Here is a 138,871-nt window from a genome sequence, read left to right as displayed (position 1 = left end):
AAGAAAAGAAAAGAGAACGAGAGTAAGATGTGTGTATTTAAAATTGTTTAAAATGAATAAATAAATAATACTAGTTTATTATTTTAATGAAAAAAATGAAACAATGTCAATCAAAGGAAAATATGTAAAGCAGTAGACAGCAGTGTACAGTTGGTAGGTTTTTCGTAGCCAAAAAACCTACGATTTTTTTTCGTAGTTCTTTTGGCTCGTCAGCTGGAGTGTCAATTGGGAATTCCTATTAAACCAAAGGGCATCAATGATAAAAGGCTGTTGTGTGAATTCAGTGGGTATTGTGCAAACTATCAGGACCTGTCTGAAGCACCACTGTGAGTTTAGTTTATGTAGGCAGGGTAGCTTAAAACCACTAAGGTGCTGACCCATGCACACCAATCTTTTAACAGTCATACAGTCCTTTCTTGTGCAGTTTTCGCACCAGGTGGTAAAGCAACCTTTCGGAAGGCTCTCAGTGGAAAGGATGGCAGTCCTTTAGGCCATACAGGTACTGCTGGGTGTTTTTAACAACAGCAGGTGTTGTGATAAGCCTACATATCAGCTGTTTATCTATGTGGACTCCCAGGTAATAAAAGCCTTCTATTATGGAGCTGTATTGTGTCTGTGTTTCTCAATCTCTCTCTGTGTATATAGATCTGAGTATGTTTATTCAGTTCCTTCTGTAATCAGACTTGTAAATGTCTACGCAAATCTTTAAATACATGCAAGATGTTAGTGGCTACAAAGTCCTAACTCCCAGTTTAGGGGAAATCAGAGCCTGACATAAAAGTGACTCCCCTGTTTCCAACAGGATCAGCCTTAAGCACAGCTTTAGACCCTTTTCAGGTAGATAATGTCACGGTGTGCACAGCCAAAATAGCAAACAAAAGGTTCTCAGAAACAAACAAACAAGACTTTCATAACAACAACTGGGGACTTCAACCATGCAAATCTCAAGTCAGTGCTTCCTAGATTCCATCAGTATGTGGACTTTGCAACGAGGGGAGAAAACACGCTGGATCTTGTTTACACAAACATCCCCGGCGCATATCGGGCAGAGCCCCGCCCCCACCTCGGCTACTCAGACCACATCTCTGTTATGCTAATTCCAGCATACAGACCACTCGTCAGGCGATCAAAACCGGTTCTGAAGCAGGTGAAAACCTGGCCAGCAGGAGCCATCTCTGCTCTTCAGGACTGTTTTGAGAGCACTGACTGGAACATGTTTAGAGAGGCTGCAACTTACGGCGACTTCACTGACTTGGAGGAGTACACATCATCAGTGTCCAGCTATATCAACAAGTGCACCGATGACGTCACTGTCTCCAAGATCATCATCTCACGACCCAACCAGAAACCGTGGATTACTGCGGAAGTGCGTGCACTTCTAAGGACCCGAGACTCTGCCTTCAAAGAGGGAGATAAGGTGGCGCTTAGAAGAGCGAGGGCTGAACTTTCTCGGGCCATCAGAGAGGCGAAGCGCGCACACGCTGTCGAGAAGGGAAATTATTTTACTGCTATAGTTAAATAATTGTCATCATTACCATTGCATTAATAATATAATCTGGAGTTTATATTGCATTCAGGGGTTAAACAGTGTCTCTTTCAGAAGGACTGAGTTGCAGGCTGACAGGAAGTTGTATGCAGAAGTGAAAGCAGATAGTTATTTTGAGCCGCAGGCTAAGACGAGGCTTTAACAATGTAACAGATAGCTTTAAGAAGGCCTTAAGCAGCTATGACTATTTTATACACAATGCATATCTGTGCTTATTAAAGAGTTGGAGCTCGGTCAATTAATTGGGGGTCGGAAGCTTTGTTCGGCGCGATGTTCGGACAATCTATTGTGCAAGTGACTTGGAGCCATAGAAGGAATTGCAATACATGCTTACAAAACATTTATATATCAGATCATTTTATATTAAGGTTTTAGTAGAGGTTCTTGGTTAAAACATTTATTTAGTAAAAGACATACACATAGTCTCAGTGAGCTTCTGGTCTGGTAAAAGGTCAGAAGTGCAACAGGTGAATTGAGAAAGAGCATTTGAGGACGAGACACAGACAGTAGGTGAAGAGGTGACACAAAGAGCATGTGAGGTCGTGACACACACACATAGAGTTAAATTTATTCAGAGGAACCGTTTCTTGGTATCTCGGCAAGAAAGAGGAACAATTCATTTTAAGATAAGAACGGAAAGTACCAAGCCATGAAAATAGAAGATGGTTTTCTGGGTGAAAAGTCATGATGATGTTGATCTGATCCATGTATAAAATGTACCGGTGACGCATGAAGGGGCGTCAGTAAATAAACCCTGATGCTATAAAATATCTGTTCATGCTTTGATTAAGTCGAAGACTACTTCCTGTCTGCGTACAGAGTTGTCTTCCCACGCGTGTATTCATTAAAATCATCGTTTGACTTCACCCGGCCGGATCGGTGTGGTTATTCTTCGATCACCTCTTGTACCCTTCCTCAATATTGAATCTTAACAACGCCCAGAGAATCCACAACCACTTCAAGGACAGCGGCGACACACGACGCATGTGGCAGGGCTTACAAGCCATCGCTAACTACAGGACGACACCACCTGCCTGTGACAGTGACGGCTCCCTCCCAGATGTGCTTAACAACTTCTATGCTCGGTTCGACAGGCAGAACGACGTGGCGGCGAGGAAGACCACCCCTCCTCCGAACGACCAGGTCCTGTGTCTCACTACAGCTGAGGTGAGGAAAACTCTACGCAGAGTCAATCCACGTAAAGCTGCTGGACCAGACAACATCCCAGGCAGAGTGCTCAGAGAATGTGCTGATCAGCTGGCAAATGTTCTCACCGACATCTTCAACATCTCTCTGAGCAGTGCCGTTGTCCCCACGTGCCTCAAGGCCACCACCATCGTCCCCGTGCCCAAGAAGTCTTCTGTGTCCTGTCTCAATGACTACCGCCCTATCGCACTTACACCCACCATCATGAAGTGCTTCGAACGGCTCGTCATGAGACACATCAAGACCCTGCTGCCCCCCTCACTGGACCCAATGCAATTTGCATACCGCCATAACCGCTCAACGGACGACGCCATCTCCACTGCACTCCATCTTGCCCTGACACACTTGGACAAGAAGGACTCACACGTCCGATTGCTGTACATAGATTTCAGCTCAGCATTTAACACGATCATCCCCCAACAACTGATCGGAAAGCTGAGCCTGTTAGGCCTGAACACCTCCCTCTGCAACTGGATCCTGGACTTTCTGACCGGAAGGCCTCAGTCAGTACGGATCGGGAACTGCACCTCCAGCACCACCACACTGAGCACTGGGGCCCCACAAGGCTGTGTGCTCAGTCCTCTGCTGTTCACACTGCTGACTCATGACTGTGTAGCAACACACAGTTCAAATCACATCATTAAATTCGCTGATGACACGACCGTGGTGGGTCTCATTAGCAAGAACGACGAGTCAGCGTACAGAGAGGAAGTGCAGAGACTAACGGACTGGTGTAAGGACAACAACCTGTCTCTGAATGTTGACAAGACAAAAGAGATGGTTGTTGACTTTAGGAGGACACGAGGCGACCACTCACCGCTGAGCATCAACGGCTCCTCTGTGGAGATCGTTGACAGCACCAAATTCCTGGGCGTACACCTGGAGAAGGACCTCGGCTGGTCCCTCAACACCAGCTCCCTGCACAAGAAAGCCCAACAGCGTCTCTTCTTTCTGAGAAGACTGAGAAAGGCCCGGCTTCCACCACCGATCCTGACCACCTTCTATAGAGGAACTATTGAGAGCATCCTGAGCGGCTGAATCACTGTCTGGTTTGGGAGCTGTGCCATATCAGACCGCAAGACCCTACAGCGGATAGTGGGAACAGCAGAGAAGATCATCGGGGTCTCTCTACCCTCTATTGAGGACATCTACACCACACGCTGCATTCGCAAAGCCACCAGCATTGTGGCTGATCGGACACACCCCTCTCACACACTCTTTACACTCCTGCCATCTGGAAAAAGGTACCGAAGCATTCGGGCACGCACATCCAGACTGTGCAACAGCTTTTTTCCACAAGCCATCCGTCTCCTCAGCAAAAAGGGACTGACTGATAAACACGCACACACACACATACACTAACATTATCACTCAGCTTAACTCAAATACCTCAAAACATTGAGACTGGACTGACTAACCAACACAAGCGCAAACACACTGACCTACACCACCAAACCATCGCACACACCAACCTGTAAATGCTCTTTTGCACAATATTATTACTAGATATATTATATATTATTATTTTTTTTGCACTAACTTGTCTTGTAGCACCTTGGTTCCTGGAGGAACGTTGTTTCGCCTCACTGTGTATTTTTAAACTGTATATGGTTGAAGTGACAATAAAGTTGAACTTGAACTTGAACTTGAACAAAAAAAACTTTATTTATATAGCACATTTAAAAACCAGTGGTGTACCAAAGTGCTTAACATACAACAGAGTAAGATGAAGTAACAGGGCGGATGAAGTACCAACATGGTAGCATGTTAAATGGCATTAAAACACAGTAGCAAAAGAAATGCATATAAAAGCATAAAAGAAAAATACAGGATAAAACAGTGAAAATTTTTAAAAATGATTAAAAGTAGTTAAGAAAAGACCGAAGACAGAAATAAGCATTAAACTAAGTAATGCTTATTTCTTAATAGGACTTAATATGAGCCACAGGACGGTAGAGTTTTGCATTTGTTGTGTAGGGTTTAGGGTGAGGTTCAAAATCGTAGTATACATGCTTGTTGCAAGAATGGCACATCAGATCTCAATGGGAAAAATGTCTAAAATATATATCATTAATTTCACTGACTGGGTAATATGTTAGATACAAAAGGATGCCACATCGTTTGATGGAAATGAAAATGATCAACCTACAGAGGGCTGAATTAAGAGATGCGCTGAAAATTGTGTGAAAGTGAAAAAATGATGTGGAAGGCTATTTATTTTGGCCAAAATTTAACTGCAGCAACTCAAAATAGTACTCAGTAGTTTGTGCAGACCCCATGTGCTGGTATACATGCCTGCCAATGTCGGGGCATGCTCCTAATGTGGGCAGGGATAGCTCAGTAGGTAGAGTGGTGGCCCCATGATTGGAAGGTCGGGGGTTCGATTCCCCTGAACAGCTACCCTGAGGTACCCTGAGCAAGGTACCGTACTTGCACACTGCTCCCCGGGCGTCCAATGGCTGCCCACTGCTTCACTGAGTGATTGGGTTAAATGCAGAGAGGAATTTCTCCACGGGGATCAATAAAGTACACTCTCTTTCTTTCTAATGTGAGACAGCACATAGAGGATCTCCCCCAGACCTGAACCAGAGTATCGCTGAGCTCCTGGAAAATCTGAGGCGTGGCCTGGGTGCAGCAAATGGACCAAAACATAATGTCCCAGAGGTGTTCTACTGGATTTAGGTCAGGTAAGCATGAGGGTGACTCAATGAGTCACCCTCATCACTTCCTTAATACTCCAGGACCTGCCTGCATACTTTTGCCATGTGAAGACGGGCATTGTCATGCACCAGCAGGAACCAAGGACCCACTGCACCATGATAGGTTCTGACAATAAGTTGTGCCAGGCAGTGAACACAAAGCCCGGTGGAGGACATCGAGCCCTCAGGCAACCTTGATGAAGTCTGTTTCTGACTATTTGGTCAGAGACATTTACATCAATGGCCTGCTGAAGGTCATTTTGTAGGGCTCTGACACTGCTCATCCAAGTCAATTCAATTCAGCTTCAGTTGCAGTCTTACACGCCTCTCTGCAGCTTCTCTCCTCCTGTTACCCCCCCCCCCCCCTTACAGAAACCTGGTTGCAGCAGGATGATTATGTTAGTTTAAATGAATCAACACCCCTGAGTCATTCTAACTACCAGAAATCTCGAAGCACAGGCCGAGGGGGCGGTGTGGCAGCAATTTTTCACACCAGCCTATTAATTAATGAAAGACCAAGACAGACTTTTAATTCATTTGAAAGCCTGATGCTTAGCCTCGTCCACCCCAGCTGTGAAACTCAGAAACCAGTCTTACTTGTTATCATCTCTCGTCCACCTGGCCCTTACACAGTTTTTCTCTCTGATTTCTCAGACTTTTTATCTGATTTAGTTCTGAGCTCAGATAAAATAATTATTGTGGGTGATTTTAACATCCATGTAGATGCTAAAAATGACAGCCTCAACATGGCATTTAATCTGTTATTAGACTCAATTGGCTTCTCTCAAAATGTAAAAGAACCCACCCACCACTTTAATCACACTAGATCTTGTTTTAACATATGGCATAGAAACTGAACATTTAACAATGTTTCCTGAAAACCCTCTCCTGTCTGAACTGTTAGATTTTGTATTGTTGATTGTCATTTATGCTTAGAAATATCTACTTATATATGCTTAGAGTTTTATAATTAGTTGTAGATTGGTAGAGGTTTGATCCTTAATAGTCTGTAAAACTTTGTGTGCATTCCAGAGCACTCTGGGAACATGGGAGAGGTCGTACCTTCTCTTATTGTTTTATGGTAGGATAAACGTAGCTATATCTGTTTTAGTCTAAGTGCCTTTTGTTTAGATGAACTGCTGGACTTCCAGACCAGCAGGTTTAGGGAAGTCATTTATGGGGTCACACTCTGACCACACACACACACACACACAAGGTACTCTTTGTTTGTATGTAGACGTCATATGTTAATGAACCTATGCATATTCATGTAACCTCAATAAAAGAGCAGTGTTACGGGGGCGGGGACTAGAGCAACTGGGGTCAATGGCGTGTCACAAATTTAGAGGATCATCATTTAGCCTGGAGAAATAGTTTGTTGCTTTATAAGAAAGCAAAGCCAGAACATCTTACTATTCGTCACTGATTGAAGAGAGAGCATATTTCTCCTGTTTTGGCTTCCCTTCATTGGCTTCCTGTTAAATCCAGAATTGAATTCAAACTCCTGCTCCTCACATACAAGGTCTTAAATAATCAGGCCCCATCTTATCTTAATGACCTTGTAGTACCATATCACCCTATTAGAGCACTTCGCTCTCGCACTGCAGGCTTACTTGTTGTTCCTAGAGTATTTAAAAGTAGAATGGGAGGGAGAGCCTTCAGTTTTCAGGCCCCTCTTCTGTGGAACCAGCTTCCAGTTTGGATTCGGGAGACAGACACTATCTCTACTTTCAAGATTAGGCTTAAAACTTTCCTTTTTGCTAAAGCATATAGTTAGGGCTGGACCAGGTGATCCTGAATCCTCCCTTAGTTATGCTGCAATAGACGTAGGCTGCTGGGGGATTCCCATGATGCATTGAGTTTTTCCTTTCCAGTCACCTTTCTCACTCACTATGTATTAACAGACCTCTCTGCATTGAATCATATCTGTTATTAACCTCTGTCTCTCTTCCACAGCATGTCTTTATCCTGTCTTCCTTCTCTCACCCCAACCGGTCGCAGCAAATGGCTCCGCCCCTCCCTGAGCCTGGTTCTGCCGGAGGTTTCTTCCTGTTAAAAGGGAGTTTTTCCTTCCCACTGTCGCCAAAGTGCTTGCTCATAGGGGGTCATATGATTGTTGGGTTTTTCTCTGTATCTATGAAGCGCCTTGAGGCGACTTTTGTTGTGATTTGGCGCTATATAAATAAAATTGAATTGAATTCAGTTTTATTTACATTACCAGTCAAAAGTGTGGACACACCTCATTTAATATTTTTTCTTTATTTTCATGACTGTTTGTTTTGCAGATTGTTATTAAAGGCATCAAACTTATGAATAAACACATTAAATTATGTAGTAAATACAAAAGTGTGAAATAACTCAAAACATGTTTTATATTTTAGATTCTTAAAAACAGCCACCCTTTACTTTGATTACTGCTTTACACATTCTTGGCATTCTCTCCATGAGGTCGTCACCTGAAATGGTTTTCCAACAGTCTTGAAGGAGGTGCTGAGCCGCTTTCCCTTCACTCTGCGCTCCATCTCATCCCAAGCCATCTCCACTTGGTTTAGGTCAGGTGACTGTGGAGGCCAGACCATCTGGTCAGCACTCCATCACTCTCCTTCTTGGTCAAACAACCCTTCCACAGCCTGGAGGTGTGTTTGGGGTCATCGTCCTGTTGAAAAATAAATGATGGTCCAACTAAATGCAAACCAGATTGGATTGATTTTTGAAAATCCACAACAGTGTCACCAGCAAAGCCCCCCACACAATCACACCTCCTCCTCCATGCTTCACAGTGGGAACCATGCATGTAGAGACCATCCATTCATCTTTCTGGGTCACGGGTGGAACCAAACATCTCAGATTTGGACTAATCTGACCAAAGCACAGATTTCCACTGGTCTAATATCCATTCCTTGTGTTTCTTGGCCCAAACAAATCTCTTCTGCTTGTTGCTTTTCCTTAGTCGTGGTTTCTTAGCAGCTATTTGACCATAAAGGCCTGATTCACACAGTCTGCTCTGAACATGTAGAGCTGTGTCTGCTACTGGAGCTCTGTGTGGCATGTATCTGGGCTCTAATCTGAGCTGCTGTTAACTTGTGATTTCTGAGGCTGGTGACTTGGATGAATGTGTCCTCAGCAGCAGAGGTGACTCTGGGTCTTCCTTTCCTGGGGCGTCCTCATGTGAGACAGTTTCACATTCAAAGTTTTCTGGACTGACTGACTTTCCGTTCTTAAAGTAATGATGGACTGTTGTTTCTCTTTACTTAGTTGATTGGTTCTTGCCATAATATGAATTCTAACAGTTGTCAAATAGGGCTGTCAGCAGTGTACCAACCTGACTGCTACACAACACAACTGATGGTCCCAACCCCATTAAGAAGGCAACAAATGAACCCTGACAGACACACCTGTGAAGTGAAACCATTTCAGGTGACGACATCATGAAGCTAACTGTTATTTGACGGCTGTGTGCAGGCAGGAAAAGGACCCAAAGTGCAGACAACCGGAGACAAAAGATGAACTTAAATACAGCTTTAATGCTGAACTCCAAAAATGTAACAAAACTGAGACTCCAAGGTAAACCTACGCAAACAGAACACACAGCAAGATAAAGGTAGATCACGACACCAACAACCTGAAACACAGGGCTTAAATACATAGAGGGAGCAATCAGGGAATGAGTAACAGGAGGGAAACACAGCTGGGGCAAATCAGGCCTAACGAAACAGGGGAAGCAAAACCAGACACATTAACATAAGACATGCACCTCCAAAGTAAAACAGGAAACATAACACAGACTGAACTACAGACACAGGCTGTGTCCCAATTCAGGGTACACGCACTAAGCGTACTACGTACGGTGCGTACTATAAGTACGAGAAGGGTGGAAGTGAGAGGCTTGTGAAATGGGACGGTCTAGCCTTCGTCGCGCTGTTCAGGTTCCCTAGCAACCATGATACTAACCGCGAGAAACGTTACATACAGCATTGTTTGACAGAAATGAAGGAGAAACATGTTTTTTTGGTCATTAATTTTTGTCATGACATCCCTTTGATTAGTTGAGTATCTGAGGCTGAGACCACGGGACTGTAAAACATGATTGTTGGGCTTCATTTGTGTACTGAACAGTCATTTCAAGAGTAGTTAGTAAATAACAATTAGCTAATGTTGTTCATGAGACTAAAATTATCTCACTGTGGTAATGTAAATATGATATGGCCAATATTATAGTATTGTCAGATTATTCTGATATATATACAGTGGGGCAAAAAAGTATTTAGTCAGCCACCGATTGTGCAAGTTCCCCCACTTAAAATGATGACAGAGGTCAGTAATTTGCACCAGAGGTACACTTCAACTGTGAGAGACAGAATGTGAAAAAAAATCCATGAATTCACATGGTAGGATTTGTAAAGAATTTATTCGTAAATCAGGGTGGAAAATAAGTATTTAGTCACCTCAAACATGGAAAATCTCTGGCTCTCACAGACCTGTAACGTCTTCTGTAAGACGCTTTTCTGTCCCCCACTCGTTACCTGTATGAATGGCACCTGTTTGAACTCATCATCTGTATAAAAGACACCTGTCCACAGCCGCAAACAGTCAGACTCCAAGCGCTGCCATGGCCAAGACCAAAGAGCTTTCGAAGGACACCAGGAAAAGTATTGTAGACCTGCACCAGACTGGGAAGAGTGAATCTACAATAGGCAAGCAGCTTGGTGTGAAAAAATCAACTGTGGGAGCAATCATCAGAAAATGGAAGACATACAAGACCACTGATAATCTCCCTCGATCTGGGGCTCCACGCAAGATCTCATCCCGTGGGGTCAAAATGATCATGAGAACGGTGAGCAAAGATCCCAGAACCACACGGGGGGACCTGGTGAATGACCTGCAGAGAGCTGGGACCAAAGTAACAAAGGTCACCATCAGTAACACACTACAACGGCAGGGAATCAAATCCCGCAGTGCGACAGCCCCAAAACATCACTGCTCTCGAGAAGATCTGCATGGAGGAATGGGCCAAAATACCAGCTACTGTGTGTGCAAACCTGGTAAAGACCTATAGTAAACGTTTGACCTCTGTTATTGCCAACAAAGGTTATGTTACAAAGTACTGAGTTGTATTTTTGTTATTGACCAAATACTTATTTTCCACCCTGATTTACGAATAAATTCTTTACAAATCCTACCATGTGGATTCATGGATTTTTTTTCACATTCTGTCTCTCACAGATGAAGTGTACCTCTGGTGCAAATTACTGACCTCTGTCATCATTTTAAGTGGGGGAACTTGCACAATCGGTGGCTGACTAAATACTTTTTTGCCCCACTGTATATATATATTTTTTTGCCCCACTGTGTGTGTGTGTGTGTATATATATATATATATATATATATAGGCAGCTGGATAGCGTAGTGGTTAAACTACACGCCTTTGGAACAGAGGATCGCAAGTTCGATTCCTGCCTGGGGCGTCTGTATCCAGTAAGGCTAGACCCCCTATGCTAAGCAAGCCTACCGCAGACATGAGCGAGACAGATAAATATGAAGGCATGCCGGCTCGGACGTCGCCCGGATCAACAAGGTCCGCGTCAGGTGTTGAGGAACCAGGGCACCCTGACGAAAAGTGGGCTACTGGAACAAGAAGGCATCGGTGGGCAAGGGACGAAAACAGGGCGTTGTTGGAATGCTACTACGCAAGTAACCCTGGCGGAAGGGGCTACATGAATAGGATGAGGGACCTATGGATTCTTCAATACCCAACATCCACAATGACGGCGAAACAACTAGTAGCTCAGTGTTCCAACATTCGAAAGAAGGGACTACTCTCACAGCTAGAGATTGACGAGGTACAACACAAATGCTACGGCAAGGAGGAGTCAGGACGCCAGGTCAGGGGGGAGATATCATCACCCCCACCCGAGATTGGGTACATAGCCCCAAGTGCGATAGGAGAAGGATCGTTGAGTGCGAGAGGAACTGACCTGAAAAATAGGATCATGGCCAAGCTTGAAACCTGGATCCCCCGTAGCCGGTTACCAAGATTACGTGAAGTACCCTCAGAAGGTCTGCTAGATGATGTTAATGCAGCACTACGGGCAATACCTACAACCACGATTACCGACACTAACAAGCTGATCTACAATACGGCAGCAGTGATCAGTGAGATGCTTGGCTACAAGTTGAACAGCCACAAGGGGCAGTACCCTCCATGGAGAAGGAGGCTAGAGGGCAAGATCAAAGTAGCACGGAGGGAGGTTAGCCAACTAACGGAGTTGCAGAAAGGTGCGACAAATAAGGTGCCTAAGAAATACAGCAAGTTGTCCATACCTGAGGCCTTGGAAACTGCCAAGCAAAGACTCACAGCCTTGGCCAGCCGCTTGAGGAGGTACACCAGAGAGATAGAAGGCAGGAGAATAAACCAGCTGTTCTCCACAGAACCAGCAAAGGTGTACTCTCAGTGGCAAGGGAACAATAAGAGAACAGCACCACCAAGGCTGGAGACGGAGCAATACTGGAAGAGCATATGGGAGAAGGATGCAACCCATAACGGCAATGCTCAGTGGCTAGAGGATCTGAGGGCAGACCACAGCGACCTCCCTGAACAGGGTCCAGTAACCATCACAGTGGCAGATATCCAAGAAAGGGTCTCCAGTATGAAGAGTTGGACAGCACCAGGGCCCGACATGGTTCACGCCTACTGGCTGAAGAAGCTGACTGCACTCCACGAGCGTCTGGCAGCACAAATGAACCAGCTGCTAGTTAACGAAAGACACCCGGAATGGCTAACTGAAGGCCGGACGGTCCTGATCCCCAAGGACCCCAAGAAGGGACCGGTCCCCTCCAACTACCGACCAATAACCTGCCTCAGTACTACATGGAAGCTCCTGTCAGGCATCATATCGGCTAAGATGAACAGGCACATGGGTCAATACATGAGCGGGACACAGAAAGGAATTGGCAAGAATACCAGAGGTGCAAAACACCAGCTACTGGTAGACAGAACAATCAGCCGAGACTGCAAGACCAGACTGACCAACCTGTGCACTGCCTGGATTGATTACAAGAAGGCCTATGACTCAATGCCCCACAGCTGGATACTGGAATGCCTAGAATTGTACAAGATCAATGGGACCCTAAGAGCCTTCATCAGGAACTCAATGGGGATGTGGCGTACAACACTAGAGGCCAACTCCAAGCCCATAGCACAAGTTACCATCAAGTGCGGGATCTACCAAGGAGATGCTCTGTCCCCACTGCTGTTCTGCATAGGCCTGAACCCCCTCAGTGAGATCATTAACAAGACTGGCTACGGATACCGACTACGGAACGGAGCAGTTGTCAGCCACCTCCTGTACATGGATGACATCAAGCTGTATGCCAAGAGTGAACGAGACATCGATTCACTGATCCACACTACCAGGCTATACAGCAATGACATTGGAATGTCGTTCGGACTGGAGAAGTGTAGTCGGATGGTAACAAAGAGAGGGAAGGTAGTCAGAACTGAGGGGATTGAACTACCAGAAGGCAACATTGCAGACATAGAGGACAGTTACAAGTACTTGGGGATCCCACAGGCAAATGGGAACCATGAAGAGGCCGCTAGAAAGGCTGCAACCACCAAGTACCTGCAGAGGGTCAGGCAAGTCCTGAGGAGTCAGCTGAATGGTAAGAACAAGATCCGGGCCATCAACATGTACGCCCTGCCCGTGATCAGGTACCCTGCTGGGGTAATAAGCTGGCCAAAGGAGGAGATAGAAGCCACTGACATAAAGACAAGAAAGCTCCTGACCATGCATGGAGGGTTTCACCCCAAGTCCAGCACCCTGAGGCTGTACGCTAAGCGGAAGGAAGGGGGCCGGGGACTGGTGAGTGTCAGCACCACAGTCCAGGATGAGACAAGGAACATCCAAGAATACATTGGGAAGATGGCCCCAACTGACCGAGTGCTCAGTGAATACCTCAGGCAGCAGAAACCCAAGAAAGAGGAGGGAGACGAGGAACCATCATGGAAGGACAGGCCCCTGCACGGTATGTACCACCGGCAGATAGAGGAGGTGGCTGATATCCAGAAATCCTACCAGTGGCTGGACAAAGCTGGACTGAAAGACAGCACAGAGGCACTAATCATGGCAGCACAAGAACAAGCTCTGAGTACAAGATCCATAGAGGCTGGGGTCTATCACACCAGGCAAGACCCCAGGTGCAGGCTGTGTAAAGATGCCCCAGAGACTATCCAGCACATAACAGCAGGGTGCAAGATGCTAGCAGGCAAGGCATACATGGAACGCCATAACCAAGTGGCCGGCATAGTGTACAGGAACATCTGTGCCGAGTATAACCTAGAAGTCCCGAGGTCAAAATGGGAGATGCCCCCAAGGGTGGTGGAGAATGACCGAGCTAAGATCCTGTGGGACTTCCAGATACAGACGGACAAAATGGTGGTGGCTAACCAACCGGACATAGTGGTGGTAGACAAACAGAAGAAGACGGCCGTAGTGATCGATGTAGCGGTTCCCAATGACAGCAATATCAGGAAGAAGGAACACGAGAAGCTGGAGAAATACCAAGGGCTCAGAGAAGAGCTCGAGAGGATGTGGAGGGTGAAGGTAACGGTGGTCCCCGTGGTAATCGGAGCACTAGGTGCGGTGACTCCCAAGCTAGGCGAGTGGCTCCAGCAGATCCCGGGAAAAACATCGGAGATCTCTGTCCAGAAGAGCGCAGTCCTGGGAACAGCTAAGATACTGCGCAGGACCCTCAAGCTCCCAGGCCTCTGGTAGAGGACCCGAGCTTGAAGGATAAACCGCCCGCAGGGGCGTGCTGGGTGTTTTTTTATATATATATATATATATATATATATATATTTTTTTTTTTTTTTAGGGGTGCAACGATACACAAAATTCACGGTTCAGTTCGGTTCGATACTTTGGTGTCACGGTTCGATATTTTTTCGATACAAAAAAAATTTTCATGCATTTTTAATTTGTCATTTATTAAAATTATAAATATATATTTTAACTCAAAAGTACAGTTTTTAAATTTAACCCTAACCCTTGTGCGCGTTTTTTATTTTGACAGCGAATGCGCACCTGCGGACCACTTATGTGCAGCCCTGGTTATTTAGCTCGTCATATTGTAGCCACAGAAATTCTTTTGTCCATGAAACCATAAAGCTGCACTTTCTTTTTGCCTTCACCCTGACCTGTCTTATTTGGCTCAGCAGAACTAAAATATATATCAGAAATCAGAAAGGGTTTTATTGCCAAATGTTGAGCGGGTTTACAACATTAGGAAATTGCTGCGGTGCTTCAGTGCAAACATACTGTTATAAATACTGTTATAAATTAAGCTTAAATAGACATGAAAATAAAAATGAGAATAAGAATTAAAAGTGCTAAGTAGATAGATAGATATATACATGATATATACATGAGTGCAGGTGGTGATCAGTGCTAAACATCCTGCTGCTTTTACACACGCACTCACATAAGCTCAGCGATTCTCTGCGCGATCAACCTCTCACATGTTTAAGCTTGCTGCGGGAGATTTCACTTGTCATGTTTGCGTAGTAAGCTAACGATTAATAAGACGATGTCAGAGGAATTGGTGCACAAATTATCATCACTCACAGATCAGTGCTGTCGCTCTCTATACACAGTTCGCACGATTGCAAAATGAAAGCAAAAAAACAAGCGCAAATTCAAACGCGATTTCAATATGTCACATATTGACAGTGTCTCACCGATGCCAATGACATAATTACCCAGCTACATTTCTGAAAGAATGCAAAAGCATTGACATATATTTTTCCTTCCTACAATAGCCCGACGGGCAGGGTAGCCCGTCTGAAAAAAATCGCTAGCCCCAGGACGTCGGGCTAGCGATTTTGCGAGCCCTGTATCTGATTGAGGAATCACTCATCTTTGGAAAAGAGAGTTTATTACAGAGAAATGTCTCTTTCCAAAATAAAAGCTATACTATCCGCTTCTTCTGGGCTATATTCTCAGCAGCATAAGTAGAATCATGTGCTAACAGCTGTCTAAATGACTCGGCTAAAGTTAGTAGCATGCTTGTTGTTTTTGTCTTTGCACTAGGATGATGTAAATGTGCAGTCATATTCGTTGTGTTCCCACTAGTGCTTTCAGGTTAATCTCGTTGAAATGACCTTAACGCCACAACACGGCAAATCTCCGTTAACGAGCTACCGCCGATCGCCCCGTGCATGGGGCTAGACGGCCAACACGTTAACGAGCTAACTGCGCTAACACACTAGTTCCCACCCATGTAATTGAGCATTGCATGGCACATCCAACATACTGTTTTACTTTAGTCTAGGGCTGCCACGATTTGTCGACTAGTCACGATTACGTCGACTATCAAAATCGTCGACGACTGATTTAATAGTCGACGCGTCGTTTGAAGCTTTGTAAGATCACAAAAGACGCAGGAATAAGTGGCAGGATTTAAGAGTGTAATAACGGACTGAAACAGAAGATGGCAGCATTGCATGTACAAGGATGCCAGCTACCGTTAAACCCCGAAGAAGAAGAAGAAGCAGCTGTGTCCCAGAATTCATAGCGTGGCCCAGCGCAGTTTCCAACAATGGCGGCAGCTAGTTAGTTTTAATGTTACTCTTATTGTTCTTTCTGGGTCACAAAATAAACGTTTAACATATTTTCAGGCGAGAATGTAGCTGTGTAAACCTCAAATATCTGCTCAGTTTATCAGGACACCACATATTTTCAAAAGCGCTCAGACGTTTTCGGAGACATCTGTTACCCACTAGCTCGTTAGCGAGCCGGGGGCTAGGCTCACTAGCGCCGTGAGAACACCGGACTCCCCGCAAATCGTTTTCAAACCCACCGCCGTCTTTCGCTACTCAGGTTAAATATATATGAGTCACTTAGATAACTTAAAATGTTATTGTTTGGCTTTTTTTTTAAATATTTTATTTGTTCCTGAGTAAATCAGTTTGTCTGAGATTAAAGTTATAGTTTTTACACAGCTGAATAAACGTCAAGCAGACAACTGATTATCAGAAGTGTGAGATACTCGAGAATATACTCCAGTGTCCTGTTATATTCTAGATAGCAAGGAGTTTATTAAACTTCACCGAAACAATCTGCAAATTTCATTAAAATTTAATAAACTATCATCTTGTCTTTATTTTTAGTTAGCACAGACCTTAAACACTTAAAGCTGTAAGCTAATGATAGTTATATAAGAGCAGATGCTGCTGGTGCAATAAGCTGTAGTTTTACGTCCAATGGATGATGATCTGATTAGTCGACTAATCGCAAAAATAATCAGTGACTAGTCGACTATCAAAATAATCGTTTGTGGCAGCCCTACTTTAGTCCATGACTCGCTTACCTTCAGGGTCATACGTCACATGAAAACCAAAATAATTCCAAACGCCAGATCTGAATGAGAGTGGGGGAGGTCCATGTTGCAAGGAGAGCTTAACTTCTGTCTTGCTAGCTTGCCCTGCGCTCTTCCTTCTGACTATGCTGTCTGTGTTGAGCGCTCAGTGGATCTGCGCTCGACAGTGCAGCCTAGGCGGAGTAGTCGAACGCAGATTCACTGAGCGCTCAACACAGACAGCATCGTCAGAAGGAAAGTTGATAAAATAAATTACAAATGTTGTATTGTTCGATACATATGCGTACCGAACCGAAAGCACTGTATCGAACGGTTCAATATCGATACGAATATCGTTGCACCCCTAATATATATATATATATATATATATATATATATATATATATATATATATATATATATATTACAGCAGTGAGCTTGAACTCTGCGTCAAAGATTCAAGTTGCAGTTATTTATATTTCCTATCACCTTAAATCTTCACTCAAAGACAAGTATCTGTGACAGTGTATATACAGATGTATTATACATAAGAGACAAATATTGTTCGTTTAATATGTTGGAATTATTACATTTGGCTCAATGCTTACATATATGTGTAAAAAGGAAAATGTACGAGCTGTGAAAACTGTTTCTGATAGAATGAAGAGTAAACTGATATATGAAATATTCCTTTATTGGGTGAGAAAATCATACCATGTCATAACTGCTTTAAGTCATACAGAATAGATATTAGAGCCTTAAACAGGCTGACTTCTGCTAAATGGGTCAAACTGGGCAGAAAGTATACAAACACATAACATCCTTATAGAATATGATGTAACACTATAGATCAACTTACCTCAGGATATATAAAGCATATAAACAATTACAGCAATATGATGCAGCAAACACAGGAGTGCTACTAATCCCAAATACTCAAAGCTTCATAGAACTGAAACAAACATTTATTTTTAGGTCCATTCTGCTGCTGATACATACTTTAGGTTTCTGAATATTAAACTTGTTTCTGCCTTTCATAGTGTTTAACTTGAAGGCCCTGAGTATTTTCTCCCACACTGAAAACACTGGAATGATAAAATTATTTGAACATTACCTAATACGACTGATTCAGGACAGACAATTAGTTATTTTAAACTTTTCTAGCAGTCCTTCACAAACAGGGAACAGTTGTCACACATGGAAATCAAATGTGTGATAAACTGCAAGATTCAAACACAAGTGTAACTTATAAATACATGTTCATACTTTTATTCCACAATCAGAGAGAAAGAAACAGAGAGAGTGCAGGACAGACAGACAGGTGACAGTCTCAGATGTATACACTGCTACAAAACAGCACAAGAGAAGGAGGATTTAGTGTTTGTGTTATTACGAAACAAGAAGAGTTTCCAGATGGTACAGTGGACACATGTGTGACTCCTGTGATTAAAGCATCTTTCCTTCAGCTTAACGAGTGAACCGTCAGCTCGTTCAAACACACGTTAAAGTCCGTTTGGCTCGACACCACCGAACAGAGGCAGCAATATAACATAGCTAACATTAACAGTGCAGTGAATCCTGCTTGTGCCGTGATATTCAGGACTACAAACCAAGCAGTATCACAGACTTTCAGCTTGTTGTGTTTGTGGATATATGACTGACTTTAATTATCCATAAAATCATCACATTCTCTGTAAGATTAAGGTATAAAGGTTAAGATGGTTTAAGGTTTAAAACCAAGTTAATGCTGAAAGTACAAACATCACTAATGTCACACAACTTTGCCGACATGTGGTCAACTGTAATGTTTTAATGTTCTTCGTTATTAAACATTAGCACATAAATAAGTGACATCATATTCAGTACTTACTTTTGACAGTTCACTCTTCGGCCGCTCCCTTCTGCCGTATTCTTACGGCAAAATTATCCACACCCACCGCCGCGCTATGAATTGTGGGATATATGGAACCACGAAGCGTGCACCGGACCACGCTTGATATTTGGGGAAATCGAGCGCATTTGGAGTACACTTCGAATTGGGACAGCTGTCGTTGCGTGGCGGTGACGTAATCGCACTTAAAATGCGTACTTCAAGCGTGCAGAACCTGAATTGGGACACAGCCACAGACTCTGACTGGACACAGGGAGGCAGCAACTATGGAACAGAACAGAAACCAGAAGACACAACTCTGACAAAGAAACCAAAAAACTAGAAATGATAAATAATATAATAAACTCAAAACTCTGGGTCAACGACCCAGGCAGCCTAACACTCACTGAGAGAAGACCGAGGGTTTGCAGCACTGTCAACAAAGCAAAGGGTGGCTACTTTAAGGAATCTGTGATATAAAACATATTTATTCTTATTATGTTTATTCTTGTTATTTATTCTTTGCTACATAATTCCATATGTCTTGCTTCATATATTTGATTTTTTTCAGTATGTATCTACAATGTAGATGGTAGGGGTAGCTGTCATCTACTGATCAGGTTAGTGGTTTGATTCCTCATTCCCCCAGTTTGCATGCCAAGTGGTTGCTCTCTGCTGCATCCATCAGAATATGAATGTGTGTGTGTGTGTTAGCTAGGAAGTCTTGATGCACGCTCAATCATCCAGGTAAGCTAGTTAGCTAGGAAGCACTGGAAAGCATAGAAGAAAGCGCTTGTGTGAATGGGTGAATATGGGATGTTGTATAAAGCGCTTTGAGTGCTCTGGGAGAGTAGAAAAGTGCTATAACAGTCCATTTACCATTTAGTAAAAATAAAGAAAAAATATTTATTGAGAAGGTATGTCAAAATTTTTGACTGGTAGTTTATATAGCGTCAAATTACAACAACAGTTGCCTCAAGGCGCTTTATACTGTAAGATAAATCCAACAACAGGGGATTTTTCTCGCTCTTAAGTAACTGAAGCCTTCCATTGAACTACCAAATAAACAAATTGGTACTCTCTTTCTGGCCAGACACGTGGCAGCACTTCTGCTATACTTTTGCTTTGTATTTAACAAAATAAAAATGCAGACATAAGTGTACACATTAGTTTTTGCCTGCATGAAAATTGTTTTCTTTACAAATAACAATAATAATTTGTACTCTCTGCTCATATCACCTTCATATTAAATCATGTTTTGCTTTTTAAAAAAAACATTTTAACATTGCACTCAACAACAACCAAATCCTCCCTAACAAAAAACGTAATTTCAAGGGTCAAATCGCATATTTCACCACGTCAATATACGGGGCGCAAATAGGGATGACGGGTTGGGCTCCAAGTTCGACACCTACAATAATACAAAGAAAACCCAACAATCATATGACCCCCTACTTCCTACTGTCACTTTGGTGACAGTAGGAAGGTAAAACTCCCTTTTAACAGGAGGAAACCTCCAGCATAACTGACTCCTTATCAATTGTCATTGGCTCCACCTCCTCTAAGCAGCATATCATCATTTATATATGTGTGTGTGTGTGTGTGTGTATATATATATAACAGTTCTGTAACTGTAACTTTGGTCGTTGCTGTGCTTTTTTTTTTTTTTTGGAAGTCGAATTTCCCAGAGGAACCCACCCGAGGGATTAATAAAGTTCTATCTTATCTTATCTTATCTTAAAGACATTACATTCATGCAAATTAATTACGTGCTAAGTGGTCATATGTTTGTGCACGTTGAAGGTATTTCCCCTCTTTGTTGTGATCAATGTACCCCAACATTGATCACTCAAAAAAGTCATTATCACACAGAATGTTACACAGAACATTTTTCTTAAAGGTAATGTAGTGCGTTACTTATTTACACACAAGAAAAAGACATCTGTATCATTTGCGAGCATAGGTCTTGTAAACCAAACATTTCTAGTTCTCACAGTATGCTGGATCCCAGTACAGCTGCAAGAGATGTTTCTTTAATTGAGCTGTCCTCCAGAGCTAGCCAGCTGAATTTGGAAACAGCGCCATTCATCCCCCCAAACAAGCAATGGCCAATGTTTGTTGCCTAATAACAGAACAGAAAATTTGGACGGGATAGGCCGCCAATTTTGCGTTTCATGGTTGTTTTTTGTTCCATACAAACCGAGATACCTGGCTATTTAAGTTGATAAACAAGATTTTTTTAGGAAGATAGGGAGACATTGGAACAAGTACAGGACTTTAGGGAGTATGCACATTTTTAAAAAGTTGATCCTGCCTCCTAGAGCAGTGGTTGGCAACCTTTAACACCCAAAGAGCCATTTGGACCCGGTTTCCACAGAAAAGGAAACAGTGGGAGCTGCAAATACTTTTTGACAACTAAAATGAAGATAACACGATATATATTATTTGTTTGTTTTTTACCTTTACACTTTGTATAAACAACTATAGTGTGTTGCTTATGAAATCCATGAAGTGCTACAGAGAAAATTACATTATATTTATGTAATGAACACATTTTAAACATTTTGAACTCTTAAAAAAATAATAACAAAAAAGAAACACACCGAGTTGAAGGTGTCTTTCAAATGAATTAAAAAGCTGAACTCAAATTATCCATGTAGCAAACAAAAAAAAATTGTGAGCTGTCATCTTTATCACCTTTGGGCTTTCGAAATTAATCATGAAAAATAAATATTTGCTAAATATTTATTTTACCTGGCTAATGAGGCTTCTGCTCATGAACCTCTGCGCACAGCGTCTGCAAATCAGGGCTGTACGAAGTCACTTTCATCTTTACACAGGACTGTAAGCTGTCGTCTGTGAGGCGTGAGCAGTGTTTGTTTTTAACATAGTTCATGGTGGAGAATAGCTGCTCACATACGTATGTGGATTCGAAGATCGACAGACATCGTGGCCCTCTGTAAATCCATCCATCCATCCATCTTCATCCGCTTTATCCGGGGCCGGGTCGCGGGGGCAGCAGCCTAAGCAAAGAGCCCTCTGTAAATCTCTGGCTAAAACTGTCAGTTTGTCAGCTCAAACACTAACGTGTTGCCTCCTCTCCCCTGAAGAGTTGTATTCAGCTTGTTCAGGTTTGCTGTCATGTCCACCATAAAGTGCAGCTTTCCAGCCACTCTGGCTGTTCCAGCTCAAAAAAGGTGAGCCCTCTGCTGCTCATGAAAGTTTTCACCTCTCCCAGACATGCAGCAAACCGTTTCAGCACCTCTCTTCTGGAAAGCCACTGGACTCTGTTATACAGCAGGAGATCAGAGTACGTGCTCTCCACCTCATCCAGTAACGTACGGAACTGACGGGGGTTTAAATCTTTTGCTATGATTTTATTGATAAGTTGTAGGGTCTACCTTACAATATAAAGCGCCATGAGGCGACTGCTGCTGTGATTTGGTGCTGTATAAATAAAACCAACTGGTTGGTGGTCCTCCACCAACCAAGTGGTGGAGGATAAGAAGAGGAAGGAAAATACCCTTTGAGCAATGGAGAATATGCAAAGATAAGGAATGGTGACAAATGGAATCCATGTGACAGTTTTTTTTCTAGGTCATGAGTAGTGTTTATAGAGCAAATATTAAGCTAACATTAAGTAGGACAGTGTTTTCCCAGGTCAGTAGCCAGGAGCAACAATCCTATGTCAAACCTGTGAAAATGTGACTCGCTACACTACAATATTCAAGCAAATAATCAAATGTCTTTTGAAAAAGGTGTACTCATTTCATCCCAGTAGTTCAGTTTGTTGGAATTGTTAGCTCGCTTGCCTATCGAGTCCATTAATCGGTTCCACTTGCACTACAATCAGCTGATTTTATTTTGTCTCAGAGGAGACAGTGGCACAGTCTCCTCCATAGATATGAACATTACTTTTATTTCAATTGCACAAAAGCTTGATGGCAAAGTGTATACTATATCCAGAACAGAAACAACCGCATTATGCTTGTAAAACAACTTTGGCTCTTTGCAAGTATCTGCACAAAGCCTCTGGTAATATGTTGTGCACAAAAAACAACTTCTCACCTGAGAGTTATTTTTAAAAGATTTTTAAATTCATTGAATGCAGTACCACAGCTCACTTAAAGAATGGTATTTTATTGGACTAAAAACTAAAACTGCTCATAAACAAAAAATGTAATGATTAATGTGTGATTACTTCTAGACAAAATCCTACCTTTGCCACTGCTCGGGAATCGCATTCACTCAATAAAATGTATCACACTTTGTTGGCGATAAACTAGTTTCCAAATCAGGCTGTGGGACAATGTCAGACTTGAAACAGAGTAAACTTTAACCCAATGCATTTAAACATAAAATGTTTTAACACTGATGAGCAGCTGTCAGATTAGAAACTGATGGCAGCACCTGGAGCACAGTGAGCAGAAAAACAGACTTATATAAATTTCACTTGCATCCCTCAAACCCCCACTTGCAATTAACAAAAAACAAGTTCTCTTTTGGATTAGTATCAACACATTTGCTGCAACAGTGTTTCATTTTACTGTTTAATGCAACATTGTGAATTCATAAGGCCAATAAAGATTCACTTCATCTTTTCAATCAGAATGGTTATCAGTTCCGAATCTATATGCCATCTATAAAGTATGATGTGCGATTTATTTCGGGGGGTATCCCACCTGTCTATCCACGATATGCAATCCTTATGCAGACCTATGTAATTCCATCTTCTTCCTTCCCTATAGCATGATCACGAGTTGGAATTTCCATACTTTCTTTCATTATCAGTCAGTTCCCTATGTCCGCTCACTGCAACTTGGATCTCTCTTTTAGTGGCAGTAAATGAGCTCACCCAGTTGTCAGTGTTGCATGCTTTCCTCACCAGGTTTCTCTGCAGTTCCTCTCCAACACCTCCTCCTTTCATAAACGTCTCCACCATCTGTTTTGCTTGCTTTAACTCATACTCTTCTATGATGGGATCCAGGGCACCGAGGTAGCCCTCACATATTTTCCGTAGAGGAGGGACAGGTACCCTGGGAAGTCCCTTCTGGTGGTTCAAGTATCTGCCACGAACAAGAATCACTTGTACAGGCTTCAGAACCCCTCCATGAATCAGTTTGTGTACTTTATTTATTTTTTTGTTTGTGTTTTATTTTTTCTTCACACGTGCTTTATCAGTACTATCTGATTCCGTGTAATTATTAATGTACAAGTTGTTTTATTGCCTTCAGGAGGACTTTTACTTTGAAAGATATAAACGGAAGTTATGAGGTAGAAACGATTTCGTATGTGAAAACACGTCGTCATGTGCGGATGCTTGTGTTTAACTATGTTTTTATATTCCTGCACACGGGATTACACAGACTGTTGCATAAAGCATATTTCTTTCTTACGATATGAACCGGAAGTTCAGGTATTACTCCAGTATTGCCAACTTACCTAGTACCGGAAGTGCTCGTGTTGTGTTTATGGTCTCTTTCCTTTGTTAATGACAGCACACGGGATTTACATTTTTTATACGCCAACACTTTAAATGACAGCTAATATCAACGAAATACGGGAACAAGTGTGCTGTACGAAGATTAGTTTTTTGGCTGTACATCATTAACAAATACTTGTTTATCGAAATTAGTTTTGCGACGAGATATTAGTATCATTCATTTTCCCCGTGGTTCATCAACGCCACACGAGAAGAATTGTTTTTGTCATGTGACAGGAAGTATACGTGAAGTTCGACATTATTCGGAAGTGTGTTATTTACAATGTAGCGACACATAACTCTAACGCATTGAAATACGACAGTTACAGGTTGTTGTTTTTTTTTTATTTTGAGAAGCTCAGCAGTGTTGCCATCAGTTGCTTATTAGATTAGCGGGTTGTGAGCTCTGTAACATGCTAGATTTAGCATTTAGCATACTGGCTACCTTGCTATCACCCGTCACTACAGCCATCTCGACTTGGGTGCTCTCTTTTGACGAATAACGCTTGTCAATAAGTCCGCTTTCAGTTTCACTTTTTCCCTTATTTAGCTAGTGCCCCTTCCTTAATGCCGGAACATATTTGACTACCTTGGGTTGCTGTTGCTGTCCCGCTAAATGTTTCTAAAGTCCTGTCCTGAGTGCTCTGACATGACATGGCCACCCACTGATAGTGGCAATAGGCTGGTACTGACAAGAACTCAAGGATGGATCGATAAGGCAGCTGTCGTCTTTGGCGGTGAGTCAGTGGCACTGCTGTCCGTGAGAGTAACATTTGACCGATGTTTGTTGTAACACGCATATGATAGCTAACTGCTGACTTTCCAGTTGAGGAATTTCCAGTTAGTCCTTCTGTGCTAACACTGGATAAATCAAAACATTGCCGCTAATCCCATATATATGACTATGTCGTTGCTTCATTAATAGTAGCCGTTTCTGACGACACGTGATTGGATAGCTTTAGCCTGGTGCCTGCCGTGAGTATTTCGGTGATGAAACCAGCTGCAAAACCGCTGATTTGTGAGGATACCAGTTTGCAGAGAAGGTTATCACAGCCTGGCTGCTACATTTGGCTAAAGAACAGCAAGCCTACACCCCCAAAACCGCACCGCAGTTGCTTATAAATAAATATGTGTGATTACGAAACGAATTTCGGGTCTCTTAGTGGGGCACTGCACATGTGACACGTTAAAGGGCATTTCATGGAAAACCTGTGTTAGTAAAGTGTTCAGCCACCACATGCTGATAGAGTAGCTTCAGTCCTTGGATCTTACAGGAGGGCTAAACATAATTGCTCCAACAGACACCATACTTTAATGTTTTAATGGTGGTGTTGGAGAGCATTTTCTGACCCCTCAGGCAAAAATCTCCCATAGTAGTGGTATGATGATTGTGAAGGTTATAGCATATGAATCACACAATTTTCATTCTCGTACAATTCAGTGTGTGCCCTATTGACCAAGTAGTTGAAATCCCACACGAAACCAGTCCCATTAAGACAAAATGTTTCATTTTAGAGTACAAGTGCTATCTCTGAACCACTACAGCTTGATTTCTTTAAGCTGTCATCTATCTGTATCTGACTTGTAGCAATTTACTAGAATTTTGTAGGAACATTATGCAAATGGTTAAAAGAAATTTGTTTGCTATGTTTATTAGACATTTAACGGCTCCCTCGTAAGACCTGCAATCAAGAGGGTCAATCTTTCATCATCACAATTTTCTCCCACCGCGGGTGGCTCTCATCACCCCCGAGCCATCAGGATGTTGGAGGGCCTTGTTGCCTGGGTGCTGAACACATACCTAGGAAAATATGTTAGCAACCTAAATACAGATCAACTTTCCATTGCTCTTCTGAAAGGTAATTACACATGCTGAAATTGTACAGGCGAGTAACTTCACTTCTTTCATATTTGCTTGTGTTTCTTCTTGTTGTCTTTGTCCATTTTCCTCTCACCCTAGTCTGTTGTACTAGATGGCTGCCACTCCACTTTAACCAGTTTATGAATATTAGTTCTAAGTAAAATTTATTTCAGGGGGATGAAGATTGGCACACCTCTGCTATGCCGGTGGACTAATAGTGGTTTGATCTGCTGCTGTTTTAATGATCTGCAGCTCAATGTTAACTGTGTGTGGTCAAAGGGAGTGTGCTTGGAAAATCATTTAAAGACAGTGTAAAAACTGTCAAGGTCAATCTGAATTCAGACACTTTTAAAGGAGTGTGCAGCAGCCCTAGTAAACATGGTGTTTATCTGTTTGTTGTTATTCCTCAGGTGCGGTGGAGTTAGAGAACCTCCCTCTGAGGAAGGATGCCCTTCGAGAGTTTGACTTACCATTCGAAGTCAAAGCAGGTGAAACACATTCACTGATATCTGCACATAGTGTAGAGACAACTACTTTGTTTAAACAGATCTGTATCTGTATGAATACACAGAACTACTAGTCACTTATTTGCTAAGTGAAATCACCAGCAGTCAACCAAGTAGTTTGTCAGACTGGCTACAGAATATTTTCAGAGTGCCTACATGTTTTCATAAAACAATTGATTTTGGGCATCAGTGTATCAAAAGAGGCAGTGGATATAATATATCTCTGTATCAATATTTCCTTCCACATTTATTTGGTACCAGAAGCCTTTTGTGTTGTGTTTGTAATCCAAGTAGTGTCATATAGAACTAAAGAAACGTAATCCTGATGCCATGCTCTATTGGCAATTGTTGCCATATTTTGAATTTGCCCTTTGTTAGGAAATTATTTTTAAAAAGTTGGAAAGTCAGTTCAGATCTTTATTATGCAAATGGCAGGTTTTTCACCCTTTTCAGTGGGATTTTCAAAAGCAGTACTCGACTTTTGGAGGTCTATAGTTATCTTTTGATAGCTTTCGATGCAGGGAACTGCTCTGGATTTTTTTTCTACAGTATCAGTCATTGATACTGTTTACCATAAATTCTTACCTAACATGCTTAAGGCTGTAGTGGATATCTTTGGCTCTGCATTAAATTATTTTTTTCCTATTTGTCTGATAGGACTTTCTCTGTTAGGTCAAACAAGTTTTTCTCTATCATTGCCTTTCTAACAGTGGGGTGTTATGCCGACCGTACCCTGCTACATACCTTCTGACCGGCCGGGAAGCCATCTAGCCCAGTCCAGCAGCAACATCTGCTGTCTGGGCCTGTGTGATACGCTTGTCACAATGAGGCAAGGATGGAATGGGTGAATTAGGCACTTCCAGTCCCAACCGATCTCTTTAACCAGGCTCACCAGAGAGGTGATTTAGCCTCTCTCCATTCTTTCAGGAGGTTGAGGTGATATATTTGTGTCGCACCCCCACTATCCAACCGTACCGTTGCATAGTGAACATCCCCTACTGGCTGTATGACAACAAAGGGCCATTGTCACTTGGCGAGTAACTTTGAGCTGAATGAAGGGAGCAATGAGTGAAAATTGTCTGCGCTGACATTCCTGAGCCTGGAGCGGATTTTCGTGAGATAACCTCACCAATGTGTGAAGTTCAGCTCTCAGGTCCAGAATGTATTGAATTTCGTTCTTAGCTGGGCTTGGACTTTTCTCCCAGTTTTTTTTAACCAGATCCAACACTCTGAGCGAACAGTAACTCAAAGGGAGAGTCTAACCAGGATTCTAATTGCGTTCATCCCTGTGAATGAACTTACAAAGCATGAACTTCAAGGTGTTATTCAGCTGCTCCACCAATGCCTCAGCAGATGGTAGACGCTGGTTCGAATAGACTTGATGCTTAGTAACTTGCGAAGCTCCTTTAACCCTCTGGGGACGACAGACACGCCAACAAATTGTTGTGGCTCTGTTGTGGCTTCTGCTATCTTTTATGGTGTGGTCTGCTGGGGCGGCAGCATCTCTGCTGGGGACAGGAAGAGACTGAACAGGGTGATCCGAAGGGCCAGCTCTGTTCTAGGATGCCCTCTGGACCCAGTGGAGGTGGTGAGTGACAGGAGAACGGCGGCTAAGCTGTCATCCCTGTTGGACAACATCTCCCACCCCATGCAGCAGACTGTGACAGCACTGAGCAGCTCCTTCAGTGGGAGACTGCGGCACCCACGGTGTGGGACGGAGAGATTTCGCAGGTCTTTCCTCCCCACTGCTGTCAGACTCCATAATAAAGACTTTAACTGATCAAGCACACACATCCATACATATGCAATAATACTAAGTGCAATAATCCTTTCTGTCATCGTTGTATTTTTACTCAGTTGTATATAGTATTTGTATTTGTATTCTATTTTTATCTTATTGTATATTTATTTTATTTTATTCTACTGTATATAGTATTTTATTTTATTTTATTCTATTCTGTACAGTTGTGTACTGTATTTATTCTTATTGTATTCTAATTTTTGCCTCATAACTTTTGCACTGTCCACTTCCTGCTGTGACAAAACAAATTTCCCACGTGTGGGACTAATAAAGGTTATCTTATCTTATCTTATCTTATCTTATCTTATCTTATCTTATCTTATCTTATCTTATCTTATCTTATCTTAAATCCAAATCACATGACCGATTTAAGATGACATAGCATCAAAATGCAGCCCCGCTAAGTCTCTATTTTTCCAGTTTGCAGTTATTTCATGATTCAGGCTTTAAAGGGTGGCGGCAAAAAATATGACAAAGGATACCTTTTGGATTCAAAACTGCAGCAATTACTCTCTTCAGTTTCAAAGCATTACAGCATTTTGGTAAAAGAAGAGGTTGTACAACACAGTGTGAATAATTTTTGTTGCAACTGTTTTTGAAAGGTGTTGCTGCAGTCAAGTGGAATAAGCACAAATGCTGTAAGGAGTCTTTGGTGGGTTGTGGTTTCTGGCTCAGCTGGGGATGGTTGGAGCAGTGGGTTCAGCGGTGGTGTCAGGGGAGGCTAACCAGCATTGCTGGTCTCCATCGTCCAATCATGGCTTTCCGTTGGACCTTCTCAAATAGTGGGAAAAGCTGTGGTGAACAAAGTGCAACAAAATAAACTTCCACAGCACTGCAGTGCCTTATGTGTCAGGTTCTTTTTGTGTTACTGAGTGATTACTCAGTAGGGAGTTTAAAAGCCATTTCAAGCCTTGCAATGCATGATTAACAGACATGAATTTAAAAAGTACTTGTTCTGTTTCTTTTACTAGGCTTCATTGGAAAGATCACTCTCCAGATCCCTTTCTACCGGCCTCACAGTGACCCATGGGTCATCTCCATGTCCCAGCTCAACCTGATTGTTGGCCCTGCCCAGTTGCAGGAGTATGATAGGGAGAGGGACATAGACGAGGAGAGAGAACGCAAAAAACGCCTCCTCAAAGCTCTCGAGGACAAATTCAAAGTAAGTAGATCAAAAGTGTTTTGTTTTTTTCCCAGAAATGGTGGAAATAAAAAATAACAATGTAACAATAAGTTTGTCTTGCCATTTAATTGTCTGGTTACTAATGAACTTTGCCACACAGTGAAAACACCGTTGTAAATTGTAGATGCAGGCCACTGCATCAGTTCTCGCCTAAACAATTTAAGGTTAATCTCACCTAACTATTATTTTTGATTGTGATAAAATTTTTTTCTGTCTTATATCCAGACGAGCTCATGACATGACAAGTTGTCTGTTCGTCTGTCCATCCAGAAGTCACAGGAATCGCTTTTATCTCATACAGTGATTTTATGATGTCTGGCTTTTCTACTAAGCACAGTTATCTTTAATGTATTTTTCGTATGTCTTTGGCTCTTTCAGAATGAGTGTGAACAGACAGGAGAGTCGTACTGGTACTCTGTGACTGCCTCATTAGTCACCAGAATTGTGGAAAATATTGAGGTAAGACATGAGATACCAGTTGAGATTATATCAAAAACAAATAATAATATAAATAATTATTACAAACAGCCCAACGGATAAACAGAATTTGGTCCATTTTATGTTTTGCCCTCACAGTAGATCTCAGCGGTGGTTTTGTCTTCAGCAGTTAAAAATAAATAAATAACCTCCTCTCTTCCATGAAGCAGCTTTTAAAAGAAATCTTCCTGAAAAGTCTCTGAAAATAGAAACGTGCATGCGTGTGCAGTCAGCTTGTGATCTTTTTTGAACAAGGAGCAGGCGGTGACCAGAGGGTCATTTTGGCCTGTTGAGAACACCTGACATGTGAATGAATGGGTTACAAACTACACAGAATACACACATCAGGCACAATTCTCTCAGGGTCACATTTACTGCAGACTTTGAATTTCTTCATTTATGAACAACGACACAGCTGGTTTGCTTCATTAAAAAGTTATCTTAACTCTTTGGTACTAAGGTAGTTCTCATTGTCTGACCTTGAGTTACAGATTGAACTGTGACTAAATGATGTTTTTTTTATATGTCTAGCTGAAGATCCAAAATGTGCATCTACGATTTGAGGATGACTTTTCCAACCCAGAGAAGCACTTTTCCTTTGGTGTTTGCATCAAAAATATATGTGCTCAGAACCCTTCCAGGGAATTGGTAAGTGTTAGTTGATTTCATAAAATCCAATCATTTGTTATATTCATGAGAACAGATGATACAGTAGTCCATTTGTTTTCTGTTCTTCTTGTAAGACTAGTTATTGCTACATAAAGATTTTCTGATCAAAGCAGTTCAAAAACACTGTGTGCATCATTGTAAACAAGTTCTTCCATTGCATACTGATTTATGTATTGACATTTTCACTTTATAGCTTAGCCCAGACCTGTAAACTTATTGCATCTCATACTATTGCTACTCTCAGTTTGGACTGGCAGCCATCATGACATTTTGCGGTTACAAACAGCAGCTGTAGCAATGAATGAGAACTAAGGAAATTGAAAAGACAAGAAGGAAATTACCTGTGTTTGTCTGAAAACAAGAACAACAAAAAAACATTACCATAAGACGTTCTTCTCATCTTCCTACAGCACCATAACCAACTCACCCCAACCAGTCATGACAGATGGCTGCCTTTGTCTGAGCCTGGTTCTGGTGGAGGTTTCTTCCTGATAAAAGGAAGTTTCTCCTTCCCACTGTCACCAAGTGCTTTTTCATAGAAGGTTATCACCCCATAGTTGGGGTTTTCTCTGTATTATTGTAGGGTCTTTAGCTTATAGTGTAAACATATATATTTGTATTAGAAAGTTTAACTGATGTGGATTAATATGTCATCTATTCTTGTTCTGATCATTCTCAGCCTCTTTCATGAAATGGGCAGTCATTACACAGGGATGTTCCTGGTGACTAGTCTGAAACTAAGAAACACTAAGATATTACTGCATTATTATATATACTCAGTTACATCTGAGAACCGTTTAATGGAAAATGTCAAAAACTAATAACAAAGGCATTTTAAACTATTAAGGACATTCTTAATAATAAATCATGTTGGTGGCAACATTACACACAGCGTAATGTTGATAATGCACGACATGAGGTTTTGCACCGTTAAGTAGCAGACGAAAAACAATTAAAATAAACCAACATGTTACTATAAAAGATATCACTTGGTATTACTAAAATGTGATCAATTAAATTGCAACTGAAAAGAGTGGAGCATTATGCCGTGCATTATGATTCATGCGGTTTGAAAATTCATGACAACCACTTCAATGTAGGTTAAAATCTAAAATAATAAATCAATAAATCATTCAACTATTTTCTTCCGCTTATCTGAAGTCGGGCCGCATGGCAGCAGGAAAGCCCAGACATCTCTCTCGCCAACTCCTCTAGCTTATCCAGGGAAACGTCGAGCTATTCGCAGGCCGGCTGATAGATGTAATCTCTCCATCTTGTCCTGGGTCTACCCCTGGACCTCCTTCCGGTAGGCCATACCTGGCCGAAGCACCTTACCCGGGAGGTGACGGCCTTAGGTGTCTCATTTCGATCCAGGATGAGTAGTGGCTCTACTCTGAAACCCTGCTGAATGATTGAACTCCTAACCCACCTTTTGGAGAAAGTTAATTTCCGGGTATATCCGTGATCTCAGTCTGATAGGGTTAGCAAAAACAACAGGCCTAGATTAACAGATTTACGCCATTTTTCAACAACAGTGTGCCATCTCGTGGCAGATGTCTGCCTAATATTTAGGACAATAACTTACCGGCATTGGGCATCAATTCAAATTTGAACTATTAGATTAAAAGACTATTATGTCTGTTACCGATAGAGGTGGGAATCACCATACATCCCACGATACGATATTATCACAATACTTAACGCACGATACGATATTATTGCAATTTTTAAAAAATATTTTGCGATATTCAGATTCTGTACATAAAGGTAAACTTTATCAATATTCATTTTATCTGATATCAAAGTCTCGCACTCAGTCTTTCTCTCATTTCAGTCAGTTTTATTGTTGACAAACTGAACGGTTTGTATTACAGTCTAGTCCAACTTAACTGAATGCAACCATCTGGTACAATTATAGCTATTCTGAACTATGCAATTTATGAAAACTATGCAGCCCATTCAGCAACTGAAGAATTTGAAAGTAAATTAAAACAAAATATAATTTTACATTAAATAAAAAAGTTTTAAACGTAATTAAAATAAAACATGTCTTAAATTAAAATAAGTAAACAGTCATGTTTATTGCTGCCAAAAATAAGTTAAACACATTTGGACAGTGAAGGAATGTCAGGATTCTTGCTCAGAAAAAGGATCAACATGCTCTGAAGTCAGAGCACAAGAACCTTTTGTGTAACAAAATATCGATTTCTGCTGTCCCTGTATCGATACATTATTAGCAAACAAAATATCATGATACTACACAGTATCGATTTTTTCCCCCACCCCTAGTTACCGACCAGTGACAACACTGACAATTAGTCGGCTAGTCAACTAGACGTGCAGATGCCTAATCACAAGTCATCCTCCTTAATGCTGTGTTACATTAATGCAAAATTTCCCTTGAAAGCACTAAATACTGTTAACTATTTAAGTATTAAGTATTACTGATGAGCAGCAGAGTATCACAAAAAGAGATTCTGTGTGCCTATTCATTTTTTTCTGTGGAAAATTAGAAGCATTATCAAACACTTCCATTAAGAGCCATCAGTCTGTTAATCTGTCAGCTAACCCTGAGACATGCCCTAAAATGACATCAGTCAATCAGTCAGTTAATATCAGATGTGCATCACATTTACAAAAGAGGTTAGAGGGTAAACTGCTCCTTTTATTGATTAAGGACTTGGTTTGGTCTTTGGATTTGAGGTTAGTGGTGGTTTTCTTTTGCAGGTCCAGAAGCTCTTCAGACAAAAGCAGTTGGAGATCGAAGACTTCAGTGTCTACTGGGACACTGAGTGTGAAATGCTGGGAAAGCTGCCCATTAACCAGATCCAGGTCAGTCATAAGGTGAACTTGGTGGCAAATCACTGGAGTATTACAGCTCAGTTCTGAAGACCACCTGGATGGCTTGTCTTTAAAATTCAGTTCACTAAAACGCTGATAGAATGAACAACAATCTTCCAAAATACATACACTCTTTTGCTGTTTTGATGATGATGAAACGTGTTTGGGTTGTATCAAATAACTATAATTTCCATAGCATTACAACACATTCAAAAGACGTTTATTCTGATGACCATAGTCCTCTAGGGACCCAGATGATGCCCACAGCATCACAGGTCCACCTGATTGTTATACTGTGAGGATCAAGGGTTCATGATTTTCTTTTACTTTGCCACCCCTCTTTTTATAGTCCACCAGTTAGAAATCCTCTTGGATTCTGATCTGTGATTATACAAAGATAGATCAAAAGTAAAATTTTCTCAAAAGAGATACCCCATATGAGTAGGCTAATTGTTTTTCTAACTAACAGGATGCTATGAGCCAGTGTATGCAAAGCCGTGAGCATCAGTACATCTTTGAGCCGGTGTGTGCCTCTGTGCTGCTCCGAAGAAACACCTCCAAGGAGCCTTTGAGGTCCCGACACACCCCACGAATCGAAGGCCAGGTTCAGCTGGAGTCTATGTCTTTACGCCTTTCACAGGTCTGTATGAAAACCTAATGCCCTCTTTTTTTAAACAGTGACAACTGTTTTCGTAAAATTATATATGTGAGGGTTTCATATCCCCAAGGAATAATTTGAGGATCTCCATAATCCCACAGTCATGCTGTGGGGATGTATGATTGAAGCAGTGTCTGCCCATAACTGGGGCTGAGATAACTGATGTAGGTAAACAACTGTACAGTGGGCTCCTGGGATGGATAAGATTTGCCCTAAAAGTTCCTGAAGGCTCTGGATGTTGTAGGGCTGTCCTGGCTGACACGTTTCTGCAACGTTGTCTTGAGCGATACCTCTGGATTGGCATACTGGGTAGGTGGTTCCCCTGTTTCAGAAGAGGGACCAGAGGAGCAGGGAGCTGTTAACAAGTCGTAATCATAACGTGCAGTGTTTGCTGTAGGTTTTTGTTTTGGTTTTGTTTTTTACTCTGTGAAAATGAACAAAATTCGTATTGAAGTAGCAAATAACCTTCTACAAAACCATTCTACAAAATGAATGTAAAACAACAGCCATCGTCTCTCTCAGAGGGAGGCTTTTCTCTCTTCTCGCTTTAAGGAGGCTTGTACGCTCGAACAAGGATGTGCTCGAACTAAGGGGATCATCTAGAGCTACCCTTTGTCACTGATTTTTCATAGTTTTTATATACAGAAAATCTAGGCATGGCCAGGTAGTGACCTCCAGCTTTTAGCGGAGTGATTTGAGGCTGAGCTTGAAGTGGTGGAAATGAGAATCAGCACCTCTTAAGTCTGAAACCATGGCTCTCAGCTGGAAAAGGATCAAGGAAAAGTTAGAACCCCAGGTGAAGGAGGTATCGGGGTCTTGTTCGCTAGTGAAGAGAGAGCAAAGCGTGAGATTGACAGATGGATTGGGGCTGTACAGATCTGTTCTGGTGAGGAAACAGCTGAGCATAAAAGAGCTGAGCTACTGGTCAATCTGCATTCCTCACCTGTGGCGCCAAGCTATGAGTAGTGACCAATGAGATCATGGATACAAGCGGCAGAAATGAGTTTCTGGGTAGCTGGGTTCTTCCTTAGACAAGAGCCGCTGCTCCTTCACCTCGAAATGAGCCAGTTGAGGTAGTTCAGGGGGGGTCTGACTAGGATACCTACTAGACGGCTCCTAGGTGTCCTACAGGGAGGAGGCCCCAGGGCAGACCCAGGACTCACTGGAGAGAATGCATTTCTTGGCTGGCTTGGGTACGTCTCAGTGTCCCACTGGATGAGCTGGAAGAGGTGGACTAGGTGAGGGAAGTCTGGGCTTCTCTGCTCAGGCTACTTGCCCCACAATCTGACCCCTGATCACCAGTAGAAAATGGATGTATGGATTTTCCATTGAAGCATTCCTTGTATCCTTAGGAACTGAACCTAATCTAGAGCTTTCACAGACCAAGGCTAGAATTTTGGATGATGTTTGTTGTCTGTGTGTCTTGCCTCTTAGGTGCAGTACCAGCAGATCATGGCCTTCCTTAAAGAGCTGGATCGCAGGGAAAGGGAGATGTTTTACAGAAAGTGGAGACCAAAAGTACCTATTTCAGGAAAGTAAGTTCACACTTAAAGGTACAGTGTGGAAGATCTCACTGCTGGATGTCAGTAGATTGCAGACTGCAGTCAACTGAATTCCGTTTTCTTACCTCTCTTGATTGAACTCCATAACACTAGCGACTGTAACCAAAGACATTTTAGCTTTTGAGTTATAAACTATTACTTTCTCTTAAAAAGTTGATATTTGCGAATAGGAAATCAGGAGGTGAAATTAGTTTTTTATGACAAAAACATGAACCTTTGTAATCGGATTACTTTATCCCTATGCTGGTCACGTTGTCCCTTTCTTTCATGTTTTGCTTCTTTGGTGAAGGAGACTTTGTTCGATGATAAAACATAGATGTGATTCTTGATAGCTTGATTTGAAGGTATATCTTGAAGGTGTACTCTCAAATCAAATTTGCCCCCACAGCACACGAATGCCTACAAGTTCTTTTCTCCACCTGTGGTTTACTGTGTATCTGCCTGGCCCGTAGCTACATGCAGACACACAAACACTGATCACCAAACTTCCAGCCTCTGATCCAGCATCCACTCTGCTCCGCCTCAGTCTGCAGCTGCCTCTCCTCAGCTCTGCTGCTCAGACCTGAAACTATTTGGGTGGCTGTAGCTCAGGTGGCAGAGCAGGTCAGCCACTAATCAGAAGGTCGGTGGTTCGATCCCAGGCTGCCTCCTGGCTGCATGCCAAATATCCTTGGGCAAGATACTAACCCCATGTTTGCCTACTGGTGGTGGTCAGAGGGCCCGGTGGCGCCAGTGTCCGGCAGCCTCGCCTCTGTCAGTGCGCCCCAGGGCAGCTGTGGCTACAATGTAGCTTGCCATCGCCAGTGTGTGAATGTGTGTGTGAATGACTGAATGTAGTGTGAAGCGCTTTGGGGTCCTCAGGGACTAGAAAAGCACTATACAAATGCAGGCCATTTACCATTTGGCCATGGAATTTCCTCTTTATTTCCTCGGATTAGTTTTCCACACTCTAAAGTCTCTCCTGAGTTCAGCTACCGTAACCCCGCTGCTCAGAACAGTCAGTAACCCAAGTGTTCAGTCACATTCTCCCCGCTCTGCTACGGGTCAAAATAATGTCTGTTTTTTCCTTTACCAGTAGACTTGATAACATGCTGTACTGTATTTTAATACTCGGGTTGTTGTTTAATAAACCTTTGAAATCATGCAGCTGCCGACAGTGGTGGATGTTTGCCATCCAAGCCAACCTGAGTGACATAAACGAGCAACGGCGGCGAGGCAGTTGGGACTTTGCCCTGCAGCGCGCCCGGGACTCCCTAACCTACACCAGCCTCTACTTCAGAAGACTCAAAGGAGTTCCACTGAGTCCTCAGGAAGAGGTACTTCAGTAAGAGAAAGACGAGATGAATAATAAGCATTCAGTATAACATGTTGCTAATATGAAAAGAAAAAATCTATTACTAATAAAAACTGCCAAAAGTACACAGTGTTGAGTATTTTTGAATGATGGCTAGATCCCTTAACAGATACTCCTGTTGCCCACATCTGTACCATTTTCTATAGATAAGAAAGATATTTTTGTATACAATCCTGCTTAGCTGAACAGTGATGGCATGAAAAGTGTGTGAAATTGTTGGATTTGTTTCCAGCTAAAACACATTAACCTCATTATCTTCTTAGATTCACTCTTGTTGTCTGTCCAAGTGCATGGATAGGAAGGCAGTTAATTTGTACTGTACTGATCTTTCAAGATTATATTCTTCTGAGAACATTTCCCTGGACTTTTTCATCTAGAGTGAGCTGGAGCGGGTTGAGGAGGAGCAGACTTTTGAAGAGCTGCAGCTTCTCAGAGAAGTTGTCCATGAGTGGTTTCGAAAGCAGGAAGTAATCGCAGAGGTATTCTCAGGTTTTATTCATTTTAAACAAAAAACACATTATTGTGTCATTTCCCAGCCTTACGTAAATGCCTTTCAGATATTGTGTTGTCATTAATCACCCCCACCCTTAAACTAGTCAGCCTACAAGAAATGCAGCCATCACTCCTCAGACGGTCATTGATCGTTGTGAACGTTCCAGTCATCTTATTTCCGTGTCACCTCTGTCAGAATGCACGTGAGCCCAGCAGTGAGCCCCAGACGTGTTCATCTACAACATCTGTTCCAAAGAGCGGGAGTTCAGGAATGATCCAGTACCTACAATCGTGGTTCCCAGGCTGGGGGGGCTGGTATGGAGAGTCCCAGGATCCAGATAGGCCACAAGAACTCCTGCAAAGTCCATCCTCTTGGAATATTCTTGGTGAGCTAGGCGATCGTGGTACCTTTGACAAATGCCAGCTGCGAACAGTTTTACATCTATTTTTCATCTGTTTGTAAACTCTAGTTGTGGTAGTGCACACATGTCTTGTGAAACAATCTTCTGTTTAAAATAATGTAAACGTTTAATATTTTTCCAGCAGAAACAGAAGACTTGTTCGACCCCTTGGAGGACTCTCACACTTTGAACACTTTCACCAGGCGAGATCATCTGTTTGGCCGGTTGGAGTTCTTACTGGAGAAAGGTGGAGTCACCCTCTTCCACCAGGACAAGTGCGGAGACACGCTACATGAGAGTGGAGTCATACAGCTGGAATTCTCTGGTATATCAAAGCAGGAATTGTGTCTTTTAAATGTCTAAACTCAAGCATCTCAAGTGAAAAACCAGAGTATTTGCACGTCTAATCTGCTGTGTGTGGAAGAGTTGGATTGAGGAGGCCGTGCTTTGGTTAGATTTATTAGAGAACCATTAATACTCTCTCAATGATGGTAATTTTTCAACTTCTTCCACTCGGGCAGTTAATCAACCCTAAATGGACCCAGCAGCTCTGATAAACTGTAACATGTTTGTTCACTTGTTTTGTGGCTTCATTCACCTGCAGGATGCAGGATGGAAACATAGTTGAATACAGTCTGCATTGAATATCAAGAGAGGGGGGTACCCTGGGTGAACAAATTCAAGTCCCCCTAAAATATTTTAGTTGAGATGGATGATCTCACGTAAAACATTAATGTCCTAGCCTTACAGATAAGGACCTGTTAGAGACATAAGAAACCAGCCAGTTAAGAGTCACATGACTGATGCCATCAAAGTCTTTGTTCCAACAAGTGACTGATGTTCACAATCTAGCTGTAGTTTAATCTACCTACAGCTGTTTTTCCCATAGACTGATGGGAAAATGTAATAAACTCAAAACCTGTGCACGTCTGTTAAAATCCAAATGACTGTAACTGTTTCCACAGGGGTGAAAGTGATGGTGGAGTCTCTCCCTCGCTCAGAGTCCTCCTTATTGTCTGTAAAGCTGGGAAGTTTGTTCCTTCGAGACTTGACCACTCAGGGCACCATCTTTCCTGTCCTGGTGTCGCCCAAAACGGTAAGCAGTGATGGCAGAGCAGGGAGTTCATCACATAAAAATATTGAAAAAGTGGATTGCAGTTCCTCAAACACACAGTTAATTATATTTTGCTGTTACATGTTATAGGGGAACGTTGTTGTTGTAGCTAACCAGTCATCGAGCCAGTCCAGCACTACTTCTGGTAAGATTTTTGTTTTGTGTTAATGTTAATGACCAATTACAGTTATGAAGTAAAGTTTTATGGAAACGGAATAAAATAATTGGTTCGCTGAGCTTGTGGCCATGCTGTATGTGGGTGAGTATTAAATTGTGCACAAATGGTTGGGGGAAGTTTTTAAATTCAGTGTGTCGATATTTGTGTCCTGCCAGTGGATTAATTTAGACCATCTCATAATTTAGTCCGGAAAAATAGTTTGCTGCTTTTATTAAAAAAGCCCTTTGTAAAGGTAGAACGTCTTACTTTTCATCACTAATTGAAGAAAATAAAAGCAACCCTAGGTTCCTCTTCAGCACTGTAGCCAGGTTGACAAAAGGTCAAAGCTCTGTTGTGCCAAGCATTCCTTTAACCTTAACTAGTAATGACTTCATGAACTTCGTCAGTCTTTTGCAGTCTTCTTCCTAGAAGTCCTACTATTAATTAATGTTTCAATCTTAAATATGATCAACCTATTTCGATTAATCCGCTGTGTACCAAATGTACCAAAGATCTTCAAGCTGGCAGTATTTAAACTGTTACTAAAAAACCCATCACTTGACCCTTCTCTCTTAGCTAATTACATTCCAATCTCCAACCTTCCCGATCATCTGCAGAGGAAAGGTTTATTTGAGTTTCAGTCAGGTTTCAGTACAGAATGTGGTCTCTGGGTGTGGATTCATCGTTGTGCTTATTAGAGCATACTGTAGGTATTACAGGAACTGTGCTATAGTGGTTTGAATCATATATGTCTTCTACTTTGATAAAGTGTATAGTTAGAACTGGATCAAGTGACCCTGAACCCCCTCTTAGTTACACTGCAATAGGTCTAGGATGATGGATTGATTGATGATATTTATCCCGAGGGAAATGCTGAGGGATTCCCACAATGCATTGAGTGTTTCTTCTTCATTCACCTTTTTCACTCACTGTGGTTATACACCACTCTGCATTAATTATTATTAATCTCTGGCTCTCTTCCAGAGTGTGTCTTTGTCCTGTCATTCATTGCCCCAACCGATCATGGCAGATGGCTGCCCCTCCCCGAGGCTGGTTCTGGAGGTTTCTTCCTGTTAAAAGGGAGATTTTCCTTCTCACTGTAACCAAAGCATTTGGTTGTATTAATTTAACTAATCTCTTTAAATTACAGTATTAAGCACCTCAAGGCGGCTGTTGTTTTGATTTGATTTGGTGCCATATAAATAAAATTGAACTGAATTGAATGTCGTCTGTGAGATGGTTATGAGTAACTTCTTCTCCAAAGAGCAAAATTTTGTTTGTGGATAAATTCATAAAGCTGTTGCTATTTAAGGTTGCTAGTTAAGATTTAAAGGATTGATTGGTTCAACAGAGCTCTTATTTTTTTGTGAGCATGGCAACTGTGCAGAGAGAAACCTAGGGTTGTTCTCCTTTACACAGTATCCAGAGTCATATGCAGTGAAGATGTAAAGCTGAGATAATCAGCCTACATGTGAGAGCAGAGTTCAGGTTGCTGTTCTGTTCTGTGTTGGCTCATGGCAGTGAAGAAAATAACAGTAGAGGAATTGTATTCTTAAACTTAGTTGCAGCACTTTCAGAAAGACACCTGCTGTGATGAAACTTATCACCCACTGCTGTGTAATGGAATTGTGCTTTTATTGCATACTACCAGATTTGAGTGACTATTTCCTTTTTTAACATAACGCACTTGAGAACACTTTGTTTGTTATGTTTCTGTCAGGATGCAATGTGGAATGCGTTTCATGCCCAGTGTTTGAGATGATTTACGAGCGTAACCCTGTGAGGTGCAAGTTTGAGAGAAGACTGGAAGTAAACACTAGTCCACTGAACATAATCTACAACCCACAAGCAATAAAAGAAGTGATTGAATTCTTTTATAAGGGAAGAATTCACACCTCGGGTAAGTATATTTAAAGTGGATTTTATACCTTGCTGGTTTTCCTCTGTAGCATGTTTTGCAAGCACCGAGACCAGAAATGTGTTCTGCGTGAGTGGTCATGTGATATGCAATTACAAGCAGAGTTGACTGAATTGAGACTGTTTAAAAACAGTTTACTGTTTAAATAAATGTCTTTCAAACCCAGGTTTTGGGTATCAGTCAGAACTGGAGCTGAGAGTGGCAGAAGCTGCAAGGAGGCAGTACAACAAGCTGAAAATGCAGACCAAGGCAGAAATCCGACAAACCATCGATCAGCTGCTTGTGGGAGAGTTCATTGTAAGAAACATACTCTGAATTCAATTATATTTTTCAGTCAATTCAGTTTATAGTGTCAAATCACAACAACAATTGCCTCATGTTGCTCATGGTGGTATGAAAAAGTTAAATCACCATTAAATCTTACTCATGTCTGATTCGTAGGAGAACAGTAAGCGCTGGACAATGAAATTGGACATCTCTGCACCCCAGGTGATTTTTCCTGATGACTTCCAGTCAGGAGACCCAATGCTTGTTGTTGTTGATTTAGGCAGGATTCTACTGACAAACTCTCAAGGTAAATTAGCCATTTCACTAATATGCCTCAGTGTCTTTGTTATTTTTCCCACTGTTAAGAGTGATATCTGACTTACCCCTGCTATTGTATCCATTGTTTTTCAAGATGACAATAAGTCCAACTCAGTGGCTACTCAGCCAGAAAGAGAAAACATAAGTGATGATGAGTACCAGACTCCTCTTGCAACCCCACCAGAATCTCCCCCACCTGAACTCGATGTGCCTTTGAAAGCACAGGTGAAATACCCTGAGTTTACAAGCTTCAGGTCTCTGGAAGGTACTCAGGCCTACAGACAAAAGCTTTATGAAAAATATTCCTTGTCCTTTAAAGACCTCCAGATAATGGTTGGTCGCTATAAAGACAACTGGAAGCATCTTCAGGAGAGTGAGGTAGGGCCTACACACGTGGTGGAGAAATTCAATGTGCTCTTGCAGCTTGAGCAGAGACTGCGCTACACATCTGACCCCCAGCTCCCCGGTGCTGTGCTGTCAGGAACCCTACCAGACCTCAAGATCCATATGAACCTTGAGAAGATGACTGCTCTCAGGAGTTGTCTGGCTAGACTAAACAGTCCAGCTGTAAATGAAGGAAACAAAGGCCAAGAGAAGAGTCAGACTGTCAGACCTTCTGATCCTCTTACCCTCCGCCATGAAAAGATATTTCAAAGAGAAGAGAGCTCATGGAAGCTGCAGGGTTCAGCCAAAAATCTTACTCAGAGCGTGATGACATTGGAGCAGCATACACGTGAAGTCTTGGTGGAATCCCGTCTACTGTTAGCTGAATTCAACATTAACTACATGCAGCTTGGTGTAGAGAGTGATGGGCGGTACATATCTGTTCTTAAAGTGTTTGGCACAAATGCTCATTTTGTCAAGCGACCATATGATGCAGAAGTTGCTCTAACTGTCCATGGTCTTCTGCTGGTGGACACCCTACAAACTTACGGCTCAGACTTTGACCTCCTTGTTGCTTCTCATAAGCATCTCAGTTTTGACATACCCACAGGCAGCCTAAAAGAAAGCCAGCCATCGTCTCCTGTTTCAGCTAATGGCAGTTCTCCTCCACATCAGCAAAGCTATACTGAGCAGTCTTCTCACCTGCCCTCAGATGGACTCTCCCCCTTCAGTTCCTTTTTCAAAGACCAAGAAGCCCTGATTAAGCTTGAGTACCAGTTTGTCAGCTCAGACTGCCCCTCCATGAATTTGGAAAGCTCCCTTCAGGTTACAAGCATGCAGGTTAATAACCTGGATATCATTCTCAACCCTGAGACTATGGTAGAACTGCTCAAGTTCCTACAGAAGTCTTTCCCCAAAGAAGAAGGCACCTGGACGTCACCAGTGCAACACGATAAAGCACAACAACATACAGAACAGGACTGTGGTGAGGAACAAGATGGGATATATCAGTCCACCTATGACCAGAACAAAGAACTGACTGTGGAGATCCATCGCCTCAACCTGCTTCTCCTCCGTACAGAGTCTACCAGCACTGTTTTAGGTACTGAGAAGAAGGGTTTGAAGATTGCCACTGCCAGCATTACTGGTACCAAGGTCAATGTGTCCATGGGTAGCCGGTTGGACATTAATGGTTCACTTGGATGCATGCAGCTGGTGGACCTAACCCAGGAGGGAGGCCGAAGCCAGTTTGTGGTCAGCATCGGTAGTGTTGAAGACTGCTCCCCAAGTCTTGATGGATTAACATTCCTTCCCAATACAGGAGAACGTTCTCCTGCAGAAGCTTTGAATTTCCGCCTTATGGAGAAATCCCAAGGAGAGTGTTCTTTGAAACTTCAAATGGCATCATTGCACTACAACCACTCAGCTAAGTTCTTAAAGGAACTCAGTCTGTCAGCCAATGAAGTAGAAGACAATTTCCGCTCCATGTTGAAAAGAGCTGCCACGAAAGTGTCAACAGTTTTAGCTAACAAAACAGCAGAGTATAGTGGGATGGTGTCACTCTTTGAGACGCCGTCACGGAAAATGCGATCTTTGAGTCAGAGCTGGGCCTATCCGTTTGAGGATGAAGAGGACGTTCCCATGGAGGAACCTGAATCCACTTTAGATACATTCTTAGTAAAACTGACCCTCAACATTAGCATTGAATCACCAGTTGTGTCCATTCCCCGTAAACCTGGTCACCCAGAACTCTTGGTTGGTCACCTGGGAAGCATAACAATCCAGAATTTTGTTGCTGGGCAAGACTCAGAAAAAGAAAAGTTGCAGGTGTTGGTGAAGGACATTTGCCTCTATTCACTCAACATGAGTAATTTAGTTGTGAAGAGGCTAGGCAAGGGGGTTAATGCTGGCAGCGTGTCACCAACTCGCAACAGGAGCAACACTCAGGATGGACCACAGTTCACACGTCATGACTTCTTTGAATCCTTAAATGATGGAAAAGGTGAGCACGCTTAAAATTTCTAGGATAGTTGTATTTCGGATGGCAGATTCTCTCCATGGTAATGCAAGTATGTTCATATAATTTCTTTCTTTCATTAGCTTTCCATATACTGAAAGACACCACTATACAGTTCACCCTGGAGAAAGTTCCTGTTGATGGAGATGCACAGTTTACTCTCCTCACCACAGAGGAATCCTTCAAGAGCACAGGACTACTGAGAATTGAGGGCAAATTTGTTAATCCTGTTAAGGTATATAACATAACTATATATGCATTCTAAATATAAGTCACTATTCGTGAATGAAGGACTGGTTACTATGGGGTGGCTGTAGCTCAGGTGGCAGAGCAGGTCAGCCACTAATCAGAAGGTCGGTGGTTCGATCCCAGGCTGCCTCCTGGCTGCATGCCAAATATCCTTGGGCAAGATACTAACCCCATGTTTGCCTACTGGTGGTGGTCAGAGGGCCCGGTGGCGCCAGTGTCCGGCAGCCTCGCCTCTGTCAGTGCGCCCCAGGGCAGCTGTGGCTACAATGTAGCTTGCCATCGCCAGTGTGTGAATGTGTGTGTGAATGGGTGAATGACTGAATGTAGTGTGAAGCGCTTTGGGGTCCTTAGGGACTAGAAAAGCGCTATACAAATGCAGGCCATTTACCATTTACTTCTAAACACATAAATAGAAAACACAGACTGGTGGTTTTTGCCTTTACAGATCACATAGTACATTAAGGAAAGCACAACAGTTCTTGCACATCAGTATTACAACAGAGCTGGGCCCAATTTCACTTTTTAACATAAATGCTGTCCTTACAACAATTCAAACCTGTACTTTACCTTTCTTTCTTTAAACTACTGTCAGTAGATGTTTCTGTAAAGTGTCCTTCACATCAATACTGAACAAAGAACCATGAAGTAGAACATTTTGAATTCCTTATAGTTGGAAAAATCTGTATTTCTATAAAAGAAAAATTCTAAACAACAGTAGTCTGACAATTACTGAATATTAATGTGTGAGAAGTGTAAACTATATTTAAACTAAATTTATAAACAAGATTACAAAAATAACACAGATAGCTTGATTTCCTCCATTAGTTTCTGAGCTGGTCTGTAACATGTAGTAAGTCATGTAATTTATCATATACAAAAGTTGCACCAACACAGAAAATGTTGGTCTAAAGGTCTAGTTCAGAGACCTGAGCTAAAAGCTGTGGACATCTATGAAGCAGTATTATGACCACAATAAGAAACAAATATAGCATTGATCATTTTAAAATTAAAGTGAAAGTGGAAGTTTGCCTAGAAACAGCTGTAATCTCCACATTTTGAGTTTTTTCTTAAAATAGAATTTCAACTTTATTCTCAAATTGATCTGTATTTGTTTTTTTTCTTAATGTGGCCATAATACTCTGTCGTAGACACCAGATTCCCCAAACAACTGATTTAAAAAATTCACCGCCCATGCATGTTTTTAATATAGAGAAAACTATACATAGAGACAAAAAACATTTTTTATTGTAGGCTATAACACGCTGCTGTAGAGTTGTGCATTTTAAGATAAAAATGGAATTCAGCTGCCAGCCACTCGTGTAACTGCAGTTTGTGGCACATCTGCATCATTTATATTTTTCAGAGGTGGAAAGGTGGAGAGTATTTTGGATTAATCTTCCTAAAATATACTTGTAAAAAGTTAGGAAGTAAGACTTTTGTAATTAAAAGCAATAATTTAAAAACCACAGTTTTTGTTTAGATGTAACTACCTCTCTTTTTTTCTAGATTTTAAAGATACAAATTTTAAACTGACTCTATTACTTTAATAATTTTGGCTTATCACAACATCACATGGTTACACCAAGACTAGCTTGACTGGCTTCACCTTTCCCTTTTGAGAATACTTTATTCCAACACAGCTGCACCATCTTCTGCTTGAGATGAAGTCGGATATAACATGCGATGGCTGTGCAAGTCTTACTGCTGGGTTATTAATTGCTTTAACATTTCATTCTGGTGACAGGTGTTCCTGTGCAAGCCTGTGTATGAACAAGTCCTCCAGACACTGGACAATTTGTCTCTGACTGAAGAGCAACATGTTACACCGAGCCAGCCGCCCACACCCCCACCACCAACACCTTCCTGCACCAAACCTCACCGCTTTCCCGACCCCCAGGGAGGAATGTTTGCAAGGGACCCTCCTCACTTCAGCTTCTCTCACATGTCACTTTCATCTCCTTTGCCTCTACAGTCAAACAAACATACAATTGACTCTTCCTCGTTCACTCAGCTAAAAGTCACCTTACATGTGGCAGAATTGCAGGTTCATCTCAGTGCTGATCTAACACAGGGGTCCCAGGGCTTAGTCAGTTTGCGCTTCCAAGATTTGGAGGGAGACTTTACCAAGGATCACCCTCATTTACTGGAAATCCAGCTGGCTCTTCGTTCCCTGCTCATGGAAGACCTTTTGGAGCAGAATCCCGAGTCCAAGTACAAACATTTGATGGTGTCGCGTGGAGCTCCCAAACCTTCCACCTTTAGTCCAAAGGAGTACCTTTCTCAAAGCTGTCCGTCAGCATCTAATGCTCTGTACCCAGTCATGCCTCGGTCACTGCCCGCTCACATGGAGGAGGCTCAGAATGTCTTCCAGCTGTACCAGAGGCACCCCAGCAACCCTTCATCTAGCAGTCGCAAATCCAAGAGGGGCCCGGACTGTCCCTGCACTCCTCCTCCTTCTCCGAACCACCACACACCCTCTCCTAACCCACCACCAGATTTTGATGAGTCATTAGTCCATATCAGTGTACAGCTGGTTGACCAGAACCATCCAGAGTTCAGAACGCGTTATGGGAGCGTAGGCCGAAGTGTGGACGTTGACTTTAACTGCCTGGACGTCTTGATCACGCTGCAGACCTGGGTGGTTATTCTGGACTTTTTTGGTGTTGGCTCTACTGCCAATAATCATGCAGTCAAGGTGCCTGTGACACCCCAGCCCGCGCCAGGAGAGCCTCTCTATGAGCCAGACAGCAGTGAGAAAGACAAAAGAGAGCCTGTCAACACCAAAGTCGACCTAAAGGTATGTCACATAGCCTGCTAAAAGTTATCAGACCTTATGCTGAATGCATATGGATTCAATAATTAAGAGATCCTGTATGAAAATATAGTCTGTTTATCATTGATGCAGGCTACATTGCTCTAAGGATAGCAATGTAAGGCTGTCAGATACAATTTTAGTGGTTTGTCCTTTAATTGGGCTCACCTGCCAAACGAATGATCATAGGTATCCGAGATTAATTTCAGTGATACAAAGAGCCCTGAGACACAATTCCATCCAAGAGTTTAATTGAAAAACAACTTATTTGATCGTTATGCCACTTAAACACAATTTGCATAATAATTTGGAATGTGGTGTACAGCATGTAGTCAAGTCAAGAACGTACTTAACAGGTAGGTGTATTATTTTCAAAGTCTGCAATCAAGAGATAGCATAATAATTCAAGAACATAAACTTCTGTCACGCTGCTAGAAATAAAAAAAACAGAAGGAAAAGAAGGACTTTGTAGCACAATGATAATAGGCGAGGGGGTTGCTGGGGAAAAACAGGGCTTATGATCTAAAGCATACCATGTCATTTGCTAATCATCTAGTAAACATACTAGCAAATTCATCAAGTGTTGGTTCATAACAGTCAGTCATGCTGTGAACCAACCGGAGAGACCTCCACAGTGGAGAGATTACACCTGGAACATATAGCCTTGCTGCAACCCTGATAATCACACATGAATACATGGGAGTGAACTAGTCGCATAGGCTAAAGCAGCAGAAGACCATGCCGGGTGCCACTCCTGTCAGCTAAGTAGGGGGTTAAAAACTGAGGCCGCAGTTTACAAGGGCTCTCCAAAAATGGTCAGAAGATTTGGGGGAAAAAAATGTTGGTCTTATGAGTTTCAGTTTCTCCTGCAAGATTTGGATCGTAGTCACAATTTGATCCATCCTACGTTTTATCATTGGTTCAGGTTGGCGGTAATGTAATGGCTAGATACTTTGAGCACCTTTGGGCTCTAGTGCAACAGGAGAATTAAAATCATGGATGCAGGCAAAACATTTGCAGTAACTGTGTGATGATGTCATATCAGCATGGACATGGATCTCTGAGGAATGTTTTAAACACTTTGTTCAATCTGTGTCAATAAGAACTGAGGCAGTTCTGAAGGTGAAATGGGGTCCACCCTACTACTAGCAAGGTGTCCTTGATAAAAGTGGCTGGTGAGTGTAAAGTGGCAATTCTGAAGTGATTTTTGTATTGCTAACCCCTTTCCGTGTTTTCATTCATAGGTTCATTCTTTGTCTCTTGTACTGAACAAGAAACTCAATGAGCTTGCCAAAGCAAGTGTGTCCAAATTATCTGCTCATCTGGAGATGTTTGGTATGAATGAATCTTTTTTATTTTATTTTCCATATTGTAAAAGCAAAAAAACAAACTGTGCATATTCAGATTTTATCTTATTACTATCGATTCACCAAAATGTATATTGTTGTTATATTTTGTCTGGTATTTCAGATGGTGACATGGCATTACAAGGAGCTTTAGGAAGTTTGTCCCTGAGTGACCTGACCCCACATGGTGATCTCTACAGAGAGCGTTTCACTACACAAGGAGGGGAGGCACTGATCTTCAATATTCTTAAGTATGTATCACTGCAGTGCTCGAAAGACTGTTCCTCTGTGCTAAAGGAATTAGAAGTATCGTGCTGTTTTTAGTCACCTGTGTGCTCTGTTCTCCTCAGGTATGGCCAGCCTGACCCCGACCTGGAGCGGGAATGTGACATCAAGGTGTCTTTGCAGATGGCGTCAGTGCATTACGTGCACACACAGCGCTTTCAAGCTGAGGTGGCAGCCTTCATCCAACACTTCACTCAGCTACAGGATGTGCTAGGCCGGCAGCGGGCTGCAGTGGAGGGCCAGCTTGTGAGTGCTGTCTGCTAGGGCTGCCGTCATGGAAAGAAAACAACATGATTTCTTTAGGCTGTAGTTTTTACAAACCAAATGTTAGTGAAGTTGGTGTCATTGCCTGTAGCCCCTTGTAAAGTTATGCATATGTTCTCCAGGCTGCATTTCATTTGGTTAGATGTAAAGACTCTTAACCAAGGAAAGACTTCAGTTGTCCTCTGTGGTCTTCAGGCCGTTTAGTGTTCTTGAGAAGGTTCGTTCCTTCTTTTGGAGAATGGACCACATTGTCAATTTGACCACTGCTAAAGTGGCACAGTTCACTCTTGGGCAGAGCAGGCTTTGTCAGTAACTACACTTTGCATGACTTTTTTTAATTGGAGGGGCACTAAATAAGCACAGGTGTTTACTTGTTAATTTTTTAATTAGATTGTGTTTTTCCATTACATTTCATGATAAATCACTGGAGAGATTGTGCTAACCAGTGGGGGTTTTGTTGCATATTGCTCATTCCTTCCTCCCTGTGTCTGTCAAAAGGTACGAGATCAGCCTCAGAGGGCATCCAGACTCCTGCTGGATATTGAGGCTGGTGCCCCAGTTATTCTCATCCCAGAGAGCTCCTGGTCACCAAGGCTCATTGTAGTCAACCTTGGTCAGCTGAGGGTGAAGAACCACTTCCTTCCTGCAGGGGCGTATGGGACTTTTTCCCTCAGAGACAAGGTAGAGAAACTGACCATGGCACATGCCTTTTTCCCTTCTCTGGTGAGTCATGCTTCTGGTTTCATCCATGCATGGAGTGATGCCTGCGCCCCATTTCTCTTCCAGTCTTTTCTAATTTCACCACATTTATTATTATTTAAATTATACGTTTAAAAAAAACAACATGTCACTTCACACACTAATGTACTATAAGTTAGTGATTGTCAAGTGTAGTTCAATTTCTGATTGGCTTTGGTGTTTAACCAGCTATTATGATGACTGTGTGCACATCATCACTGTTTTTTTGGAATGATGCTTATCTACGTGTGTGTGTGTGTGTGTGTGTGTGTGTGTGTGTGTGTGTGTGTGTGTGTGTGTGTGTGTGTGTGTGTGTGTGTGTGTGAGAGAAGAATTAAATCCCAGCAAATTCAAAAACAAGGATCTGAAATGGGACAATGCTTTTGATGTGGAAACAGGTTGTACTGTTTTTACAGTGCCACAAGTCACCATACTATAAATATCTGAATGATGATGTAAAGTAATGCCGATATGTCAATGATCGGCATATATTACATACTCATTTGCCTCACAAAGCTGGTTGTACAGTTATTGTTACATGTTACACTGACTAAACAGAGGTTACTCCTCCTGTCATAAATGTATAACACAGGGGGGAAAAAATACTCTTAAGGACAAATACATGCTTGAATGTATAAGTTTAACTGTGACCTAAAGAGATCCACAGATTAAATTATATAAAAATAATTAAGAATATTGTATTGTATAACCCGCCTGAAGACACGTCTTTACTCCCTAGGATTTTTTTAAATTCTTTTTTTGGTTTGTGTCTTGTCTCTGTTTTTGTTTCAGTGTTTTTCCCCCAGTTTGCATGACACTTTGGTCAATCTGTGTGTTGTTTTTAAATGTGCTTACAAAGAAATAGACTTCACTTAAAAATTAACAATTGGTGTTACTAAATTTTAGGAATTATGTTAGATTTAGGTTATTATGATAAAGTATTTTGAAAATTGTATTTGTTTTTCGTGTATATTATTTTCTAAGCTCTTGGTAAGCTTTTCCACAGTCCCATCTCATAAATATATATGTAAAACAGTTTATAGTGTCTTTTGCTTTTAGTTATTTTGGCATTTAACAAAAATATGATTTACTATTTGTGTGTGTATGTAGAAATCAATTTTAAAAGTACTTGGTGTTCAACTATACAGCTCTTTTCTTTTTCTTTTTTTTAAAGGAGCATGTCCAGAGTGCAGCAGAGAGGTGCAGTGATCAGGAGACGTGCAGAGTCTCCACATCCAGTTCGACCTCATACACAGGTTTCACCTCTGGGAGGCCACAAACCGTAAACACAGAGAAGACACCTGAGAAGGATGGCCCTCGCAGTTTAGGTCAGCATCTCTGTAGCTACTGTACAGTCCCAAAAAACAGTGAATGCAAATGCTCGTTAGCAAGGTGAGTAATTTCTGAGTTCTTAAAGCCCTCGATAAGGATGCACGGCCATTTCACACATCTCTAGCAGTCCTTGGTGTTTCATAGTGTTTGCAGGCCGTCATTTATGATAAGCTCTCTTAAGGTCCTACCACATCATTTTAATCTTGTTGAGGTCTGGACTTAGGTCTTAGACTGCATAACTTATGGCAAAATATCTCCACTTTCACCTCATCTATCCAAAGGACATAATAGAAGTCTTGTGCTTTGTTCAGCTGGAGCTTTGCAAACTTTAGCCCTGCTGCTGTCTTCCTTTAAGAGCGAGGAGACTTTCCCTAACTCCAAACAGGCCATATTTTCTGTAATTATACTGATATGAAACGTAACATTTAACATGTCAGTTGAGGCCTGTAGAGAAACAACATTGGACTGATTCCCATCATTCTGGTACAAGATTAATTTGTATCAGAATGATGGGAAGTGAAAAGAATTATGAAAGTAAGAGCAGCCAAAGGAAGCCATGTCATCTATTGAAGATGGTAAAGGCAGTGTTATAGAATTTGTCCAAAACACTATGAACCTAGCTGTATGTGGTGTGTCTTTATCCCCATTAGAAAACCATGTGTGCTTGTTGGACTGCATTGCATTGGACCTGCAGGAGATGGATATCTTTGCTGCAGAGCGTTTGCCAAGTCAACCTTTGGACAGTGGTGGTAAACCTCTTGAATATTCAGACCTGGTCTTTCCTTCCTATTGTGTCCGTCGCACCGGAAACAACCTGCTGAAAGACTGCTGCCGCCTCAAACTTAAAGTGGAGCGCAACCTGGACAAGTAAGCCCTGCTTTTAAATGCTCATAACAGACTTTCTTTTCTTTTTTCTTTAGCAGTGGAAGCACCTTGAGGTGACTTTTGTTGAGATTTGGCACTAAATGAATAAAACTGAATTGAAGCTGAATTGAAAATCAGTTTTCAGGGCATATTTTCACTGTCCATCCATTATTTTTGTGTTGTTTTGCTCCCCTACCATAAAATAAGTCAGTTATAACTCAGGGCTATTAGGCTCACGAGCACCCAACTTTGGCTTTGTTGGGTTCTCCTCCAACTTTGAAGGATACTGAAAAGTACAGGCTTTCAGTACATCAAATATTTTAATCCTACACTCATTGATATGCTGAAGTTTTAAACATCAGCAACTCTCACATGAATAATGGGATAATGTTTAGAGAAAACCTTTTTCTGTAGCACATGCTAGAATTGTTTCAGTATATGACCATACTCATAATCCAAACCTGGTCCTAACTCAGAGAGCTCAGCCATGTGGTACCCGACATGTCCATCCAAGGCAGCCTGTCATCGGTACACTGCTCTCTGGATGTGGACCACTACCAACTTGTCAGAGGGCTACTGGAAAACAACCTGGGAGAGCCTATTGAAGAGTTCCTGCGACCCTACAACCTGCAGGATCCCAGCACCTATGTGAGAAAGCACACATACGTACACCTGAGCAGTTTACAGTGCATTGTAGTACATTTTTAAATAAGGATATGTCATATATCCTACAAAATATAGCATTTGCTGGTTTTTGATGTCTTAAATACTGCAGAACATTTACTCATTTTAAAAGCTGTAAAAAGGAGGTGATGTAGAGCGTAAAGCTGACATTGGAAAGTGCAGGGAATTCTTCAGGTGAGGCTACGTGGTGGGTAGTGAGGACAGCAACTACAATTATAGAAGATCTCATTGCCAGAATGGCAAAACAGATTAGCTCTTTTTTCATATTTCAGTTTGCAGACTGACTTTTTTCTCTCTCCCTAGACGGTGTTGAGTGGAGATGTTTATACCAACTTTTCATTCTTGTTGAACATGATGGATGTCAGTTTGGAGCTACTGTACAATCCCCAAAACAGTGAACACAAATGCTCACTAGCAAGGTAAGTCCTTTCTGACTTTCTATATAGAAGCATTTACAGCTATTTCACGGCTCTTTAACATATTTCGGGCTGGTGTTGTTGTGGAGGAGCTACAGCATTCCTTCACTTCACTGAAATTTGCAGGCAGTCATTTATGCGCAGCTCTCTTACAGTCCCGCAATAGCACTTCAGTCAGGTTGAGGTTTGGACTTTGAGTCATTGTAGCACCTTGTGGGCGGGGTTTCAGCCATGGTGTTATACAGCAGGTAACATAGGTATGGTCACCATTTTTCTAAGCAAATATATTTCTAAAGGTGCTATTTTCACCAGATGTCTGTAACAACCCATCCAGTCCACACATGCAAAGAAATCCAACCATAGATGTCCAAAAATTATGCGACGGAAATTTATTTATTTAAAGCATTTATTGGTGATGACAGTTTCAAGAAAACTCCTGTATAGGGAAACTAGTCGAATGCACTCCTCAAGTGTGATTTTGGCCCATTCTTCCACAGAGTCTCCAAATCCTAAACTCTGAGCTTTAGCATTTAGATTTTCAATTAGATTCAGGTCAGCTGATTAGCTGAGCCATTAGAGCAGCTTTATTTTCTTTCTCTAAAACCAGTTGATTATTTTCTTGGTTGTGTGTTTGGGATCATTGTCCTGCTGAAATGTCCACCCTCATTTCATTTTAATGGCAGCAGATTTTTAACAGGAATGTCTCTGTACGTTTTCCATTCATCCTTCCTTCAGTTATATGAAGTGGTGTGTGCTGAAAAACAGCCCTACCTCCAGACTTCATGGTATGGTGTTTTTGGGGTGATATGCTGTGCTTTTAGACCTCCAAACATCTTAGCAGGCTATAGTTTCCCAGTATTTCACAGGCTTTCTTCAGCAATGGAGTTGTGCGGTACAGGCCATGGAGATTGAGTGTGTTACTTGTTGTTTTCTTTGAAACAATCATACCTTCTGATTCAGGGTCTTTCTTAAGCTCTCCACAAGGGGCCCTTGGCTCTTGCACAGCTATTGCGATAATTCTTGGTGGATGTGGAAGGATGTGTGCCTCTGTGCAGTTTCTGTGTGTGTATCTGTTTGGCCAGTCTTGGGTCCCTCTGGGACATGGTTTAGAACGGTAACAACCCCGTGATGTAGGTGCTTAGTGGGTGGTTGCTAGCCGGCTCCCTGGTTCGGTCACTTAGGCCTCTCTGTTGTGAGGTGAGAGCTGCGGCAGGTGTCAGGCAGTTCTTGGGTGGCTGGTGTCTGGGGCCCCTTCCTTGGCTCATGCTGGGGACAAACGCTCATGCACAGACAGACACATTCTCTTGTATGTTTGTTTGTTTACCTCTTTTTAACTTGTTTTGTGACTTTTGTTGCCCCTTAGTATGTTTTGCAATAATAAGGTCACAAAGGTCTTGAGGGTCATGGCTTTCGTTGTCATGACCCCCTGTTCTGCGTGTGTTCAATACTTTTTCCGTGTCATTTCTCATTGCTAATTGCACTTAATTTATGGACATTCCTGCTGTGCTTGGGACCATTATCCTGATGGATGACCCGGTTTAATTCAAGCTTTTATCTGTGGGAGACGAGGCCTCACATTTGGCCCTAGAATTTTTGGTACTGAGGTTCGTTTGTTTGCCATTTTGGACATGTGACAATGTGGAATCAAGTGAACCCACATTCTCTAAGCCTGTGTAACCTCAGTTACACAGTTCATGCAGGCTGGCCAGTTACTCTCTGAGCGGAAGTGAAACTAAGGGTGCCTCAAACTGGAAATGGAGACTGTTTGTCTTCAGAGTAAATGCTGTGCCTAAGGAACCATGTTGGCTGCAGCACAAAGGCACAACTTTTATTTTGAGATCAATCTTCTTAATCTCTGGTTTGCGTCACTCTTTCTCAAGATGTACTACTGCTTAACTCGTAGTTTGCAGACAAACATAAAAAGCTACCGGCAACTGTGGCAGTCTGCTAGCAATCAAATCAAACACTTGGCGCTTTTCTGGTACAGTACCTTCTTTGCATTCAAGGTCACCTACCAAAAGCCAGAAACCTCCAAAAACCTCTGCCAGCCTGTGGGGGAATAGACATTTTTCCCTAGCAACTGGTGCTTTTATCATGTCCATTATGGTGGACAGTGCTTGAGATATGTGCACAGATTGTTCATGGTCTCCATACTTAGTGACTGCAAGTGGCTGCAATGTAGCCCATCACCGCTCTAGCATTAAGCTAACAGTTGGCATGAGGTGTGTTGATATGCTGTATTTGGTTTTCTCCAAACGTGGCACTGTGCATCATAGCCAAACTTCTCCAGAGAATTTTAAATCATTTGGTATCATTTTAGTTTGTGCACCAAGAAGAAACAGAAGCTATATGTCTTCTTTGATTTCCTAGAAACATCAGCTAAAAGTTGCAACTTGGGTTTGGTCATCTAATATTCGATGGATGAAAAACTGTGGTGGTGTTCGAGGGATTTAAATTGTTAATGTTTTTTACAGGGGAGTCTGAAACTATTCCATTTCACCCTTTTGTTTTTATTTTTCTTGCAAAGGTTCGACTTCCTTAAATCAAAGCTGCTCTTTGAGAGTCTCTCTAATGGATCCAAGTCTGTCAACCTGGTGTCTCATTCCCTGCTGGCATATGACACTCGATACACCGGGTTAAATAAAAGAGCCGGTGAAGATGATGGGGCAAGGCACAATGTATTTGATTGCATTCTCCAGGCATCCAAAACAGGCACCAACCGGGCATCCTTACAGCTTGAACTGCATTATAGGTAACACTGGAGAACATCTTTGAACTGGAAGAAGTGGACATTCTAGATAATGTTAGTCACTTACATTATGATCTCCCTTTCTACAGATCCACACGTGAGTCTTCCAGCTTCACAGTGGTCCTCAACAACCTCAGGGTCTTTCTCATCTTTGACTGGGTCCAGCTGGTACAGGACTTCCTGCAGAAGCCGACTGAGAAGATACCCAGTGATGCCAAACATCATCAGCGCTGGCCTAGTAACACTAGCACAGATTCAGGTTCCTGTACCATGGCCAGTACAATAGGAACTGTTATGCCAAAGACAGTCAAGAGTGGGGTAGTCACCAAGAGGTCCACAGTGTCGGTCACCCAGGAGCGCTGCCTTGAGATCAAGATCAACGTCACAGGTCAGACATGAAGAACAAAGAAAGAAAACTGTGTGTGCTCTTATATTGAAAAGTAGTCAAAGTGTGGTTGTTGGCACACCAAAATGTAGCTTAAACTTCAGATTACAGTGGCTACACACAGTACTGTAACTAATGCTACTAGCAGTCTAACAGGAACAAGTTTGTTTTTTTTAAAGATAGTTTTATTTTTTAATGAATTCAGAAATACTTCCATTCAGCAGTTGTATTTTCACTGCATCTACAAATGAAAAGAACTGCAATGAAAAGTGATTGATTTTCCTCCACTCATTATATGGAGCTAACTACTTCATAAGACTGTCCTTTAGTGCTTGTGACATATTGGGAAAAGATTGCTTGGTCTCTCACAGTCAGGGGAGAAATTATTTGAACCCCTACTGATTTTGTAAGTTTGCCCACCAGTAAAGAAATGGCCAGTCTGTCATTTCAATGATAGGTTTATTTGAACTGTGAGAGAAAAAGAAATCCAGAAAAATGCATTTTAAAAAAAGTTGTAAATTAATTTGTATTTTGAAGGAAATAAGTATTTGATCCCCCATCAATCAGCAAGATTTCTGGCTCCCATTTATATTTTATACAGGTAACAAGCTGACATTTGGAGCCTTCTCAGCTTGTTACCTGTATAAAAGACAGCTGTCCGTAGAAGCAATCAATCGACCTGCACCATGGCCAAGACCAAAGAGTTTTCCATGGATATCAGGGACAAGATTGTTGACCTACACAAGGCTGGAATGGACTACAAGACCATCACCAAGCAGCTGGGTAAGAAGGTGACAACAGTTGGTGCGATTATTCGCATATGGAAGAATCATAAAATAACTGCCAGTTTCCCTCGGTCTGGAGCTCCACACAAGATCTCACCTCGTGGAGTTTATAAAATAAGAACTGTGAGGAATCAGGCCAGAACTACTCGGAAGGCCAGAACTACTCGGAAGGAACTCCATCAAACATGGAGGTAGAAACATGCTTTGGGGTGTTTTTCTGCCAAAGGGACAGAACAACTGCATCACATCAAAGGGAGGATGGATGGGGTGATAATCACCTTCCTTTAGCCAGGGTACTGATAATGGGCCGTGGGCGGTTATTCCAGCATAACAATGATCCAAAACACACGACCAAGGCAACAAAGGATTGGCTCAAGAAGAAGCATATTAAGGTCTTGGAGTGGCCTAGTCAGTCTCCAATCCCAGAGAAAAGCTGTGGAGGGAGCTGAAGGTTAGAGTTGCCAAACATTAGCCATGAAACATCGATGAGTTGGAGAGGATCTGCAAAGAGGAGTGGGACAAAATCCCCCCTGAGGTATGTGCAAAACTTGTGTCCAACGACAAGACACATATGACTTCTGCAGTTACCAAAACAGGTTTTGCTACGAAGTACTAAACCACGTTTTGCAAAGGGATCAAATATTTATTTCCTTCATGAAGATGCAAATTAATTTTTAACTTTTTTGAAATGCATTTTTCTGGATTTTTTGGTTATTGTCCTGTCTCTCACTGTTCAAATAAACCTGCCATTAAAATTATAGGCTGATCATTTCTTTGTTAGAGGGAAAACTTACAAAATCAGCTGTATACCCCATCTCCTTTACATGACGTGCTGTATTTCTCTCACAATCTTCATGCACAACTTAGTTGCTGTATACACTCCCATTTTAGAATGCTATGCTGTTAACAATTATTTTGCATAGTGTTAAAAAAACAGGACTTGCACATCGGGCAGTCACTGGTCAGACAACTAAAACCTTTTTTTTTTTTTTTTACATTTATAGTTTAAAAAAAAGTCACATAATAACTTAAATCTCACTGAAGAAAAATATATTTGTGTAGCATTTCATCTCCTGCATTTGTAAATTATGCCAGGGCTTAGAAATATTTTGGGTTATCCTAAAATACCTGACCTGCATATTTTACTGAGTTTGCCATTTTAAATATTTGCCATTTGATTTACAGGAACAGAGTTTGTGGTTGTGGAGGATTCGTCCTGCCTGGATACCAATGCCATCATTTTAAAGGGCACCACTGTCCTTACCTACAAACCCCGTCTGCTGGACCGACCCTTCTCTGGCAGCCTGGCAGGAATAGAGGTGACAGCTGAGACTGCTAGTTGTTGTACTGCTGCTCATTTATCACAGTTCTTTTATTCAGTTCAAAGAGATGATGTTTAAAAATTAAAACTCATTAAATGATCTAATTGTGGTATTAGTATTATGGCTCTACCAAAAAGTTCATCTGGATGTAGCGCCTTCAGTGGGAGAAGTGGGGCGACCGTGGGTCAGGGGGGTGGGAAGCGTATCTGTAACTGGAAGGTCGCCGGTTCGATCCCCGGGCTCTCTGTCCTGGTCGTTGTGTCCTTGGGCAAGACACTTTACCCTACCGCCTACTGGTGTTGGCCAGAGGGGCCGATGGCGCGATATGGCAGCCTCGCTTCTGTCAGTCTGCCCCAGGGCAGCTGTAGCTACAACCGTAGCTTGCCTCCACCAGTGTGTGAATGTGAGAGTGAATGAACAATGGCATGGTAAAGCGCTTTGGGTGCCTTGAAAAGCGCTATATAAATCCAATCCATTATTATTATTATTAAGTGTTTCATCACTTATCCACCCATCAGTAACAGTCAAAGAGGCTATTTGCATGAAAAGGGAAAGACAATCTCTGAATTGAGGAGGGGGCTTTAGGGTACATCTGTCACCATCTTACAATGCTGTGATTGCAACTATTCCCCAGCTCTCTGTGAATGGTACTCATGGACATTAATCAGTTGAGATTGATCAATGGTCTTTGATCAGTATTTGCTGATCAATGGTCATGATGCATATTAATGATCAAGAAACTACCTCACAGCACATTGTTAGTCAGTGGTGCTAGTTTCAGTCAATATACAGGGTGGGCCATTTAAATGGATAAACCGTAATAACATGGGAATGGTTGGTGATATTAAAGTCCTGTTTGTGGCACATTAGTATATGTGAGGGGGCAAACTCCTCAAGATGGGTGGTGACCATGGTGGTCATTTAGAAGTCGGCCATCTTGGATACAACCTTTGTTTTTTTCCAATAGGAAGAGGGCCATGTGACACATCAAACTTATTGGTAATGTCACAAGAAAAACAATGGTGTGCTTGGTTTCAACGTAACTTTATTCTTTCATGAGTTATTTACAAGTTTCTGACCACTTATAAAATGTGTTCAATGTCCTGCCCATTGTGTTGGATTGTCAATGCAACCCTCTTCTCCCACTCTTCACACACTGATAGTAACACCGCAGGAGAAATGCCAGCACAGGCATCCAGTATCCGTAGTTTCAGGTGCTGCACATCTCGTATCTTCACACCATAGACATTTGCCTTCAGATGACCCCAAAGATAAAAGTCTAAGGGGGTCAGATTGGGAGACCTTGGGGGCCATTCAACTGGCCCACGACGACCAATCCACTTTCCAGGAAACTGTTCATCTAGGAATGCTCGGACCTGGCACCCATAATGTGGTGGTGCACCATCTTGCTGGAAAAACTCAGGGAACGTGCCAGCTTCAGTGTATAAAGAGGGAAACACATCATCATGTAGCAATTTCAAATATCCAGTGGCCTTGAGGTTTCCATTGATGAAGAATGGACCCACTATCGTTGTACCCCATATACTACACCAAACCATCCCTTTTGTTGGTCCAACAGTCTTGGAGGGATCCATCCAATGTGGGTTAGTGTCAGACCAATAGCGGTGGTTTTGTTTGTTAACTTCATTCACATAAAAGTTTGCCTCATCACTGAACAAAATCCTGTTCCAATTTTTGTTTTGCCCATTCTGCAAATTCTGTGCGCCGATCTGGGTCATCCTCGTTGAGATGCTGCAGTAGCTGGAGTTTGTAAGGGTGCCATTTGTGAGTAGCTAATATCCGCCGAAGGGATGTTCGACTAATGTCACTCTCCAGTGACATGCGGCGAGTGCTACGCTGTGGGCTCTTGCTGAATGAAGCTAGGACAGCCACTGATGTTTCTTCATTAGTGACAGTTTTCTTGTGTCCACATTTTGGCAAATCCAACACTGAACCAGTTTCACGAAACTTAGCAAGCAGTTTGCTAACTGTAGCATGGGAGATGGGTGGTCTCGTACGGTGTCTTCCATTGAAATCTGCTGCAATGACCCGGTTACTGCGGTCACCAGATATCAACACAATTTCGATCCGCTCCTCATGTGTTAACCTCTTGGACATGTCAATGGCTGTGAACAAAGAGAAACTTGTAAATAACTCATGAAAGAATAAAGTTACGTTGAAACCAAGCACACCATTGTTTTTCTTGTGACATTACCAATAAGTTTGATGTGTCACATGGCCCTCTTCCTATTGAAAAAACAACAGTTGTATCCAAGATGGCCGACTTCTTAATAGCCACCATGGTCGCCACTCATCTTGAGGAGTTTGCCCCCTCACATATACTAATGTGCCACAAATAGGACTTTAATATCACCAACCATTCCCATGTTATTACGGTTTATCCATATAAATGGCCCACCCTGTACAAATGTTCTGTTTATAAGAATGAGGAAACCAGCATTCAGCTGAAACTGCAGAAGTAACTTGGATGAGTGAGTAGGTTAGCATATGAAAACTGCTATCAACTTCAACTCCTTTGATTCTGACGAATTTTGTGACACCAGGTGTTCTCATGTCGGCTGGGCAGCGAGCAGGAAACTGCACTCTCCATCATCGACCCGGTCAATATCCAGCTGGAGCTGTGTGGGAGCCCCACATACCAAAGCAGTTCAGGTCTGTTGGACGCCTTCAATGTAGAGGACATCCCACCGCTGCTGGAGGTTAGAGGTTTACAATCAACCTATGTACAGTAAACTAAGGTTGGGAGTTACTTGCAAGTTCAACATATTTTCAAAAGAGACATAGGATAAGATATTGCATTACATTGGCAGGACGCCCCGAAGATTATTAACTCATTCACTGCCAGCCATTGGCAGTGAATGAGTTAAACCCATTGACTCATTCACTGCAATTGACGGCTATAGACGTCAATGGCAGTGAATGAGTTAAGAAAGCCTTGTTGTCCAGGCTGCCTGTTAGTGCATAGAAATGGGCAAGATTCAACTTTAATGACAATGGCTTTGGAATAATGATGACACTTGGTGATTAAAGCTGGTAACTCGAAATGCACATGAAGCTAGCTGTACTGTATTTTTGGACAATTTCCTTAATCTCAACTCAACCTTTGCTGCCTCTATGTCAATTGTCAATGGAAAATTGTATTTAGTAGTCAGTATAATCTTTTAGTGATATAAGTTTGCTTATGGTAGGATGCTGTTTGTAGTTATTTGGTAGTGACAGGATGTGTGATTTTTAGCAGGCTTGGTTCACCCCCACATCCTGGGAGCATGGGAGAGGTCGTACCTTGTTTTATTGTTTTAACGTAGCTATGTCTGTTTTAGTCTAAGTGCTTTAACTGCTGGACTTCCTCACCGTGCCATCTAGGGTGGGGGAGACTACCCTCTTTATGACCAAGGATGTACCTTTTGTGCTTTCATGTTATATGACCCTTTGATCAACACACACACACACACACACACACACACACACACACACACACACACACACACACACACATACGCTCAATGGAGTATAAATAAAGACCGGGGCAGTTCTCTCACTGGAGTCTCTTAGAGTGGAGGCTGCCCTTGCTAGCAAGAAGTTCTGTGTGTTTCTCTTCTCTGAGTCTTTACTGAAGAAGTGTTTTAGAACATTTTCCCTAACATCAATAAAATTTAATTCACATATCATTTCCATTCATTGTTTATATTTTTGTTAATGTTTGATAGCTTCAACTAGTAACTACATAAGTTTGTGAAAAAAATATCAGTGACGCTGAGCATGGCTGGTAAAGACTTGTCCTACGATTGAGGTTTTAGTTTTGTCATAAAATAGTTGAAGTTAGAAGACATACGTTAAAAAGAGCTTTGAAAGCAGATATGGAGTATTTCCCAGTATTTCTTCACAGAATGTAACATTATGGATTACCAAGTTAGCTTTGGATCTGATTTTCTGGCAGATTCAGTTTCCAGCTCTAGACATCCGTCTGTCCTACAACGACATACAGCTCTTCTTGGCCATCACCAAGTCTCTCCCTACTGCCAGTGCCCCACTGCCTCATGTCTCTGACACCACTGCTCCCCCCACCAAAGGAGCCAGCCCTGCACCCAAAGACATCTTCAGGCAGAAGACTGAGTCCCTTATAGGTATGCTGTACAGATTTCATAGATCAACATAATGCATTTAAGTTTCTTGAAGACATTTCATCTGACAAGCTTCATCAGTTCTAAGGTCAAATGGAGGAGAGTCCCAGATTTTAAGCCCTATGGGAGTGTCCCCCAAGAGGGTCAAGGAGCCCCTATTGATCCTCTGCTTAATCACACTAAGCCAAGGTGAGAAAACTTGTGTGGGTCACAATCAGCCAAGGTTTTGGGTGAACCCACTGTGAAACCTAGCCCCACCCTATCATGTGATTTCCTGAGGTCAAATGGCCCAGGATGTGAGTGGGCGTTAAGACTGGAACTCTCCACCAGTTGCTATTAGAACTGAAGAAACTTCTCTGATGAGAGGTGAAACGTATTCAAGGAAACTTAAAGAAATCCACACGCTTTTCTTTTCAAGCTCCTTGGATCAGTGTGCATGTATACACATAATTTTTTACATTATTACCTCATTCCTGACTTTTTAGATTGTATTTTTAGTTGCACTGATTACTGATTATATGCTGTTATTCCTCTAAAATATGTTTCCCTCAGAGGGTCAGCTAACCCACTTAGAAGACCTTGGTTTCAGGAAGGAGGACTGCAAAACAGCCCTGATCCACTGTAAAGGTGAGTGAGACTATTAAAACTGGAAGTAGATGAAATGCTTAACAATCTGTGCAAACCTTCCTAAAAATCCAATTATTTGTCCATCAGGTCAGCTGGATCAAGCTGCAACATGGCTGCTGGAGAATGCTGAGAATATAGCAGGTCATCATCGAGCCAGGGCTAGCTCTGGGACCAGCAGCCACTCGGCTCCTTTGTCAGGAGTGGAGGTGAAGGCTGATAGCATCTGCATCTGTTTCATCGATGACTGCCTGGACTGTGACATTCCGCTGGCAGAACTAACCTTTTCCAGTAAGTCTCTCTAAATAATGGTTGTTACCAAAGACATTTAAAATTGATTAGTCAGCATCCAGTAGTTTAAGCTCAAGTGGCACATTTTAATCTTACCTCAGCAACTGCTGCTGAGCAAAGCCATTTATTAGATTCACTTAGAAGTTACTGTTCTCGTGCCCACTAACATGGGCTGCTTGTGTTCCAAATAATGTTGGACAACAAAATTGAAAGCGCTTCTTTTATGTTATTGGAGAAAATACTTTAGTATTAGAAATTTTAGACCTTAAGCATAAGATGAAACAGGTAAGCACCTTCACTAAATCCAATGAACAGCATCCACCTGTTTCTCAGCCTGATCTCAGAGTCTTTGTCATTAAAGGACTTTACGTGCTGCAGCGCATTGGTTCCATCCATGAAGGCAACGCTAGCTTCACTCTGTCTGGAGACTACTACAACAGAGAGCTGTCAGGTAATAGGATTTACTTACTGCATGTTTACACAATATGGTGAACATTCTTTGTTTCCTACATCTGTGTTTTTATGTTTATGCAGATTAATCAAAAGTAGTGTCTCAGTAGACTGTTATTTTCAGAGTTTGACAAGAGTTTTAATGGCATTGTAAAATGTATTAGGATGTTTCACAACAGAGTTCAGAACAAGGTGACCTCAATCGATCTCTCTCTAGATAGATTGAGAGAATCTATCTCTCAATCTCAGACAGAGCCTTGCCGCCAGCTAGCTATCAAGCTAGTGGGTAACAGACGTCTCCGAAAACGTCGGAGCGCTTTTGAAAATATGTGGTGTCTTGATAAACTGAACAGATACTTGAGGTTTATACAGCTACATTCTCGCCTGAAAATATGTTAAACGTTTATTTTGTGACCCAGAAAGTATAATAAGAGTAATATTAAAACTAACTAGCTGCCACCATTGTTGGAAACTGAGCTGGGCTGCGCTATGAATTCTGGGACAGAGCTGCTTCTTCTTCTTCGGGGTTTAACGGCAGCTGGCATCCTTGTACATGCAGTGCTGCCATCTTCTGTTTCAGTCCGTTATTACGCTCTTAAATCCCACTACTTATTCCTGCGTCTTTTGTGACCTTACAAAGCTTCAAACGACGCGTCGACTATTAAATCAGTCGTCGACGATTTTGATAATCGACATAATCGTGACTAGTCGACTAATCGTGGCAGCCCTAGTGTGAAACTCGTGTTTACTTATTTTACAGCCATTAGAAAAACAACGGCTCTTCATTTTCATGTTGTCAGCAGGTTTGTATAACAGAATCATGTGCACCACGATCAACAAAGTGAGTCATGTCAAGTGCAGCCCCTGTAGGCAGGCCAGGCCTCTTCTCTTGTCACTGCACACTTTGCTCACAGGGGGGGACTGAGGCCTAGTGGAGGACCCAAGAGTCCATTAGGGTGGAGTTCTAAAGGTATAGAGCTACAACCATCAAAGCTCATCCTCCTCTCTGATCTGAGAAACTCAGATTCCTTCTGGCTGCTTGTTTTAAGCAGCTCTTTAAAATGGGCACGTTACTGACAACAGAATGCTCTGAATGCAAAACCAGGATTTGTGAATTATATTGTGTAAATGAGAGAAAAACATTCATTCACCCAATCATCCATTTATCGAGGAGCAAGGGCTTGACTTTAACATTGTTCCCGAGATGAGAGAAGCGACTTCCACAGACAGTCCAACCTTATAGTAGAAAGGTATAACAGAAGAATATAGAGAGCCAAGAGTTGCTATAAACTTTGACATAATGCTAGATAAGCAGAAATAGGAGCTTCAGTTCAGGCAGTATTTAGCTCTAAAAAATAATAAGAAATTAATACTACCATGATACTGCATACTGCACAGTGTTTTGCTAAGTTGATCTCTGTCTGCGTGCCAGGCTGGGAGCCCTTTATTGAGCCCTGGCCCTGCATCCTTTCGTGGCAGCAGCAGGCCGCCGGTCGTCTCCATCCTCCACGTCTTAAGATGGGGATTCGAGCCAAGCAGAGACTGGACATCAACATCACGTCTGTCCTGCTGGGTAAGTAAGGAGGGACTTTCACACAGTGTTTCCAGTTACATTGTTAAAATTGTCCCACATGGCAGACCTGTGGCTCATGTGTATGTCTGGCCTTTTCAGAACAATACACCACCACCAAGAGCTCCTGGATAGCTGACTACTGTAATGAGGAGGACCAGCCCCCCCAGACGTCGCCCCCTATGCCCTGGATAGGCTCTTCAGTTGATCCACCCAGCTTTGGGCAAAGTAAGTTACAGCAAATCGGTAACACCTAATGGACTCTAGAGCTTTTTTTTTTTAATGCGTAAAAGAGAAAATCCAAAAACCTGAAATCGCCTGAAAATCACCTGAATGGTAAAGTGGCCGTTTCAGGTGTCATCAGCACTCAGGTGTCATTATCAGTACAATGCTAACACTGCACGACAAGCTGCATGACATCTCCAGTCTTGTAACTTTGTAAAGCTGAATGAACAGTTACATTGTGTTCTTTGAACCGTTTTTATTTGTATTGTCAGCTCAGACAGTACTATGTAAGATTGTTGCCAGGGTAAGAAAACAGAAGCCCGCCTGTTATCCTAGTTTAGAAGCTGGGTGTTGGTCGAGAGATGATTTTCAGTGCATTGCTGGTGTTCTTGTTTGAAGGATAACACTAACCCTCTTGTGTGTTCCCTCTGCATGTGTCTCTGTTTCAACTATCTGTCTCTACTATCAGGTGCGCCTCTTGCTCACCTTAGAACTAGGAGCACAGCCAGCTTGACTTGCCTCGAGCAGCAGATTCATTCCAGAGGTACAGTTCAGATTAAGCCACCCACTCAGCTTCCTCAGTAGCATCAGTACCACAGTTAGGGATTTTTTTTTAACTATTGGAGTGCTGGTGAGGTTCTTGTTTTGCATGCCTGTCTCTTTTAGGAACCACATACCCCATGTGTTTCCACTGGTACACAAAGCCAGCTTTTTCCTAAGCTCTGCAGACCTTTTGTTCTTCTGAGTAGTCTCTTTATTTCAGTACTTGTAATTCGTGTTAGTACTTGTACTAAACCTGTGAAGCTGAATTGTAGCTGACCTGATGTCAGCATCGCCATGATTTCACTGGCACCTGCTTCGTGCTGGGAATCTATTTTAGCTACTAAACCCAAACTGTTTTTGCTCAAAATTGCCACAAGTTGTTTAGAAGTGAGAACAAAATGACTTCTGTTGGATAGCCTCACTTCATCCATTGATCTGTCCATTCGTTTTCTTAACTACTTGAGCCTATCCCAGTCATAGGGCAAGAGGCAGGGTGCACCTTGGACAGGTCCCCGGTCTATTACAGAGCTAACACTGACAGGCAGAATCACATTCGCAGCTGCAGGCAATTCAGAGTCACCAGTTAACCCAACACAGTGTCTTTGGACTGTGGGGAAAAGCTGTCGTAACCAAACAACACAGAACATGCAAATTTTGCAAAGCTGGCCGATGGGTTTGAATCTTCTTATCACTGCATCACAGTTTGTTGTGTGTTCCCTTATTATACTAGGCTCAGTCAGATTCTGACTAGCACCAAAATGATCGTACTCTATAAATTATGTCTGATATCAGTATTAAAAATGCCAAACTACAGACAAGAATAACCAAGAAGCCGACTTACAGCAGAGCCGCTCCATCTGTTCATTCTCTCTCACTCTCATTTCTCCTCATGTCTGTTACCTAAAGCTTTTAAATAAAAAATGTGATGTTTCCAGCTTCTAAGTGAGTATTGTTAAGTTTTTTGATACCAAGTGAAATGCAATACTTGGTGCATTTCAGTCTCTGGTTGTGGATGAACTGCTAAAACCTGTTCTGGATGTAAAACTCTCTTGCTTGCACACATCACTCCTTTTGGCCGTTGATCATTAATTGTTAATACTGTTATAGTACTCAACCATACAAACAACATGCATACAAAAAAATAGAAATGACTTGGAATGGAAAAAATGTGTCTAAATGTCTGCATTTAGAGTTCTTAACCAAAAAATAAACCCATTTAAGTCTAGCTCTATCTGCTCAGCAGCGCTACAAACATTACTGAGGGATTCAAAATAATACTGCAGTTGGTATTAGGATGAACCATTATTAGTTCTATGTGTTTTATTTATATATATTTAATTTTATTGTTATCCTTTCTGCTCCCTATTCTCATCCGTCATCCACTTAGACCTTCTTGTTCCAGTAACCCATCTGAATATCTATCTTTCTATCTGTCTGTGTATATGTATATACACAAACTCTGTTTTTAATTCTGTTTCTGTCAGATGTCAAGTTGTCTAAGAAGAGGCAGCCCTTTGTCCCCTATGCTCTACGCAACCATACTGGATGTACTATGTGGTTTGCCACTATGACTACAACACCCACCAGGTAGGTGTAACCATAACGATCTTAATGCATACAATCTGCAGAAACACCATGTTTCATAGAAATGAACTGCCAACAAGTGAACACTGACTGTACTCTGACAGTTCTGTTAATGCTGAGTGCATCAGTTTGCTAACACCACAACTTTCTCCGTTTGGGTTTAATTTGTATCTAATGAAGCATGAATTTACACAGCAAAGAATTGCCTCAGCCACAAAGAATAGACAAGTACCTGAAGCTCTTTACATGTTTCCCACAGGGTAGCACTCTCCCACAGCAGTAGTGCAGACTCCATTTCTGATGTCCACAGTTCAGGATCTGATGACAGCCACAATGTGAGCCAGTGGAGAGAGGTGCTGCCTGGGGAGGAGATTCCCTTTGAGTTTGAAGCCCATGAGAAACTCCGTCATCGGTACTGCTCGGCTTCACGTTGCATCCAGTGACTCTGTTGACTGTCTTAATCTTTATTCCTCCCGGTTTGATTATTTGTGATAACACAGCAGCTTAACTGTGCTATTAATAAGCAGCTGTCTGAAATTAAGATGTTGTTAAGAAGCTGTCTACTTTGCTCAAATGATGATATGCAAGAAGAATCTGAATGATATTTGGTTAGTGTAAAGCATTTCACATTTGCCTTTTTAATCAAAAGAAAATTATCAGTACATTAACAGGGTGAATAGCAATTTGGTTGAGGTAAATGAGCTCCAACACGATGCAGCTCATATTTTTAGATGGTTCATCTCTATAGAGCTACGCACCCTTACTGTGTATCACTGCCTTTTTCAATACAGACACACTCATGAGCTGAAACTGCACCAGCTGCTGGTTCGTGTATGTGGATGGGAGCAAGTGAAGCCGGTGTCTGTGGACAAAGTGGGCATTTTCTTTCGTTATGCAGCTCCAGACAGGAGCAGCTCTTCCAACACTGTGAGCGCAACTCAAAAACAGAATTCATATTAGTAATGCTAAGGTTTTCTGCCTTCTAGGGTTGGATGTTTTTTTGTTGTTCCTTTTTTTCTCATCTTAAATATTTTTTGCTCCTTTACTTTCCCACAGGTCGGCAGCCCTATCAGCAGGACCAACATTATCCACCCACACGTTTACGTAAGTATGCCACATCTTGTTTCCAGATTAGTGAACAGCAGAGAAGGCAAGCATTTTGAAGAGACTCTAAAGCTACAGTAACAGCGTAATGCTTGTTACGCAGCAGGAAATCAGACTGTGAACAGCTCTGTCAGTCTTTAGTCTAGTCAGGTTTTTCACAGTTTTCAAATGACTGGCAACAAATAGCAGCCCAGTATAATACATGACAAAGGATGATCTAGTATAATGTACCTTGTATATTGTTGATTATGATCTAATACTACAAATAAAAAAAAATGAAGTTCATTGGAGTTAAAAGGACAAAGAAGCTGAAGACAAACTTCGCTGCATTTGTCAAAGTAATTACAAAGGTTCTAAGCTGTTCTCAGAAGTTAAGAGACTCTGAGTGTGAAGAGATGGACGACTTTGACGTGACTGTTGCTAATAATACACCTCATACTTAATGGCTCCTCAGTTCTCTGCCCTGCCTCCTGTGAGAGTGGTCTTCTCCATCACAATGGAGGGCAGTGCCAGGAAGGTGGTCACAGTCCGCTCTGCCCTCATGGTCAAGAACCAACTGGATGTTCCTATGGAGGTCAGACTGGATAGCCCCTCCGCGCCTGACAGTAAGACGCTGCTCAATTTCCCATCTACTGTAGGGTCATTTATTTTATCAACTATCCAATCAACCACTGATTTATCCTATTTTTAATTATGTTTTATTGTATGTAGTTTGGGTTATTCTATGTTATTTTCTTGTCTTCTGTCAAATCCTTCTATTTGTGTGTGCGTGTGTGTTTTGACAGAACCAGTAGTGTTGCCTCCAATCCTGCCTGGCCAGGCCTTGGCAGTCCCCCTCCACTTGACCTCCTGGCGGCTGCAGTCTCGGCCTAAAGGCCTGGGCTTGTTCTTCTGTAAGGTTCCTATCCACTGGACCACGGTGGAGCGGCCTGGAGAGATCAGCAGCAGTAAGAGGGAGTGTCAGTCAGCAGACTTTGATGACAGCCTCAAGCTCAACTTCAGGTAGATCTGGTCAGATGTTTTTGCTCTTTCTTCTTGTCTCGCCTGCGCTCAATACCATTCTTAATGTTTCTTCCTGTCTTGCAGGTTTTGCGTGGTCATAAAAAAGGAGAACTACCCAGACCAGCAGCCTGCCAACAAATACGTTTCTGGCAGTACAAAGCAAATCTATCGACAGCCAGGGCACACGATCTACCTTCTGCCTACCATGGTGCTGGCCAATTTGCTGCCCTGTGACATCAGCTACTACATTAAAGGAATGTCCATTAAAGGCTCATTGAAGCCGGGAAAAGAGGCTGTGCTCCATGCTGCTGACACCTCACAGAACATGGAGCTGGGTGAGCATTAGCCAAACATCAGCTGGTGTTTATGTCATAAACTTGTATTCTCAGTCTCCATGTTGATGATGTGCATCGTTCTTTAGGAGTCCTGCTGGAGAACTTCCCTGTGTGTAAAGAGCTGCTGATTCCTCCGGGAACTCAGAACTATGTAGTGCGCATGCGGCTGTATGACACCAACAAACGTCTTCTTTGTCTCACCATTCGCATCATTTTACGAGCACAAGGAGCATTAAAAATCTTGATTTCTGCCCCCTACTGGCTTATCAACAAGACTGGTAATGTTTTCTGAACGCAATAGTTACTCTGATTATTAAAAGCAAACATTTTCCCGGAAGCTTCTGTTCTCTAAAGCCGGTTTTATCCCTCAGGTCTGCCATTAATTTTCCGTCAGGACAATACCAAGACTGATGCAGCAGGCCAGTTTGAGGAGCACGAGCTGGCCCGTAGCCTCAGCCCGTTACTCTTCTGCTACACCGACAAGGAACAGCCTGCCATGTAAGTGTGTGCCATAAACAACAGGGATTCCACAGTAAGCCTCAAGTTCTACCCAGCAGGTATAGAATTTGATTCCTTCATCCTTACTTTCTATTTATTTCCCCATCTATAATGATCCCAGGTGTACAATGCGGATTGGTAAAGGGATCCATCCAGATGGAATTCCTGGCTGGTGTCAAGGCTTCTCCCTGGATGGAGGAAGTGGAGTCAGAGCAGTCAAAGTGATCCAACATGGAAACAGGCCTGGCCTCATTTACAACATAGGCAAGTTGGTCTATTCACAATCGGTGTGAGCTGAATGATTGAATGATGTCCGGCAGATTTTATCATAGTGTGTTCGTGACCTCTCTGGATGATTTGCTGTCAGTACTGATGCAACAAATTCATGGTTACATTTTAGATGAGTTAATATTTTTTCTCTAATTATTTTCTTAGTATTCTCCCTCATTTTTTTGATCAGTTTTGAGTTATTTTGTGCCTTGTAAATAGTGGCCTTTTGCCCAGATTCTATAGTTCTGTGCAACAAGGATCTTTCTCCTGTTCCTAAATGTCGCCTGTTACAGCACTCTCTTCTCACTACCCCAAAATATAATGTCAGTTCATTAACTGTTCCCTGTCTCACTAACACAGGTATCAGTGTGCGCAAAGGAAAAGGACGCTATAGAGACACACACATCGTAACCTTTGCCCCACGCTACCTGCTGGACAACCGATCTACACACAAACTGGCCTTTGCTCAGAGAGAATTTGCAAGAGGAAAGGTGAAAGAAACTCTGGATAATACTTATTTTATTTTTTATTTATTTTGCACAGGTGTTTTAGAGTAGTGGCAGCTTAGAGTGATCTTTGTTTCATACTCCTCTCTATCATTCCCTGTCTACTTCTTTACTCTGACCTGCAAAGATACGATACGCAAACAGGAAAAAAAACTGTCCATATCCTGTCCCTACATAAACAAACCAAACAAACAAACCAACCAGGTTCAGCCTTGACATCCCTGTCACTCTGGACTTTTACTTTTCAGGCCCAAAGACTAAAACAGTGCTTCTTTTTGCTTTGCTGGTTGGTAACTAAGTAAATAATTAAAGATAAATAAAGTAATAAAGTGATTCCAGGGAACCAGTATTCCCATAACAACAAATATTCATGTGTGTCCTAGGGTACGGCCAACCCGGATGGTTACATCTCCACCCTGCCAGGCTCCAGCGTTGTCTTTCACTGGCCACGAAATGATTATGACCAACTGCTATGTGTGCGCTTCATGGACATCCCCAATTGCACATGGTCAGGAGGTTTTGAGGTTAACAAACCCAAGTCTTTTCATGTAAATATGAGGTGAGCTACCTACTGTATGAAGACACATTAATCTTTTAGCAAATGTCCATGTTGTCTTTCCGTGATGCCAAAGTCCCTCTAGGAGCACGTTTCCCCACTCAGCAGCCAGCTTGATGAAATTCACATGCAGTTATTTAAAGAATGTGCCATTTCTATTTATGTGTAGCGTGGCCTCTAAACAAAAAATTCAAAAGCTGGAATGATATACTACTGTGGAATTGCTATGCATATGTGTAGTCTGGATTATTTGATTTCCATGTCCCTCTCTCATCTGTGTCTGCTATGACTTGATTAGGTCAGGTCATGGCAGACAAATTCATGATAAACAGCTCCATCTGTCACTTGATGAGGGGTATCGAATGTTGCATTGAAAGCAATCTTGTTACTGGCTGTAAAAAAAATTCTCATGAATTTTGTTTCTCTAATAATCTGAGAGAATATTTTATGGATAAAATCTCTTAAATCTTGAGATCTGATTTTCACCCAGGTGTCATCCACATACCTGAGACAATGACAATGACCAGGGTAGGATAACAAAGCCCTGTTTTTCCATTCTTCCATGTACAAGTTGCCACATTGGCTGAAACTGAGGAACCCATGGTTAATTAATGGCAGGACATCTTTTAGCAGTTTTGTAGGAAGTAGTAGTTTTGTGGGGTCTAAAAGACACATTGATGGTTTGGAGGAAGTAATTACTGATGCTAACTCAGAAAGATCAATTGGAGAAAAGAGTCTAAATTAATATCAATGGTACTAAAAGTAGCTGTAGATAATATTACATCTGTGAGATGATTATGAGTAATTTTTTCTCTAATGGTTAACATTTTATTTGTGAAGAAGTTCATGAAGTCATTACTAGTTAACGTTAAAGGGATGGTTGGCTCAACAGAGCTCTGACTTTTTGTCAGCCTGGCTACAGTGCTGAAGAGAAACCTGGGGTTGTTCTTATTTTCTTCAATCAGTGAAGAATAGAAAGATGTTGTAGCTTAACGGGGGGACGCTTTTTAAAATTTAATTTTGTTTATTTATTTATTTTTATAAAGCAACACACTATTTCTCCAGGCTAAATGATGATTTTCTAAATTTGTGACACGCCATTTCCTCTCAAGCTTATGAGTCATCTGCTTTAGGCTATGTGTTTGAGAATTATACCACGGAGTCAGGTACTTCTGATTTGAGGCTCTATATTCCAGAGGAGTTACAGTATCCAGAGTCATACGTAGTGAGGATGCAAAATTACTATCCACCTCTGTTGGAGTAGTGTTCAGGTAGCTGCTCTGCTCTGTGTTGGTACAGGGCATTGAAGATGATAACAGTGGGTGGATTATATTCTTAAACTTAGTTACAGCACTTTCAGAAAGACATCTACGGGAGGAGGGATGGGGAATAGTTAGTGAATAATGAAGAGGATTTTTAATGAAAAAGTGAGTTTGGCTATGAAGAGTAGAAAAGTGGTTCGTGTAAATACCTGCACAGGTAGGAAGATGTCTCGGAAAAAAGGACAGTGGATGTTTTACTCAGATTGTTTAACACAATCTTGGAAATTGAAAGAAATGCGCTGGTATCAATTTTCAAGAACAAGGGTGGTGTGTAGAGCTGAGTGCAAGTTAGAGAGATGGTTTGCACATGGGCAACTGAGAGATGGTGGATACATAAGACAAAGAGTTTGAAGATGGAGCTGCCAGGCAGGAGGAAACCTCAGAGATGATTCACAAATGTAGTGAAGGAGGACATGAGAGGGTGATTGAGACAGAGAAGGATACTGGGGAGCAGGTGTTACAGACAGACAAACAGAAACACATTTCACAATATTTTATGTATTTATTTGATTTTATTTGTATCTTATTTTAAAAAGGGACACACTGGGGAATTGTTTCTTCCTACGGACAGAGATCACCCTCAAGGGAGCCACCTACCAGATCTCCTTTACTGACACTGACCAGCTGCCTCCTCCTTTCCGCATTGACAACACCTCTGAGGTTGGTCCTAACTGTCAGGTGCTACTGTGTTAGTCAGATAAACAACGCCTGTACTCAAAACACTGGACAACAAGTGCTTTTGTCTAACGTTCATGCACACTCTCACACATTAGGTAAACCAAGGGTTCAGTAACTTGCCCAAGGATACTTTGATGTGCTTTGTGTTAAACGACCTGCTCTACCTCCTGTAATGGATAGTATACCAGAGACAAAGGGTCTTATTATTAATTTGCAACTTGGGGGGTGTTGTTCTGAGAGGAATTCAGAATCTTTTTTTGAGATCCATAGCAGTTATGGTCTGGTTATTTGTTATTTCTTATCTTTTTGTGTCCTTCACATGCAAAAGTGTCTGGGTTGGCTTTATTATCTGTTACACGTCTTCAGTAAAAATGAAAGACAAATGGAGCATGAGGTAAATTGTTAGAATAAACTCCTTTGTTTTAATTGTTGCAGGTGCCTATTCGATTCTGGCAGCATGGTGTAGTTGACATGCAGCTGCACACTGAGGTGAAGCCAGGCGCAGTGCTAGACTACGCATGTGATGAGCCTACATTGCCCCCATGCCTCATACTCACTGTGAAGGGAGCTGGATCTTCTGAGGTCACAGCTGACATGAACTTCTTCCGAGAATACAACAAACTCTACTATGAGAACTTCATCTACATCGCAGCCACGCACACTTTCTCACAGTATGGCTGAAGGAATTAAAAAGGACATCATTTTCTTTGTTTTCCTTTTTTTTAAAGTTCAAAGGTTAATTTTGTATCTGCAGGATTGTCGAGAGACGACTTGTTGGGAAGAAGTGTTTGGTGAGCTGTGCTGAACTGGTTCTAGATGTGGACACTAAGACTCAGAGGGTCATCCTGAGGAAGAAGGTAGTATATTTGTTAGGTTATACATTGTAAAATGTAAAACAGAATGCACTGATTTACAAGTCATTTAAGATAGTAATTGATTTATTTATTAGTTATTACCTTTATTTAACCTTAAAGTCTCACTGAGATAAAATCTCTTTTTCAAGGGAGACCTGGCCAGGTTAGCAGCCATATAAACTCAAAATGTCTCAAAATGAATGCAATAGAAAAAGACAAGAGCTACAATATGACGTAGATCCACATTCCCACAACATAAGACTAATGGCCTCTCAAGAAAAACGTACAAGTCTCCTCCATCACATTGCTTGTGATAAATTTAAATCTATCAATAGATGTAGCAGCTCTACTTGGAACCCCTCCCGAATTGCTAAGCTTCTCCCCCTGGCTTTAACGAGGGCCAGCCACCCTTTGGAGAAAGCTCATCTAACATCCAAGATCTAATTCTTTCAGTCACTAGCACTTGTCTATTGGTGAGTGTAGCGACTTAGATTGACCGGTCCTTATACAACCGTGCAATGGCTTGAATCTCCAGTCATAGGTGCCCTCTTTTAAAAATGGTCACATTGCTAATATCACACTTTAAATACTACCTGGAATTGTGTTAACGCATTCATCTGTGTGCAGGCTAGCTCTCCACTACTGTGAATAAGCAGCAACCCAGCAGCAAAACTTGCCATCAACTCAAGTTTTATGCACGTGTCAGGCTGATCAGAAAACCTGTTGCCATTATCTTTTCCTGTGTGTGTGTGTGTGTGTGTGTGTGTGTGTGTGTGTGTGTGTGTGTGTGTGTGTGTGTGTGTGTGTGTGTGTGTGTGTGTGTGTGTGTGAGAGAGAGAGGAGAGAGGAAAATTATAGAAAATTCTAATCATTCTGTTTACATGGAATATTGTGCAGGAACCAGGAAAGCGTTCCCAGCTGTGGAGGATGACTGGGACTGGCATGCTTTGTCATGAAGGTTCATCTCCACCACAGAGCAAACCAGCTCAGCCACGCCCACTGGACTCCTCTCTTGTACTGGACATCGCTGGACTTGCAGCTGTTAGTGACAACAGGTTTGTTCTCTGCAGTTTAAGAATTCTCTCTCAGGAGTAATTTTCAGTAATTTAATGACCCCAGACCGTAAGCTGAGATGAACTCTGGGTGTAAGAGGTATTTCTTTACCTCTCCCAGTTTTGAGCCACTAATGCTGAGGAGGCCAGACTCACGACGCAGCACCACCCAGACATGGTACTTCAGCTCAGGCATGCTGACCTGTGGCCTGCCTCGACTGGTAGTACAGGTAGGTGCACCACCAGCTTAGCTTATTATTGTGCTTGTGTTTTTCCTTTCATGACTTTCTTCAGTTTTACACTATTCGGTGACTGGTACTCTCCAGGTGAAAGGTGGGGTTGCGGGTCTGTATGATGGAGCAGAGGTGGTTCTGGGACCAGATTCTGGACTTCTGGAGCCTAGTCTTGAGCAGCAGTTCATCAACCAGAAGATGAGGCCGGGTTCTGGGGTTCTGTCGGTCCAGGTGCTGCCAGATGGACCCACACGTGTCTTACAGGTGAAAAACCCAAAACAGGAAAGTCTAAAGAAATGACAAAAAGCTGCTCGTAAAGAATTGTTTAGACCAGGGGTCGGCAACCTGCGGCTCTTTAGTCTTTATACTGTGTATAGAGTTTGCAGTTCGTCTTGTAATCGGAAGGTTGCCAGTTCGAGCCCCGACCTGGACAGTCTCGGTTGTTGTGTTCTTGGGCAAGACACTTCACCCGTTGCCTACTGGTAGTGGTCAGAGGGCCTGGTGGCGCCAGTGTCCGGCAGTGTCTCGCCTCTGTCAGTGCGCCCCAGGGCAGCTGCGGCTACAATGTAGCTTGCCATCACCAATGTGTGGGTGGATGACTGAATGTAGTGTAAAGCGCTTTGGGGTCCTTAGGGACTAAGTAAAGCGCTATACAAATACAGGCCATTTACCCTGGTGATCTTGAAAAAATATAAAATGATATTTTATTATTTTTCGTTGCTCAAAATAAGAGTCACACTCCCGGCTTCCGCGAGTGTGACTCGGGACTTTCAACCCCAGGTAGGCCAAGTATGGAGAAATGTAAGAAAAGAAAAATATCTGAAGAAAATAGAACATTTAATGATGCCTGGGCAGATTTATTTGCATTTACTTCTGACGAGGCCTGCCAGTATGCCTAAATTCGGACTTCGGATCCACATACGTATTTGAGCAGCTATTCCCCACTACGTTAAAAACAAAAACCGCTCGCGCCTCACAGATGACAGCTTACAGTCTTGCGTAAAGATGAAAGTGACTTCATACAGCCCCGATTTGCAGACGCTGTGCGCAGAGGTTCAGGAGCAAAAGCCCCATTGTAAACATACCACGGCAGACCCAACAATGTTTGCATGAACATGCTTTTTAGCATCTCTTTATTGACCACTTTTCACACACGGTTGCTGTACACATGCAGCTGGCTTTAGCTTTCCAGCACAGAGCCCGACACATAACACAACAGCAGAGAGAGCACAGACTTTAAGGTGGCAAGGCGTCATTGCGGATGATACTCAGGTGCGTCCACCTCTTCTGCAGAGGCATTGCAGGCCACGCCCCGCCATACACATTAACCATTTTTTAGCAGCATAGTGCTTTTTTCCATCCATCTATCCATCCATTCGCTTCCGCTTATCCTTTTCAGGGTCGCGGGGGGCGCTGGAGCCTATCCCAGCGAGAGGCAGGGTACACCCTGCAGGGTTCTCAAAATTTCAAAATTCCTGGTAGCCCTTCGGGCAGGGACTCTTCAGTTTTTGGTAGCCCAAAATAAATGTAAGTAGCCCGAATAAAAAAGAGAGCAATTTTTTGATTGATGTTTTGTTTCCTTTACAATATTATACATTAAAGTATAATATTGTAAAGGAAACAAAACATTAATCAAAAAATTGTTGAAAAACAAATTACAACATTGTATAAAAATTACAATCATCAACTCAAATACTTGGTTCTAATTGAACAGAAATTTCTATGAACTTGTAAGAACTGTGTAGGACATGAATCAGTCTGTGTCAGATCCTGAATTTGAAATTTCCACTGAAGTCACGGGTAAGAGACAAGTGGAACCAAGATCTAGGCCATTTGCTTTTTGAAGTTTGCAAAGACTGCTAAATTTTGCCAGTGGTAGTTCACTCTTTGCAACATAGTACGCTGTTCTAAACAGATTTTTCAGGTTTATTTTTAGTATGTTATTTGCAATTGGTGTTTGTTCTGGGAAAGATATTGCAGACTGAGCAATAATGCATGTCTTGCATTTCTCATGGGTTCTAATGGGGGCCTTTCTTAAAATGACTGGTCCCAGTAACAAAGGCGCTTGTCGACTCAGAAATCGATAGAAAACCAACAACACACCCGGCAGAACATTATGTTATTTACACGGGTGCACATAAGTGGTCCGCATGTGCGCATTCGCTGTCAAAATAAAAGACGCGCACCAGATAAGGAGTTGCAACGCGCGTTTGCGTCCATATAAAAAGCACTGTTTTTGTCCGCTAGAGTGGGATTTTCACGGCACATTCCACACCACATCTCTGTGCGTTCATCATTTGTTTGAAGCCAGCTCACCTCCTGCAACCACTTTTCCGAGAATACGCGCTTCTTTTGTGGTTCGGACTCCTTCTGACATTTCTTTGGAGGTAGAGGAACACCAAAGTAATTGCTTAAAGGAGCTTCTTCGACATCTTTAAGAGTTTTAAACAAATGTCTGTCCTCCTCCAGAAAATCTTATGTATGCAAACACGCGTTGCAAGTTCATATCTTGTGCGCGTTTTTTTTTGTTTTTTTTTTGACAGCGAATGCGCACCTGCGGACCACTTATGTGCACCTCTGGTTATATAGCTCGTCATATTGCAGCCACAGAAATTCTTTTGTCCATGAAACCATAAAGCTGCTTGTGGTAAGCTTTTCTTTGGCTGTCACTTCTTCACCCTGACCTGTCTTATTTGGCTCAGCAGAACTAAAATATATATCCTGCTGCTTTTACACACGCACTCACATAACGCTCAGCGATTCTCTGCGCGATCAACCTCTCACATGTTTAAGCTTGCTGCGGGAGATTTCACTTGTCATGTTTGCATAGTAAGCTAACGATTGATAAGACGATGTCAGAGGAATTGGTGCACAAATTATCATCACTCACAGATCAGTGCTGTCGCTCTCTATACACAGTTCGCACGATTGCAAAGTGAAAGCAAAAAACAAGCGCAAATTCAAACGCGATTTCAATATGTCACATATTGACAGTGGCTCACCGATGCCAATGACATAATTACCCAGCTACATTTCTGAAAGAATGCAAAAGCATTGACATATATTTTTCCTTCCTACAATAGCCCGACGGGCAGGGCAGAGATAGATTTTGGTAGCCCGACTGGAAAAATCGCTAGCTCCGGGACGTCGGGCTAGCGATATTGCGAGCCCTGCCCTGGACAGGTCACCAGTCTGTCGCAGGGCCAACACACAGGGACAGACAACCATTCGCACTCACATTCATTCACACATTCACACCTAGTGACAATTTGGATTATCCAATCAACCTATCCCCACAAGCTTGTGGGGATAGGTTGCTTTTTTCCAATTATTTTTAAAATTCAGAGCAAGCCCAAAGGTGATATAAGAATGACAGCTCAGTTTTTGTTTGCTACATGGATAATTTAAGTTCAGCCTTTTAATTCATTTAAAAGAGACCTTCAGCTGGATGTCATTCTTTTTTGTAATTTTTTTAAGAGTTCAAAATGTGTTCATTACATGAATTAAATTTTATTTTCTTTGTAGCACTTCGTGAATTTCATAAGCAACACTTTATAGCTGTTCATACAAAGCATAAAGGTAAAAAAAACAATGTATGCAGTGTTATCTTCATTTTAGATGTGAAAAAGTATTTGCGGCTCCCAGTGTTTTCTTTTCCGTGGAAACTGGGGCCAAATGGCTCTTTGGGTCTTAAAGGTTGCTGACCCCTGGTTTAGACAAATAAAAAAACACAGCAATTACAAACAGTTTCACCTAACAGGCTCTTCAAAATAATAACTAAGAAAATGCGTTCTGACAGCTTTTGTTCATCTTAAAAGGTCATACCAATAGTTTAACCTGCTTGTTTGTTGTAGTTTATTGTTGTTTTACCTGGTTTACTAGAAACCACAACGTACCAGGGAGTTATCAATCTTTTCCTCCCTACATGGCAAACTCGCCTACCCTGTAGATTAGGTGCAGTACTCTCTTCTCAAGCAACTTGGTATGTATGCTTTTTTTTTGAGTCTTTAACATACTGTTATAACATCATGATATTGACTTAATGAATGCTCAGTCATCCAGGCAAGAAAATTCCAAAAAGTTGATGCTGTTCATCCGGAGGTTTCGTCAATCATCCAAGTGTCTTCTTCTGTCTCAGCTGACTGCAGGTTTCCACAGCCTTATAAACAGTAAATTTGCACAATGAGTAAAACTAGCACCACTTGTGAAAGAGGAGCGGATCCAACAGAGACTTACAATGCGGCCAGAAGAGAGAAGGATGCCACACCGAAGGGGACAAGTGGGTGAAAAATATGTCTAACAGACAACTCATCCAAGCAGAGAAAAACAAAAGGGTTGAACTTTGCTGTGACACAGAAACAAATCCCTCTAGTGGAACTGATCACAGCCACAGAAACGGCAACATTGCAGACGTGGAGGACGTGTCCCCCGACACAAACAGAGTAGTATACTGTACACTGTTAAGTGCCGGGAGAATTGCCAGAATTTATACATCGGGGAAACCAAACAACCTCTGGCGAAGCAGATGGCACAACACTCAAAAGAGTTAAGTTGTCAGGCCAGGACTCTGCAGTCTATCTTCACCACAGTGGACACTCTTTCAGTGATAAGGGTGTACACATCCTGGACAGGGAGGAACGCTGGTTTGAGTGGGGAGTCAAAGAGGCCATTTACATGAAAAGGGAAAGACCATCTCTGAATCGAGGAGGGGTCCTAAGGGTACATCTGTCACCATCTTGCAGTGCTGTGATTGCAGCCATTCCCCAACTCTCTGTGAACTCTCTGTGGTACTCATGGACACTGATCATTAGTCATTGGCCAATGATCAGTGGTCAGTGACCAGTGGTTGTTCATGCGCAATAATGATCAAGAAACTGACCTCACAGCCCATTTTTCACAAGTGGTGCTTGTTTCAGTCATTATGCAAATGTACTGTTTATAAGGTTGGGGAAATCTGCAGTCAGCTGAGACTGAAGAAGTCACTTGAATGAGTGACGAAAGGTTTCTCCCATTGAAAACGAGATGTCTGGATGAACAGAATCAACTTTTTGGGATCATGTTATTGGGAGCAGGTCTTGACTCATTATCCTGCTCCTGAATATGCTATGGTCAATAGGACACCCCCCAGTAATTGTGTGAATCAGAAGCCTTGGGTACACTACCAACTCACTCATGTTTCCACCCTAGAGACTTGTCAATGTATTCCAGGGGCCAGAGCATGCAACACAAAACAAGTTAGAAACCTCTGACTAACATTCCTAAAAACACTGGTAGCGAACAACTGTGAGCAACAAAATGATGCACGACAGGCAAATCACTTCCTGTGTGAGCGTGCCTTAAGACAAAGAATTGAATGTTCTTGAATGATTTTAACCCATCTGAGCATGTGTTTTTTGTTTTTTTTTTACTGAAGGTGGGATGGTAGAGTAACACATTTGATGTTGAAAAAAAATTGCAATTCCATAATACAGTTGTTTTTGCTTTCCAGTCTTTACTTCAGTCATTTATATTTGACCTGACTCCAGATGTTCCAAATCTGATATACAGTCTCTTTGGTTTTTCTTATTTGTTCACACACTATAAATCTGGTAACTGCTTCTTTTATGATGTACCAGATATTTATCACTCTAATGATCCAAAAATACTTGTGAAAATATCTGAATTTCATATCTGTGAACCTCCTCAGTATTGATTTTGGTTTAAACTGCATTTTTTGCAGATCAGTGACTTCAATCAGAGGAGAATGATGAGGAGCTCACCTAGTACAGAACAGGATCGGGGCAAAGATGACGTGAAGAAGAGAGAGGCTGAGCAGGAGCTGGAGGTAAAATCATTTGAAATGCATCTATTATGCTGTAACAAAAATCTTTCACTTCAAGTGTTTATTTGTAGTGTATATATACTTCTCAATTTGGGGATTCAGATATTCTCACAGTTTAAAAAAGTGAATATGTTCTCCCAGCTCTTCATCTTTAAGAACGAAGACTGGAGGCTGTGCTTAAACTACTGGGGGATCACTCTCCACAGCCTCCCTTGAAAAATCTGTTCCATGGTACTGGATAGGAGCACAGCAGAGTGTGACGTACCAACAATGAGTCCCCCTTCCCTCTTCTGAGCTGTTTCTCTTTCCCTCTTTCTTTCTCCCCTTCTTTCCCCCAGTCAAGTCTGTCCCGTATTCAGCAAGTGAAAATAAAATAAACAATAAAAGGTGAATCAAATGGACCATTACGGCAAGGCTGGGATGGTCAATTTGGTAAAGTAAATCTGTTGGGCATCTTTCTTTGCCTTTAGACAATAATTCTGATGGCAAAAGAGCCAAACGGGACAGGCAAAAGAAAAAAAAAACAAAAAACAAAAAAAAACTGAGTATTAGCACCTCCAAATTTGAGGCCATGGCCCTTAGCTGGAATAGGGTGGAGTCCTCCACGTGAGCTGCTGCGTCATGTGAAGGAGCTTAAGTATCTCAGGGTCTTGTTCATGATTGATGGGAGAAGGGAGCAAGAGACCATGGCTACAGTGATGCTCTCTGGTCTCTCTTCCTTAGAGATAGGATGAGGAGATAGTCATTTGAGAGAGTCTTAGAGAAGAGCCCCCGTTCCTCGACATCGAAAGGAGCCAGTTGAGGTGGCTCAGTAATCTGGCAAAGATGAAATGGGTGAAATGTTCCAAGCATGTCACACCAGGAGAAAGCCCCTGGATCTGCTGGAGAAATTACATCTCTTGGCGTGTCTGGGAATCCCTCAATGTTCTCCTGGTTATGCTGGATGGGGTGGGGAGAGGGTTGTCTTGCCTTCTCTCTTCCTAGCCCTACAACTCTGCCCTGAATAAGAGAAAGATGGTGAATGTGTGGATGAATATTATCTTATTATTTTCTAGAATTTTTTACATTGTTGCACTGGTCTTGGTTAGAATAGGCTTTCTAGAAAACCTTAAAATGGTTCATCTAGGAATCATACACTTCTTCTCTGTAATTATACCCAGGTGTTGGTGAACTTGGAGGAGGGGCTAGGGCTGTCTCTGGTCAACAAGGTTCCTGAGGAGCTTGTTTTTACTACGCTGTCTGGTATAGATGTCCACTTTACTCGCACTGCTGCCAATGAAGTGTTGGAGCTGAGCATCCACAATATACAGGTGAGCTTACTGCACATTTGAAAATATTTACAGTACTTAATAAACGCATTGGAGGACCACGCAGTGTGAGGTTTATTCCAGAGCTACTTTAAACGAACTGTTTCACATGCTCAGGGTAGCTTTCCATTATCTGGACTCACTTACCCAACACTGACAGTCAGGATAAGTTTCACACAAAGCTGGCTATCAACGTTAACACAAGGTTTCACTAATCTGTTTTTTTTTTCTCTTAGTTGTAGCCTCTGTGGTGTATGATAGTCTGGGAGGAAGCAAAAATTACCATGGCAACATACTGGTTTACAGTAGGAATTAAACCACCTTCGTAATACATAAAACCCAGCTTACATAAAACCCTAGAGTAAAACAGTTTTCCAGCTTCCTCTCTCTAGTACAGGACACCGCTCTGCAGTCAGGTCTCATGCCTCCCCTGACACCACACCCTGAACCCACTGCTCCACTTCTGCCCTGCAGCTGAGCCATAAATCACTTAAATTTGAATTCATGTTATTAAAAGATGCATAAATGACTTCAATTAAGCAACCAAGATTTTATTGAAATGTGTACTTTCAGCTTAAATGGGTGGCAGAATGATACAGTGGTTAGCATCATTGCCTCACAGTAAGAAAGTCCTGGGTTAGAGTCCAGACTAGGGCCTTTCCATGTGGAGTAAATGGGAAATGGACTGATTCTTATATACTGCTTTTCTACTCTACCTGAGCACTCAGAGGATTTTATACAACTTGCCTCATTCAGCCATTCATACAGGCACTTTTTTCTATGCTTCCGTGCTTTCTATCTAACACATACATTCATAGGCACAAGCCCCACATGACCTTGAATTCGAATAGAGCGGTTGATAATATAGATAAATGAATGCAAAAGATGCTTCATTTTACATTCATGTGGTATACATTCTGAAAGTTAAGAAGGAAAATTGTTTGATCCCCCTCTGAATTTGTAAGTTCACTTACAAACAAAAGAAAAGTCTCTAAATTTTGTGGTAGTTTAATTTTATTGGAGAGAGACAGAATATAAACCAAAAATCCAGAAAAACACTTCATATAAATAACAGTCAAGCACAGACGTGGATGCTTTGGAGTTGTTTCTCTGCTAAGGGTACAGGGTGACTTTGTTGTATTGAGCGGCCAATGTATGGGATCGTGTACGGTAAAATCTTGGATGAGAACCTCTTTCCCTCGGCCAGAGGGCTGACGATGGGTCATGATGGGTCTTCCAGCATGACGGTTATCCAAAACATACCAACAACATAACCTAACAAAGGAACAGCCAGATAACAAGCACATTAACATCATGGAGCCAGTCTCCAGACCTCAGTACTAGAGAAAATGTATGGAGGGAGCTAAAGCTTCAAGTTGCCAAACGGCACCAAGAAACCTAAAGGAATTAGTGTTTCTGTGGAGATCCCCCATCTCCACAGAAACACTAATTCCTTTAGGTTTCTTGGTGCCGTTAGATGTTTAATAAGATGTTTCTTGTAGGATTTTGACCCCCCCAGCCAAAATCCTACAAGAAACATCTTATTGCTGTGTTTGTGGTTTCTAAGTCATTTTAGCTTAGGCATCAAATACTTAATTCACTCAATGACATACAAATCAATTCGTAACTTTTTATGAAATATGTTTTTAAATCAAAATTAAGCTGCCATAAAAATGAGAGATTTCACATCTTTGTATTGTAAGTGAGCAAATTTACAAATAATTATTTAACTTGCTGTACTTGTGAGTCTGATAAGTGCATCTGGAAAGTATTCACAACATTTAACCTTTTCCAGATGTTGTCATATTATTCCAAAATGGATTTATTTATTTTTTTAATTTCACATTTTTACACACATACCTTATAATGACAAAGGGAAAAAGTTTTCTTGAAATTCTTGTAAATTAAAATCTGAAAATAAAAATATAATATGTACATAAGTATTCAGTCTGACACTGTGCTGTGAATGCTTTCCTCATGAACTTGTTTATGTAGTAAATGTTTCGCTAACTCTATAAATACTCTTTCTGTCACATTGTGGTTATCAGGTGGATAATCAGCTCTTGGGTACCACTCATCCTGTCATGCTGTGTGTGACTCCCAGTTCCAGTGAGAGCAGTGTAAGTGACAGTGGCCCAGCGATGCAAGTCAATTCAGTCAAGGTTCCTAGCAGCCTCATGCTTACTGACCTCTACAAGGTGAGTACCACACAGTGCTCCATCACAGGTGATCACTGGGGACTGTAGAAAAGTAAACTGATGAAACTGTCATAAAGTATATTTTTTAACTTAATCTTGATATTTTTTTTTAGAAAACATATAGCTTTGTTGTACCAGAATCTTGTGACTAAAGATGTAACCATGATATATACGCAGCACCTGATGGTGACAGCTCGTCGCTTCACTGTCATAATTGAGGAGAAGTTGCTGCTCAAGCTGCTCAGTTTCGTTGGATATGGACAGACAGATGCTGGTGGGTCTTTGTTTCAGCATCATTGTTAATAGTGGTAAGAGGCTCACCGCAAAACTGATCATTTTTATCCTTATCCAGAGCTGGAGAAGTTGGATGAAAACCTCCGTGACAAGCCCAACGAGGACACTGGACCTCACAAACGGTACTACTTTGAGAATTTGAAGATCAGCCTTCCTCAGGTCAAACTGAGTGTCTTCACCTCTCACAAGCTGCCTGCTGAACTCAAGGTAACCAGACACTGATCTTTTTTTATAACCAAGCTTGAAATCAATCTGATAATGCAAAGTGGCGGTGCCTTTGATAGAGAGCAACATGTCCAAAAACCAAAGCTTAATGGTAGACATAACCACTCAAAAGTTTTATTTTCTTAAAGCAGTTGCTCAGCATTTTGAGAATATTTTCTTCTTTTCCTTAATATGCTGTTTACATGTAAATACAATTTAATTAACCTAACCAAGTATAAAAATTGGAGTAGCTTGGATCTTTATAAATAATAAAGCTAAATTAATTGTTTAAAGTTGAAAACGTCTTTGTAGGGCAGATGAAATCTTAAAGGATTGATATAACAGTAGACAGGCACCAGTTCTGTGTAGCTCTCACTCGTGCTGCCAACAGCAGCAATATTTAGGTGGGAGATATCCACATGAATACTAGGACACAAGGTTTCCAACCAGAACATCGTATTCTGTCACAGGAGATCAGTGCTTTTCATTTCTTACATTAAATACTTAAATACTTATAATGTTATGTGTGATCAGCTGGTTTTCACACCATAAAATTGTGACTTTGCCGATTATTAATTAATTTATTTTAAAGCTGTCACCATATTGGGTTTTGGAGCCTGGAGAGTACATCTGGAGCTCGATATGGAGTGCTACGTTATCAGCTAACAGTTGGTAGCTCATTTACCAAGGGGCATCTATAAACTGCTTGATGCAACACATGCACACACACACACACACACACACACACACCTGTGCATATCTGCTGATTAGATAAATCTGTTAAAATAGTACCAAATGGCGCCAAAAACCCAAACGTTGTTAAAAGGTCCAGATCATTGACAGTTAGCCGAGGTGAAGTCAGACAGCTGCTAGCTAAAGCACTACACAGGTACACCTGGCAATCCAAGCAGCCAAGCCACTGACTAACCAACGTCCAAATGGGAGATTTATCGTAAAAAACACATTACTTCCCATATAGTTGTTACTAGGGAGAGATGGACGGCAACATATTTTTTTACCAAGCTGTTTTGTATCAGGCTGTCCGTGGGCCCCTGAGGCTGCCTTTTGTTTCAGACCACCACTCCCAACAAACATAGATGTTTACATCAGCGCTGTAACTTGCACTATTTTATCAACCGATTCACACTATAAACAGTGTTTGCCTCTTATCTGTATTTAATTATTTAATTTAATAACGGTACAGTACTCTTGGTAACCATTGTCCTTCATGTAAATATGTAAAAATTGTGCATGTTTCTGTTCTTTGTCATGTGTACTGTTTGTTTGTATATGTGTCTTTCTTGCTGCTGTTACACCCAAATTTCCCCTTGTGGGACAATTAAAGGATTATTCTATTCTATTCTAATGTGGTTAAAGCCTGACTTTGCAGGCACTCTGCATTTGTGGCATAAAACAATTCAAGTATCTGAGAGCTGCCATGCTACTGCCTCATATTATTACATGATTTGTTTTTCTTTTCCTTTTTTTTGGTCATTTTAGGCCCTGAAAGGTACCCTGGGCTTTCCTCTAGTTCGCTTTGAAGATGCAGTCATCAACATGTACCCATTCACAAGAGTGCATCCCTATGAAACACAGGAGATCATCATCAATGACATCCTTAAGCACTTTAGAGAGGTAACAGGCTTTATATACGTGTGTGTGTGTGTGTGTGTGTGTGTGTGTGTGTGTGTGTGTGTGTGTGTGTGTGTGTGTGTGTGTGTGTGTGTGTGTGTGTGTGTGTGTGCGCTTAGCATAGTGGTAAGAATGTCTGTATCAAGTAAGGGTCCCTAGGCTAGAACTCCCATGCTAACCAATCCTACCTCTGATATGAGCGAGAGACTGAAGCCATACCGGCTCAGACGTCGCCCAGATTAATAATGTCCCGCGTCAGGTGTTGAGGAACCAGGACACACTGATGAGAAGTGAGCTTCTGGAGCAAGAAGGTGCAAGTAGACAAGAGATGAGAATAGGACACTGTTGGAACACTACTATACAAGTAACTCCAGTGGAAGTGGTCACATGAACATGATGAGGGACCTATGGAATCTTCGATATCCAGCATCCAGTTTGATGGCAAAACAACTAGTAGCTCAGTGTTCCAACATTCAGAAGAAGGTAACTGCTCTCACTGTAAGAGACTGACGAGGTACAACAAAAATGCTACACCAAGGACGACAGGTCAGAGGGGAGATATCATAACCCCCATCTGACATTTGGTACCAAACCCCAAGTATGAAGGAAGAAGGAGTGTTGAGTGTGAGAGGTGCTGACCTGAAAGATAGGATTATGGCAAAGCTGGAAACTTGGACCCTCCATAGCCGGTTACCAAGACCACGTGAAGTACCCTCTGAAGATCTACTAGATGATGGACAATTCCTACTGCAACCATCACCACAGCCTATCAGCTGATCTACACCACCATAAATAGAACAGTTGAACAATGGTAAACAGGGATTTGTGTTGTTGTGTGGAACTGTAACTTCAGGTTTATATGAAATGGTAATTATGAGGCAATATGTTTTAGGTCATTTTACAGATAAATGCAGTAGTATTGTAATGAATAGTGTAGCAAAGTATTATCCTGCATTACTTTTAAGAAAAGTGTTCTGTGTAATACTTTTTTGAGTAATGATCCCAACGCTGATAGCAACAAAGAAGGTAAATCCCTCCAACATGGACAAACATTTGACCCACAGCATGTAATTAATTTGCATTAATGTAATGTCTCAGTGGTGACTCTCAAAATGTAGCAAATGAGAATCGATAAGTAATAATGATAATGGAATAACTACATTCTTATCAATTCTTATTCCCATCCCAAGCTGCCTAAGACAGTTCAGGCTGTGTTGAAAAATACCAAATATAGACTTTCAAGCTTTGTGAAATTGTACAACTTCTGTTCTTGCCTTATATACTGCATTTTTATATTTATATATATATATATATATATCTTTCAATGAAAGGCTGCAGCTATTATATCCCATTTTCATAGCAAACTATAAAGAAATGTGGTGGGCTCAGGAATTTTGCACAGTACTACATGTCAACAGAGATTTCATTTAGAAGAATTTAGTAGAACAACAAAAAATATATAAAAAATTAAAACTGCAACAATTCTAAGCTGTTAAAGTGTTTATAAAAAAATGTTTTTAAATCCACTATAAGTTATCACATAGACAACTATGTCATGTGCTGTGGTAGACAGTGTAGCTTGTGTCAGAGCCTTACAGTGCAGTGTTGTCTTTATGTAGGAGCTCATCAGTCAAGCGGCTCAGATACTTGGGTCTGTGGACTTCCTGGGGAACCCCATGGGCCTCCTAAATGACGTCTCTGAGGGCATGACTGAACTCTTCAAACATGGCAATGTGGGTGGTCTCATACGCAGTGTAACCCACGGTGTGTCCAACTCTGCAGCCAAGGTATGTATATCTTAGGTTTGTTTCACGGTGCCTCTCACTTTTTAGGTTTGGTTAAAATCAGATAAACTTTATTCACCCCCAAAATTCAGGGAATTCTGTATTTCTGTGATATTTTTATATAGTTTATATACCCTAGTCATTAGGTATGAATGTCATCTTTTAATCATTTCTTTTAACTTTCTTTTTCCAGGTTAGAATGATTGTGCAGCATCTCTAATGAGATTAAAAAAAACAAGATTCGGATACACAACTTCAAATTTATTTAGGATTTTCTGCAAATCCACACATGATCAAAAATATACATAAAGCCTCAAATATATACATAGACATTAGAAGAGTTAAGTAAGTTTTGTTGTTTAGGTGTATAATGTCCAGCCAATGACAGCAAATCGTCATTTAGTTTTAGTCATAATTTAGGCATCTAAATTCTTTTAATTCGTTTTTGTTGATTAAATATTCTAAGATTATAGTAGATTAAATCTGAAATGATTTAATCATTTAATCAAGCTCTGCCCAGGTGTCACTGTGGATGATTCAAATTCGGTGGCAGCATATTCACCTTGTGGACGTAGCACCTGGTTCATGAGCTGTTGGAAAGTGGCTGGGGCTCCGAACAAGCCAAAAGGAGGTGTGAAAAATTTGTACAAACCATATGGCGTAGAGAAGGCCATTTTTTTCCTTAGACTGCAGAGACAAGGGAATGTGCCAGTATTCCTTGGTTAAATCCAGTGTTGTAAAAAAAAGTGAGCAGTGCCTAACCGGTCCGTGAGCTCGTCAACCCAGGGCATGGGCTACGCATCAAGCTGTGACATTTCACTTGTGCGAGACATGAACGATGTGCCCTGGTCGATCAGTATGTCTTTCTGGAGATGACCTGAAACGGCACCTGCGCCACACTCTTTGCAGAAATGGTGCATAGAACCAGTCCATTTATAGTGTGGTGGGACTCTACTTTGTTTGTCAGTTTGCAGGGACTTTATCAGATGGGCTGGGAAAGACTATGGACAATCGGCACCAGAATGAACGAGAGTACATCAGATACCACGGAGCCACCAGTGGAGAGCACCTGGTAGCAGGGATTCATGGATTGGCTCACGGTACAACTTCAAAACTCTTCTTTGTCTGGTTAATGCTACCACTAGTTGATAAAAGATTCATTTAATTAGTGTCTGAATGAAGAGCCTCCCAAACCCTTAAAAATGTAATTTATGTAAATTCTGTTGTCCGTATGCTAAAATGCTAAAAAAAAAAAAAAAAAGTGGTGGGGAGAACAAATTATTGTTGAAACAAAAGATTTAAGATCAAACAATACAGATTACTGAATGAAAGATGACACTAAAATGATAATTGTTAATAGAAAATATTTGAGCCCTTTGGAATAAGTGATGTTTCAGAATTGATTTTTACATAATTTGAGCTGATCTTCAGATGACAGAATTATTAGCCCCCTATGGAAATTGTGAAAAGTTGAAAAGTGCTGTTTAATGGAGCAAGGAATTTTTTAACTATTATCCACTGTCAGGGTTCCTGGGTCGTTGACCCAGTGATTTCAGTTTGCTCATGTTCAGTTTAGTTCGCCACATTAATGTTCTCACTTCCTGTTTTTTCCCCGTGTCAGCTTGTCTCCCGTGTCATTAGTCAGATTATGTTCAGCCCTGTACTCACCTGTTTCCAATCATTGTCATCATTCAACCTGTGTATTTAAGTTCCTCGGTTTCACCAGTTTTTTGTCATGTCATTGATGTTATGTCGTCGTTCCCGTTAGTGCTCAGTTATTTAGCCACCCACTCAGTCTTTCAGTCAGCTAGTCAGTTCTGCCGTTCCTGCGTTGTTCATTCACCCACTCCAATAAATCCTCATCATTTCTGCACCATGAGTCCTGTGTTTGGGTCATCTCTTCCACGCCTCCACACACAACCTCTGACATCCACAAAGGGCGAAAATATGGAACAGTAGTGAACCTTCCCAAGAGTAGCTGGGCAACCAAACTTACACAGCGCAGCAACGACTCATCCAAGAGCCTCAGAACAACATACCAGAAACATTACTCACATGAAATATCAAAGTTACGGATTGCCTACATTAAACTAAAGACCCACTGCCTGCTCCCCTTGAAGCTAGCATTTTTGCAAGTTTGTACATCCTTTTAAATACACGTTCTGTCCTCTCTCAGGTATCATTGGAGGCATGACGAGCATCATCACTTCCACAGTGGAGGGTGTGAAGACGGAGGGTGGGGTCGGTGGCTTCTTCTCTGGCCTGGGTAAAGGCCTTGTTGGTACTGTGACCAAACCGGTGGCTGGAGCTCTGGACTTTGCATCAGAGACAGCCCAGACAGTCCGTGATATGGCTAGTCTAAGTAATCATAGGTGGGTTAAGTCTGTTCTCTGTAGTATTCGAATCCAAAACATTCTTTTATTTTGTTAAAGTCAGTTTTATTATATAACCTCAACCTGAACATGCACCAGCTTATATTTTGACCATGTGCACACGGATTCTCTCCAAGCAGATTAGGCCACTCTGCGGTGGGGAATACTCTTCATTTCAGTAGATGTTTTTCTGATAGTGGTGAAAGTAAGTTTAAGGATATTATTCCTCCACTATCCACTATCTCCTTCAATGCCTTGTGCCCACACAGTGCAGAGCAACTACTTAAACTCTATGCCCCCAGACATCAATTATCTTATTAAATGTATTACATGTTTGGTGCATACAAGTCTGGATACTGTGGCTCCTCTGAAAAGGAAAGATGTAACTGAAATGTGCAATCTACATTTAGCCTGAAGATACTTTGAAATACTTTGTTACTCTATAAAAAAGCTCCCTGTGAAGCTAGAACATCTTACTGTTCATCACTGATTGAAAAAAAAATAATAGCAACCTTAGATTTCTCTTCAGCGCAGTACAGCTTTCAGTATCACTGAAGTTTATTTAGACTCTTTTTCTCCAACCTCAGTAATTATTACTTCAGTAATTCCAAAACATCAACATGTGTTTTAGACCATATTCCTACAAGACTGCTCAATGAAGTCCTGCCATCCTACAATCTTTCACTCTTAAACATGCCTATCTCTATTAATGACCTCGGTACCACAGACTTTCAAGCTAGCAGTGATTAAACCACTACTCAAAAGCCATCGCTTTACACATCTGTCTTAGCTAATTATAGACTCTCTAATTAAAGACAATCTCCAACTTTCCTGTTATCTTAAAAATGGTTGAAATAGTAGCTGTAAAACAGCTAACAGATCATCTGCAGGGGAATGGTTTATTCAAACAGTTTCAGTCAGGTTTCAAAACTCATCACAGCACAGAAACAGCTTTAGTGGAGGTTACAAATGATCTTCTTATGGCCTCTTACAGTGTGCTTCTTCTTTAGCTACTCCTTTGTTGCCTTGGTGGTATGTTTTGAGTCATTGCCATGGTGGAAGACTCATCCACGATCGGTCTTCACTGTTCTAGTTGAGGGAGGGAGGTTCTTGTTCAGGTTTAAATGGGTTAGTTGATGTCAGAAAGTTGTTTTTTGGTTTCATCTGACCACAGCACTTTCTCCCAAGCCTTCTCTGAACCATTTAGACCAGGGGGGCCAAACCTACGGTCAGCGATACAATTATATCTGGCACGCAAGATCATTTCATATGTCAGTTGTTAATGGTCCATCGGTATGTGGGAGCCAATCTTCAGCCCTGCTGAGAATCAAGAAGAAATTCCTGCTAAGTATTACCAGCATGTAGACTTTCCAATGTGCGGCCATAACTTCCTGGATCAAATTTACACCTCAACGTCTCCAGTCTCCCTCAGAATGCTGTTGAAGTTCTGCCATAGACCTGGCAGCAGGCGTACGTTTTATGTGTGCCAGGTCTGTCCAGCATCCTCCCCCGCCACCTGATCCAACTCACCACCAGGTGTTGATCAGTTGACAGCTCAGCCCTTCTCCTTACCTGAGTGTCCAGAACATATGGCTGCAGGTCTGGTGATATGATTACAAAATCAATCATCAACCTGCGACCTAGGGCAGCTGCGTGCACTTATGGACACCCTTATGTTCAAACATGGTGTTTGTTATGGACAAACTGTGATTTGCACAGAAGTCCAACAACAAAACACCACTCTGGTTTAGATCCAGGAGGCCGTTCTGCCCAATCACGATGCTCCAGGTCACTGTCGTTGCCTACATGAGCGTTGAAGTCTCCCAGTAGGACAAAAGAGTCCTCAGGTGGAGCACCCTCAAGCACCCTGCCCGTTCGGCGCATAAGCACAATTGACAGTCAGGACCCGTTCCCCGACCCTAAGGCACAGCTTCATTTTTGTCTAATGTTCTTAGAACTGAAATATCCTGAATCGTTCTTGTTCTTGGAAGTGTTTACATTCTGCTGCTATGTCGTTCAGGCTCACTGTGCAGCGTGTGAGGAAGCCCCGCTGCTGTAAGGGACCCCAGGGTCTGCTGCCTCGATACTCAGCCACACAGGCGGATGGTCAGGAGCAACTGTTCCACCTCACAGACAACATTCACTCCGAGTTGTGAGTGTAACTCAGTTCATTGTGTGTTCTTACAGTTGATTGCCTGCAGATTCAGCAAAGCTTAATGTTTTATTTCCTACAGCTTCATTGCTGTTGAGCCCATCGACACGTACTGCGTACTCATCTCCTCGAAAGTTGTCTACTTCCTGAAGCCAGGTGACTTTGTGGATCGTGAGGCCATCATTCTGGAGGTCAAATACGATGACCTCTACCACTGTCTGGTATCTAAGGATCATGGGAAGGTATATGTGCAACTCACCAAGAAGGCTGAGAATACTAGCAGTGGTGTGGCAATTCCCGGTCCTTCCCACCAGAAGCCCATGGTGAGTTTTCGGTGACATTTTTGGATTGTTCCAGTGGTTTTGATTGATTCAAATTAGACAAAAATACTGTCTCATTTCTCTTTAAGCAGATAGTTTGCATTAGACCAAGCAGGACAAATAAAAGCCAGACACAGATTCATTCACAGAAGAAGAAACCAATCCACTATGTTTTTTATTTTGTGTCCTGTGTGATACTCAAACAACTACACCCATCAATATGGTTTACTGCAGAAAAAGAGACTCCTAATTTCCCTTTGAACATCTTCTGCAGTATGTTTGGTAACTAAGAATATAACTTCATCTTAGTAGCCATGTAAGTGTCTGGTGCTTACCCTCTGATCATGTGTCATCACAAGTAGGGATGTTCCTGCCGACTAATTTCCTAAATCGACTAAGCAAGTGGGAAAATGAGACTAATAGACCAATTTAAAACTAAGAAACACTCATATACAGGGCTCTAGACAAACTTTTTGCCACGGTTGCACTGGTGAGCACTTTGCGCACCAGTGTACTTTTTGCGCACCAGCACAAAAGTTAGGTGCACCCAAATTTTTCAACCGCATTGCTTAACACCACAGTTTTACATGTGCACTTTTTGGGGGGGGGGGGGAAATTGCTGTCCATACAGACAATTGATTTGTAAACAATTAATTAACAATCTTGTCAACACAAAGTTCTTTATTTGGAGCACATTTCTACAAGAAAGATAAGTTACTGAAAAAGCAGTGAGCCACCTTCTCCACCTTATCTGGGAAAAAACACTTCATTCCCAATCCAGTGTGTCCTGGGTCTACCCCGTGGCCTCCAGTTGGAACCCAGGAGGCAACCGCATCAACTGGCTCATTTCGATATGTAAGAGTAGCAGCTCTACTGTGAACTCCTCCCAAATGACTGAACTCCTCACCCCATGCTAAGGGAGAGCACATCCACCGCCTGAAGAAAGCTAATTTTCCCATTTCGATTATCATAATATCAAGAACATTGATATAACTGCTTTCTCCCATTTAATTGAGTCTTCCTAGCAGAGACAATTTATCTACTCCTGATGAACTGGTGTCTCACTGCAATTATGGACTCCAGTCTTATGGATATTTTTGCTCCTTTAAAAACCCAGTGTCTCCTTTATCCACTCTGCTGGGTGGAATTTGACCCACTTCCCACTTAGGAGGCTAAATCCTACTTATCCTTACTCTTTCCTTTAATAGCAGACATTATTCATTCTTCCCTAATCTCTGCTTTTTTCCTTTACCTCTTAAAACAGCTGTGATAATTCCAACTCTCAACAAACCTGATGCAGACCCTTCCAACCTAAATAATTTGTGTCCAATTGCTAATTTACCTTTTCTTTTGAAAACTTGCTGTTTAGATCTACTCTCACCTTCCTAACAATCGTCTGTTTGAGCATTTTCACTCTGGTTTTTGGTCACTTCACAGTAGTGAGACAGCCCTGGTCAAAATCACAGATGATACTCTTATGGCAGCTGACTCTGGGCAGACACCCATGGGCTTCAGAGCTGTCAGCATGCAGTCAAGTCTATAGAGTGTTGATCTACTCATGTTATTCAGGTGTGTTGCAGCAAAAAAAGGAAACGTTTGGGGACACCAGCCCTCCAGGACTGGAGTTTGACACTTTATAATAATGGTTTGGGGAAGCCTGCAGATACAAAATTCAAGGTCTTAGAAGTACTCCCCACCTACATAATGTGATGATAACATTGCAGAGGTCAAGTTGTGGGTTAGAAGACCAAAATAACTTTCTTTAATCCCGAACCTTCATGAGCTAGGATTCTTTTTCAATCAGATAATGAGATACACTTCAGCTGAATTTTTAAAATCCATGTCATTTTAAATTGTAAGAAGTTGTCTAATTTAGTTCTCCAATTTCAGTGACTGGTGGCTTATAGGACCAGTTTTCATTCAAATTGTTCTGTCTCTTCCCAACTTCAGTGTTTTCATTCTTTGACGCTCCTTCCGTAGGTCCATGTGAAAAGCGAGAGCCTCGCCATCAAAATATCTCAAGAAATCAACTACGCCAAGAGTCTGTACTACGAGCAACAGCTCATGCTTCCTTCCACTGAGAATGAGGACTGCTTACTGCTTGAATCCTGATCAGGACTTTTGGAGATGGTGTCTGCAGGATTGTGGGGCATTTAATTGATTTTTGCAGATAACAGTTTTTTTAAATCTGTTTTGACAAACAGCAGTAAAGGGTACTGGGTACAGATACGTGACCTGATGTTTCAGAAAGCACAGACATGTACAGGATAGAAAAAAAATAAAACTTGCACTGCAGTGTTCTTTTCACTGTGTATATGTAGAAAGCCCTTGTACTGCATTTGGCCTTTGCATTTATGACTTTTATGGCTGTAGTTGTACACATTCCACAACAGTTCTATATATTTGTGACTAGACTTAAATGTAAATAGAGCTGCATACCAAGAGTATAAATTGTTGTACATACTCTATTATGATGAAATATAGAAAGTCACAACTAAAGTGGATTATGTAAGAAACTGCCTTTACAAATGTATTTTGTGTAAGAGTCTATTAGAGATGGGGACATTGATTTGCACTGACATTGGGGTGGGACATGCAGCCCCCTCATCCTTTCAATTATACACACTGGAGTGTCCGTCATCGCCTACACTGCTTTTTACAATCATAAATCTAATGTGTCTAATTTTATTTAGCTACCCTTTTTTAATGACCTCATAATGAGCCTTCTAACCAAACTTTAAAGCAAAGTGAGGGCTTCCTTTTTACCTTTTACTCTGAGCAGCCCCATACGATAGGAAGCCACTGTTTGCAGGTGTGCGTGCACGTGCGTTATCACAGGCCTGTCAGAGAGATGACACACTCGGTCTGTGATCCTGTTAAAATGGTAAGATTTAAATAGACACTACTTCAAATAAAGCACCAGATTGCAGTACTCACTGTGGGGAACGCATTATTTTCCGACTCATTCAAAACACACATTTCCATTGTTGACTTCTTGCTTGTCCAGTGGTCTTTACTTCAATGATACACAGGGGCCACTACTGTCCTGTCTCAGGAAAACCAAGACCAAAAATGTGGAAGAAAGAGCTGGCCAAGTCTACAATCTCAGTGTTTTTTCCCTATATATTTTTTTTGTTTTTCTTTTTATTACCGGAGCCACAGCTGAGGGGTTGCAAAACCCTGAAATTAGACAGCTGGCAAGAAAGATTACTGCTGCTGTCACTCCTCTTCCTCCTCTGCCTGTGCTTCAAGGATTCTGAGAGTTAGTATGATTTAGGTATTGATTCATTTTAACTATTGCATTCTGCCTGCTCTAATCAAGTTCACTTAATGTTTAATAGTCCACATTTAATCTATTTAGTCATATGCAGTTGAGGGTTTCTTTCTTTTACATAACGTTTGTATATAAAGGTATAATGATATTTTTAAAAATTACATACATAATCTATACATTAAATTAAATCCCTAAAAAACTGATATTAGTCTTTACTACCTCATTTTAAGTAAATTCCACCTAAAGTTGGGGTCAGCTTCATAACAGTTAATGTACATTTAAGGTATTTTTGTAGTTTATAACATTTAAACCTTATACATTATATCACTGGACAGCAGTTTATTCATTTTCTTTCTTCTGAAAACTCTAATTGATGCTCTATTCCTCCACTGTCAAGCTCAAACTTTGTGAAACTTGTGCTTCATTTACAGCGGGGAAAATAAGTATTTGACACATCAGCATATTTATCAGTAAGGGGATTTCCAAGTGGACTATTGACACAACATTTCCACCAGATGTTGCCATCAAGCCAAATATTGAAGTCATACAATCAAATCAGAACATATAAGTATACAAGTTAAACCATAATAAATAAAGTGAAATGACACAGGGAATAAGTATTGAACACACTTTATTCAATACTTTGTAGAAAAGCCTTTGTTGGTGATTACAGCTTCTAGACGCCTCTTGTATGGATAGACCAGTCGTCTGCATTGCTCAGGAGTGATTCTGGCCCATTCTTCCACACAAACGGTCTTTAAATCTTGAAGGTTCCTTGGGCCTCTTTTATGAACTTTAATCTTCAGTTCTCTCCATAGATTTTCTATGGGATTTAGGTCAGGTGATTGACTGGGCCATTCAAGCAACTTGATTTTCTTTCTTTGAAACCACTTCATTGTTTCCTTGGCCTTGTGTTTGGGATCATTGTCTTGCTGAAATGTCCACCCTCTTTTCATTTTTAGCTTCCTGGTAGATGGCAGCAGATTTTTATCCAGAATGTCCCGGTACATCTCTCCATTCATCCTGCCTTCAATAATATGAAGTCTGCCAGTACCCCTTGCTGAAAAGCAGCCCCAAACCATGATGCTTCCACCCCCAAACTTGACTGTTGGTATGGTGTTCTTGGGGTGGTGAGCAGTGCCATTTCTTCTCCAAACATGGTGTGTAGAATGACTGCCAAAAAGTTCAATTTTGCTTTCATCTGACCATACTATAGTCGTCCAATAATCCACAGGCTTCTCCAAATGCTGTTGCGCAAAGTTTAACCGAGCCTTGACATGCTTTTTGTTCAGCAATGGAGTCTTGCGTGGTGAGCGTGCATGGATGCCATGGCGGTTCAGTGCATTGCTTATAGTTTTCTTTGAAACAACAGTACCTGCTGATGCAAGGTCTTCCTGAAGTTCTGTCCGAGTGGTTCTTGGCTCTTGGAGAACCCTCCTGATTATTCTTTGGACTCCTCGGACAGGGATCTTGCATGGAGCACCTGATCGTGGCAGGTTTATGGTGAACTGATGCACTTTCCATTTCCGGATAATGGCCCCCACAGTGCTCACAGGAACATTCAGCATTCTGGAAATGCACCTATAACCATTCCCATCAAAATGCTTTTCAACGATAAGATTACGAAGATCTTGAGAGAGTTCTTTGCTTTTACCCATCATGAAGTCTTTCCTGTGTGCCTTCTGGGTAATGAGGAGCCTTTATAGGCCATCAATTAGGACTAAAGCAGCTGATATCAATTAGTACTGATAGGGGACAGGATTTCTCTATCAATACTGACAGATTTCAGGTGATCTCCTGGCTTTCTATGTCATTTTGCCCCTTGTTATCTCCATGTATTCAATACTTATTCCCTGTGTCATTTCACTTTATTTATTGTGGTTTAACTTGTATACTTATATGTTCTGATTTGTTTGTATGACGTCAATATTTGGCTTGATGGCAACATCTGGTGGAAATGTTGTGTCAATAGTCCACTTGGAAATCCCCTTACTGATAAAAATGCTGATGTGTCAAATACTTATTTTCCCCGCTGTATATAGCACCAATTTACAGCACTTTACCCCTACAATATTAGAGAGGAAACCGCAACAATCAGATGACCTTCCAATGGGGAGCACTCTGTGACAGTGGGAATGAAGAACTCTTAATAGGACGGGATGTGATTATTTGTAACTTTTTCAGTGATGACTTTTGCTGGGCAAAAAAGTAAAACAGGCAATGTTACTGGAGAAGAGCTGCAGGAGCATGTAACTGATGCTGAGAAAGTGGTGGTTCAATATTATAGAGTCGATCCTTACTTCCAACAGTGAAAGGACCGGAAACGTGGAGTGGCAGTTATTACGAGTGAAAATGTGCAGCTGTCAACCATCAAAGTGAAAAAAGACTGGGCCCTCCAACACGGTACTGGAAGGAGATGCCAGTCAACCAGTAAATAATCCAAAGCAAGACCTCAGTATCCACCAGCTACTTGAACAAAAAACAAAACCGATATAGATAAATATGCTCAGTGAAAGCAGCCCAAAGCTCCTCAGAATATGAAAACGATGAAAAATCAACAAACACTATATGGATGCTCCCAAAGTGGCAAAAAATGTTTAAAAATCATCTGGTCCTTAACAGGTATAGTAAATCCAAATGTAGAAGTAGTGTGAAACAATTAAGTAAAGCCTTATTTAGGCAAATAAATGGAAAATGGACTGGTTCTTATATATCACTTTTCTATTCTACTTTTCTACACATTCCAATGATCAGAGAGCAACTATGGGTATCAGTGTCTTTTCCACAGATGCTTGGGCATTGTTAGAATATACTTTTTATGTTTAATGCTTATAAACCTCATTACTTTATATTTCAAATAAACTCATAACACATTTATGTTTTATCTAATCTCACACATTCAAATGTTATCTTTCCAATGTGGGTGTTGGGTTGTGATACCTACAAGAAAACAACTCTGGGTCTCCTGAACAACCTAAGAGGCATGGTGTTTTTAACTTGAACCTTTTAACTGCTTAATAAATTTAAGAAAATGTACTTTGGGCATATTTGTCTTTCATCTCATGAAATGAATCTGACAGCGTGCAGACTGGAGCAGCCACAGATCAAACCACCAACCTTCCAATTAGTAGATGGACTATACCTCCTGACCTACAGCCAACGTTAGCTGTCCAGCCAGGTGCTGATTATCAAATGCACTTAAGCGCTCCTTGTTAGAGTTTGTATTGTTGATTGTCATTTATGCTTAGAAATATTTAACCATAGATGCTTAGAGGTGTATAATCAATTGTGTAGTGATAAGTTGTGTGATCTTTAACAGGCTACAGAGGCTTGGTGTGTATTCCACACTAGAATGCACACCTATATCCTGGGAGCATGGGAAAGTTCGTACCTTGTCTTAATTGTTTTATGGTAGGATTAACGTAGCTACGTCTGTTCTAGTCTAAGTGCTTTTCTGTTTAGATGAACTGCTGGACTTCCTCACCGGGGGGGTCTAGTCTACCCTCTTCCTGACCAAGGATGTTTGACCCTTTGATCAGCAACACACACACACACACACACACACACACACACACACACACACACACACACACAGGCAAGGTACTCTTTGTTTGTATGTAGACGTCGTATGTTAATGAACCTATGCATATTCATGTAACCTCAATAAAAGGACAGTGGTACGGGAGGACGGATGAGAGCGACTGGGGTCAAGCGAAGGGACGGCGCTCTGTCCGGTCTCTCCCGTGCACGAGTAACATGAAGAACTTTGCCTATTTGTGTCTTGCTTAGCAGTGTAATTATATTGTCTTCAACGTTCCAGCGGATGGGTTCAAGCTACAAACCTATCACTCCTCAGTAGCCATTTTTGTACTTTCAGGCCTTTGCTACTAACAAGCTCCAACAGGGATGACTCCAGAGGGACTGCACACAATGAATGAGAAAAAAAAGGGTTCCCAGTCATCCAGGTCATGGTAGTCTGAGGAGCTTTGAAAGAAAGCAGCTGGAATTCTCTAAGTTTCTTGAAGACCTTTCACCCCTTGTGAGGAGAAAATTGTTAGAAGGCAAAGAAACTCACAACTCAGAGACCGTTAACTTGTCTGTTAACACAGGAGGTAGTATCATATGTCACAGCATTCTTCTACACATATGGCTTCACTCTCTTTTCCTGTGGTGGTTCCAATTCACAAGCTCTCCTTCCTTTAAATGAAGCTACAACTAAACATAATCACAAAACTAAAAAATCTTTCATCATTCCCTCCTGTTGTAGCGAATTTAAACAGATACATCAACGTGTTTCAGACACAGACCCTACATTGTGAGTGCTTTCGGTCTGGTCGTCATAAAATGTGTATCATTCAAACATAATCATTCATCACATTAGTTTCATACTCATCGTCTTCTCCTTCTTCCTCGTCTGGCACAGTGACATATGCAACAAGAGATTGAGATATCATTCTTGATACCATTCCTCTTACACAGGGGATAATGCATGTAGTAAAGATATAAAACATGATAAGTATTAGGCCAATAAACATCAAAACCTTAAACATCAATGTTCTCCATGAGCCGCTCATAAGCCAATCCCACCAATTACTTTGTGAATTTGCCCAATCGGTTACCTGTGCCTGTTGAACGTTTCGAAGTAATTGTAGATTATTTGTCATATTACCAGAATGCACATTGTCTGGAATATATGTACAACAAGTTGTATTAAACAAAACACACAGTCCACCCTTTTCTGCCAAGATCATGTCCAGGGCAACTCGGTGTTGCATAACAGTTATTCTTATGGCATCAATTTCCTGATTTTGCTCTTTGTTGATGCTGGTCGATGCATTTAAAAACAGCCCAAAACGATAATCCAATAGTCAGGGGGTCGCTGTGGTTTAGGACAATTCCTGAATATTGATAACCTAGACTGGCAAAGCTTGCTGCGCATGTCACTTGAGTCATGTTCATAGGTCTGCCATATAATGTAGCATGCTGTGTTGTAGCAGGCATGTGTGAGTATATATAACAATCTTTGCCTTCTGTGCGATTATATATGTATCTATACCAGGCCTTGTTCATCCAGGGATGGATGTGGTCCTGTGTCACTTCAGCCAGGTGTGAGTTGTCATATGTCCATGCCCTTCTATGCAAGTTGGCTTCTTGATCCTTTAAGTGCATCAGAGTCCATGCTGTAAGCAGCAGGGCCAAGGTGGTAAACAGAATAATCTTCATGATGACCAGACACACCGATTTACTCTGGTGAGTGGACTACAGGCGAGAAGTAGAAGGCGGGATATACCCAATCAGCCCTCCCTTCACCTGTAGATCACCAAAGAGTCGGGGTGGTGGTGTCTTTAGGTTGTGCTGTCACTCACTTCCACTTTTTTGCAATGGCTCTGGTGGACCCAAGAGGGCCTCTCAGCGATTTTGCAAGCTGTTGGTGTCGTTAGGAGTACTTGGTATGGACCTTCCCACCGAGGTGAGTTCCAATTCTTTCTCTGGAGTACTCGTATAAGGACCCAATCGCCTGGTTTTAATCTGCAAGAGACTTGAGAAGCGTCGCACAGCAGTTCAAAACAATATCTCTATTTTCTACTAAAGTTGCCTCTCTAACAGATTTATCTATTGGTTCACTTGCATCAAATCATGCATCTTTTCACTGAGGTCTGATTCAAACTATCTTACTTCTGATTCTTTCCAAAAATAATTTCACATGTAACAATTTACTGTATATATGTGTGTTTTCTATTTTTGTTTACCTCTTTGTTGTGATCTGGTGGACATCTCTAAACACCATCAGAATCAGAATCAGAATCAGAATACTTTATTGATCCCTGGGGGAAATTATTTTTTGTTACAGTGCTCCATTTTAAACCAACATTAAGACAAGACAGACAATACACTAACTAAGAATAGTACAATATATACATATATATACATAAGTCACTCATAAATAAATAGTTGGAAAAGAAACATGTGTAGTTGTAGCAGCAAACAGTGTGTTAAGTGGATGCGTTGTACAGGGAGATGGCCACAGGCAGGAATGATTTCCTGTGTCGTTCAGTGGTGCTTTTCGGTAATCTCAGTCTCTCACTGAACGTGCTCCTGCGACTGACCAGCATGTCATGGAGTGGGTGGGAGGTGTTATCCAACATTGTCTTTATCTTGGACAGCATCCGCCTCTCCGACACCACCTTGAGGGAGTCCAGCTCCATCCCCACAACATTGCTGGCCTTACGGATTAGTTTATTAAGTCTGTTGGCATCTGCAACCCTCAGCCTGCTCCCCCAGCATGCAACAGCATAGAGGATCGCACTGGCCACAACAGACTCATAGAAAATCCTCAGCATTTTCTGGCAGATGTTGAAGGACCTCAGTCGCCTCAAAAAATAGAGACGACTCTGGCCCTTCCTGTAAAGTGCTGTGGTGTTTTTAGCCCAGTCCAGTTTATTGTCAATGTGTACTCCAAGGTATTTATAGTCCTCCACAATGTCAACACTGACCCCCTGAATTGAAACAGGGGTCAAGTGTTTCCTGGTCTTCCTGAAGTCCACGATCAGTTCCTTGGTCTTTGCCACGTTGAGCTGCAGATGATTCTGCTCACACCACGTGACAAAGGAGTCGACCACAGCCCGGTACTCTGTCTCATCATCCCTGCTGATGCATCCAACCACCGCAGAGTCATCAGAAAACTTCTGAAGATGGCAGGTCTCTGTGCAGTGGCTGAAGTCTGTGGTGTAGAGGGTGAAGAGGAAGGGGGAGAGGACAGTCCCCTGTGGTGCCCCTGTGTTGCTGATCACCTTGTCAGACACACACTGTGGGAGACGTACATATTGTGGTCTTCCTGTCAGGTAATCAACAATCCAGGACACCAGAGAAGCATCCACCTGCATCGCTGCTAACTTATCACCCAGGAGGGTCGGCCTGATGGTGTTGAAAGCACTGGAAAAGTCAAAAAACATGACCCTCACAGTGCTCGCCGGCTGGTCCAGATGGGTGTAGACACGATTGAGCAGGTAGATGATGGCGTCCTCAGTTCCGAGACGAGGCTGATAAGCGAACTGAAGGGGATCCAGGTGTGGTCTTACTATGGGTCGCAGCTGGTCCAGGATGAGCCTTTCCAGGGTCTTCATGATGTGGGAGGTCAATGCCACGGGCCTGTAATCCTGGGGGCCACTGGGACGTGGCGTCTTTGGTACAGGGACGAGGCATGATGTCTTCCACATCACCGGGACCCTCTGCAGACTCAGACTCAGCATAAACAGTTTATGAAAGACTCCACACAGCTGGGGGGCACAGGTCTTGAGGACAAGGGGACTCACTCCGTCTGGTCCAGCAGACTTGCCTGAGTGAAGTCTCCTCATTTGCATCTCAACCTGGTATTGAGTGAAGGTGATGGGTGGGGGAGGGGTGTCAGGAATCTCACAGGAGGCAACAGCGCCATGTGAAGAGAGAGGCTGGCACAGTGGTGTGGTTCTGGATTCCAGGCTGACTACAGGTGAGGTTGTGGGGGTGGGAGCAGACACTGTGGTGTCGAATCTATTGAAAAACAGATTCAACTCGTCGGCTCTATTCTCACCTCCCTCAGTTCCCCTGCTGTTGGTTGGCCTGAATCCAGTGATGGTCTTCATGCCCCTCCACACCTCTCTCATGCTGTTCTGCTGGAGTTTCCACTCCAGCTTCCTCCTGTAATTGTCCTTAGCCTCTCTGATCTTGTCCTTTAGTAACACCTGGATCTTCCTCACCTCCTCTTTGTTGCCCCCTCTGAAAGCCCTCTTCTTGTTGTTGAGGAGGGCTTTGATGTCCTTAGTCACCCACGGCTTGTTATTTGGGTAACAATGAACAGTCTGAGCTGGAACAATGGAGTCGGTGCAGAAAGTTATGTAGTCTGTGATACACTCAGTAAGCCCATTGATGTCCTCGGCGTGAGGCTCACAGAGTGTTTCCCAGTCGGTCACCTCGAAACAGCCCTGTAGTTCTGCTAAGGCCTCCTCTGACCACCTCCTGACAGTCCTGGTGGTCACAGGTTCCCTCCTCACAATTGGCACATAGCGGGGGGTGAGGTGAATCAGGTTATGATCTGACCTACCAAGTGGGGGGAGGGAGGAGGAGCTGTATGCATCCTTGACGTTAGCATACAGTAAGTCTAAAGTTTTCTCTCCCCTGGTGGGACAGTCCACATATTGTTTGAATGTTGGTAGTGTATTGTCCAGTGATACATGGTTGAAGTCACCCGAGATCACAATAAAGGCACTCGGGTGCTGAGTCTGTAGCCGAGCTATGGCAGAGTGGATAGTGTCACATGCAGCTGTGGGGTTAGCAGAGGGGGGTACATAAACAGCCACCAAGATGACGTGAGAGAATTCCCTGGGTAAATAATACGGCCTGAGTCCAACAGCACACAGTTCAGTGTCCGGGCAACAAATCCTTTCTTTGATTGTTATGTTGGCAGGGTTACACCACCGGTTGTTAACTAAAACAGCAAGCCCACCTCCTTTACGCTTACCGCTAGCGATGCTGTCCCTGTCCGCCCGAACAGTGTGGAAGCCTTCCACGGAAGCATTCTCATCGGGAATGTCCTGGTGCATCCATGATTCGGTGAAACACATCAGGCTACACTCTCGGTATTCCCTCTGACTCCGTACCAGTGCTGAGAGCTCGTCGATTTTAATTGCCAACGATCGCACATTACCCATCACGATAGACGGCAGACACGGTTTAAACCTCCCCCTCGCTTCGAGCCTCCGCTGTCTCACCGTCACCTTTTTTCTTCTCTTCTGTCCTTGACCTCTGCATCCCCGATGTGTTTTCCTCCAAATTTCAGCTGGTACTTCTGCGGGCCTGGCCAGCGAACCGGCCGGCATCAGGGCGATCAGCTGATCTCTGGAGTAAACAGTCCGTGCGTGTAGGAGATGTGCCGCGGTCCCGTTCCTTGATAAAAGTAACAGTTCCACGGCCACCAGAAGAACAAAAACTCTCTCAATCCACATGATCCATCATGAGTTCAGGCTTCAATTTCAACCCAATTATACTCCTCTGGGCTTCACGTTCACTGGCCCCTGTACCCTTCTCAAAGTATCCTTCGTTGTCTTAAATCTCCAGCAAACATAATCTGTTTCTTCTCTGTTTCTTTTCAGTATTTTCCTTTTAGATTAAGTCCCAGCCAGGCAAAATATCACATTCAGTGCCTTTAAACAGTTATGTCACACTGTTCTTACCAGCCTGCTGTTAATTCTTCAAGTCCACGATGTTCTGTTGGTCTTCATCAGGAGATTGACTGTCCTTTGAGCTTCTTCTCAGGATCGGGACAAGTGGGAGGTCAAGCTGTAAAAATTTAAGCCAAACTTTGGCCTGTTTTCTCCCAATTATGTTAATCTATGGTTTTGCTGCTATGCTCAAAATTCTAGGTTGAGAAAAGTCCACCTTTATTTATTTGTGACCTATATTGACACACTAAACCATAACATTAATATCATTTTCATTTCTTTTCTTAAAGCCTCCATTTGCTTCATCTGGCTAGAGTCTGTCTCTTCTGTTTTTCTCTCTGGGTGCTCACTCCTTTTATGGGCATGCAAAGGTCCTGTCACACACACACTTCCTGTTACTCTCTTTTGTGTTTCTACAGGCTAATCAAACTCATTTTGTATTTACAATCTACAAACCCTCTGTAATTCTACTAACTTTTAATCTAAAATGTAGCATCATTCACACAATAATTTCATAATCCTCTCACACACACTGCCTTTTAAATAAACTAAACTCTTTGCATTTTTATCTATTTCAGGCATTTTCTGGGTCTCTGTTTTATGGTGTCGTTAGTTCTCTCTACTAACCCTGCACTCCATAGATGATAAGCACATTGATTTCTTATGCTGAATCCTAGTGCTTCAGAGACCTTACTGATCACATCATTGACAAAATGTGTCCCATTGTCTGATCTTATCAGAGAAGGGATACCATATGTTGGAATAAAATGATTACATAAACATTTTGCAATGGAGATTGCCTCTGCTTTTTACTGGATATACAGTGGGGCAAAAAAGTATTTAGTCAGCCACCGATTGTGCAAGTTCCCCCACTTAAAATGATGACAGAGGTCAGTAATTTGCACCAGAGGTACACTTCAACTGTGAGAGACAGAATGTGAAAAAAATAATCCATGAATCCACATGGTAGGATTTGTAAAGAATTTATTCGTAAATCAGGGTGGAAAATAAGTATTTGGTCACCTCAAACAAGGAAAATCTCTGGCTCTCACAGACCTGTAACGTCTTCTGTAAGAAGCTTTTCTGTCCACCACTCGTTACCTGTATGAATGGCACCTGTTTGAACTCATCATCTGTATAAAAGACACCTGTCCACAGCCTCAAACAGTCAGACTCCAAACTCCGCCATGGCCAAGACCAAAGAGCTTTCGAAGGACACCAGGAAAAGTATTGTAGACCTGCACCAGACTGGGAAGAGTGAATCTACAATAGGCAAACAGCTTGGTGTGAAAAAATCAACTGTGGGAGCAATCATCAGAAAATGGAAGACATACAAGACCACTGATAATCTCCCTCGATCTGGGGCTCCACGCAAGATCTCATCCCGTGGGGTCAAAATGATCATGAGAACGGTGAGCAAAGATCCCAGAACCACACGGGGGGACCTGGTGAATGACCTGCAGAGAGCTGGGACCAAAGTAACAAAGGTCACCATCAGTAACACACTACAACGGCAGGGAATCAAATCCCGCAGTGCCAGACGTGTTCCGCTGCTGAAGCCAGTGCATGTCCAGGCCCGTCTGAAGTTTGCCAGAGAGCACATGGATGATACAGCAGAGGATTGGGAGAATGTCATGTGGTCAGATGAAACCAAAGTAGAACTTTTTGGTATAAACTCAACTCGTCGTGTTTGGAGGAAGAAGAATACTGAGTTGCATCCCAAGAACACCATACCTACTGTGAAGCATGGGGGTGGAAACATCATGCTATGGGGCTGTTTTTCTGCCAAGGGGACAGGACGACTGATCCGTGTTAAGGACAGAATGAATGGGGCCATGTATCGTGAGATTTTGAGCCAAAACCTCCTTCCATCAGTGAGAACTTTGAAGATGAAACGAGGCTGGGTCTTCCAACATGACAATGATCCAAAACACACCGCCCGGGCAACAAAGGAGTGTAGAAGCAAGAAGCATTTGAAAGTCCTGGAGTGGCCTAGCCAGTCTCCAGACCTCAACCCCATAGAAAATCTGTGGCGGGAGTTGAAAGTCCGTGTTGCTTGGCGACAGCCCCAAAACATCACTGCTCTCGAGAAGATCTGCATGGAGGAATGGGCCAAAATACCAGCTACTGTGTGTGCAAACCTGGTAAAGACCTATAGTAAACGTTTGACCTCTGTTATTGCCAACAAAGGTTATGTTACAAAGTATTGAGTTGTATTTTTGTTATTGACCAAATACTTATTTTCCACCCTGATTTACGAATAAATTCTTTACAAATCCTACCATGTGGATTCATGGATTTTTTTTTTTCACATTCTGTCTCTCACAGTTGAAGTGTACCTCTGGTGCAAATTACTGACCTCTGTCATCATTTTAAGTGGGGGAACTTGCACAATCGGTGGCTGACTAAATACTTTTTTGCCCCACTGTATCTCTGGTCAGTTTGAAAACACATCTGTGATCACTAAGGCATATTTTGATCCTTGACATTCTTTCAATTTGATAAAATCCATGTGGATTGTGTGGAGAACTGGCCTCTCTTAGGTCTTAAGTTTCCTTGTGAGTTGTGTTTTTGACAGAATAGGCATGTTCTTACAAATTTTTTCGCTGAAGTTTCAAAATTTATAGTGTAAAAATTTATAGTGTAAAAGTGTGTATTGTTTATCTATACTATATTTCCCTCCTGTTGACACATGTGTTACTTCATGGGTCACTACAGCCGCTGTCCTGTGTAACGACTCTGGTAATATTGGTTTTCCATCACAGACCATTAAGTCATCTTTCAGTTGTGCTCCACATTTCAGCCACTTGTTTTGTTCAGTGATTGTTGCAGCTTTTTGTTCGGTTTTTAGTACGTCAAGTGGTATTTCTGGGCAGTAGTCGGATACTAGTAGCTCTGCCGATTGTTGTGCAGCCTGTTTTGCTGCTTGATCTGCAAAATTATTTCCTTTTGTGACAATAAAATTGTCTTTTTGATGTGCTGCACATTTGCAAAGTGCCAATTGTTTTGGCAAGGTGATCACTTCCAATAAGATTTTTAATAAGCTGCCGTGTTTCACTGGGTTACCCGTAGAGGTGACCATATCTCTATTATGCAAAATTTTTGCAAAGTGGTGCACTGCTGAAAAACAAACTGGCTGTCAGTGTATATATTTATATTTTGGCCTGTGTGCAATTCATATGCACGTATGACTGCATACGTGCAGCTGACTCTTTTACTGCCTCTGCTGCGGCTACACAGACTTGCACATGCAGGCAGGCCTGACGCAACAGAGTCTAATTTACACAAGTCTAAGTTTCACCAGGAATGTTAACAGGCGTTATTTTTCTCCAAATGCCTGTGTTATCACAGCTTTCATATAACCTGCTCCTCTATCTACACGTAAGTAGAAAGGCTTATCATAGTCAGGCAATGCTAAAACTGTATCTGTCTGTAATGCCTATTTTTAAACAACTGAATGCTTCTTCTTTCTTCTCTATAGATGCAACATTACATTTTCACTTAATGCATTTTTAGATAATTTCTAGTTTTTCAAAGAATTCACCCTCTCACACATCTTACATATTTCAAACTTTGAAGTTAGAGTTTTTATATATATATATTAGTGCTGTCAAAATTATCGCGTTAATTGTTAAGATCAACGCGAAATGTTTAATGCATTAAAAAAATTTAACGCTGATTTTGTTTTTTTATTAATTTCCTGTAATCTAAGACCTTTAAATTCATGAGCACCTCTGGAGGAGGGGGCAACAGTGTGCTATGCTGGCGTTTGGCCTGACAGAAATGATTAGAAGAAGAAGTGACACCATGCTACTATCTAGCTAACACTAGCTAACACACGCAAGCATGGACGAGGGCGGACTTTTGGGTGGAAAGTTTCTCTTTAAGAAGTTGCCTGATGGCTTGTTGGACAAAACGAGAGTAATATGCACAATTTGCAAAGCTGAATTCAAGTACCACAGAAGCAGTTCATCACTGGCGTATCACCTGAGAGCAAAACACCCAACTGAATCCACCTCTACGGGACCTCGCCAGTCTACGCTTCAGGAGTATGGTGCTTGTGGACGAATAACAAAAAATGTGAGAGAAAAGGTAACCAATTCCTTGGTTGTTTGGATAGCTAAAAACTGCCGACCAGTTAGCATAGTAGAAGATGATGGACTGAGAGAAGTCATTCGTGCTGCATCAGGAGATGTGTGTTACAATCTGCCCTCGAGAGGAACCATTGTGTCGAGACTGCACACTTTGTATGGGGACCAGAGGGCTCAGCAGTCCAGCAAGCTTGTGCAAGTAAGGAATGTCGCTCTCACCGGAGACCACTGGACTTCGGTGAACAACGATAATTACTTGGGGGTCATGGCGCATTTTATTGATAACGACTGGACTATGCAATCGTTTGCACTAACAGTGAGTAAAACTGAAGAGAGACACTATGCTGAGGCGTGTGCTGACCATTTTCTGAATGTTGCAAACGAATGGAAAATCAAGGACAAGGTAACCACGCTTGGCACCTACAGTGCTCGTAACATGGTTGCAGCCGCCAGACTACTTCCATTTGAACACATGCCCTGCATGGCCCACATTCTGCAAAGAACGGTCACAGTTTCTCTTAATGACAGCGCATTTGAAAGGGCTCTGGCCAAATGTCGCAAGATTGTTGGACATTTTAAGCATAGTCCAGCAAACGCTCAGGAATTAAAGGCACAGCAAGCTGCACATGGACATCAAACAGAACCGCTTGTTCAGGACGTTCCAACAAGATGGAACTCCACCCTAGAGATGATCAAGCGGATCCAGAGAAACAAATTTGGGCTGACCACCATCCTGACTCAACAAAACAGCAAGGTGACTATGTTGACTGACCAGGAGCTTGACAGACTGCAAAAGCTGGAGGAACTACTGGAACCTTGCAGGTAAATCATTTTGTTTCTCATGATTGTGTGTCTATCTTTGCATTCTAGCTTTGTTTTCAAGTATGTTCTCCACCTCCACCTCTCTGTGTATTTTCATATGTGGTATTTATGTTTGTCTCTGTGTGATTAATAGAAAAATACAGACTTGATCTTTCTATTGCAGATATGTTACCGAACTGCTGGGAGGAGAGCAGTATGTCTCTTGTTCCATGGTGTTGCCAGCCTTGTGTCATTTGTTCAGGATTATGGAGCCCTCAGATGATGACCCAGTCTACGTTTTGAGGTTTAAGAAGATTTTTACCACAGACCTAGCTCAGCGGAGGGACAGCAGCAATCTCACATGGCTGAAGATCGCTACTGCCCTTGATCCCAGGTTTAAAGACCTTAAATGCCTTTCCAAAGATGAAAGAAGAGAGGTGTGGGCATCAGTACATGACCTTCTGATGTCAGAGACGGATGCACACCAACCATCTGCTCAGACAACAGAGGAACCCTCACCAAAGAAGAGCAAGATGTCCATCTGCTTGCTGGGTTCTCCTGATTCAGATACAGAGGAAGATGCTATAGACTGCTGTCTGAATATGTACAAAGCAGAGCCCAAAATTGACATAGGAGAGTGTCCACTACAGTGGTGGTTAAAGAGAGAAGGAGCACATGCCAGGCTGGCACCTATTGCACGCAAGTACCTGTCAACCCCTGCAACCACAGTGCCTTGTGAGAGATTATTCTCACTCTCAGGTCACATCATTCAAAAGAAGCGTGCTTCTTTGTCATCAGACAATGTAAACAGAACAGTCTGCCTCAGTAACTGGCTGAGTGCAAAGAAGGACTAATCCAGATTGCTCCTTTGAAGTGAAAAATGTTCAACATTCTGGGTTTTCAGCCGTGTCTTTTTGTGTTTTAAATACTGAGTTTTGTGCACCCTTTATTGTTATGATATTCACTTTAACCTGTAGGCCTGGGTTCAGTCACTGTTGATGGCCTTAAAGGTTTTTTGTAAGTTTTCACTGTGTTAAAGATTGATGAAAACCATTAAAATTCTCTTTGAATTTCAGCATACATTCTTTGTGTTTATTCTGCATTTACTTCATTGTGTTGCATAAATGTCTGTTACAATCTTAAAATATAAAGAATAAAAAAATGTAATTGGAGCCAGGCTATTAATAAAGTAATTGAGATTAATCGCAATTAATAACAGAAAATTGTGAGATTAGTTAGTTGTTTTTTTTTAATCTATTGACAGCACTAATATATATATATATATATATATATATATATATATATATATATATATATATATATATATATATATATATATATATATATTTTTAAACTTTGAATTGCTCACAGTTCTAAAACTGGGCATTTGTAAATCATATGCCTAATCACTATGTGTCACTGTGATCCACAAGTATGGTCACAAATTCGCTTCCAAACCAACAAAATAAAATAATCAACCAAAACAGAAAACATACATGAGTCAGGACACAAAAAGAAAAATGCTGCTACTGAAACAGAGCAGAAGTGTGAGGTAAAAACTGAGCTCACAGACAGCTGCATGTGTTGGCTTTTAATAGCATGCAGCCTCTGCTCTAAAAACAAATAAATAAAAAATAAAAGAAAATGTGTAACATGCTCATCAACTTAGCGGTGTCCACATATTTAATTCAGCTTCTCAATCCTGTAGCTTTAGCTGTTGTCTACAGGGTTTGGCTTATTAGTTGTTATTATAGATGTGCTCTATATCTCAGTAATATTTTATCTAGGATAAATGACAGGTTTTCAAGCAGGTTAAGTGCCTCTATGCACCTAACAGGGATGACTCCAGAGGGACTGATGGACGTGACGGAAGTGATGGGAAAAGGTAAGCGACCCATGTTGTAGGTGACATCAGATGCCGGAGATTTGGTGGAAAAAAGGGAATTGTAGCGTAGAATTTAACAAAGTTTCTTTAAGCTTCAGTATTACCAAATAAACTAATCAATTGTCATATAACTAACAACATCTCTCCTGTCATCTCTAACACCCTGGAGGACAGCTGGGAGAGTTTAGACGCTCTCCAAGATTACATCGACCGGTGCTTCCAAGATTTAGTAATGAAGAAGGCTCAGAGTGCATCTTCCCCGGCCAAAATTGAGACACCGTCATCGAGGAGATGTCGCCCGGCACACTCCTCCGGCACAACATCACCTGTCGGCAAAGACATTGCAGACATCCTGGTGTCAATCGACAAGCGATTGTCCAGTTTTGATGTGAGGCTGTCCCTGGTGGAGATTTTACACTGGGAATTTAAATCTCGGAGAGAATCCCTGGAATTCAGCCAGCAGCAGGTGGAAACGCTTGCCACTGAAAATGCCACGCTATGGGAGTTGGTCAAATCTCTCACCGATAACGTGACCCAGTTAAACATAGAAAATAAAAGAGTCCGTTATCGATCTACAAGCCCGTAGCTGCGAGACAATCTTGTGTTTTCTGGTATTCCAGAATCTGCCGGAGAGGACGCGGAAGCAATGGTGAAACGCTTCATTAAAACCCACCTGAAGCTGCCGGAGGAACATCGCCTTCGAAACAGTGCATCGCTTGGGGGCTGTAAGGTCGCCGACTGGGAGACCACGTCCAATTGTGGCCAAATTCGGCCAATTCAAAAAGAAGGAACAGGTGAAGAGTCGCGGCAGGGAGCTGAAAGTAATGGACTTCAGCGTGAACGACCAGTTCCCCAAAGAGATCCTGGAACGACGCAAGGTCCTGTTCCCAGTTCGACGTAGCTTCATCCAGAGAGGCTCCCGCGCTGTCATCACCGTGGACCGGCTCTATGTGGACGGACAGCTCTACCGCAACCCCGGCACCACTCCGTGGTTATATTGACTGCACTCCCGATAAAAACCCACTACACTCTTTTCTTATTCATTCACACTCTCTCCTTTAACATGAGTCTAACCTTGTAATTGTCAGGGCTCTGTGTGCGGGCAGGCAGAGATGAGGATCCAAATGCAGGACTCGAACACAGAATTGTAACTCAAAAACCTCAGCTTTATTGCTGGCAGGAAAACAAACATGAAGTGCGGCTGGAACACTGAGACCAAGGACACACAGGCATAATCTGAGGGTACGACGCGACACTGGGCATGGGAAAACACAGGGCTTAAATACACAGGGTAGTAATGAGGAAATGGGCCACAGGAGGGGGACACAGCTGGGAGAGATCAGGGCTAACGAGACATGGGGAACAAAGCTGCACACACTAACATAAGACAAAGACTTTCACAATAAAACAGGAAACATGAATCACAACTCAGAGACATGGACTCAACACAGAGACAGAAAATGAAACATGGAACTGAACTATACATGAAACCACCATTCCTAAAACATGGATAATAGAAACATGAAACTCTAATAATAATAATAATAATAATAATAATAATAAACATCACAACAAGAGAATGAGAAACAATCCAAAACACCAAGATAACTGAAACACAAAGTACCAGAGAAACAAAGAATAATCCATGATGCAAAAGTGAACCAAAACATAATAAACTCAAAATACTGGGTCCAACGGACCCAGAACCGTGACAGTAATATCAGTATGATGTCATAGCTGATATAACACCGTCACCCTCCGTCATTGCTGTAATTGGAATGTTTCCGTTTCTTTTCTTTTTTGTTGTTGTTACTCACCGTTCTCGGGTTTTTTTTTCTTTCTCTTTTCTTTCACTGCTGTGATCACCTACTTCCCTACTCACCTACAAACAATATTTCTGCATATTTACACACCACGATCACGCAAACACATCCACTCAACGGTAGCACATTTACAACAGCCTCACAGCACACACAGACTTATAGGACACACACGCAAGCCACGCTTGTTCATATTAGTGAATATACACACACATAATCAGACTTATGGAGCCTCTCACCACCCATTTTTTTTCTCTTTCTATTTACAAACAAGTGATGTTTCCACATTCTCTTCCCCCATTTAAACGAAACACCCAGCGTACATCATTAGACATACACACACAATTATGGGCATACTAAGGTTTGTCACATGGAATGTAAATGGAGCTGGCACCAGAGAAAAAAAGGTTAAAGATATTTAACCAGCTTAAAAAACTACAGGCAGATGTTGTTTTATTACAAGAGACCGGCCTGTCACAGGTTTAAACAAACTTAAAACAACTGAGTTTCTTAATGTGTTTGCAGCCTGTTATAATTCTAAACAAAGGGGCAATTTTAATACATAAAAATGTTAATTTTACAGTACTCGATACAGTTTTAGATCCAGAGGGTAGATTCCTTATTATTAAATTATCAGTATTTAACAAAAAGCTATGTATTGTAAGTATATATGGTCCAAATGTTGATGAACCCTCATTCTTCCACGAATTTTTTAGTGCACTCTCTGAACACCTTGATTGCACACTTATTCTTGGAGGCGACCTCAACCTTGGATTAAATGAAGAAATGGATAGGCTCAACTCAACACAGGAACTCAGCGCAATTGGCAGTCCACAAATATAATCAAACAGTATATGAGCGACTATGGCCTTTGCAATGCATGGTGCTCCCTTCACCCCAACAGTAAGGAATATTCTTTCTTCTCACATGTTCATCACTCCTACTCTCACTGCTGAATGATATTTCAGACACTGAGATTCACCCTATAGCTGTCAGCGATCATGCTCCTGCATCTTTAACACTAATACATAAGAAAAACGCTACATCGCTGCTCAAAGATGAAGACTTTATTAAATATTTTTAAAAAGAGTGGACTGCATATTTAGACTTTAATGACACTCCTGGAACATCAGCTTCTGTTCTATGGGAACAGGGAAAGATGTGATGAGAGGTAAAATAATTTCTTTCTCATCACACAAAAAGAAAGAAGAAAACAAAAACATTCAGGAACCCCAAAAAAACCATCAAATCCTTAGAAGAAGCCTACGTGTGCGACCAAGTTAAAGAAATAATGAACAAAATATGCAAAACAAAACTAGAATTAAATGAAATTATTAATAAAAAAAACACAATTCCTAGTACAAAGACTTCGCTTGCAGAATTTTGAACACAGTAACAAATCAGGTCAATTTCTAGCTAACCAGTTAAAAATAAATAAAGAAAAAACAACTATATGTGCTGTTAAAGATTTATCTGGAAACACAATATATGACCCTGGAAGAATAAACAACATTTTTAGGGATTTCTATGAAACTCTATATTCACTAGAGATGGCACGATACCACTTTTTTATGTCCGATACCGATACCGATATCATAAATTTGGATATCTGCCGATACCGATATGAATCCGATATACTGTGTTTCAACAAAACTGTTTTTTTTAAATATCTTGCTGCATTTTGTATAAGTTCATACTCAAGTTTAAAACAACAACTACACTAAAGCTATTCTGTTATACCTGTATGCAAAAAAAAATATTTCATAGTTCAGCAATACTGATCAATCTAATAAACTTAAACCTACACCATCCTCCCTATTCTGGTATTTTAAAGAGTACTTAGCGTAAATATTAAGCAACCTAACTAATAGGGTTCAAACTCCCAGCAACAACAAAAATAAATAAATAAAAAATAGGGAACCACCCCTCACGCTCCACCTCATGATGCTTAATCGACGTAATCAACCTTAATTTGATGCAGTGTGAAAAAAAATGCACAGAAATCAATTATTTTTCAATATATTAAAATATTAAATAGATTCAACATCTTTCCTCAACAAAATTGCAGACTGCACAGATGGTACCTTCCCAAAGGAAAAAGTACTATAGCTTACTAGGGTATATATATTAGACTTAATAGTTACTATATACAGTAATGGACTTCTATTCATTTTGCATCAAATTAAAACTTTGGGTGTCAGATAATTATTTATTAAAAGCTAGACATTTTAAATGAGAATAAGAAAGAAAAGTATGTCTTTTTTCCCCCTTTTCCCTGTTAATGCCCTATCGGCCCCCCTGGCTAAACTTTGCTAGATCCGCCCCTGCACAGTTACCAGCGTCAGCTACTAGAAAAAGATCCTGGTGTAGAAACTAATATTAAATACATTCTAACAACAGCTGATCAAGCTTAAACGTGCTGCTGTTGTTTAGCCGCTGGTTTCCTCTTTCTGGTGCAAAGTGGGCCAAAAACAAACAAGAGAGACGGACTCGTGACAGAAAAGCCGATCAGCTGATCATTGAGCAGTTTCATGATTGAAGTAGCAGCAGGAAGAGGCAGTCGCTCCATATATCGTTTGTTAAGCTTAATGCAGGAATGCTTTACAAACATTCAGAGATGGACTTACACACTTGCTTTACTTCTCTCGGGGATAACTTTGTCGGAGATGAAATGCCGGGTTGCTAGCGAAGCTCCACATGCTATCCAGACCACGACAGGTCCCGCATGCGGCAGCCGCTCTATCACGTGATGCATACTGCTCCGACGTGCTAACGTTCTGAGGCGAGTTACGGCGTGTTGCAAGTTTTGCGAGGTGCTTTCGTGATATTTAATGGATCGGATTACATTTTTTATTTTTCTCCGATATCTGATCCAGTAATTTAGGTCAGTATCGGACCGATACCGATACGTAATATCGGATCGGTCCATCTCTAATATTCACCACAAATAAACCCGTCTAAAAATGAAATTAATCAGTTTCTTGACAACGTAACTCTTCCAAAATTACTAGACAGTCAAGCAATGGCACTGGATTCGCCACTGACGCCAGGTGAACTCCAGGAAGCCCTGATAAACATAACCCCCTTTTTATTCATCCTGACCAAACTGGTTTCATAAAAGGTAGGCACTCATCAACAAACGCACGTAGATTACTTAATTTAATAGACTACTCATACAGTAAAAACACTGAAACCACAATATTATCTCTAGATGCAGAAAAAGCGTTTGACAGAGTTAACTGGAAATTTTTATTTGCAACTTTACACAAATTTGGTTTTGGAAACTCTTTCATAAACTGGCTAAGAATATTATATAATTCCCCAACAGCTTGTTTCAGAACAAATGACCAGACATCCTTCAGCTTCTGTCTCCTGAGGGGCACCAGACTGGGATGCCCACTCTCCCCCTCACTTTTTTCAATTTTTATCAAACCACTGGCAGCAGCATTGAGACAGGCTACAACAATTAAGGGCATAAAATGTAAGAACATAGAACATAAAATCAGTCTCTATGCGGATGATGTGTTGCTTTTTCTCCAAATCTCACAAACAGACCTTTCGGAGGTAATTACTCTAATAAACTGGTTTTCAAGAGTTTCAGATTATTCAATTAACTGGTCAAAATCTACAATTCTTCCAATTAACTGCTCCTTCCATAATTCTTCTTCTGCCCCACTACAATCTGGAAATATTAAATATTTAGGTATTAATCAAGAACGAAAGTCGGAGGTTCGAAGACGATCAGATACCGTCGTAGTTCCAACCATAAACGATGCCAACTAGCGATCCGGCGGCGTTATTCCCATGACCCGCCGGGCAGCGTCCGGGAAACCAAAGTCTTTGGGTTCCGGGAGGAGTATGGTTGCAAAGCTGAAACTTAAAGGAATTGACGGAAGGGCACCACCAGGAGTGGAGCCTGCGGCTTAATTTGACTCAACACGGGAAACCTCACCCGCCCCGGACACGGAAAGGATTGACAGATTGATAGCTCTTCCTTGATTCTGTGGGTGGTGGTGCATGGCCGTTCTTAGTTGGTGGAGCGAGTTGTCTGGTTAATTCCGATAACGAACGAGACTCCGACATGCTAACTAGTTACTCGACCCCGTGCGGTCTGAGTCCAACTTCTTAGAGGGACAAGTGGCGTTCAGCCACACGAGATTAAGCAATAACAGGTCTGTGATGCCCTTAGATGTCCGGGGCTGCACGTGCGCCACACTGAGTGGATCAGCGTGTGTCTACCCTTCGCCGAGAGGCGTGGGTAACCCGTTGAACCCCGCTCGTGATAGGGATTGGGGATTGCAATTATTTCCCATGAACGAGGAATTTCCAGTAAGCACGGGTCATAAGCTCGCGTTGATTAAGTCCCTGCCCTTTGTACACACAACCCGTCGCTACAACCGATTGGATGGTTTAGTGAGTTCTTCGGATCGGCCGTGACCGACCCCGGCGGTACGCCGAGAAGACGATCAAACTTGACTATCGAGAGGAAGTAAAAGTTGTAACAAGGTTTCCGTAGGTGAACCTGCGGAAGGATCATTACTGGCTATACCGAGCGGCCCACCTGCAGTCCACCCGGTTGTCTCCCTTTTGCCGCCGAGGGTCTCCCGCAACCGTCGCGGATCTCCCGAGTTTGTCAGCTTGCGCGTCCCCCACCGGAGCTCGAGCCTTAATCTGGGCCTGGTCACTGGCCGGACGACCCGACGGCCCCGCCCCGCCTCTACGCCAAAGCGAGCCCGCAGCCCTGACCGCTTCCTTTGAGGGCCGACCGAGGAGAGTCGGGACTGTGGCTCGTTGGAGGCGGGCGCCGGGGTCCCTGTCCGGCAACTACCAGTAAGGGCCCGCCACGAGAACCTCGACCGAAAGCGCTGGCTGGCGGTCTCGCCCTGGCCGCTGCCCGCGTGCCTCTGGGTACCCAACTCTCCTCCCTCCTGCGGAGGGAGCACGGGGGGTTCAATATTTCCTCTCCCCTGCTTCGGCGGGGGAAGGAGCGCCCGGGGGTTATACCTTCAAACCCTTTTCCCCATCTACGAATGTGGCAACCCACAGTGAAACAAAAAAAACAATACGACTCTTAGTGGTGGATCACTCGGCTCGTGCGTCGATGAAGAACGCAGCTAGCTGCGAGAACTAATGTACAACTAATGTACAGTGATGTACACTGTCTTGTTGGTATATGTATGATTTCTATACGTTGTACATCAGATAAAAACTTTGGTTGTAAGATTCAGATAATTATTTAATAAAAGCGAGACATTTTAAATGAGAATAAGAAAGAAAAGTATTTCTTTGTGCCCCCCTCTCCCTGTTAATGCCCTTCCTGGCCCTCTGGCAAAGCTTTGCTAGACCCGCCCCTGCACAGTTACCAGCTGTCAGCTATTTATAAAAGGATCCTGGTGTTATTTGTCTCTCAAAAACAGTTCATAACTTCCCTTCAACTCATTCATATCACCTAAAAAGTAAACCTGTTTCTCCATCACCTGTTCAGCTCTGATGATTCAGTAAGGACATCTCCTGGTTTCATCTTCATGTTTTCCTCTCCCCAGATAACCAAACCGACATAATGACCAGCAGCTTTTACAGCTGTGGCTCCAGCAAACATCAGCTGATCAAGCTTAAACGTGCTGCTGTTTGTTGTTTAGCACGACAACCGCTGGTTTCCTCTTTCTGGCGCAAAGTGGGCGATAAACAAGCAAGAGAGAAAAGCCGATCAGCTGATCATTGATCAGTTTCATGACTGAATGAGAGAAGAAGAAACAGCTGACAGCGTAAAGACAGAGAAAAACTCCAGCTTTGTGTCTTTTTCCATTCTAGCTGAAGTATGGGACAAACTGTGTTCCTTTTCACCTCAATGCAAAATGCGTAACATTTTCTATGAATACGGGACAATTCCGTTTTTTACGGGACCGTTGGCAACTCTACTAACTAACCTTATGAATAAAATAAAGTTCACTATCAGTAACATAGCACCCACCCAGCTGTAGAAACTCCGTCATGCTAGCTAGTACGCAGTACAAGTTATTGTAACTGACGGTAAAAACTCAGCACAACGAAAATAAACTACACCTAAACTTGGTTTATATCTGACCCAGATAGATTGCTGGTCATAACTTCTTACCTGAAGTTCAGTTCACCTGACACATGGACCGGCGGCCGCCTCGGGTCTCTGCTCCTCCTGCCTCCCCTTTCCCTCATCCACCTGGCCTCTTGTGGCAGCTCTGCCATAGCCACCACCAAACAACTGAGTTATTTTTACACATCTGCCAGCATCTGGCCAATCCATCACCTTTCATTGTTTATACTGTTATAAAAAAAAAAAAATCATCGGCCCATAAAAACGAAAATTCACCATCGGCCCACCGGGCGAATGCCCGGTATGCCCGATGGCCAGTCCAGCTATGGATGAAATGCAGGTTTGGTAGAGGCTATAAATACACACAGCCGCTCTATCACGTGAGCACACTGCTCCAATGTGCTACGGTTATGAGCCGAGTTACGCCGTGTCGCAAGTTTTGTGAGGTGCTTTTTTGATATATAATGGATCGATTACATTTTTTATTTCTCTCCAACATCAGATCCAGCAATTTACGTCAGTATCGGACCGATACGATACGTAATATCGGATCGGTCCATCTCTACTTATTAGTGGAGCTAATGTGGCTGTAATTAAGGAATTTAATTTAAGACAGCACTACGAGACAAAACGTCAGGATATGCAGAGCAGAAACTACAGAAAGTAGAAGAGCTAAAGAAAAATCTGACATTTCAGCAGATGTTTTTCACCAGAGCAAAATCACAAAGTGAAGCTGTTGTGAAAGCAAGTTTTATTGTAGCAGAGGAGCCAAATCAGCCCGGTACCACTCTGAAGAGCTGCATGATGAAGCTGTGCGACGTCTTGTGTCCAGACAAAATGCAGATTTTGGCAAATGTGAGCCGGAGGAGAAATACGATTGCTGATCGGGTTTGTGAGATGGCCACTGATTTAAGAACACAGTTGTGTGAAAGAAGCAAAAGCTTTATTGCATACTCTCTTGCCGTGGATGAAAGTACAGACATGATGGACATTGCACAGCTGACCATCTTCATCCGTGGAGAGGAAATATTGAACATTAAATCGATGCATGGGACAACAACAGGAAAAGACATTTTTGAAAACATATGTCAAAGTGTAACCGACATGAAACTACCATGGGACAAACTTGTTGGACTTACAACAGATGGAGCGCCGGTGTTGTGCGATGAAAAAAGCGGACTAGTCAGCAGGATGCGAGTAAAGATGCAGGAGGAGAACTGTACCGTGAGTTAACAGCATACTGCATCACACACCAGGAAAGGCTGTGTGGTAAAGTCCTAAAAATGGAGCATGTAATGATCTCCGTAACGTAAACCGTAAATTTTATCTGAGCTAAAAGTTTAAATCACCGTCAATTTCAGTCTTTTATGTGGGAAATAGATTCAGAATTTGCCGACATTCCTTATCATACTGACGTCCGTTGGCTGAGTTGGGATAAAAATTCTCAATAGAGTTTTTAAGCTCAGCAAGGAAATCTGTCAGTTCATGGACATGTATGATGTGGTGAAGGCATTTCAAGTGAAGCTGTCACAAACGCACCAGTGCAACCTGCCTTACCTTCCCTGTTGCCAAGCAATGTTGAACCAAGTCAGCGGACTTTGCTGAACTGCACCTGTGCAGATTCAGATGGAGCTGCAGTGTAGTGATAGACTCAAGGGAAAGTATGACACTGAATGGCCCACACAGTTTATTAGTTCCATTCCTGAAGCAATGCCCCAGCTCCATCTACATGCGGCTCGAACCTTGTGTATTTTTTCTGGGGTTTTTGGCCATGTGTTCATATTTCTAACTTGCCTGATTTTGACAGAATATTTAAAGTTAAAGTTTTTTTTTTAAGTTTATTTAATCTGGAATAATATTCCTGTCCATTTTTATTCATATTTATGTTTAAAAAACATTGTTTTAGTTTGTTCAATAAATCTTTATCTTCTATATAATCTATTCATTCACTAGTTTGGTAAACTGCCGTCCAATTTAGAGACTCGAGGAAGTCTGAATCACTGTATCACAGCACAGTATCTTATTTTATTTTTAGTCATTTATTTCAGTTTTTGTTGCACTAACTGAAATAAATTTATGATGTTTTGAATATGAATCTTAACCAAGCAAGTATTGAAAAATAACAGAACCAGGACAATGAGGAACGCGAAAGGTGACCTTCCGCGTTGTTATGGCACGCGCCGGGTTATGGATTAAATCCAGTGGAATTACGCTCCCGCAGTAATAGACGTTCCAGCCCTGTATTGCAGCCCTAAACCATAACCTTATCCCTAAGCCTAACCATAACCTTATTTCTAACTGTAACCAGCACTTTAATGACATGAAATAGTGTTTTCCCAAGCGATTTTAAGGAAAAGAGCAAACATGTGTAGATTGAGTCCAAACGGTTCTCACATGTCCTCAGTTTTCCGATGTCATCATGTAGGAATGTGTTGGGTGCCCGAAAACGTAATATGTTGACGATTTGTCACCTAGCGTAGAATGTTACGCTTTGGGAGTGAGAACGTGTTGTAGAAAGGTATAGTAATCATCCACAACTATTTTCAGTTGCGGATGATAAAGGATTCAGAAAGTTTATTCATGCAGGCCCATATGACAGAGAATATGCATGTTCTTTTTGTTTTCATATTTTAATTTATATTTAATTGTGTTGTGGTTTGTAGTGTTTTATGTTTTCATTTTAAATTTGTTTAAAAGGAAAAAGCTGAAAATGTAAATAGTTAAAAGTTGAAATGTGACTAGTTGGTTTTTGTATTATATGATTTATTTATTACATTTTATGTGGAGTGAATAAATAAAAGTATATTTACAGTGGCCCCTAGAGACAGAGCACTTACAAACTTCAAAACACGTACAAACCCTGAAGCACGTAAATCTCCAAAACACGTACAAAACACAACAGAAGTGCTCCAGAATGCTAGGTGCAGTGTTGAGCTTTTGTTACCTAGTGGCTACACAAGCCAGCAAGTACCAACGACCGCATTTGGTGTGTGGTAGTAACAGGTAAATGAACATTTTTTGTTTAATTATTTGAATATATATGAGTGCTTGTGTATAAATACACAAACCATACACATATGCTTTCAATTGTGTAATTTAAGTGATCTAGGTAGCTCTGTTTTGGAAGTTCAGTTAACTCTAGGAATGTGTTTTGGAATTTGTATGTGCTTTTTGGAGTTTGTACGTGCTTTGTCTCTAGGGGCCACCACATATATTTATATATAAACATATATAAATAAAACCACATTTTTTTTACATTAGTACGGTAACTCCTTTTGTGCATAATTTTATATTATTGTTTAAAATAAATAAATTAAAGCAACAAAACAACCTGAAGAGCCGGTTTGGAGCTGAAAGAGCCGGCTCTTTTTAGTGAGCCGAGCCTAAAGATCCGGTTCTCTAAAAAGAGCTGGAAATCCCATCACTAGAAGGAACAATCAGACCCCCAAAACATCAGCTATTTTATGTAAGAACGTGAAAGCTGTCCAGATTTGATGATTTCTAGAGAACTTGTTCACCAGATCTTTTTGAATAATAGCCCTAACTAATCAATATTTGATGTGTCTTTGAGTTGGCCTGGGTTGTGGGTTTTTGTTTTTGTTTTTGTTTATATAACATAAATCTGGCAGTCGGAGTGATGCTATGAATCAAAATCCCGGCAGCTGATAATGCTGACTTACAATCTATCTACTATTATCCCTATGGTAGTGGTAAATCTCAAGTATTCCCAAGATTACATGTAAATTGCCTCTGAAACTTCATTCTGTGTCTAATGCAGAATCAGAATGAGTCCTTCCTCCTAGGTGCTCAAGCAGAAGGACTGGTTGGAGGTTTAACTACTTGATGGTCACTGATGGTGCCTCAGGAAGTTGGGTAGTGTGTTTAGCAGCAGAGCAGAGCTTCGGGTCACGTCAGCTCACAGGTGAATCTCAGCAGTAGAATGGTGGATAATGTGAAGGAGTGCCGACCGACTGCTGTGTTGATGGCTGCACACAAACAAGACAAAATTCAAATGCTGATGTAACAACCTCCTATCCAAGCATGTGGTATTTGTACTGTCAACCAGCCAGTTTGTCCTGTTATCTATCAATCCAGTACGTGTGTGTGTGTGTGTGTGTGTGTGTGTGTGTGTGTGTGTGTGTGTGTGTGTGCGCGCAAAACTCCAAAGTTTGAAAATGATCACAAATACATCAAAGTGTCACACTGACAAACACACTGTCCTTTCTTCTAACTACACACCTGGTGCATAAATACTATATAAATAAATAAAAACTGCAAACAGTTTCAAAAATAAACTGTACTGTAAATACTTTTGACACATTGATTCATCACTTAATTCAATGCCTTTAACTGTTTTCTATCATGAATTTGCAATTTGGGATTCAGTATCTTCACTCAGGGCACTGTGGACTGGAAGAGCCAGCGACTGAGCCACCGACCTTTGAGTAGCAGATGACCTGCCCTACCTCCTGGAGGTAATCAGATTATGTGTAGTTATTAAAATGTGCTGGGAACTCCCAAAAAGCCCACACCTTGAGGTCACTCTCTTTTTATACTTCTTGTTTTTCTTTTAGACTCGTGCAAAGTTGCCACCGTCACAGTTGTAGCTGTACTGAAACTGACGTACCAATGTAATGTTCTTTTCCTCTCTTCAGTCTTGGGTTGTCTGTAAAAACACAAGATTCGCTTTGAAAAGACCGAAAGCATTGACTGATCAGAACTAATCCCTACACAAACAACTCACCAAACACGATCAGGCGGGTGTGGGTATCCGTGGAGCCCAGAGGATTCTGGGCTGTGCAGCGAAACATGGAGCCATTGAGCTCAGCAGGGACTCTCTCCAGGATGAGTTCCCTTCCGTTATGGACTGCTCTGCCATCGAGCAGATCCCCACCAACCTTGGTCCAAGTGAACATTGGCTCAGGGAAAACTTCACTCTGTGGACACACAGGTGTGTGAGCATGAGAAGCATTTTAAATTTTATGCCATTGAAACTGTCACAGCTATCCAACAGAAGTACTACAAGTTCAGATTTTTAAACTTCACAATGATTTTTAGAGTCTCTGTGTTGAATACTCACTGCAGAAGGTCCCAGCTGGAAGCCCTGGACAGTGATCCGCACTGTATCTCCCACTTTGGCTTTACTGGGACTCATGGACAGCTTAGGTCCTCTGGGAGCAGCTAAGAGGAAAAATGTAAAAATAACACACTGGACACTGAACACATGTGACTGGATTTAAAAACAACTCTGTTTGCATGTTAGCTCAGCCAGTTAGTGAATGACTCACCCAATGTGACCTCAGCTTGCATGGGCATGGATAGAGCTGGGTGGTTGACCTCACAGCTGAATAGAGCCTCATTGTCCAGCTGGGGGTTGAGGCTCCAGGTTAGCATGGCTCTAACCTCCATGGTGCCATCGCCTGCTGCCTGCTGCCGGTGATAGAAGTAATAGAGAGGGTCAGTAGTCTGAACCCAGCGGGGAAATTCCCTGCTCACTATTGTCTCAGGGATAATCTCAGTGGTTTCCTCAGGATTCAGTTCGGACTCTTCTTCTTGGCCCTGAGAGTCAACAGGTCCATTATGGTCTAGCCTGGCCTGCTTCTCCTCTTGCTCCAGCAGGGTCCTCTGGGGTTTGGTGTCATCAACATCTCGACTGGTCAACACCTGGGTACTCCAAAGCCCTGCCTGGTTCATAGTCCAGCTCTTTTTGTGACCTGGGCTCTTACTTTGAACTCCTACTGAAGAAAAAGACTGGGCTGTTGGCACAACATCAATAAGCTCACCATCTCTCTTGAAGTATACCTAAACAGCAGAGAGAGAAAAACTTAGCTCACTAGGCATTTTGAAGACATTTAATCATAAGTCAAGTTCAGCTGGAGAACTCCATTGTGTGTGTTAAAGTTAGTAGGATAGTGCAGAAATGTGAGTCTCATCCACAGCTGTAAAATTTTTAAAAATGCTGGCAGCCACCAGTGCTACCCCTCAGGCTCCTCCTCCATAGATCTATGGTTTAAATCTGAAATCTTCCAGGTGATTTTCAGAAAAGTTGACCTTTGACCTTGACCTTGAAGTTGAGGTCACTGAGATTTTTAGTATTTGCACCTGTGCTATTAATTCATTTGGAAGTCCATGCCGCCTGTTTTCCCACCCGCCCAGTAGATAATAATAACTCAGCCTTTTACGGCTAAGCAGCAACCAGGAAAATCAAATAATCGTCAGGTTGTAATTTTTACAAGTCTATGATATAGACACCAACTTGGACATTATCAAGGTTATTGGCAGTTGCACTTGCTCCTGTTGTCTTCACTGATAGCAGACACTTCTCAGGGGTTGGTAGTGCTAAGACAACTTTACATACAGGATTTGTTCCCCATGTGGCAACATGTTTAGATTTATCTTTGTTTTTAGTCATTTAGGTTTAGGCATCCAAACAGGCTTACAGTGCAGAAGGGGGAAATGAAATAGGAACAGGGTGAATAACAAAATCTAACCATCCTTTCAGTGTACATAGGAGCTTTTGCATTTTGCTATAAGATGGGTCTGCATTGTTCTTGCTCTATTGCTTTTTTATTTTGTAGTGGCATTTTCAGCAAGAATTGTATCCATCTATTTAATTCTGCTTATCTAGTTCAGGGTCACTGCCTGGGATAGGGCTGAAACTATCTCTGCTGAGGGCAAGAGGGAGGAGGGAGGGAGGGTAGCCAGAATTATGTTTCTAAAATGACATTGCCTCTAATTCTGTTGGCTTCATAAGTGGAAAACACGAAAGCATACTGTAAATAAAGGAGCTGTCACTGCACTGCTGATTATTGGAGTTTTCCTGCTTACAGCCACATAATATTCTCCAATATTAATTCCCAATGCAATAAATTCCCAATTCCAATGTTCAAAAGAGGTCATCCAGGGTACAGAACACAGTTTTAAATAGCTTTTTTGCTTCCAAATTTCCAACTGCTGTAGGGTGCATCAAGTAGGGGTTATTGCTCTTTTTATGTGAGCACCAACCAAATCCAGCAGTGCACACTAAATTAATTCTGCAGTGAAAGAAAGAACACAGTTTTCAACTCTATCTGGAAAATATTTGAGTTGTTTCCATATTCATAAATAGGCTGATGATCAACAATTAAGTTATCCTTCCTCACATACTTAGCAGTGATGTAAATACCAAATCTTTCAAGAGAGATAAAGACATAAAAATTCTCCATCTCACCATGGGAGCTGGTTTTGCTCCTGTAACAATGCAAACCAGAGTGAAGTTTTGAGCCTCGTAGCGGCTGAATGGAGCTGGGCTGTTGGCCACCACCACAGAGATAGACTTTGGAGGTACTGGAGAGAAAATACAATGACCAAGGCAGTCAAAGAGGAAGGTGCTTTCATTTCATTGAAGGTGTGTTTAATGAAGCTGAGCTGACACTGGAGTGCAAAGACCTTAAAGAGCAAAAATTTCAAAACATTACAATAATGTTTTTTTTTACTATTTTTACAACTTATTACCCCAGTGTAATGAATTCTTCCTGTAAAATATACACCAATGGCAAATTATAACCAAACTATAGCTATAATGAAATACTTTACAATACTTCCATAAATTACTACAGAATTTAGTAAAAGATATACATGGTGCCAAGAGAAAACCACTGATACAGCCAGAGATGTTCATGGGACAACATGAGTATGAATACATACCTATGACAGTGAGGGTGATACTGCTAGAGGCTAGAATAACTTTGTCTTTGGAATTTCTGTCATAAATCCCTACATGGCACTCATACAGGCCATCATCCTCCATGTGAACTTCTGGAAGTCTGTTCATGCAAAGAATGATTTTTATTAACAACTCAGATTTTCTGTGGAAAATTATCATAGAGCATAACAAAAACACTATTTCAGTGTACTAGTCTCACCGAACTGTTGACTGGTATACTAGGTCCTCCCGTTTGCGGTTGTCCTCCATGTTGGAGTAGCTAGTGTTGTACATGGCATTATAGCTGAAAATCTTTTGCTTGGCACTGGCTCCTTCAATAATCTGCCAGGGAGAAGTACATTAGAATTAGAATCAATTGAACTAGAGGAGGCGGACCATATAGATACAGTGGGGCAAAAAAGTATTTAGTCAGCCACCGATTGTGCAAGTTCCCCCACTTAAAATGATGACAGAGGTCAGTAATTTGCACCAGAGGTACACTTCAACTGTGAGAGACAGAATGTGAAAAAAAAAATCCATGAATCCACATGGTAGGATTTGTAAAGAATTTATTCATAAATTAGGGTGGAAAATAAGTATTTGGTCACCTCAAACATGGAAAATTTCTGGCTCTCACAGACCTGTAACGTCTTCTGTAAGAAGCTTTTATGTCCCCCACTCGTTACCTGTATGAATGGCACCTGTTTGAACTCATCATCTGTATAAAAGACACCTGTCCACAGCCTCAAACAGTCAGACTCCAAACTCCGCCATGGCCAAGACCAAAGAGCTTTCGAAGGACACCAGGAAAAGTATTGTAGACCTGCACCAGACTGGGAAGAGTGAATCTACAATAGGCAAGCAGCTTGGTGTGAAAAAATCAACTGTGGGAGCAATCATCAGAAAATGGAAGACATACAAGACCACTGATAATCTCCCTCGATCTGGGGCTCCACACAAGATCTCATCCCGTGGGGTCAAAATGATCATGAGAACGGTGAGCAAAGATCCCAGAACCACACGGGGGGACCTGGTGAATGACCTGCAGAGAGCTGGGACCAAAGTAACAAAGGTCACCATCAGTAACACACTACAACGGCAGGGAATCAAATCCCGCAGTGCCAGACGTGTTCCGCTGCTGAAGCCAGTGCATGTCCAGGCCCGTCTGAAGTTTGCCAGAGAGCACATGGATGATACAGCAGAGGATTGGGAGAATGTCATGTGGTCAGATGAAACCAAAGTAGAACTTTTTGGTATAAACTCAACTCGTCGTGTTTGGAGGAAGAAGAATACTGAGTTGCATCCCAAGAACACCATACCTACTGTGAAGCATGGGGGTGGAAACATCATGCTATGGGGCTGTTTTTCTGCCAAGGGGACAGGACGACTGATCCGTGTTAAGGACAGAATGAATGGGGCCATGTATCGTGAGATTTTGAGCCAAAACCTCCTTCCATCAGTGAGAACTTTGAAGATGAAACGAGGCTGGGTCTTCCAACATGACAATGATCCAAAACACACCGCCCGGGCAACAAAGGAGTGGCTCCGTAAGAAGCATTTGAAAGTCCTGGAGTGGCCTAGCCAGTCTCCAGACCTCAACCCCATAGAAAATCTGTGGCGGGAGTTGAAAGTACGTGTTGCTCGGCGACAGCCCCAAAACATCACTGCTCTCGAGAAGATCTGCATGGAGGAATGGGCCAAAATACCAGCTACTGTGTGTGCAAACCTGGTAAAGACCTATAGTAAACGTTTGACCTCTGTTATTGCCAACAAAGGTTATGTTACAAAGTATTGAGTTGTATTTTTGTTATTGACCAAATACTTATTTTCCACCCTGATTTACGAATAAATTCTTTACAAATCCTACCATGTGGATTCATGGATTTTTTTTTTTCACATTCTGTCTCTCACAGTTGAAGTGTACCTCTGGTGCAAATTACTGACCTCTGTCATCATTTTAAGTGGGGGAACTTGCACAATCGGTGGCTGACTAAATACTTTTTTGCCCCACTGTATGAATTTATGCACGCCTCAGCTTCCAAGCAGATACACCTATGGTATCAGTTTCAAAATCTTATGTGATTTCCGTCTCGAGTTATCGCTTTACAACATTGTGTGAATGTGTGCGTGAATGGGTGGATAACTGGATATGTAAAGCGCTTTGGGGTCCTTAGGGACTAGTAAAGCACTATATAAATACAGGCCTTTTACCATTTACCATTTCAGAAAGCTTGACCTCTGACCTCTAACCTTCAAGTTGAGGTCACTGAGATTCAAAATCGCCTGAGAGTTTTAGTAGACACGCCTATGGTATCAATTTGAAAGTCCTATATCAGCCTTGACATGTGCAATTTGCCAACCCCAACATAAAAAAGTAAAAAATGTATTTCCAGTTTTTGTGTTGAGATTAGTTGACTAACGCAGCGGTTGAAGAATATCCCATTTCTTTGCCATGAGAAACTCTTAGGTGTATTTTGCAGCTGGCTTTGGGTCATTGTCCATCAGTAGTTTGAAGTACTGTCCGATCAGTTTTGCATCATTTGACTGAATCTAAGCATTAAATATAGCCCTGTGCACTTCAGAAGTCAGACTGACATAGCAGCCACATCAATAAATCCATCTGTAAAATTAGATAAACACACTGGCACATGCTGGCACATCATGGGCTGTTGCTTTTCCATTATCATATTTTTCTCTTCCCATGATTCTGGTATAAATTTATCTTGTCTATTTCATATCTGCCCAAAAAAAAATTTTCCCCCTTAACTATGCAGGCTCTGTTTTTTGGAAAAGTGTAATCTGGCCCTTCTGCTGAGTGTAACCGGTGTTTGCACTTTGTTGTAAATCAGAATCAGAATCAGAATACTTTATTAATCCCGAAGGAAATTATAGGTTACATCAGGCAGCACGCTAATGGTGCATGCGCACTTACAAAGGAACCTTCTGACCAAACTTTACACAAACATCACATTGGGAAGACATGTCAGAGAGGTAGGCTGATAGGAAAAAACAACGGAAATACAATATACTCAGGCTATAAAGACTTTGCACATCATTTCCTATCTACATTTTGCACTCCCCTCACTCATAATCTTACATATTTGTTAATTTATCATTTGTATTCTATAACTGTAGGTACTAGGTATTATATATTTCTTTTATGTGTATTTATTGTTAATATTTATACAGTGATGTATATATTACATATACTGTAAATACTTTTCACCATAACACCACAGCAAGATCCACGCACAAACTTGGAAATAAAAGTCATTTTGACTCTGATTCAGTCTGAGAGCCAAGTGTTTGGTTGGGGTGATGCGGTACTATTAGGTCTTCAAGATAAGATGGGGCCTTATTATTTAAGACCTTGTAATGTGATGACAAGGATTTTGATTCTGGATTTAACAGGGAGCCAATGAAGAGAAGCCAGTACTGGAGAAATCTGCTCTCTCTTTCTAGTCCCTCTCAGTACTCTTGTTGCAGCATTACACACGCAAGATCATCATTCAGCTCAAAGCTAACTAACTTTACCTGTTCGCTTTCCCGAAACCACACAATCTCTTTCAGGCTGCCATCTGTTTGGAAGTTGCACTTGAGTGTGACTGTATCTCCAATGACGACAGGAGGAAGAGATTCACTAGTAACGGTTAAATAACCTGCCAAGAAGAAAACAGAGGAAGATAAGACTCCTGCAGTGAATAGAAAGGTTCTGCACAGTCAATAGTCCTGTAGTTTCTTATACTATTCACTGCTGCTCTGTTGTACAGGGAGTGCAGAATTATTAGGCAAATGAGTATTTTGTCCACATCATCCTCTTCATGCATGTTGTCGTGCTCCAAGCTGTATAGGCTCGAAAGCCTACTACCAATTAAGCATATTAGGTGATGTGCATCTCTGTAATGAGAAGGGGTGTGGTCTAATGACATCAACACCCTATATCAGGTGCGCATAATTATTAGGCAACGTCCTTTCCTTTGGCAAAATGGGTCAAAAGAAGGACTTGACAGGCTCAGAAAAGTCAAAAATAGTGAGATATCTTGCAGAGGGATGCAGCAGTCTCAAAATTGCAAAGCTTCTGAAGCGTGATCATCGAACAATCAAGCGTTTCATTCAAAATAGTCAACAGGGTCGCAAGAAGCGTGTGGAAAAACCAAGGTGCAAAATAACTGCCCGTGAACTGAGAAAAGTCAAGCGTGCAGCTGCCAAGATGCCACTTGCCACCAGTTTGGCCATATTTCAGAGCTGCAACATCACTGGAGTGCCCAAAAGCACAAGGTGTGCAATACTCAGAGACATGGCCAAGGTAAGAAAGGCTGAAAGACGACCACCACTGAACAAGACACACAAGCTGAAACGTCAAGACTGGGCCAAGAAATATCTCAAGACTGGTTTTTCTAAGGTTTTATGGACTGATGAAATGAGAGTGAGTCTTGATGGGCCAGATGGATGGGCCCGTGGCTGGATTGGTAAAGGGCAGAGAGCTCCAGTCCGACTCAGACGCCAGCAAGGTGGAGGTGGAGTACTGGTTTGGGCTGGTATCATCAAAGATGAGCTTGTGGGGCCTTTTCGGGTAGAGGATGGAGTCAAGCTCAACTCCCAGTCCTACTGCCAGTTTCTGGAAGACACCTTCTTCAAGCAGTGGTACAGGAAGAAGTCTGCATCCTTCAAGTAAAACATGATTTTCATGCAGGACAATGCTCCATCACACGCATCTAAGTACTCCACAGCGTGGCTGGCAAGAAAGGGTATAAAAGAAGAAAAACTAATGACATGGCCACCTTGTTCATCTGATCTGAACCCCATTGAGAACCTGTGGTCCATCATCAAATGTGAGATTTACAAGGAGGGAAAACAGTACACCTCTCTGAACAGTGTCTGGGAGGCTGTGGTTGCTGCTGCACGCAATGTTGATGGTGAACAGATCAAAACACTGACAGAATCCATGGATGGCAGGCTTTTGAGTGTCCTTGCAAAGAAAGGTGGCTATATTGGTCGCTGATTGGTTTTTGTTTTGTTTTTGAATGTCAGAAATGTATATTTGTGAATGTGCAGATGTTATATTGGTTTCACTGGTAAAAATAAATAATTGAAATGGGTATATATTTGTTTTTTGTTAAGTTGCCTAATAATTATGCACAGTAATAGTCACCTGCACACACAGATATCCCCCTAAAATAGCTAAAACTAAAAACAAACTAAAAACTAGAGATGGACCGATCCGATATTACGTATCGGTATCGGTCCGATACTGACCTAAATTACTGGATCGGATATCGGAGAAAAATAAAAAATGTAATCCGATCCATTAAATATCACGAAAGCACCTCACAAAACTTGCAACACGCCGTAACTCACCTCAGAACGTTAGCACCGGAGCAGTATGCATCACGTGATAGAGCGGCTGTGGCATGCAGGACCTGTCGGTGGTCTGGATAGCATTTGGAGCTTCGCTAGCAACCCGGCATTTCATCTCCGACAAAGTTATCCCCGAGAGAAGTAAAGCAAGTGTGTAAGTCCATCTCTGAATGTTTGTAAAGCATTCCTGCGTTAAGCTTAACCGACTGCCTCTCGCTCTCCGGCTGCTACTTCAATCATGAAACTGCTTAATGATCAGCTGATCGGCTTTTCTGTCGCGAGTCCGTGTCTCTTGTTTGCTTTTGGCCCACTTTGCACCAGAAAGAGGAAACCAGTGGATAAACAACAGCAGCACGTTTAAGCTTGATCAGCTGTTGTTAGAATTTATTTATTATTACTTTCTACTCCAGGATCTTTTTCTACGTAGCTGACGGCTGGTAACTGTGCAGGGGCGGATCTAGGAAAGTTTAGCCAGGGGGGCCGATAGGGCATTAACAGGAAAAAGGGGGCACAAAGTGTCAGGTTCGACAGTGCCCCGACCGGCGACCTGTGTGTGTGTTTGTTCTCCCGCTCTGTTTTTGTCTCCGTTGTAGTTGTTACGCGGTTGCGTAGCAACGGGAGATGTCCGACCCGGAAGTTCCGCCACTCTGAGTGGTCCCACCTGCAACTGATTCCTCGCCAGCTGCTGCCAATCATCCACCATTGTGACAGAACTATTTAATGATGTGGCTGAGTGACAGACAGCGCTGGAGTATTCCACCAAGCCGGGTAGTGACTCGAATTCAGCGAGTGTTAGACAAACGTTTGATAGCGGAGGGAGGCTAACCGCATCTGTTTGCCTTTTTTCCAGGCTACGAGTGAGACGGAGATACGAGAGGAGAGACGTCACTGTTTACGAAAGTTGTATGGACACATGAGGGGAGCACGGAAGGGACTTAGCACTATGGATTACTTTGGATTTGCTTCACTGTAAATAAAGACACTGTTCAATCTTAACGAGCGATCCGCGTCTGGGTTCTCTTACTCATCACTCCCGTAACAGAATACTCCAGCCACTTACATGGACCCAGCGGACGCCGCTCCGGTTCTGCGAGAACTCTCGATTCAAGGTGAGATGTTGGAACGCCATGAAAAAATGATGAAACATGTTGTTGAAGAACAAACTGTGTTACGGCAGCTGGTTGCTGAATTAAAAGGGATTTTGCTAACTCCCCCTGGGGCTGCAGCTAATGCTCCGTCGCCCGGGCCGTCTCTCAGCACAGCCGCGGCTTCTCCTCTGCCTCCTTCCCCTCCCACACTGCAGCGCGAGCACCCGCTGCCGGCCCCTGAGAAGTTTAGTGGGGATCTGGATAAGAGCCACGGGTTCTTAACACAATGTTCGTTCATTTTTAGAGAACAGCCTCGGTCTTATTTCTCAGATGGAGCCAAGGTGGGGTTAATGGTGGAATCAATGACTGGACGCGCTTTACAATGGGCCCAGGCCGTGGTAAGCATGCAACCTGCTATCTCTTATGAAGATTTTTTGTGCAAATTTCGTTGTGTTTTTGACAAAGGCTCCAGCGCCGACAGCGCAGCACATCGCATGTTTTCCCTGAAACAAGGATGGAGGAGTGTAGCGGACTTCTCGATTGACTTCTGGATTTTGGCCGAGGAGACCGGCTGGCAAGAAAATGCACTACGAGGGGCTTTCATAAACGGCCTGAACGAAAATCTAAAACGTGAGTTGGCCTCAAGAGAACTGCCTAAGTCGCTCAGTGCTTTGGTGAATGTGTGCATTCAGTTGGATGAGCATAGGCATGAGTTTGGACGGCGACCAGCGGGCGGCAGCAAAACCTCGGCAGGGCCCTCTCTCGAGTGGAGACGGGAGTGGGAGGAACAGCCGTTGGAGGAGGAGCAGCCCATGCAGATCGGTCGAGCCAGCTTTAGGTCTGTGGCCCGACGGAGAAGACCTCAGGGGGGTGAGTGTTTCACTTGCGGAAAGAGAGGACACTTTTCTGATAAATGCCCAGAGTCGGGAAAAGACGCTGCTCGTCAGTAGCCGTGGGCATACTGACGGGCGTTACCGCAAACATCTTGCCCCACCTCAGCTGTCCTGCCAAATTGATTTTCCAGTCCTGTATTCACCCATGTAGTGCTTTAATCGATTCGGGGGCCGAACAAAGTTTTATTGACGAAGCCCTGGCCCAGACGTTGGGCATACCTGTTGAACCCTTACCTGAGGTCCTCCAGGTGGCGGCGCTGAATGGTGCCCCCTTGGCCAGTATAACACATCGCACTACTGATTTGACTCTTTCTCTTTCCGGAAACCATGTTGAACAAATCAGCCTGTTTCTGTTCAAGGCTCCTCACACTCCGCTAGTTTTGGGCTACCCCTGGCTCGAACGCCATAACCCGCAGATCGATTGGGAGAACAGCAGGATAACTGGGTGGAGTCCTAAGTGTCATGAACAGTGTTTACGTTCTGCTACAGTTAGCCAGACGTCCACTAGCCCATCTTCACCTGACGCTCCTCCCGATTTGACTGCAGTTCCAGCTGAATATCATGACCTAGCCCAGGTGTTCAGTAAAGAAAAGGCCCAGTCTCTTCCCCCCCATCGTCCGTACGATTGTGGGATAGACTTGCTACCCGGCGCTCCCTTGCCCACAAGCCGTCTATACCGTATTTCGAAATCAGAGCGAGAGGTAATGGAGGGCTACATCACCGACTCGCTGGCGGCCAGGATAATTCGGCAGTCCACCTCTCCTCTCGCGGCAGGTTTCTTCTTCGTTGAGAAGAAAGACAAAACGCTCCGCCCCTGCATTGACTTTCGAGGTCTTAACAAGATAACCATTAAGAACAAATACCCGCTTCCTTTACTCACCTCTGCTTTTGAACTCCTTCAGGGGGCTGCCATCTTTTCTAAACTGGACCTCCGCAGTGCTTATCATCTGGTGAGAATCCGCCAGGGGGATGAGTGGAAGACGGCGTTCAACACGCATCGTGGGCACTTTGAATATTTGGTGATGCCTTTCGGGCTCACGAATGCTCCGGCGGTCTTCCAAGCCATGATAAATGATGTTTTACGGGACTTCATTAATCATTGTGTTTTCGTTTATCTAGACGACATCCTTGTGTTTTCTCGGAACCCAGCTGACCATGTCAAGCACGTGAGAATGGTGTTGCAGCGCCTGTTGGAAAACCGGTTGTTTGTAAAGGCAGAGAAGTGTGAGTTTCACGTGCAGACAGTCTCCTTTTTGGGGTTCATCATCGAGGAGGGACGGCTGCGGGCAGATCCGGCCAAAGTGAGGGCAGTGGTGGAATGGCCTGAACCCAAGAACCGTAAGCAGCTGCAGAAGTTTCTGGGATTTGCCAACTTCTATCGACGGTTTATCCGCAATTTCAGTCAGGTCGCCTTGCCTCTCACCAACCTAACCTCTCCTAAGCTGCCATTCCAGTGGTCTCCCGGCGCTGAACGGGCTTTTGTGAGACTCAAGCACCTCTTTTCCTCAGCTCCGGTGTTGGTACAGGCAGACATCAGTCAACCTTTTTTTGTGGAGGTGGATGCTTCAGACGCAGGTGTGGGGGCAATACTATCCCAACGAGTGAATGCAAAATTACACCCATGTGCCTTTTTCTCACGTCGCTTATCTCCTGCGGAGTGCAATTACGACGTTGGAGACCGGGAGCTCCTCGCCATTAAGTTGGCGCTTGAAGAGTGGCGACATTGGCTCGAAGGCAGCGAGCATCCGGTGGTTATCTGGACAGACCACAAGAACTTGACCTACCTCCAAGCGGCCAAAAGACTGAATGCCCGGCAGGCCAGGTGGGCTCTGTTTTTCACTCGGTTTAACTTGACCATCTCTTACAGACCTGGCTCCCGCAATCTTAAAGCAGATGCTTTATCGCGCCAATTTTCCCCGGATCTCGACCCAGACGAGAAGGAGAGACCCATTCTGCCATCCTCGTGCTTCGTGGGGGCTCTGACCTGGGACATAGAGCGGGTTATTAAGGCTGCCCAGCGGTCGGAACCTGATCCGGGCACTGGGCCCGATGGGAGGATGTTTGTTCCCGCGGCGGTCCGAAGTAAGGTCCTTCACTGGGTCCATACGGCCAAGTTTGCCTGCCACCCGGGTAAAAACCGCACTATCGCCTTTCTGCAACGTTTGTTTTGGTGGCCGACTCTAGGGAAGGACGCTCGGGAGTATGTGGCCGCTTGCCCCGTTTGTGCCCGAAACAAGGTCTCCTGTTCACCCCCTGATGGCCTCCTTCGTCCATTGCCTGTGCCCAGCCGCCCGTGGTCTCATATTGCACTGGACTTTGTTACCGGTCTTCCCCCCTCCTCGGGTCACACAGTCATCTTGACCGTGATCGATCGCTTCTCAAAGGCTGTTCATTTCGTTGCTCTGCCGAAACTCCCTT

At 42.2% G+C, this 138,871-nt stretch overlaps 3 protein-coding genes and 1 pseudogene across 3 annotated transcripts; 3 read left to right on the top strand and 1 right to left on the bottom strand.

The window, feature by feature from the left end:
* The first annotated feature begins 24,374 nt into the window (after positions 1 to 24,374).
* On the top strand, positions 24,375 to 97,224 carry vps13d (vacuolar protein sorting 13 homolog D). The gene is made up of 70 exons (XM_085444765.1): positions 24,375 to 24,895; positions 25,816 to 26,017; positions 26,430 to 26,507; positions 29,298 to 29,488; positions 29,888 to 29,968; positions 30,518 to 30,634; positions 33,383 to 33,487; positions 33,966 to 34,136; positions 35,589 to 35,689; positions 36,864 to 37,032; positions 37,448 to 37,549; positions 37,759 to 37,948; positions 38,106 to 38,288; positions 38,929 to 39,059; positions 39,168 to 39,222; positions 40,955 to 41,134; positions 41,319 to 41,449; positions 41,594 to 41,726; positions 41,832 to 44,123; positions 44,222 to 44,373; positions 46,132 to 47,184; positions 48,444 to 48,534; positions 48,670 to 48,796; positions 48,896 to 49,076; positions 49,593 to 49,817; positions 51,007 to 51,160; positions 51,815 to 52,031; positions 52,505 to 52,676; positions 53,016 to 53,131; positions 55,656 to 55,880; positions 55,967 to 56,265; positions 58,233 to 58,366; positions 60,934 to 61,089; positions 62,328 to 62,514; positions 63,064 to 63,138; positions 63,226 to 63,426; positions 63,788 to 63,877; positions 65,309 to 65,449; positions 65,549 to 65,674; positions 66,141 to 66,215; positions 67,699 to 67,801; positions 68,058 to 68,210; positions 68,590 to 68,725; positions 68,855 to 68,902; positions 69,357 to 69,507; positions 69,688 to 69,904; positions 69,989 to 70,239; positions 70,326 to 70,517; positions 70,611 to 70,737; positions 70,859 to 71,001; positions 71,368 to 71,498; positions 71,897 to 72,072; positions 73,928 to 74,051; positions 74,505 to 74,740; positions 74,824 to 74,926; positions 75,821 to 75,978; positions 76,097 to 76,205; positions 76,302 to 76,472; positions 81,928 to 82,032; positions 83,190 to 83,339; positions 85,385 to 85,534; positions 85,712 to 85,808; positions 85,887 to 86,035; positions 87,533 to 87,667; positions 89,284 to 89,451; positions 90,416 to 90,548; positions 91,625 to 91,820; positions 93,841 to 93,972; positions 94,055 to 94,295; positions 96,273 to 97,224. Exons 2-70 carry the CDS (start codon positions 25,921 to 25,923, stop codon positions 96,402 to 96,404), a joined length of 13,221 nt encoding a protein of 4,406 aa, XP_085300891.1. The 5' UTR covers positions 24,375 to 24,895; positions 25,816 to 25,920; the 3' UTR covers positions 96,405 to 97,224.
* Positions 97,225 to 110,392: 13,168 nt separating this feature from the next.
* Positions 110,393 to 112,631, top strand: LOC146684949 (E3 SUMO-protein ligase ZBED1-like). The gene is made up of 2 exons (XM_085443952.1): positions 110,393 to 111,676; positions 111,840 to 112,631. Exons 1-2 carry the CDS (start codon positions 110,610 to 110,612, stop codon positions 112,507 to 112,509), a joined length of 1,737 nt encoding a protein of 578 aa, XP_085300078.1. The 5' UTR covers positions 110,393 to 110,609; the 3' UTR covers positions 112,510 to 112,631.
* Positions 112,632 to 118,559: 5,928 nt separating this feature from the next.
* On the top strand, positions 118,560 to 119,899 carry LOC146684948 (18S ribosomal RNA; annotated as a pseudogene).
* A 2,462-nt stretch (positions 119,900 to 122,361) lies between these two features.
* LOC146684947 (immunoglobulin superfamily member 21-like) lies at positions 122,362 to 132,780 on the bottom strand (the record flags this gene model as incomplete). Its single annotated transcript, XM_085442980.1, has 9 exons — positions 122,362 to 125,416; positions 126,058 to 126,096; positions 126,175 to 126,367; positions 126,511 to 126,611; positions 126,719 to 127,232; positions 128,641 to 128,756; positions 129,117 to 129,235; positions 129,335 to 129,456; positions 132,649 to 132,780. Coding segments are annotated over 9 exons (1,416 nt in total), but the record flags the coding sequence as incomplete, so codon positions are not given.
* Between the last annotated feature and the right edge of the window lie 6,091 nt (positions 132,781 to 138,871).

Source organism: Copadichromis virginalis, linkage group LG20, assembly GCF_057382275.1.
Source record: "Copadichromis virginalis isolate Kocher_CV1m ecotype Utaka linkage group LG20, C_Virginalis_male_GT1.1, whole genome shotgun sequence".
Taxonomy (NCBI): domain Eukaryota; kingdom Metazoa; phylum Chordata; class Actinopteri; order Cichliformes; family Cichlidae; genus Copadichromis; species Copadichromis virginalis.
Note: the sequence above shows the minus strand (reverse complement) of the source record. Positions and strands in the feature narration are given on the sequence as shown.

Bases quoted from the DNA above. Each gene is read 5' to 3' on its own strand.
- vps13d (XM_085444765.1), top strand. From the start codon at position 25,921: ATGTTGGAGGGCCTTGTTGCCTGGGTGCTGAACACATACCTAGGAAAA. The intron at 68,211-68,589 runs GTACTGCTCGGC...TTTTCAATACAG, and splicing joins CATGAGAAACTCCGTCATCG to ACACACTCATGAGCTGAAAC. The intron at 85,535-85,711 runs GTGAGTACCACA...ATATATACGCAG, and splicing joins TGCTTACTGACCTCTACAAG to CACCTGATGGTGACAGCTCG.
- LOC146684949 (XM_085443952.1), top strand. From the start codon at position 110,610: ATGGACGAGGGCGGACTTTTGGGTGGAAAGTTTCTCTTTAAGAAGTTG. The intron at 111,677-111,839 runs GTAAATCATTTT...TTTCTATTGCAG, and splicing joins GAACTACTGGAACCTTGCAG to ATATGTTACCGAACTGCTGG.